At 38.0% G+C, this 102913-nt stretch overlaps 1 protein-coding gene across 1 annotated transcript; it reads left to right on the top strand.

Annotated features, from left to right (window-relative positions):
- Window positions 1-43800: 43800 nt before the first annotated feature.
- Il23r (interleukin 23 receptor) lies at window positions 43801-101581 on the top strand. Its single transcript, XM_047527708.1, has 10 exons — window positions 43801-43870; window positions 46377-46673; window positions 54201-54324; window positions 70380-70540; window positions 72420-72565; window positions 80578-80734; window positions 92492-92581; window positions 95564-95666; window positions 98604-98694; window positions 100931-101581. Exons 1-10 carry the CDS (start codon window positions 43801-43803, stop codon window positions 101579-101581), a joined length of 1890 nt encoding a protein of 629 aa, XP_047383664.1.
- Window positions 101582-102913: the final 1332 nt, after the last annotated feature.

Here is a 102913-nt window from a genome sequence, read left to right as displayed (position 1 = left end):
CACTAATCCTTAATCCTCAACTAGTACTTATGGAAAAGGTCTTTATCTTTAGTTTTAGAAATAACATCACAGGAGAAGAGATATCTCCAAAGAAGAGTCTGAGACTGGGTACTTGATTCACGACCAGTGGGTTCTTGTCATATGTGATGGAAAGAATTTCAGCATGTGACAAAGGCATAGACAGGTTTTTTAAGATGGTAAAGACATAATCAAGGGAGAATGGGGACCATCTCCAGAGGGGGAGAGAGCAACCTGATGGTGTGGGATGTTATCATTCATAGAGGGACAGTGCTGGAGTCTGGATAGAGGTGAAGCCATCTTACATAATTTTGTGTCAGTTTTCCCTGCGCTTACACACTGCCCTCACGTTACAAGGCCAGGGTCAAGGGCACTTCCTCTAAGACTCTGCATCTCTCCCTTTAGACCCAAATTCCTATCTCAAACCCAAAGAAATTGTGATTTGCCAAACATCCTATAACTACTAGGTGTTAATATGTTATTTTCACTTTAATTTTAAAAATCTGGTAAAAAAATAATTCAAATGAATTCTTTTTTTTCAATATTTGAACAATTTAATTTTTATTATGAACATGTATTTATCTTTATTAGCAATGATTTTTTTCATTATGTAAGTATGCCTCAATCATCTAAAAGTTACCTATCTACATATCTATTGATAAACGTGCTTATTGAATTGACTACTTAATAGAATTATATGGTAAGTGTCATAATGACTGATCAACTAATTCTGATATTTTTGGTATAAACAAAAATGTTTAATTTTTATTAAATCGAGTTTACCTATATCAAATTCCCTTTTAGAAAATTACTGTATGACTGTAAATTTAATCTTATCAAGACTGTAAGTAAATTTTAAAATTAAGGTGCTGAAAATAAAAAGATGCACAAAGTTAGAAACATACCCACAGGTATATTAAGTATACAAATACCTGCTAAATAAGTGTTTGAAATCAAATGAATTCTTAACTACTTTAAACACCTCTATTAAACTCAAAAGGTATCTACTGAATGATTTCATGAACCTATTTTAGAAGAATACCTGGTAAAGGAGCCTAATGAATGTTTTATTTATAAAGTATACCGATTCCTTAAAATACAAACTTTATTCAGTCAGAAGACAAAGAAAGTCAAATCTGCAGACTTTTTCCTACTTTGAGGAAAACTACAAAGATCAACTATAAGATTAGAGGTCACGCTCCTTAAGACTGCCACTACTTCTGACACCAGTTTCGGGGTTCTCAAATCCTGGAGCCCTCAGGTTTGACAATTCACCAGAAAGACTCAAGAAATTCCTGAAAGCTGTTATGTTTAGGATTGTAGTTTATTGCAGGGAAAGAACACAGATGAGAATCAGCCAAGGGAGGAGGCTCACAGGGCAGAGTACAGGGTGCAGGAGGAGTACCCAGTGTGGCGCTCTGGTCAAGCTCCTCCGTGGAATCAAGACAACTGGCTCTCTCAGAATTGTCATGGAGTACTGCTGACCAGGGAAGCTCACCTGAGCACCTTACCAAAGTTTTTAGTGGGACTTCATCACAAAGGCCTGATTAATTGATTTCCCACATGGTAATCAATTTCTAGGTTGACTGAAATCATGTGACCAAAGCCCTCACCTTAAGTCACACTGTTGGTCTTTCTGCAGTGGCCAGTCTCCTCCCTAAGACATGCAGGCGTGGCCAGCTCCCCACCCTGAATTGCATTGTTAGGCTATCCAGTGTGACTCAGGGTGCCCAGACAAAGATGTTCCGATCAACAACAGCCCCAGGGCCCAGTTTATTTCCCAAAAGCCAGGGCAAAGGTCAGTGTGGGCAAGAGATTCTCTTCTACAAATTCTTCACTAAACACCTACTATATGTGGCTTAGTCACGGTCCAGTTTTTATTTAGTAGTTCAGAATGGTGAAAAGTCTGTGAGTCCCTGCCCCCACTTTCTGTCTTCTCTGGAGAAGGCAGCTTCTTTTACCCTTTCCCCACACAGATTATGAGGTCCGGGAGAAGTGACAATATTTTTCAGCTTTCCTATTGTCCTTTTTATACCTTTATTTGCCCCCCCCCCCTTTTTTTTTTAAGAAAAAAATTGCCTCTTGTAGAAGTTCAAACCAACAATCTCCCCACACCTATTTTCTAACAAGTTCCAATCATTTTTATTTTTACAGTCATGGGAACTTCCTCAGTTTGAGTAGAATAAAATGCAGTCTCAGAAAGAATAAAATGCAGAAAAAAAAATACGATGTGTTCTTACTTTTATAGACCCTCCAGCCACTTGGTGGCAGTATACTAAAGTTTAGATGGTTGAAATTTTAGAAATTTAAAAATAGTAATGACTTGAAATGACACTAAAAGCTGCAAAGGAACTCTCCCCAGATGTGCCTGTTTCTAGTCAGAGGTTAAGTTACTGTTACTATGTTGTAGGTTTTCAGAAATACCCTTTCTTAGGCTGGGCTGGGGTCCCTTGGTGGGTGGTAGAGTGCATGTGTGTGCCCATTGTCCACAGAACAAGTACTTTGCTTCTCCCAAATTTATTATGAACCTATGATAGATTCATGCAATTGCTACTATGGAGCAGGAAATTGGATTAGTACTTAAGTCATTTTATCTTGAATGTGTTTTAACTTTTTGCTGCTCCTGAGCCTTATTTCTATCTTTTACATTGGCATTGGCATTCCTTATAGAAACAGGAAGATTCTTCTTTTATTAAGAGAAGAGTGAAAAGTGAAAAGGCGTCCAGACAAACCACTCCTGACGCAGGAACTCACACAAGAGATTTTACTAGGCAGGCGAACAGTGTCTGTCCTGAAGAGAAAGAGAGAGAGAAAGAGATAGAGATAGAGAGAGAGAGAGAGAGAGAGAGAGAGAGAGAGAGAGAGAGAAAGACACAAGAGATTTTATTAGGCAGACAAACAGTGTCTGCCCTGAAGAGAGAGAGAGAGAGAGAGAGAGAGAGAGAGAAGATTGGGCCAATTGCTGAGCAGTTGAAATTTTAAAATTCGTGGGCTAGGGATTAAGCCAATGGTTGCTGAGCACAAGCTGACAAGTGGACCAATGACTGGCTAGGATGGCAGGCTGACAGCTGGGGTGCTGTCATGCCTTCTTACCTTTCCCAGCACGTGTGTTCTGCACCCAGCTGCCCAGGAAGGAGACCCACAAGGTTGTAGGGTGAGCTGGTTGTAGGCAGCTGGAGACCCCAGACAAGAGCCAGACTGCAGGGCAAACCCAGCCCCCACCTGCTGCCTACCATGACCAGGCGACACCCTGCAGGTTCACGCGGGCAGAGATGCATCAGCAGCTGCGATTTATTTATTTATTTATTTATTTATTTATTTGTACTGGGGATTGAATCCAGGGACACTACCACTGAGTCACATCCCCAGACCTTTTCTGTTGCTAATATCAACTACCATTATTATTGTATTAAATGCAAAATTAAATATTGGTAAGTTGTTGTTATTAAATGATTAGTGCTCTCTCAAACTCCCCTTCTACTTTCTCTTGGTTTCCTCCTCCTGGTATGGTTGTGACAGGGGACAGATCCATGCAAGTGGTGGGAACATGAGGCTAAGGGAATAATTCTATAAAATGGGCCCATTGCACTGACCTCACATTTTATTTTTTTCAAGGAGCAATTTACCTACTGCCTGCCTGGCTTAAGTGGGAGAGGTTATGTCACATGACTCAGCTACCTGTGATCTGAAGGAGAAATGAAGGCTTGAAATAATGTTGATAAGAGGAACCCAAGTTACTCTGAAGGGAGAGAATTTTGCCATCCTTTTCACAGACCAGAGCTTAAAACCCAGGGAGATGAGGATAATTTTCTCTTAACTATAACATATGTAAGAATTTATAGTTAAGAATCCAATTAGAATCAGTCAGCATGGGTCAAACTGACCTAGAGTTGTCATGGTAGTGGGTACTTGAAAACCTGATGTCATTTTTCTGTCAGTCAAGAGATGGACCTGGGCAGAACTCTGGAAATTTCTCTGGGATCCCCAATAAAACTGGAGTACAGGAGAGGCGCACTGTCCCCCTCCTCTGAGAGGATCCACTCTCTCCCTTGACACTGTCCCCTTTCCCTTTTACTCTCTCTTCAATAAACTCATGCCTGTTACTCTGATCGACATGTCTGAAATTTTTCTGAGTTGATCACAAGAATTGGGGTTTGAAGGGGCATCTTTGTGCTGCTTCAGTTTCCTGGAATGCCCCAGCCCTGTAACAGGTATATCTATGTGGGCACTTTATTTCCTCTCACTTTTTAAATGTTGGTATTCTCTAGGGTTCCATTCTCAAAATCCTTTTTCCTTGAACTTATTTACCTACCCAGGGCAATCTCACCCATGCCCAAGGTTCAAGGCATCATGTATTTGTTGATGATTCCTAGGTTTATACTCTCAGCACCAACCTGTCTCCCAAACTTGGGACTGCCTGGGAATGATCTTCCCTCAAGGTTGCATAGATATCGCAGACTCAACATGGTTACACATTTGCTTCTCCTCCCTAAAGTTTGTTCCACACCCCTCCTTTCCCCCTTTTCCTGTGGTCATTCAGAATGAAATATTGGAGTCATCTTGAGATGGCTAATATGAACATAAAATACTAAGTGTCTATCATATCCTAGGCACTCAGTATTTTATATACATTAGTTTATTTAATTTTCAAAAGAAGCCTATTAAGTGAAGACTACTGTTAATATCATTTACAAAAGAGGAAACAGACACTTTCGTCATGGCTACATAGCTAATAAGCAGAGGAGCTGAGACTTAGACCCTAGAAGCATGTTTCAGAGTCCATACTGTTAATCTATACTATTAACGAGAAGAACATCAAATATTCATATGTTTCTAAACATTTTCTCACCCCTCTCACAATCAGGTTGGATCCTTCCATCTAGTTCTTGACAGGGAAACAGGAATGGAAGTGTTACCATCTCTTCCAAGTCAAGGCACTTAAGATATGCTACTCCTCTGCCACTCCCCCTTCCCCTTGGTTAGAGTGTTGAGGAGGAAACAATTTCCTCTTAACCCTCATAAGTTCATAGTCAGGACCTGTAAGAAGAGGAGAGGTTTAACAAGAGAAGGACAAACCACTTTATTATGAGTGCAGTGCTGATCACACAGGAGAAGTCTCAACAAAAGGCAACTCAGAGCAGTGGCTCAGAACTCTGGTTTATACAACATCTTCCACAAAGAACAATGAAGACAAGTGACAAACAAGGGAAAGCAGTTTTAGGTCTCCAGAGGTGGACACTGTGGGCCTTGAGGGTAAACCAGCGGAGTAACCTTGACTGCCATCTCTGAGCTAGTGAGAGTCTTCCCTGGTGATTAACTTCTACTCTTCCAGGTAGAGATGGGAGGAGGGAACACCTTATAAGTTAATATTCTGCTTTTAGGGAAATCGAGGAAGGACTGAGAGCTTTTCTGTTCAAAAATCTTTATGCAATGAGTCATATTTGGGGTTGGCATGTTCTGGCTTCCTGTGGTGGCATCCTTAGAGGATAAGAATTCCTAGCAGATACCTTCAAGTGAAGGAGACTGCATTAGTAAGAAAAAAAAAAAAACCCATGAGGTTAAGCTCTAGAGAATTCAGGGTTTGTTGTGATCACAGAGCAGCTTCACCTATCCTAACTGAGCACTATGCCAAAAAAAAAAAAAAAAAAAAAAAAAAAAGCCCCCTCCTCTGTCCACATCCAACCAGTCACCAAATCTTCCCGTTCCTCCTTTATTCTTTGTCCCCCTCTGTCATTGCATAGTGCCTTATTTTAAGCCCTCACCAATTCCCAGTTGGAACCACTACCCACATCTTTTAAATAGCTCAACTTCCTTCATTCTCGGCTACCTTCAGTCCATAACCCACACAGTGCAGTTATGGTGAGTTTTTAAAATAATTTTCTGTTAATATCCTGTTCTTAAAGAGTTTTAAAAGTGTTCCCATTCCCCACCAGATAATGTCCTAACTCCCCAGTGTGGGATACAAAATCCTTGACAAGTTTGGCATGGTGAACTACTTCACTGGCCACTCTCCTCAACCCGGCATTGATCCCATTCAGGGCCCTAAATACACCCTTTTATGCTTTCTACTATGCTGTTCCTTTTGAGAATGCCTCTTTTTACCTAATGTGCTGGGTGAATATTCATATGCATCTTTTGAAACTCAAATTAGTTGTTGCCATTTAGGAAAGAAATCTTCTTTCACACCCTGTTCCATCTCTTCTGTGCTCCCACACCCCTGCCCACCTCTTCTCTAGCCCTTATTCCACTGCATTGTAGCTGTGTGTTCCCATGTCTGCATTCATTTCAATGACTATGTCATGTTCCTTTTCATTTCTTCCCTACTGTGCAATGTCTGGTATACACTGCATAAACACCTGTTCAATGAATTAATGAATGCATGAATAAGTGAATAATATTTTTAGTTCTAATGTGTTTCCCAGATAGGCTGTTGGGAAAACAGAATCAATACAGCTACAAAACTGCATTTTCTGGCTACGGTAGCTAACTTACAAAGGTGGCTCCCAATAAGCCATGCCTCTGGGCATTTATACCTTTGTATAAGACATTCCCACTGCTGACCTTAGCCTCAGGTACTGCAAAAGCTGTTCTCATGAATGGTGCTGATCTCTTGCATTTCAGAGTCCCATAGAGATCACAGTGAAGTAAATTTTCATATTTACTCACATTTTTATTGTATCATTTTCTAGGACTCAGGTAAGACTTCACAGGGGTTGGACCAATAAATAAACAGAGTAGTAAACAGACTGTAATAGTTCCATTCCATAATCATTACTTATCCTTTATCCTAGCTCATTATCTTTAAAGCATACTTCCGTATCATGACAATCTCTTGCTCTGGATTGAAGATTTTGCAAGGAAGGTCCAAGGTCTTTCATATAAACAGATCATAGGACATGAACCCCAACAGACTTTCAGACATATCCAGAGAAGACAGTAACCAAAATGTTTAACATGCCCACACTCTAATGAACCCAAGGCTGGAGACATCTACTATCTTTATCAGTGCAGAATACTTCTCCCTTCCCCACCTTCATCTGCTAACAGTTACCTCCAACCTTGGAGAACCTGTCCTTCCCTCTTTCCAAGTAGTTGTGTTGGGAATGTTGATTATGGTCCATCATCCTACTCAGGTCCATAGGGATGGGAACAGGACCTTGTTCTGGTCAATCATAGCACCTCATCTCTCTAGAGAAAGGGATTATTCTAAAGGATGATTATGGTTTCCAGGATAGGTCATTCTGATCCTTCTGTGAGATATTTTTGAGGGACACTTTCTTTCCTGAGGCATAGAATGAAAAAGTTGTAATCCTGGGCTTCTACAGAGAAAACACTTGGAGCAGACAATGAAGCCCAGGAAGTGGATGAGGTAGGCAAGGTGCCAAGGAGTGCGTCCATAACCAGACATGAGGTCCGAAGTTGCTCTCCCTGAGGTAACTGAAGTTATCTGCTCCCCTCAGAAATTCTACTATTTCCATAACGGGCCCTATTCTTCAAGAATATTCTTCATTCTGTCAAGTGAGAAAGTAGCAATTTGACAACCTAATTTATACTATAAATTGCCTTTATACATGTTTACTAGTATGAATATTTTGGCTCTGATTATGTGAAGAAAAATAAAGCACAAGGAAGAAATATGCTGTTAATACCTCTTCCTCATTGTAATAATGGAGTCATACCTGCAAATTGGTGCTTAAGCTGTACTTAAGAGAATTTAACAATAATCTATCTATAGGTGCACTGCTACTACCTGAAATACTAAATACACAGAGAGAAATAGTTGACAAAACAAACAACTGTTTTTTTTTTTTTTTTTTTTTTTTTAATTTCCAATAGAATTTTGGTCTGGTCTCAACTATAGTGCTAAAGATGTCAGTGTTTTACTTTTTTTTCTATGTAAATTTCTGCATCATTTCACTTAAGAGTTTTTCCATTCTATAATGGCGTTTGATTTTTAGTATGGAATGGAGAAAAACATTGCAGTCCATATGGGAATTTTGCCATATTTCATGTTATCCCCACAACCAAGAAACTAACATTGAATACTTATGTGCCAGACTCTGCAATGTACATTTTATAAACGTAGTCTTATTTAATTTATATACCTATATGATTTATATTATTATATATATTGTTACACAAGAAAACTGATAATGAGATTGTAAAGGCATTGGATCTGTAAATGGCCAAGCTGGAATTTAACCTCAGATAGAACCGGTTCCAGAATGTTTCTCTCAACCATGGCTTGGTCATTGCTAGTCATTTTGTTTCATAGATAAAGAAATTAAAAACTTTAAGTCATGGCCTACTTTTAGAGAAACAACAATTGGAAAAAGAGATATTAACTTGGAATCTTCAAGGACACACTCTGAAAAGGGTGTATATGCAAAATGGTATTGTTTAAGGTTAATAATAGCTTTGGTTGCTGCTTCGAGATGATAGCTGTAAAACTTCTGGTACAATGCTTGCTACATGGTAAGGAACTAGTTCACTCCCAATGACTACTAGTTCACTCCCAGTGACTCTACCTCAGTGTTTTGGGATTGATAAGATCTACGTATTCCTTCATTTTACTGTGTTTGTAGCTATGTAATAATACCATAGTGGTCACCTATCGTCTTGTTTCTCCAGCACCCCATCTTCTTCAGACAAGGGTTCCTCGTGGTCACCCCATGGTATTAAATGATCAGAGTCATCCTTCCTCCCTCTCTCCTGCCCACTTTCACTGTAGCCTAACTGTGGGCAGAAAGAATTTCTCGGCCCCTTGGCTTATGTCCTGTGGGTGGTAGTGGCAGTGTTCTGAGCCAAAACTTCAGAGGCCTTGGATGTTCCCTGGCTAGCCTTCTTGCCCAGGAGTTTGACCAGTGTGTGGAAGACAGCCATGCTGATCACTGCAGCCTGAAGCAGAGCTGGCTAACCAATTGGAGAGTCATCAAAGCAGATGACAGTTGCATTAAGCTGCTAGCTTGGTGTTCTTTGTTATAGAATAGTGTAGTGGTGATAAGCTAATCCAGACATCTCCCAGTCTCAGGGTTTCCACGGGACTTACCAGGTTCTTTTTACAAGATCAGATCTCCATTCCTGTCATCAGTCAGTCAGAGAGCTTCTGGCCACTAAGAGTTCTTTTCAACATGTTAAAATAGACATCAGACACACTTTCTTGTGGCAGAAAGTCTAAAGTGTAAGACCTGAGATTTGTTGTCAGCCATGTTTGGCCATCCTGTGGAGAAAGCTGATTTGCAATAAGAGAACAAGCCAGGAAGCAGAGGGCGACACCTAGGGGCTTCTTTGGATTCCTAGTTGCAGTTTTTCTTAAGGGTCTGATGCATCCTTAACCTTCCTTAGGTTCTGTGAACCAATAAATTACCCACCCTCACTCCTCCCACCAAATTGATTAAGTATTGATATACATACATATTTTATTCTATTTTTATTATGATAAAAAAAAAGCTGGGGCTGGGGATGTGGCTCAGTGGTAGAGAGTCTGCCTGGCATGCACAAGGTCCTGAGTTCGATCCCCAGCACCACAAAAGACAAAACAAAACAAACCTAAAAAACATAAAATTTTCCAACTTGACACTTTTAAGAATGCAGTACAATAGTATTAACTTTATGTGCATTGCTGTGCAGCAGATCTCCAGAACTTTTTCATGTTGCAGCTCTCTTCCCCTTCCTTCCTACCCATGGAAACCACCATTCTACTTTCTAAGTGTTTAATTACTTTCAATTCCTCTCATAAGCGGAATCAGGCAGCATTTGTCTTTTTGTGACGGGTTCACTCCACTTAGCATAATGTTCTCAGGGTGTGTCCGTGTTGTTGCATATGACAAGATTTCCTTCCTTTTTAATACTGCACAGTGTTCTACTGCATGGACACCACGTTTTCTCCATCCAGTCCTCTGCCGATGAACATTTAGTTTGCTTCCATCTCTCAGGCTTAAAAGTAATGCTGCAGTGAACATGAGATGGAAATAGACACATATTTTCTTAATGGTTTAAAAGTAATGATTTTTTTGGCACCAGGGATTGAAACCAGGGTGCTCAATCAAGTATTGAACCACATTCCCAGCCCTTTTCTTAAAATATTTTATTTAGAGACAGGCTGTCACTCAGTTGCTTAGGACCTCGCTAAATTGCTGAAACTGGCTTTGACTTCACAATCCTCCTGCCCTAGCCTCCCGAGCCACTGGGATTATAGGCATGCACCACTGCACCCCGCCCCCAAAGCAACAATTCTTTATGTGAACTCTGTTCTTTAGTTTGGAGCATGAATATACACCAGTAAAACATACAACTGAGCTTTCTCACCCGTGCCAAGGTCTTTGCCCATGTTGTACTTCTATCTGTCAAAATTCCATCCTGCACATGTTTTAGGGAATACCTTAATGCTGTATCTTCCATAGAGGCCTCCTGGATATCTCCAGTGGAAAGTCACCTTTAGTTTGAATCCATAATGTTTCTCTGCCTCTCAACAGCTCTTACCACATGTTACTTATCCCCTCATCCTTCTTCTCGTTTATACTCTTTATGATGAAAAGCACAGTCATACAAACAGTTTGGAGGTTTCTCAAAAAATCTATAAATAGAACTACCATGTGATCCATGGTAGTATACCACTCCTGGGTATTTATCTAAAGGAAATGAAGTCAGCATACAAAAAAGATGCCTGCATACCCATGCTTATTGTGGTACTATTCACAACAACCAAAATATGGAATCTGCCTAGGTGCCCATCAACAGATAAATGGATAAAGGAAATATGGAATATATACATAATGGAGTATTATTCAACCGTAAAGAAGAATGAAATTATGTTGTTTGTAGGATAATGGGTGGAGCTGGAGGATATCCCATTAAGTGAAATAAGCTAGATATAGACAAGTGTTGCAGTTTTCTCTTTTGTGTAAAATTTAAAAAAAATAAAGACCTAAAAGTAGAAAAGGAAATATAAGGGGAAGGGAAAAAGGGATAGATGGGGAGAGGGGGGAGAGAGGAGAGAACAAAAGAGGATAGATAGGCAGGCAAAATGATCAATGCATAAAATGTACAATGCCACAGTGAAACTCATTAATTTATATAATCTATATGCATTAATAATTATAATTTTAAAATAAAAATGAAAAAGAAAAGAACAGTGTCTTACTCATCTATGTGTTTCCTAAAGTAACCCATCACATGTTGTACACATAATAAACATTCACAAATAAATATTTGTTCAGCTTAAGTAGTCCCCCATCCCAGCTCTAGCATTAGAATCAAATCCTCTTCTTTGGTCTGAGAAAGCCCACATTTAATCTACCTATTTCATAACAGAGGTTTTTTTTTTTTTTATTCAATTGTTGCCCATCATATGACTGGAATTAAATCCCTAAATCAAAATTATGTTAATCAGTAAGTTAGTTTTTTAAAGGTAAAAGTATTTATTGCCAAAGATCCAAAAGGTTGACTTGTATCATTCTTTAGGTTAAGGTCTATTTCACCTTTAAGATTCTATAATTTTATGAGAGCTGAAAATTTTGCAGAGCTGAAATATTATATTCATTGAATCTCTGAAAAAATAATTAGTAGACAAAAATGCCTTAGTTTATTATTGCTGGTATCTTTACTTAATAACATTATATGTTCAGTCCTAGTATGTATTTGTGGTGAAAAATAGTGATTTATTTGGTACACATATGAACTTTTTGACTTAATACCCTTGTGCTTATTTTAATGTATATTAGGACAAATATAACTAGCATATGCCACTGTTATTTTCTGGATACAGTTTTTTCCTCCTAGGGTTGGGGGATTGAAACCAGGGACTTTCTACAACTGAGTTACATCCTCGTTCCTTTAAAAAAACTTTTTTTTTACTAACTCATTGATTTAATTTTTGTGGTGCTGGAGATTTAACCCAGGGGTGCTCTACACCTTTTATTTATTGATTTTTTTTTCAAGACAGTTTTACTAGATTGCTGAGGCTGACCTTGAACTTACTATCTTCCTGCCTCAGCCTCCTCAGTTGCTGTGATCACAGGCATGTGCTTCCACACCTACCTCTGGATATGAGGTTTTGAGAAACCAAAGAAGGGGCTTGGGATATAGCTCAGTTGGTAGAGTGTTTGCCCTCACATGCACAAGGCCCTGGGTTCAATCCCCAGCACCACAAAAAATAAATAAATAAAATCCAAAGCAGGTTGATCTGTGGTCCTCTGTGCACCACCCAAATCTCAGAAGTAGACATAGGTCTGCTCATAACTGCTTTAGGCTTTGCCCGAATCTCCTCCTGCAAGTGTTCCTAAGAATATTGTCTTAGCCAGACTATTTGTTGCTATGACTAAAAGATCAGACCAGAACAATTTTAAAGGAGGAAAAGTTTTTTTGAGGGCTCACAGTTTCAGAGGTCTTAGTCCATAGGCAGCAGGCTCCATTTCTCAGGGCTCGAGGTGAGACAGAACATCATGGCAGAAGAGTAGGCAGAGGGAAGCAGCGCACATGGTGATCAGAAAGCAGAGAGAGACTCCACTTGCCAGATACAAAATATCCACCCCAAAGTCATGGCCCCAGTGACCCATCTCCTCCAGCCATACCCTACCCACCTTCATTTACCACTCAGTTAATCCCATCAGGGGATTAATTCACTGATTAGGTTAAGCTTCTCAAAACCCAATCATTTCTCCTCTGAACTTTCTTACATTGTCTCACACATGAGCTTTTGGGGGACACCTCACAACCAAACCGTAACATTTGTACACCATGGATGAGGGTGTTCACTAGTATGTTTCGTTACATTCTGGCATTTCAAGCTCATTCCTGCATTCTTTTCAGCACTAAACTGAAATGTCACTTAGTTAAGCACTAAAGTAGTATTACAGTGGTTGCCCTGAAAGCATAATCTAGTCACTGCCACATGTACCAACAGAAACAAAACAAAAACACTGAGCAAGCCCTTGAAGCTGTAGAACAAATATTTAAATGATCTTTTAAATTTTCAATTGCATAGACCTATATCCTTTGTAGTCTCACTCAGATCTCACTCAGCTTCTGAAGATGAGCAGAGGTGGTCCAAGCAGTGATGGGGCCAGGTGGGATGTGGCACACTTGTAATCCCAGTGGCTCCAGAGGCTGAGGCAGGAGGGCCCAAGTTCAAAGCCAGCCTCAGCAACTTTGTGAAACCCTAAGTAACTTAGCAAGACTGTCTCTAAATAAAATATATAAAAGAGCTGGGATTGTAGCTCAGTGGTTAAGTGCCCCTGGGTTCAATCCCTTGATACCAAAAAAACAAAACAAAACAGTGAGGGGCATGCACCTTGATCAGGCCGAGTTCTGTATTTTTTAATCTGCAAAATTCTCAAAAAATATCTTAAACATTAAGAAAGACTTCGTAAGTATTTTTCCCTGTGGATTGGTGAGAGTGAATGGAAGAAAATTTTATTTCTTCTATTCTTTCTATCATGTATAGGAATTGCTATAAATTTTTCATTAAAGCTAATAATAGTGATAACAATGATAAAAGTAAATGATACTAAGTTTCACTAATAACAATAATTATTATTATGAATGCATTTCTGATATGGTCTTCTTTCCTTTGAATCGCTGAAAGTCGAACGTCTGTTTTGAAAGGGATGGAAGAAGAGAGAAGGGGAGGTCAATGGGATAAAAACTTTTCCCTCCACTTAGAGTTGAGTTTGCACTGGTAAAGTGTGTGTATCACTAGACCTATCAGTAATATCTTCAACTGAGACATAGTCTAAAATTGTCTAGGTAGGAGCTGCCCAGGTATTTCCCTTCCCTTAAAGTTTTCTTAATCTTTTAAAGAGTTCAGTATTTTAAAATATTTTAAGATTATCACATGTAATATAACAATCCTTAAAAAGAGATGTTATAGAAAAGCAAAAATAATCACAATTCCCTAATCCAAAGAAAACCACTATTAATATTTTGGTATTTTTTTTCTACATACAGTTTTTGTTTGACTTTCATAATTGAGCTCTAGTCCTGGAGTCTTCCAAAATTTTCCCTGAGTATCCTTAAAAGAAGTTTTTAAAACTAAATACTCCCTTGCATATTTAAATACTCATATCTAAAATATTAAATGAGTCTAAATAAATTTCCTCCCTTTTAAAGGCCACAGAAATTATTGAACATTTTATCACATGAAATAAGTAAAAATCAGGCCATCATTGGAACAAATATGCCGTACTATAATTTGATAAAATAATCTCTAATTACATTGTTGAATAAAGTTCACTAAATCTGAAATAAATTAGTAGGATTTTACAAATAAATTTTATACAATGCATCCAGAAAGAATGGGATAGTCCATCAAAAATCCAACTTACTTTTCTTTTTTTTTTTTTTTTTTTTTTTTTTTTTGTGGTCCTGGGGAATTGAACCCAGGGCCTTGTACTATATCCCCAACCCTCCAACTTACTTTTAAAAGTGTAAATCATAAGTCATCCATTCTCTTTGGATGCCCTAGTTCAAACCATACAAAAATAGTTCCAAATATCCTCTGAATTCTCTAAAATCCAGACTACTCAATGATGGGCTGAAACTTCAACTTTTTAAAACATACATACATAAAGTGAAGAAAAACTAGATGCCTGGTGAGTTTAAAGTGGCCTGTTTAATGCCCAAGGAGGCCTTGTTAGAACCAATGTTACCATTTATCCAATGTTTGGTACCTTGGCGCCATTATACACAGGGAGATGATGCACAGTGCTGAGAAAGACTCCTGTGAATGTAGGAGTAATTCTCTGAGAAATCAAATTTAAGAAAGGGCATATATGAAAGTTTAAAATCCAGAAATAAACCCCTTTTTATTCGTGTGGTCTCCAAGATCCAGAGTTGTCCATGAGTGATTTTGAATTCACCTCCATTTCCTGTAGTTCTCTCTAGTTCTTGTCTTAGGAAATAAGGCAAAGTTGATCTTTCCTGCACCCCTCACAGGAAATGGGGGTGATTCAGTCTTCTTTATGTTACCCTTACTGTCTACAGAGCTGAATGGGCTAGAGGGTACTTGCCGCTAAGAACAGAGCAGTGCAGTGGGCGGTACTACCCTTTGAAAGAATCAAAAGATTGATAGTATTTTATTACTCTTATAAAGAATCTACATAACTCTACGAGTAATAGCGTTATCAGTTCAGTGGTTGAGAAAATTAATAAGAAAAAGTGACACCTCATTTATCTGGCATATGTGAAGAATGAGTGAAAATATCCTCAAGATATTAAAACTTATGACTTTAAGTTAATATAATGGTGGGAAATGCTAGTTGTATTTTTGCTAATACATGCTGAAATAAGCACATAGCTGTTAGTGAATTTAGGACAATAATTTCAATATTTTTGATAAAAATTTTTGAAATGGACCATGTTTTCTGTTACCTTCCTAACTAAGACAATGCGACTCAAGTTGTACTCTTCTTACTTACTCAGAGTTGAGTGCTAAAAGGTAAAGCAGGCCCAGACAGTGAGCTGGGCACCACTGGCAAAGAAAATGTGGAAGGGGTACACACGCCCAGTGGAGCATGACAGGGTAGCCAGAAAGGCAGGCGAAAGAGGGATGCCAGTATCATGAAATCTAGTTCACCGTTGTGTCAATTCAGATTGGAGGAACAGGAAAGAAACAGCCTGCATCACTGACCCAGATTAGAGGGGTCATCTCTGGCCTACAAGAGTCACCATTCAGAGATGGAGCTTGCGAAAGTGTGGACCTGAGGTTCTTCTTGCTTAAGTTTTTTCATATCTTTCCATGGGCATTTTGTTCTTTGTTTTTTAATTTTTAGACACTCTCCTTTGCCACTTTAGGGACCTTGGTAGCTGTTAACATTACTCTCCAAGTCGCAGTCCTGGGCGCAGGGTGTGTGTTATGCTTTGGATGTGAGGCGTCCCCCCAAAAGCACATATACAAGAGGGTTCAGAGAAATGACTGGATTATGAGAGGCTTAACCTGGTGAATTAATCCCCTGATGGGATTAACTGAGTGATAACTGATGGCAGGTGGGGTGTGGCTGGAGGAGGTGGGTTCTTGGGGTTGTGGCTTTGGGGTATATATTTGTATCTGACAAGTGGAGATCTCTCTCTCTCTCTCTCTCTCTCTCTCTCTCTCTCTCGCTCTCGCTCTCTCTCTCTCTCTTTCTCTCTCTCTCTCCTTCTTGTTCATTTGAGCTACCTATCTCTGCCACATTCTCCTGCCATGATGTTCAGCCTCACCTTGAGCCCTGAGGAATGCAGCCAGCCTTCTATGGACTAAGACCTCTGAAACCGTGAGCCCCTAAATAAACCTATCCTCTTTTACAGTTGTTCTGGTCGGGTCCTTTAGTCAAAGCTGACTAAAACAGTGTGTCCACACAAAGAAGAGCCTCAATGAGTGAGCAAGCCCTTTGTGAGGCCTATGACAATAGAAGGGCGGGGTGGGTCACTCAGTTATCAAAGCAAGTCTTCACTTCTCTTGCACATGCAGTCTACAGTATAGTAGAGAGAGTAAGAGGGTTCTCCTTCTAGGAACCAAACCCTTAGAGCCACACACACAAATTGCCTTAAAAGGTCATGAAGAGTGACCTGTTTATGTGTGTCCTTCCACAATCACAGGGCGCTTTCCATCTCACCCTCAATTCATAGGGACCCACCCATGCTGTTGCCTCTCCCTGGGTTCTTTAAAGAAGAAATTGGGAGGAAGCCACTTTCCCACCCAAACTTTTATGAAATAGGTTTTCATTCTGCCAAGAATTGGGGAATTGGTTGAAAGCACAGCTCCTGTTATTAGATCTAGGAAAAACAAATGCCCTTTTGTCTTCTCTTGGAATTGTCTTGGTAATGACAATTCTGTCCCCTTGGTTTGATTTATGACTATTCAAGGAAGAGGACAGATGCGTGTCCTTTTCAAGGCAGGGTGAGAGGGGTTGTTCTGGTCAAACTTTACCCTGTAAGGCAAGTTGGTCTGTTTCAATGGGGGCACCTGTTTTATATCCAAGTGTAGAGAGAGACAAGGTTGCTCCACAGCATTCAATCTACCAAGGATGGTGCATGCCTGTGGAAGGCGTCTTCCCTGAGCATACCTATGCTGTAGGGACTTCCCTGTAACCTCTGCGGGTAACTGTTGTCATCTCTGCTTCAAAACCAATTCATTCAACCTCCCATCAGCTGGACAGCAAGATCTGGGATGTTTACTATTGACTTCCCCATTCCATACAGAAATTCTTGATCCCTAAAGTACAACATTTTAAGCTTCTCAAATCATTTCTTTGTAATGGGATTTGCGTATTTGGGGGCCTATCCAAAGGGATGGCTTGAGAGCTTTACACACTATAATAATATTCAGACTCTGTGAAGGGCTGACAGATTTGGCTCCATGGAAATGTTATAGGCCAGAGCAATGACTAAATAGACTCCATTTTGCTCTGAGACCCCATGTTATATAGGAAATGCTTCTCCCATGGGAATGCCCCACCTCTGTACCCATCAACACTTGCTTAGTATGACATGTTTGGCATCACAAAATGACAATTCTTATATAATGAAAAATTGTTCTCTTTTTGATTCTTATTTGTCTTAAACAATGTACCATGTCAACAGTGATGTCAACAGTGATTGTCTAGGTGTTAGTAACCATTCTTTAATTTGTACCTAAAATTTGTACCTAAGGTTTTTGACCCACTTCCCCCCCCTTAATGATTTTGGATCTCACGATATTAGTTTGTAGTTTTTTTGTTTGTTTGTTTTGTTTTGTGGTACTGGGGATTGAACCCAGGGCCTTATGCATACAAGGCAAGTACCCTACCAACTGAGCTACATCCCCAGCCCTAGTTTGTAGTTTTGAATCATAGCAACAGACAATGATGATTGAGGTACTGACTCATGGTATAAAAATCCCTGCAACCCCATGGTTGGGGCTGTTCTCCCAAAAGCCATTTTTGGGGTGTTGTGTGAGGCGGTCAGCTGGCTGGCTAATAAAGACTCTCAAATTTGGACTTCTCAGTGGTGATCTGTCTGTTCTTAAGTTGCACCCCATAACATGTCCCCCACTAAAATCACTTCAAAGAAACAATAATTTTTTTTTGTTGTTGTTGCAATATTGGGGATAGAACCCAGAGGCACCCTACCTCTGAGCTATATCCACAGTCCTTTAATTATTATTATTTTAAATTTTGAGACAGGGTCTTGCTAAGTTACCAAGGCTGGCCTCAAACTTGAGATCCTTCTGCCTCAGCCTCCTAAGTAGCTGGGATTATAGGTTGGTGTTACCATGTCAGGCTTAAGAAATGATGATTTAAGCTATGCAAGCACAAATTCAGGATGAATTTCCAAGACCCCTTCTCTAACCAGATTACCAGCACTAAACCAGACTTATTTAAAAAGGGTAGAGTCTCCATATGGTTTCCTAACATAAATATAGTAGGTTTCCCAACTCTATTTAGAGCTAGGGATTTACTAAATTATCCTTTGGGGATTCAACAGGCCATTCCTTTTTTGCCTTATTATCTGCTCCCTGCTGACATGGATTCTGAGGCAAGACAGACACCACCAGGCCTGCTCCCCTAGGGATAGATCACTATTGCTAGGCAACAGCCTAACGTTCCTGATCTTGGTGTCCAGCTGTTCTTAAACTGGGAAAGCCTAATCGACACACTTCAAGGAGCCCTGTTATGGTCTGAATGTTTGTGTCCCTTCAAAATTCATACATTGAAATATATTCCCCAATGTTTTGGTGGTATGAAGAGGTAGAGCCTTTCCGAGGTGACTTGGTAATGAGCATGGAATTCCTGTGAATGGGATTAGTGTTTTTATAAAAGAGGCTTGAGGGAGCTTGTTTGTTGCTTATGTCAGGCAAGAACATATAGAAGGCACTCTCTTTTAAGAAGAGAATAAGCCCTCACCAAACACCAGATTTGCTGGCACCATGATCTTGAACTTCCCAACCTCAAACACTTAGCAATGAATTTGTATTAAGTATGTTTAAGTCTATTGATGTGATGAATTACATTTATTGATTTCCATACATTGAAACAGCCCTGCATCCCTGGAATGAACCCCACTTCATCATGGTGCACTATCTTTTTAATATGTTTTTATATGTGATTTACCAGGATTTTATTAAGAATTTTTGCATCTATGTTCATCAGGGATATTGGTCTGAAGTTTTCTTTCCTTGATGTGTCTTTGTCTGATTTTGGTATCAGGGTGATACTAGCTTCATAGAATGAGTTTGGAAGGGTTCCCTCCTTTTCTATTCCGTGGAATAATTCGAGGAGTGTTGGTGTAAGTTCTTTGAAGTTCTTGTAGAACTCTGCTGAGAATCTGTCTGGTCCTGGGCTTCTCTCTTTTTTTAAAATTTATTTTTAGATGTTGATAGACATTTATTTTATTCATTTATTTATATGTGGTGCTGAGAATCGAACCCAGTGCCCCACACATGCAAGCAAGCACTCTACCACTGAGCCACAACTCCAGCCCCAGTCCTAGGCTTTTCTTTCTTTCTTTCTTTCTTTCTTTTTTTCCAGGGCTTTTCTTGATTGGTAGACTTTTGATGGCATCTTCAATTTCACTGCTTGAAATTGATCCATTAAAATTTTTTTTAATTGTAAACAAATGGGATACATGTTGTTTCTCTGTTTGTACATGGAGTAAAGGCATACCATTTGTGTAATCATAAATTTACATAGGGTAATGTTGGTTGATTCATTCTGTTATTTTTTCCCTTCCTCCCATCCCTCCCACCCCTCTTTTCCCTCTATACAGTCCTTCCTTCCCCCATTCTTGCCCCCCTCCCTAACCCTAACTCTAACCCTAAAACTAACCCCTCCCATGCCCCATTATGTGTCATCATCCACTTATCAGCGAGATCATTCTTCCTTTGGTTTTTTGAGATTGGCTTATCTCACTTAGCATGATATTCTCCAATTTCATCCATTTGCCTGCAAATGCCATAATTTTATCATTCTTTATGGCAGAGTAATATTCCATTGTATATATATATGCCACAGTTTCTTTATCCATTCATCAACTGAAGGACATCTAGGTTGGTTCCACAATTTGGCTATGGTGAATTGAGCAGCAATGAACATTGATGTGGCTGTATCTCTGTAGTATGCTGATTTTAAGTCCTTTGGGTATAAGCCAAGGAGTGGGATAGCTGGGTCAAAAGGTGGTTCCATTCCGAGTTTTCTAAGGAATCTCCATACTGCTTTCCAGAGTAGTTGCACTAATTTGCAACCCCACCAGCAATGTATGAGTGTACCTTTTTCCCCACATCCTCACCAACACCTGTTGTTGCTTGTATTCTTGATAATTGCCATTCTAATTGGGGTGAGATGGAATCTTAGGGTGGTTTTGATTTGCATTTCTCTTATTACTAGAGATGTTGAATATTTACCATATGTTTGTTGATTGCTTGTAGGTCTTCTTCTGTGAAGTGTCTGTTCATTTCCTTAGACCATTTGTCGATTGGATTATTTGTAATCTTGGTGTAGAGTTTTTTGAGTTCTTTATAGATTCTGGAAATTAGTGCTGTATCTGAAGTATGATTGGCAAAGATTTTCTCCTACTCTGTAGTCTCTTTCTTCGCATTGCTGATAGTTTCCTTTGCTGAGAGAAAGCTTTTTAGTTTGAATCTATCCCAGTTGTTGATTCTTGCTTTTATTTCTTGTGCTATGGGAGTCCTGTTGAGGAAGTCTGGTCCTAAGCCGACATGTTGAAGATCTGGGCCTACTTTTTCTTCTATAAGATTCAGGGTCTCTGGTCTGCTTCTGAGGTCCTTAATCCATTTTGAGTTTAGTTTCATGCACGGTGAGAGATATGGGTTTAGTTTCATTCTATTGCATATGGATTTCCAATTTTCCCAGCACCATTTGTTGAAGAGGCTATCTTTTCTCCATTGCATATTTTTGGCACCTTGTCTAGTATGAGAAAATTGTATTTATTTGTGTTTGTGTCCATGTCCTCTATTCTGTACTATTGATCTGTCTATTTTGGTACCAATACCATGCCATTTTTGTTACTATTGCTTTGTAGTATAGTTGAAGTTCTGGTATTGCGATACCCCCAGCTTCATTTTTCCTGTGAAGGATTGCTTTAGCTATTCTGAGTTTCTTATTCTTCCAGATGAATTTCGTGATTGCTTGTTCTATTTCTGTAAGGTACGTCATTGGGATTTTAATTGGAATTGCATTGAATCTGTACAGCACTTTTGGTAATATGGCCATTTTGACAATATTAATTCTGCCTATCCAAGAACATGGGAGATCTTTCCATCTTCTAAGGTTTTCTTTAATTTCTTTCTTTAGCATTCTGTAGTTCTCATTGTAGAGGTCTTTCACCTCTTTTGTGAGATTGATTCCCAAGTATTTTATTTTTTTCGAAGCTATTGTGAATGGGGTATTTTTCCTAACTTCTCTTTCTGAAGATTCATCACTTATGTATAAAAATGCATTAGATTTATGAGCATTGATCTTATACCCACTACTTTACTGAATTCACTTATGAGTTCTAAAAGTTTTCTGGTGGAATTTCCTGGTTCCTCTAAGTATATAATCATATCATCAGCAAATAGGGATAGTTTGAGTTCTTCTTTTCCAATTTGTATCCCTTTAATTTCTTTGGTCTGTCTAATTGCTCTGGCTAGAGTTTCAAGGACGATGTTGAATAGAAGTGGTGAAAGAGGGCATCCCTGCCTTGTTCCAGATTTTAGGGGGAATGCTTTCAGTTTTTCACCATTTAGAATGATATTAGCCATGGGCTTAGCATAGATGGCCTTTACAATGTTAAGGAATGTTCCCACTATCTCTATTTTTTCTAGTGTTTTGAGCATGAAGGGGTGCTGTATTTTATCAAATGCTTTTTCTGCATCTATTGAAATAATCATGTGATTCTTGACTTTAAGTCTGTTGATATGGTGAATGACATTTATTGATTTCCTGATGTTGAACCAACCTTGCATCCCTGGGATGAAACCCACTTGATCATGGTGCACTATCTTTTTAATATGTTTTTGTATGCGATTTGCTAAAATTTTGTTGAGAATTTTTGCGTCGATGTTCATTAAGGATATTGGTCTAAAATTTTCTTTCCTCAATGTGTCTCTGTCTGGTTTAGGTATCAAGGTGATATTGGCTTCATAGAATGAGTTTGGGAGAGTTCCCTCCTCTTCTATTTCATGGAATACTTTGAAAAGAATTGGAATGAGCTCTTCCTTAAAGGTTTTGTAGAACTCGGCTGAGAACCCATCAGGTCCTGGACTTTTCTTTGTTGGTAGGCTTTTGATGACTTCTTCTATTTCATTACTTGAAATTGGTCTATTTAAATTGTGTATGTCCTCCTCGTTTAGTTTAGGCAATTCATATGTCTCTAGAAACTTGTTGATATCTTCGAGGTTTTCTGTTTTGTTGGAGTATAGATTTTCAAAATAGCTTCTAATTATGTTTTGTATTTCAATCGTGTCTGTTGTGATATTTCCTTGTTCATTCTGAATTTTGGTGATTTGGGTTTTCTCTCGTCTTCTCTTTGTTAGTGTGGCCAAGGGTTTATCAATTTTGTTTATTTTTTCAAAGAACCAACTATTTATTTTGTCAATTTTTTGAATTGTTTCTTTTGTTTCAATTTCGTTGATTTCAGCTCTCAGTTTAACTATTTCCTGTCTTCTACTACTTTTGGTGTTGGTCTGTTCTTCTTTTTCTAGGGCTTTGAGCTGTAGTGTTAGGTCGTTTATTTGTTGAGTTTTACTTCTTTTATTGAATGCGCTCCATGAAATAAATTTTCCTCTAAGTACTGCTTTCATAGTGTCCCAGAGATTTTTTTCTTTTTTTTTTTTTTTTTTACGTTTACATAGGGTAATGATGTTTATTTTATTTTTCCCCTCCCCCCACCCCTCCCCACCCCTCCCACCCCTCTTTTCCCTCTACACAGTCCTTCTTTCCTTCATTCTTACCGCTCTCCTTAGCCTAACTCTAAACCTAACCCTAAACCTAATGCTAGCCCCTCCCACCCCCCATTATATGTCCTCATCCGCTTATCAGCGAGATCATTCGTCCTTTAGTTTTTTGAGATTGGCTTATCTCACTTAGCATGATATTCTCCAATTTCGACCATTTGCCTACAAATGCCATAATTTTATCATTCTTCATTGCGGAATAATATTCCATTGTATAAATATGCCACAGTTTCTTTATCCATTCATCAACTGAAGGGCATCTAGGTTGGTTCCACAATCTGGCTATGGTGAATTGAGCAGCAATGAACATTGATGTGGCTGTATCTCTGTAGTATGCTGATTTTTTTTTTTTTTTTTTTTTTTTTTTTTGCTTGCTCCAGACCTGGACCAGTCATTTCCCTAAGGAGCTCTTTGCTTCTGACCAAAAATGGTACAGAGTACATGATTTGAGATATGCCTGGCTTTCACTGCTACTGAACTGTCACTGGAAATGTTTTTACCAGAAAGAGCCAGGGAATCCATATTTTTTTGAAGGAGAAAAATATCAGGAAACTTTTGTGATACTTCTGATTCAAATTGAAATGGTTTTACTTTAGTGTCCCAGAGATTTTGATATGATGTTTCTTTGTTCTCATTTACCTCTAAGAATATTTTAATTTCCTTCCTAATATCTTCTGTTATTCATTCATCATATAATAGCATATTGTTTAATCTCCAGGTGTTGGAGCAGTTTCTGTTTTTTACTCTTTCATTTATTTCTAATTTCAATCCATTATGATCTGATAGAAAACAAGGAAGTGTCTCTATCTTCTTGTATTTGCTAACATTAGCTTTGTGGCATAATATATGGTCTGTTTTAGAGAAGGATCCATGTGCTGCTAAGAAGAAAGTGTATTCACTCTTCGTTGGATGGTATATTCTATAAATGTCTGTTAAGTCTAAATTATTGATTGTGTTATTGAGATCTATGGTTTCTTTGTTCAATTTTTGTTTGGAAGATCTGTCCAGTGGTGAGAGAGGTGTGTTAAAATCACCTAGTATTATTGTGTTATGGTCTATTTGGTTTCTGGAATTGAGAAGGATTTGTTTGACATACATGGATGAGCCACTGTTTGGGGCATAGATATTTATGATTGTTATGTCTTGCTGATTTATGCTTCCCTTAAGCAGTATGAAATGTTCTTCTTTATCCCTTCTGACTAACTTTGGCTTGAAGTCCGCATTATCTGAAATGAGGATGGATACCCCAGCTTTTTTGCTGAGTCCATGTGCATGGTATGTTTTTCCCCATCCTTTCACCTTTAGTCTATGGGTATCTCTTTCTATGAGATGAGTCTCTTGTAGGCAACATATTGTTGGATCTTTCTTTTTAATCCAATCTGCCAGTCTATGTCTTTTGATTGATGAATTCAGGCCATTAACATTCAGGGTTATTATTGAGATATGATTTGTATTCCTGGTCATTTGACTCATTTTATTTATTTATTTGTTTATTTTTGACACGACGTGGTTCCTCTTTATTTGACAGTTCCTTTAGGATAGCTCCTCCCTTTGCTGATTTGCTTCTTTGTTTTTCATCTCTTCCTCATGGAATATTTTGCTGAGAATGTTCTGTAATGCTGGCTTTCTTTTTGTGTATTCTTTTAACTTTTGTTTATCATGGAATGATTTTATTTCATCGTCAAATCTGAAGGTAAGTTTTGCTGGGTATAAGATTCTTGGTTGGCATCCATTTTCTTTCAGGGCTTGAAAAATGTTATTCCAGGCCCTTCTAGCTTTTAAGGTCTGGATTGAAAAATCTGCTGATATCCGTATTGGTTTCCCCCTGAATGTAATTTGGTTCTTTTCTCTCACAGCCTTTAAAATTCTGTCTTTATTTTGTATGTTAGGTATTTTCATTATAATGTGCCTTGGTGTGGGTCTGTTGTAATTTTGTGTATTTGGAGTCCTATAAGCCTCTTGAACTTGATTTTCCATTACATTCTTCAGATTTGGGAAATTTTCTGAAATTATTTCATTGAATAGATTGTTCATTCCTTTGGTTTGTTTCTCTAAGCCTTCCTCAATCCCAATAATTCTCAAATTTGGCCTTTTCATGAGATCCCATAGTTCTTGGAGATTCTGTTGATGATTTCTTACCATCTTCTCTGTTTGTTCAACTTTGTTTTCAAGGTTAAATATTTTGTCTTCAATATCTGAGGTTCTGTCTTCCAGGTGTTCTATCCTATTGGTTATGCTTTCTATGGAGTTCTTAATTTGGTTTATTGTTTCCTTCATTTCAAGGATTTCTGTTTGGTTTTTTTTCAATATCTCTAACACTTTATTGAAATGATCTTTTGCTTCCTGTATTTGCTCTTTTAACTGTCGACTGGTGCAATCATTCAATGCCTGCGTTTGCTCTTCCATTTCATTGTTTGCTTCCCGTATCATGTTAATTATGTACATTCTGAACTCCCTTTCTGACATTTCTTCTGCCATGTTGTCATTGGATTTTATTGATGTAACATCTAGATTTGTTTGAGGCATTTTCTTCCCTTGTTTTCTCATGTTGTTCAGGTATCAGTGGACTGCTGAGATGTTGCAGATTTCCTCTATTGACTTATAATGTCCCTGAAGATTGCTAGTATATCCCCTCTTATCCTTCAGTAGCCTGAAGTCTTGGAGGAAGTTGATAATGCGGTGTTCCCCAAGGAAGCTGCCTCTCTAGGGGTGGTGACACTCAGGTGGAGTATATTCCCTGCTAGTGGGCAGAGGTGCCTCCACTTGTTGACCAATGGTCAACCAAAGGGGAACTAGGCTGCAGGCTGAGGCAAGGCCTGTTTGTGCCTGTGTCTCTGATTTTACCATCCTTGTGGGAAAACCTCACCCAGTGGGGAAGACTCACCCGGTGGGGAGGTCTCGCTAGTCAGTTCCTCTCCTGGAGGTTCCCCTCAGTCCACAACTACCGCCTGGGCAAGGCAGCCTTCCCAGGCAACGTTCCCAGGGGCCCGGACCTACCTCCTGGGCCTGGGAGCCCTGCCCTTCACAGATGAGTCTCCTTAGGCTGCCCCTCCTCAGAGAAGCTACCCGCAGTCCTGGAACCTTCGTTCCGCCCCTAGGTGTGTCTCTGTGCGGCTCTTCCACCAAGAAGCTGCCTAGGTCCCCAGACCGTGCTTTGCACCTAATTGCCTGGCTATGCGACCCTTCCTCTGAACAGCCACCTGGAGCCTCGTACAGATGCTCCGAGCCCCAGTGACCCGCCGCACGCCTCTTCCTCCAGGCAACCACCCGGTGTTCTGTGTGGTCACTTGGAGACCAAGCAACTCACTGCACACCTCCTCCTCCTTAGGGCAGCCCCCCCCCCTTTGTTCAGGGGGTTGCTCTGAGTCCAAACAGCTCGCCGCCCAGCTCTTCCTCTGGCAGCCACTGGAGCCCTGGCAGGTTGCTTCGAAACCAAGCGTTGTGCTGAGCGGCCTCCTCTGCAAAGTTCCCAGCTGTCCGTGTTCACTGCTCCAGCGGGGGTAGGGGTATCTTGCCACCTGGGCAGGGCAGTCTTCCCAGGCAATGTTCCCAGGGGCCCGGACCTACCTCCTGGGCCTGGGAGCCTCACCCTTCGCATACGAGTCTCCTCAGGCTGCCTCTCCTCAGTGAGTCTGCCCGCAGTCCTGGAACCTTCGCTCCACCCCTCATCTTGTCTCTGCAGCTCTTCCACCAAAAAGCCGCCTAGGTCCTGGGATCCTGCTCTGCACCTAATCGCCTGCCTATGCGGCCCCTCCTCTGGGCAGCCGCCGAAGCCCGGCGGGTTACTCTGAAACCAAGCGCTGTTCTGAGCGGCCTCCTCTGCAAAGTTCCCAGTTGTCCGAGTTCACTGCTCCAGCGGGGGGAGGGGTGTCTCGCCGGGCAACTCTACTTCACAAAGTTCCCTGCGTTCCGGGGCTACCGCCCCATTCGGGATGCCTCCCCAACGGGAGAGACTCACCAGGCGGCTTTGAATTGGTCCCAAGTCTCTCAATATCTCCTCTTTTGAATCCTGAGTCGTGGAGCAACATGAAATGCAGCCGCCCTCTAGTCCGCCATCTTGAAACCTCCCCATTTAAATTTTTTTATGTTCTCCTAATTCAATTTGGTTAGGTCATATGTCTCTAGAAACGTGGCAACATCTTCAAACTAAAACGCAAGAAGTAAAATCAAGAATCAATAAATGGAATGGTATCAAACTAAAAAGCTTCTTCTCAGCAAAGGAAACAATCAAGAACGTGAAGAAAGAACCTACAGAATGGGAGAAAATCTTTACCATATGCACCTCAGATATAGCATAACAACAACAATAACAATAATAATAATAATGACCCAATCAATAAATGGGCTAAGGAACTGAATAGGCACTTCACAGAAGAAGAAATATGAATGGTCAAAAAATACATGAAAAAATGTTCAATATTTCTAGCAATTAGAGAAATGCAAATCAAAACTACACTGAGATAACATCTCATCCCAGTCATAATGGCATTATCAAGAATACAAGCAACAATAAATGTTGGTGAGGATGTGGGGGAAAAGGTTCACTCATACATTGCTGGTGAGAATACAAATTAGTGCAGCCACTTTGGAAAGCAGTATGGAGATTCCTCAGAACACTTGAAATGGAACCACCATTTGACCCAGCTATCCCACTCCTTGGTTTATACCCAAAGGACTTAAAATCAGCATACTACAGTGACACAGCCACATCAATGTTTACAGCAGCTCAATTCACAACACCCAAGCTATGGAACTAACCTAGGTGCGTACAGATGAATGGATAAATAAAAAGTGGTGTATATACACAATGGAATATTATTCAGCCTTAAAGAAGAATGAAATTATGTCATTTGTTGGTAAATGGATGGAACTAGAGACTGTCCCGCTAAGTGAAATAAGTCAGTCCCAAAAAACCAAAGTCAGAATGTTTTCTCTGATATGTGGATGCTAACTCACAACAGGGGAGGGGAAGATTAGAAGTTTCTTGGATTAGACAAAAGGGAATGAAGAGAAGTGAGGGAGGATGGGAGTAGAAAAGACAGTAGAATGAATCAAACATAACTTTCCTATCCTTATATATGAATACATGACCAATATAACTCCATATCATATACAACCACAATAATGGGATGTAAATTGGAACAAGGTATACTTAATCTATGTATGTAAAACATGTCAAAGTACACTCTACTATCATGTAAAACTAGAAAGAACAACAGAAAAGAAAGACAGGTAAATTTATATAAAAGCATAGTTGCACAATTCTATTCTACCTTTAAGTTTCCCAAAGTGGATTTTTTTTTAAAGTTGCATAAAAATCTAAAATATTGCATTGCATTATATGTATTTGTTCTGATGATGTTCTATACTCAAAATATACTTACTGATTTATTTTCCATGCACTTTATACTTCAGTCACTCTTTTCCAAGTTGAAATAATTTTGAAAATAAAATGGAGTGTTATTTATAATTATACTGGGGCAAGTTTAAATTGGGTTGTCCTGAGCAAACTCAGATGAGGGCCCTGCCTATGGGAGAAAGTCAACACAAAGGGTCATGAAGAATTTTAATCAGCAAATGAAATGACACTAATAACATGAGATTTTATATAGTGATCCACATTATTCATGACTTCTATAGTAGCAACTCTGCTTACTAGGTAACATTTATTTGTAAACCCCAGATGGATATTCATGGCACTTTGATGTGGTGACTTTTCACAGACATGTGAAAAATTTAAGGCTTAATGTAAAAGTTCCAAGATAAGGTGAACTAAATCAATGCTCTGTCTTATTTTTGCTGTCATACTGCAAACAAGTGTCCTTTTAAAGGCCTATTTAGAGTAATCTCTTTCACATTTTTGTGCTTTTTAAATTTTTAAAAATTGGTTCTAATTGTTATGCATGACAGTAGGATGAACTATGATACTTCATACATAAGTGGAGTATAGTTTCTCATTCTTCTGGTCGTACATGACATAGAGTTACACAGTCATGTAGTCATATATGTACATAGGGTAATAATGTCTGTTTCGCTCTACTATCCTTCTTACCCCCATATTCCCTCCCTTCCCTTCACTCCCCTCTACCTAATCTAAAGTAACTCTATTCTTCCCTAGCACCCTTCCCTCTTATTGTGAATTAGCATCTCTTCATGTCAGAGAAAATATTTGGCCTTTGGTTTTTTTGGGATCGGCTTGTTTCTCTTAGCAGGATATTCTCCAGCTCCTTCGATTTACCAGCAAATGCCAGAATTTCACTCTTCTCTAAGACTGAGTAATATTCCATTGTGTATATGTAGCACATTTTCTTTATCCATTCATCTGTATGTACCTAGGTTGGTTCCATAGCTTGGTTGTTGTGAATTGAGCTGCCGTAAACATTGATGTGGCTGTGTCACTATAGTATGCGGATTTTAAGGCCTTTGGGTATAAACCAAGGAGTGGGATAGCTGGGTCAAATGGTGTTCCATCCCAAGTTTTCTATGGAATCTCTAAACTGCTCTCCAGAGTGACTGAACCATTTTGCAGTCCACTAAAAATGTATGAATGTACCTTTTTCCCCATATCCTTGCCAACATTTAATGTTGCTTGTATTGTTGGTAATTGCCATTCTGACTGGAGTGAGATAAAAATCTTAGAGTAGTTTTGATTTACATTTCTGTAATTGCTAGAGATACTTTTTTATATATTTGTAGATCAATTGTATTTCTTCTTTTGTGAAGTGTCTGTTCAGTGCCTTAGCTCATTTATTGATTGGGTTATTTGCTTCTTTGGTGTTAAGTTTTTTGAGTTCTTTATATATCCTGGAGATTAGTGCTGTATCTGAAGTGCATGTGGTAAAGATTTTCTCCCATTCTCTCTCTTCATGTTATTGATATTTTCCTTTGCTGAGATGAAGCTTTTTAGTTTGAATTCATCCCATTTATTGATTCTTAATTTTACTTCTTGTACTTTAGGAGTCTTGTTAAGGAAGTCAGATCCTAGGCCAAGATGGTGAAGATTTGGGCCTACTTTTTCTTCTAGTAGTCACAGGGTCTCTGTTCTAGTGCCTAAGTCTTTGATCCACTTTGAATTGAGTTTTGTGAAGGGTGAAAGATAGAGGTGTAATTTCATTTTGTTACATGTGGATTTCCAACTTTCCAGCACTATTTGTTGAATAGGTTATCTATTTGTGAAAGGCCTCTGTCTAGTATGAGATAATTCTATTTATGTAGATTTGTTTCTGTGTCTTCTATTCTGTACTATTGATCTATGTGTATGTTTTGATGCCAATACCATGCTGTTTTTGTTACTTTTGCTCTGTAGTGTAGTTTAAGGTCTGGTTTTGTGATGCCTCTTGCTTCATTCTTTTTGCTAAGGATTGCTTTGGCTATTCTGAGTCTCTTATTTTTCCAAATGAATTTCATGATTGCTTTTTCTATTTCCATAAAGAATGACATTGGGATTTTTATAGGAATTACATTTAATCTATATAATGTTTTTGGTAGTATAGCCATTTTTACACTATTAATTCTGCCTATCCAAGAACATGGGAGATCTTTCCATCTTCTAAGGTTTTCATTAATTTCTTTCTTTAGTGTTCCACAGTTTTCATTGTAGAGGTCTTTCACCTCTTTTGTTAGGTTAATTCCCAAGTATTTTATTTTATTTTTTGAGGCTATTGTGAATTGTGAATTGAGTGAATGGACTGGTTTTCCATAGAAATGCATTAGATTTAAGTGTATTGATTTTATATCCTGCTATTTTGCTGAATTCATTTATTAGTTCTAGAAGTTTTCTGGTGGAATTCTGTGGATCCTCTAAATATAGAATCATGTCATCAGCAAATAGTGATAGCTTGAGTTCTTCTTTTCCTATTCATATCCCTTTAATTTCTTTGGTCTGTCTAATTTCTCTGGCTAGTGTTTCAAGGACAATGTTGAATAGAAGTGGTGAAAGAAGGCATCTCTGCCTTGTTCCAGTTTTTAGAGGGAATGCTTTCAGTTTTTCTCCATTTGGAATGATGTTGTCCTTGGGCTTAGCATAGATAGTCTTTATAATGTTGAGGTATGTTCCTACTATCCTTATTTTTTCTAGTGTTTTGAGCATGAAGGGGCATTGTATTTTATCAAATCTTTTTCTGCATCTATTGAAATAATCATATGATTCTTAACTTTAAGACTATTGATGCAATGAATTACATTTATTGATTTCTGAATGTCAAATCAACCTTGTATCCCTGGGATGAACCCCATTTGATCATTGTGCACTATTTTCTAAATATGTTTTTTATATGTGATTTGCCAGAATTCTGTTAAGAATTTTTGCATCTATGTTCATCAGGGCTCTTGGTCTGAAGTTTTCTTTCCTTGATGTGTCTTTTTTTTTTTTTTTTTTTTTTTTTTGCGGTGTTGGGGATCGAACCCAGGGCCTTGTGCTTGCGAGAGTGAGCACTCTACCAACTGAGCTATCTCCCCAGCCCCCTTGATGTGTCTTTATCTGCTTTTGTTGTCAGGGTGATACTAACTTATCATAGAATGAGTTTGTAAGGGTTCCCTCCTTTTCTATTTCATGGAATACTTTGACAAGTATTGGTATTAGTTCTTCTTTGAAGGTCTTATAGAATTCAGCTGAGAATCCATCTAGTCCTGGGCTTTTCTTGATTGTTAGGCTTTTGATGGAATTTTCTAATTCATTACTTGAAATTGATCTGTTTAAATCACATATGTGTTCCTGATTTGGTTTTGATAGGTCATATATCTCTAGAAATTTGTTGAGGTCTTTAAGATTTTCTATTTTATTGGAATATAATTTTTCAAATTTTTTTTCTGATTACAGTCTGTGTTTCATTAGCATCCATTGTGTTGTTTCCTTTTTCATCACATATTTTAGTAATTTTAGTATTCTCTCTCCTTCTCTTTGTTAGTGTGGCTAAGAGTTTATCAATTTTATTTATTTTTTCAAAGAACCAACTTTTTGTTTTGTCAATTTTTTCAATTGCTTCTTTTGTTTCAATTTCATTGATTTCAGTTCTGATTTTAATTATTTCCTGTCTTCTACTATTTTTGGTATTGATTTGTTCTTTTTTCTAGGGCTTTGAGATGTAATGTGAAGTCATTTATTTGTTGACTTTGTATTCTTTTGATAAATGAGCTCAATGCAATAACTTTCCTCTTAGAACTGCCTTCATAGTGTCCCAGAGACTTTGATATATTGTATTGGTATTCTCATTTACCTCTAAGTATTTTTTTATTTCATCCTTGATTTCTTCTGCTATCCATTCATCATTCAATAGTATATTATTTAGTCTCCAGGTGTTAGAGTAGCTTCTATTTTTTTTATTGTTGATTTCTAATTTCATTCCATCATGATCTGATAGAATGTGTATTATCTCCATTTTTTTTTATTTACTAAAATTTGCTCTGTGGCATAATACATGGTCCTTTTCAGATAAGGATCCCTGTGCTGCTGAGAAGAAAGTGTATTCACTCATTAATGGATCAAATATTCAATATATGTCTGTTAAGTCCAAATTATTGATTGTAATATTTAGTTCTATAGTTTCTTTTCTAGTTTTTGTTTGAAAGATCTTTCCAGTAGTGAGAGAGTGTGTTAAAGTCACCCAATACTACTTTTGTTGTGGTTTATTTGATCCTTGAAATTGAGAATGGTTTGTTTGATATAGATAGATGCTCTATTGTTTGGGGCATAAATATTTACAATTGTTATATCTTGCTGATAAGCAATATGAATTGTCCTTCTTTGTCCCTTCTGATTAACTTTGGTTTGAAGTCCACTTTATCTGAAATGGGAATGGAAATCCCTGCTTGTTTTCACGATCCATATGAGTGATATTTTTTTCCCATTCTTTCACCTTCAGTCTGTGAATGTCTTTGCGTGTGAGGTGAGTCTCTTGGAGACAGCATATTGTTGGGTCTTTTTTTAAAATCCAATCTGTCATCAATCCCCAGCACCGCAAAAAAAAAAAAAAAAAAAAATCCAATCTCAGTGTATGTCTTTTGATTGATGAGTTTAGACCATTAACATTCAGGGTTATTATTGAGAATTGTATTCATGGTCATTTTGGTTTATTTCTGGTTTTTAGTTTGACTTAGTTTCTTCTTTGATTGACTATTCATTTAGTGTAGTTTCTCCCTTTGCTGGTTTTCATTTTTTTTTTTTTTTTCACTTTATCTTCATGGAATATTTTGCAAGAATGTTCTGTAGTGCAGGCTTTTTTAGTTGTGAATTCTTTTAACTTTTGTTTCTCATGGAAGATTTTTATTTCATCTTCAGATCTGAAGCTTAATTTTGCTGGATATAAAATTCTTGGTTGGCATCACTTTTCTTTTAGAACTTGAAATATATTATTCTAGGACCTCCTAGCTTTGAGGGTCTGGGCTGAAATCAGTTGAGATCTGAATTGGTTTCCTCTTATACATAATTTAATTTTTTTCCCTTGCAGTCTGTAAGATTCTATCTTTTTTCTGTATGTTAGTCATTGTCATTATAATGTGCCTCAGTGTGGGTCTGCTGTAATTTTGTACATTTGGGGTCCTGTAAGCCTCTTGTATTTTATTTTCCATTTCATTCTTTAAGTTTGGGAATTTTTCTGATATTATGTCATTGAAAAGACTGTATATTCCTTTGGTTTTTATCTCTGCTCCTTTATCTATTCCAATAGATCTTAAATTTGGTCTTTTCATATTATTCCATAATTCTTGGAAGTTCTGTTCATGGTTTTTTACCATCTTCACTGTGTGATCAACTTCATTTTCAAGATTATATATTTTGTCTTCATTGCCTGAGGTTCTGTTATCCAAGTGGTCTAGTCTGTTGGCGATATTTTCCATTGAATTTATAATTTGATTTATTGATTTCTTTATTTGAGGATTTGTACTTTTTTAAAGAGTCTCTACCTATTTATTGAAGTGATTTTTCACTCCCTGTATTTTCTCTTTGATTTCACTCCTTATACTGTCCTTTACTTTGCAGATCAGTTTAACTATACATTATAAACTCCTTCTCTGACATTTCTTCTACTGTTATTGGAGCATCTTGGTTTGTTTGGGTGCTTGTTCCCTTGTTTTCTCATGTTGTTTGTGTGATTTCCCATCTCTCAGTATGGATCTGAGGCAGTATAGATTCTTCCCTGTAGACTTAGAGTATCTCTGAAGGTTTCCAGTACCTTGCTTTTAAGGGGAAGACCAATATTAACAGCACCCAATGTAATCCATCTACAGCCTTAAACCTAATAGCTCCAAGAAAGACATCTACAGTTTTCTCAAAATAAATAAAAATCATGAGTTCAATTTTTGTCTACAATATAAACAGGAAATTTGCTTAAAAGGTTTACAATTTCAAATGGTGGATAGAGAGAACAGAAGTGGTGTAGGATGTGATGTTTATGAAAGAAGAGGAGAGAAGTTAGAGGTAAAAATTTATAGGAAGAATGGGAGAGGAACTGAAAGAGATTGACTGTTAGCAGGAGAAAAGATAGAAAGAATCTAGGAAAACATGTAAGTGAGAGGAAAAATATATACAAAGATACATAATGAAAAATATGAGAATACACAATAAGACTCTAAAATACTATTCACATATCAGTCTTCAATAAACCGATGCATGAAAAACACTTGGTTTCAAATATGGTAGAGATGTTAAAGAGGGAAAAAAATCTCCATGGTAAATTGAATAATTGTTTCAATTGGTGTTAAAGGTTTCTCAGCTTCCCTTCTGCACTGATAGGTGGGGTTTGTCTGATGGTAGCTCCAGGCTGGTGGGTGTCAGACCAACTGGTTGGGTAAGCTGATAGCAAGATGCCCTCACACTCCCTTCCAACCTTCCTACCTGATATAGCCAGTCCCTTCTGTCCCTGGGCACTTCAGGACTTTCAGAGCTGGGGAGAGCCTGGCTCTCTCCAGCCTCTCCAACCTGTGCTCCCCCCGAGGGCAAAATGCCCCCTCTCTCTGACTTTTCATGGGATTGTCAGTCTCAGATCGACCCATGTAGACCCTGTCACTATCCCAGACCCAGTCACTATCCTACAGATCTGTGTTTCAGATACTCCAGTGTGGGCCACATCACAGTCCAAGATTTTACTGCTGTTCCAACTTGCAGAGAGACCCCAAGGGATATGCTCACACAAAGGAGAGACCCTGAAAAGAAGCAGCAAAATGGCGGCCACCAGCACTCCCAGCAGGAAGACCTCAGGTGCAGCCAAACATGCAGGAACCCTAACACTGGACTTCCAGGCCCTGGCCTGTGCCCCCTGACGGAGGATGCTGCATCCTGAGATGGCAGTGGTGGGTTGGCAGTGGCAGTGGTGAGTTGGCAGCAGAGGGGCAGCAGCAACATCAGAGGCACCTGTAGAAGAGACCTCTGAGCAATGGCAGCCATATTTTTGTGTTTTTGCTGGTGATTTTGCTTTTAAAATGCCCTCAAATACAGCCCTGTAGTGCTGGCTCATTTTCCTATGTGCAGGAAGGCTGCCATGCACCTTACAGAGAGAATGGGTGTGTTACGTAAGCCTCATTCAGGCATGAATTACAGTACCATGAATTCAATGTTAACAAATCAACAACATATATTGTCCAAAGGTGTCTTTAAACAGAAATACACCTAAAACAAGGATGAATGTTAATCAACTGATGAAAAAGTGAGCAAGGACTCAGGACCAAAAAAATGAAAATGATGATTTGTGCTTAAAATTTTTGCTCTCAAAAGACATTGTTAAGGAAATGAAAAGACAAGTCACAGAGGAGAAAATATTTGCATGACACATATCTGGTTAATAACTGTTTTCCAAAATATACAAAGAACTCTCCTAATTCTATTAAAAAAATCAACCAAATAAAAATGGGTACATCATTTGACACATAGTTTATCAAAGGAGAGATATGTATAGCAAACACATAAAAAGTCTTAGAACCACCACCAGCTCCATTTTGTAAGAAATTCCTGATTTGCAGTGAGCTCTCCATCAATCTCATCTCCACTGTCCAAATTACTGCAAGATTAGCCTTTCTGTAATTTTCTATATCATACTAAGTGAAATAAACCAATTCCCCAAAACCAAAGGCCAAATGTTTTCCTTGATAAGTGGATGATGATACATAATGAGAGTGAAGGGTGAAAGAACAATGGAGGAACTTTAGATTACATATAGAGACATGAGAGCGGGGAGGGGGCAGGGGTATGAAAAATGGTAGAATGAGACAGACATCATTACCCTATGTACATGTATGATTACACAAATGATATGAATCTACATCGTGCACAACCATAGAATCCAAAAGATGTATCCCATTTGTGTGCAATGAATCAAAATGCAGTCTGTAAAAATAAAAAAAAAAAAATTTCTTTTCTAACTCACTGCAATCTCCTTTCTACCTCCAATTCTTTTAGGCAACTGTTCTCAGAAATTGAACATTGCCAAGTCCAATACTTCTTTTTAGTTCTTATCCTATTTAACCTCTGACCTTTTGGTGCTGACCACATACCCCTTGGATCTCTTCCTCTTGTCCTTTAAAAGTAAACACTTTCTGGTTCCAGTCACCAGCTCCATTCTCTTATCACCATGTGTTGTCTCTGACTTCTCTTATCCTGATTTTAATTTCATACTGTCAACATACTCAAATCTTCCAAATATAGGTCTTCAGCTCAAACGCCCTTCCCTTGTTTGCCAGTGTGTATGGTGGCCTCGTATGCAGCTTTTTCTGCACAGGCTGTAAGATTCTCAAGATCAACATGCCCGAAACCAAATTCATTCTCTTCCTTTTGTGTGCTCAATTAATGTCATTATTTGATGACTAAAAATAGCCACCTGAGTTGTTCTGGCTGCTCCTGGATCCCTGGTTGTAGGGCTCACAGTTCCCTTGTTGATCACCATGGCCATCTGCCTCCACGTGGCTCTCTGTTTTTGTTTCCTACTCAGTTTTCACTGCATTTGTTTCCCTTTGCTTCAGGCTCCAATCAGCTCTTGATTTTCAACAGACTCTTAATGGGTTCATTCACTTTTCTTTTTTTATTGGTGCTGGGAATTGAACCTAGACCTAGCATACCCTAAGCAAGCACTTTACCACTGAGATACATCCAAGCCTTTTTAAAAAAAAAATTTTTTTTTTTTTTTTGGTACTGGGGATTGAACTCAGGGGCACTCAACCACTGAGCCACATCCCAGCCCTATTTTGTATTTTATTTAGAGACAGGGTCTCACAGAGTTGCTTAGGACCTCTTTTTGCTGAGGCTGGCTTTGAACTCTCAATTCTCTTGTCTCAGTCTCCTGAGCTGCTGGGATTATAGCAGGCATATGCTACTGCGACCAGCTATCCAAACCCTTTGTAAAATTTTATTTTATTTTATTTTATTTGTGTGTGTGTGTGTGTGTGTGTGTGTATGGTGCTGGGGATTGAACCCAGGGCCTTGTGCTTAATAGGCAAGCACTCTGTGAACTGAGTTATATCTCCAGCCCTAAACTTTTATTTTGAGACAGGATCTCACTAAGTTACTGAGTTTGGCCTCTAACCTGAGATCCTCCTGCATCAGCCTCCTGAGTAGCTGGGATTACAACCTTGTGACACCAGGCCCTGCTAGGGACGCTTCATCTTTAATCAGTTCCCCACAGAGTAATCAGAATTATCTTTCTAAAGCCCCATCTGACCGTGTTATTTCTCTGGGTAACAAGCTTTGTTACTTCTTCTTAACCTTCAGAATAATGTTTAAACTGTTTAATAGAAACACAAAACCATTTCATGCTGCCACTGACCTAGTTTTCCAGTTTAAATCCTATTCTCCTAAACCTGGAGAAACAACTTGCCCATCGTCAAGTAGCCTCATCACTTGTACTCTCTGTTCCCCTACATCTCCTCCTTTATGGCTTGGAAAATAATAACTAATCATGAAATCCCAGCTGACACCCATTTCTACTGGGTGGTCTTCAAAGGCACCCTTATCCATATGCTTCAGTGGTTTTCAACCTGACTGCTTATTGTAATCTTCTGGGGGGCTTTGAAAAAACAACCATGCTCAGTCTCTACCCACAGAAATTCTGGTTTTATGGTCCAGAATGAGTCTGAATGTAGGAATGTTTTAAATGTTCCCCTAGAGTGATCTCATGTACAGGGTTCTAAAGATGAGAATTGGAAAGACAGCATGGAGTTTCTCACTTCAAGAGAGTTATTGCAGAGAAAAGAAGTGAACGAATTTTCATTTGCTGAGAGCCATCTATGAACCATGTGTGTACATTGATAGGCAGGGAAGTTGCTGTCTTGGGAATTCCCAGGGGGAAATCCCCTGGTGTGAGACCGCCCACCTCATGCTGGCACCCTGTTCTGCTCACCTCTCAAGTTTTAAGCACAGCCTCCCTGACATGGGTGTAGCTTGCCAAATGCCAATCCACCTATTTACTGTAAGACCCCTTTCACACCAAGAAACAAGCACCAAAATAAATCTCCTTCCACCGAAAACTTATCCCTGCCTTTGATAAATTTAAGTAAAGACTTGGGGCCTTTTTCAGTTGTTCAGTTCCAGTTCCTATCAGGACTGGAAGATCCAGCAGATGCTCTGCTTTTTAAGTCTAACTTTTGGCTTTGTCTCTAATCTTTTACTGATTATTTCAGACTTTTTTTATTTTCTCAGGTGGTTCACACCTCCTGAGCAGAAACCTGCTCTGTCCTCTGTCCGGGTACTGACTGCTCTCTCAGTCATTTACAACAGAAGTGGGTACATAAAGTTAAAAAAAAAAAAATTGCATGTAAAACAGATTAAGGAATTGGAAGAAAAGATCTGACCAGAAAGGACTCCAGCGAGGCATCCAAAAAAATCAACCAAATATTTGGCAAATATTTATTTGCTATGGAATCCTGTCAAATTATGAGCAATGATTCAAAGGTACTGATCTATAAGTTAATCACCAGAAACAATAGAGCAAAGGAGCTTCTGTGTCGCTAATGGCCACTGAAGGTATTTTGGTTAAGACACTCAAAGCACAAACAACAAAAGCAAAAACAAATAAGTGGAACTACACCAAACTGAAAAACTGCTACGCAGCAAAGGAAACAATTAGCAAAATGAAAAAAACAATGTGTGGAATTGGAGAAAATCATTGCAAACCATTTTTCTGGTAAGGAACTGATATCCAAAATATCCAAAGAACTCAAACAAATCAGTAGCAAACAAAACGAATAATCCATTTTTAAAAATGGGCAAGTGGTAACAAAATGGCATGTATTGGCATCAATACAAACAGGTAGACCAATGGTACAGAATAGAAGATACAGAGACAAGCCTACATAAATACAGTTATCTCATACTAGACAAAGGTGCCAAAAACTTTTACTGGAGAAAAGATAGCCTATTCAACACATAGTGCTGGAAAAATTGGAAATCCATATGTAACAAAATGAAATTAAACCCCTATCTCTCACCCTGTACGAAATTCAACTCAAAGTGGATCAAAGACTTAGGCACTAAGCAGGGAGCAGTGGTGTACACCTGTAATCCCAGCAATTTGGGAGGCTGAGGCAGGAGGATCTTGAGTTCAAAGTCAGCCTCAGCAACTTAGGGAGGCACTTAGCAACTCAGTGAGACCCTGTTCTAAGTAAAATATATATATATTTAAAAAGGGCTAGGGATGTGGCTCAGTGGTTAAGTACCCCTGGGTGCAATTCCTGGTGTCAAAAAAAAAAGACTTAAGATCCTAGTAGAAGAAATAGTAGACCCAAATCTTCACCATGTCAGCCTAGGATCTGACTTCCTTAACAAGACCCCTAAAGCACAAGAATTAAAATCAAGAATCAATGAATGAGATATATTAAAACTAAAAGCTTCTTAACAAAGGAAACAATCAATAGCATGAAGAGAGAGCCTACGGAATGGGAGAAAATCTTTACCACATGCACCTCAGATAGACCATTAATCTCCAGCATATATAAAGAACTCAAAAAACTTATCACCAAAAAAAAAAAAAAAAAAAAAAAAACCCAATCAATAAATGGGCAAAGGAACTGAACAGACATTTCACAGAAGAAATACAATCAATCAACAAATGTTCAACATCTCTAACAATTAGAGAAATTCAAATCAAAACTACTCTAAGATTTTATCTCACTCCAATCGGAATGGCAATTATCAGCAATACAAGCAACAATAAATGTTGGCGAGGATGTGAGGGAAAAGGTACACTCTTACCTTGCTGGTGGGAATGCAAATTGGTGCAACCATTATGGAAAGCAGTATGGAGATTCCTCAGAACACTTGGAATGGAACCACCATTTGACCCAACTATCCCACTCCTTGGTTTATACCCAAAGGACTTAAAATCAGCATATTACAGTGACATGGTCATGTCAAGGTTTATAGCAGTTCAACTCACAATAGCAAAACTATGGAACCAATCCAGGTGTTCTTCAACAGATGAATGGATTTAAAAAACTGTGATATATTTACACAATGGAATATTATTTAGCCTTAAATAAGAATGAAATTATGGCATTTACTGGTAAATGGATGGAGTTAGAGAATATCATGCTAAGTGAAATAAGCCAATCCCAGAAAACCAAATGCTAAATGTTTTCTCGGATATGCAGATGTTAATTCACAATAAGAGGTGGGGTGGCTAGGGAAGAATAGAGTTACTTTGGATTAGGCAGAGGGGAGTGAAGGCAGGGGAGAGGGCATGGGGGAAGGAAGGACAGTAGAATGAATCAGACATTACTACCCTATGTGCATATATGACTACCTGACTGCTGTGATTCTACATCATATACAACCAGAAGAACAAGAAGTTATACTCCATTTATGTATGATGTGTCAAAGTACATTCTACTGTCATGCATAACTAATTAGAACAAATTTTAAAAAGAAAGAAAAAAATACAAATAATTCCCCCAAAAAAGTGGGCAAATGGACTGCTGGACTGCATAGATGTTTTTCTGAAGAAGTCATGGCCTATGGATTGGCAATGAAGGTGTAGCTCAGTGATAGATAATCAGCATGCTCAAGGACCTCAGTTTAATTCCCAACAACACATACACACACACACACACAGACACACACACACAGACACACACACACAGACACACACAAATGGTGAAGAACAATGTGTGAATAGTTCCATGGAAAGGTACTCATGACATTAATCATCAGACAATATCAATCAGGAGCACAATGAGATATTATCTCCTACCTGTTAGAATGGGTATTATCAAAAAGACCAGAGATATCAAGTACTGGTGAGGGTGCAGAGGAAAGGAAATCCTTACCCACTGTCGATGGGAATGTAAAGTGGTGCCATCATAATGAAGAACAGTATGGAAGTTTGCAAGAACACTAAAAATAGAACTAACATATGTCCCAGCAACACCTCCTCTGGGCATGTGCCCAGAAAGAAATGAAATCAGCCCTACAGAGACACCTGCACCCCTGTGATCATTGCAGCAGTACTCACAACAGCCAAGGTGTGGCCCAGTGACGGATGAACAGATAAAGAAATTGTGTTGCGTGTGTGTGTGTGTGTGTGTGTGTGTGTGTGTGTACAGTTATTATTCAGCCCTTTAAAAAAGGAGCTTCTTGCCAGGCACAGTGGCACACACCTATAATCCTAGCAGCTCAGGAAGCTGAGGCAGGAGGATCACAAGTTCAAAGCCAGCCTCAGCAACTTAGCGAGGCCTTCAGGAACCTGTCTCAAAGTAAAAATATAAAAAGCATTGGGGATGTGGCTGGGGATATGGTTAAGTTCCCCTGGGTTCAATCCCCAGTTCTATTAAAAAAAAAAAAAAAAAAAAAAAAAAGAAGGAAGCTTCTCCATTTATGATAACATGAATGAACTCCTAGGACATGGTAAGTGAAATAAGTCAGACAAAGACAGATCAGATAAATAGTGCATGATCTCACTTATATCTGGAATCTAAAAGTGGTGAGTTCATAGAAACAAAGTAGAAAGGTGGTTATTAGAGGCAGAGGAGGCAGGAAGGAGAGATACCCGTTAAAGGGAACAAAACTTTCAGTTTTAAGATGAATAACCTAGAGGGATCTAATACAGAGCAGGGTGACTATAATTAACAATTCTGAATTGTATGCTTAAAATTTGCTTATGTATTTTCACCACAAAACAAAAGCTAATTATATGAGGTAATACAAGTGTTAACTAACTTAATTGTGACAACCATTTCACAAAATATATGTATATTAAATCATTTTGTACACTCTAAAATATAGAATCTTATTTGTCAATTTTACCTTGAAGCTAAAAAATTTATATGAAGAACATTTTATAATTAATATCAAATGCTCATTAAAAATTAAAACCAAGTATCATAATTACAATGTCAATAATTTTGACAGATTAAGCACGTATATATGTTCTACTTCTTAGATGAGACAAATAATTTTAAATCAAGTTGAAAAAAAAAGTACTGACAAAGCAGCTCACTTTCAGTAATCTGGGTTTTCCCAAATAGTGACATGAGAGCCAGTCATTTCAAAATGGACAGCTTGAGTTCCTCTTCAAGAATCAGAAATGTAGGTCAGGGCTCTGCTGACTTTCCCATTTGTCTCAGAGCTGAAGATCTGAAGTGATCACTGACAGGCAAGTGGTGGGGCAAGAAGACAAACAGCCCAAGACAGCAGCAGGCCAGGTCTGAAGTGGAAGTATGTGCCTCACACAGGTGGAGAGGTGAAGATAATCCAAATGCTTAAAGGTAGCCCTATTTCCTTCTGGAAATGCACAGAAGGAAATATTCTTTCTTGTATAAATTGTCATGTTATGCTGGTTCTGTAATGTTGTTTGACATCGCATCATTTTTTAATTACTAATATTCATATATTCTATTAGGTAAGTAGTTAACTTCTAACTAGGAATGTTTAGGTCTTCTGTTGCCTCTTATTTATCAAGAAAAGATCTATGGCTAACATATTGTGAAAGGGATTTCTACACTCCTAAGCCATGAGAGTACTTGTTCTTAAAAATGTTATCAGATATTTTATGCTTTTTGATGAGCCATGCATTGTGCTTTGAAGTTGTTGTTTCACATGTAGGACTCAAGTTTCACTAAACAGATAAAAATATTGTCCCTGAATAATGTTGATTTTTGAGTAAATGAATTATCCAATAATGTAAACTGGTTAACATTACTCAGGCAGTGAACTAATGGGAGTCTGGTATTTCCATAGCTTGTTTCTTTTGAGCTGTGCAGATGGAAAGCTCTGTGAGTTTAACTGGTGGTAGGCACATCTACTTTTGATTCATTTCATTTTTCTTCATCTCATATCCTTTTTCTCTGAAGTTCTGAGATTTTCTTGACTTTTCCCAAGTTGTACTCATCAAAGACTGATATTTCTAGAGCATGATAAGTTCATAACTCTAGTCAGAAGAAGAATTCATCGTCAGAAATTAGAGCAGAAAGAAGAACTGTCTAATGCAAGACTAGATTAGGAGGAACTGTCTTTTAATGAGGGTGAAAGGCCCTCCTAAAATAATTCATAGTGATTTATTTTTATTTGTGGATGAACCTTTATTTATTTATATGCAATGCTGAGAATCGAACCCAGGGCCTCACACATGCTAGACAAGCGCTCTACCATTGAGCCACAACCCCAGCCCTCAGAGTGATTTTGGAAGGGCATCAAATTCCGTTCTTTGACTTTCCTCCTCCACATCTTACTGTGCTCCTCACACACTATACATAATGTATATTTGCTCTGTTTCTTCCTTCCCTTCCTTCCACTCTTTCCTTCCTCCTCCCTTCCTCTTTTTCCTTCCAATCAAAGGGTCCCATCAGAGACAATAATGGCTAGAAATATAAAGCTTTCTTATTTCACTAAAATATTACAATTTAAACATTTTTCATATTTTTTCCAGAGAGAGACAAACGGCTTTTTCCTGCTTTTGGGCATGTATCAGGTCATAATTCAATTGGACGTGGTGATAGCTCTCCATGTACTCTTCAGCTGGTGCCATGGAGGTACAGTATTTGGCATATCTTTATTCAACAAATAGAATCTTGGGTTATTGTAATGTTCAGGCATTATGCCAGGCTCTCTGAAGAATATGAATATTATCACATTGGGAAAATTATATGTACATAAAAATTACTTGGAACAAAATAAAAGTGGTCTAATCTTCCTCCAAGTACAAGACTTCTTTTCAACTATCCCTGATGAATTGTCTCTTAAGTGCTATTAAGTTATTACTTTGAGTGAGCATATTCTATCTTTTTGATTGTAATATATTATTTTATTATAACTGTTACATGACTGATCAAGTGTTTGAATTTAATTCAACTCTATGGACCATTTCTTGACTGTCACCATGTGCCAGGTTCTTGGGGTAATCTTTCATTCCTCACAAAACTTGTGCAGTTCTACTATGTACTATTATTATTCCTATCTCCTAAACAAAACAAACTTCTGGTCTTATTCGGGAGAACAGAGTTCTGTGACACAGGCATAGGTGATCTTGTGGAATTCAAGAAGGGGATCTTCAGAAGTTCAACAGGGCAATAGTTAGCACTTCAGAGTTTCTCTTTGGAATAATAATGTCTTGGGCAGGTGGCAAGGATTCAATTACTGGGAGACAACACCAAGGCAGAGCTCTTGACCTTGAGTGAAGTTTTGCCTACCAGATTATTCAGAGCAATGACCTCATCTATAGGGTGGTACACAATTATGTTGGATCTATAGATGCAACCTCATCAACAGAACTAACTCCCTCCCACCCAGCAGGATGATATTAGACTTTTCCACAGTCATACTGATAACTATCTTAGAAAGTTTAGGGGAGATAAGATACCTGCTCTTTCCCAGCTTCATGAAATAGCAAATGAGAAATAGGACTTTTGTTTTTACATTCAAGTGACAAATAAAGAACATAGAGAACATTTTTCTGTTTTCCACTCAAATGTTGTTAACTCCTCTAATCTAATAAACTTATTTAAAAAAATTTTTTTTGTATGACTTATACAATCTATGTTGACTTCTATGGATCGATGGCTTCTTTTTTTTTTTTTTCTTTCCATATACTGAAAAACGATTGACTTACTAATTCACTCCTGAAAGTGCGAAATCCAATGGTCCAGTGTTTCTGGATTTTTCCTTTCTTCCAATTTTGAAAACCAGGGCATCTGGTCAAATCTGAAGTCTTTAACACTTTTGACACTTTTTTATGTATTCTCAAAATGGTTTCATGGTAGTGTTCACCTATTTCTTTAAGATGCTAAAGATGTGCTTTGTCTAAGCTTGAATTGTTAAAAGTTCTTTAAAGGTTAGATATTACCTTAAGTCTTCTTTTGCATGTCTTTGGTTTCAGTTCCCTATTGATAACAGAATTATATTTTTATCACTACTTCAACATTTAGATATTTATAGTGTGTATGTAAATACTCATTACATAAATGGAAATATTCAATTGCGTTTATATTATGTAACAAGTTCATTCTTTAAGCTTTGTGTTCCAAGGATAAGGATCTTTTAAAATCAAATACTGACCTTTAATTATCACTCTTTTGATAAGATTTAAAGGTATTTTAATGCAAGTATTTCTAGGAAAAGCCTATAATAAAGTTCACAGAATCTGTTCTGTGTTTTTCCTAATATGAATTTCATTTCATTAATATTGCATTTCATTGTCATTTGACTTTATGAAAATGACCTTACTCTTTTTTTTTTTTTTTGGTGGTGCTGGGGATCCACCCAGGCCCTGAGCATGCTAGGCAAGTGTTCTACCACTGAGTTACACCCCAAAACCAATGACTTTAAATTATTTAGTTTTGGTACAAAAGTCATATATCTATTATGTAATTTTTAAAATGCAGATGTATGTAATATTAAGATAAAAAAAGAGGTTATTGTTTTTAATATCTTAGTGCATTTCTCTTTAATTCACACATTTATTTACTTATTTTTAACATTGAGTTACATTAAATATGTTGTTTTGCAACCTGCTTTTTAATTTAACAATATATTGTGAACATTTTCCCATATTATTAAATTAACAATGAATTTTATGTGGTAATTAAGCAAGAATAAGATTTTATTCATTATATTAATAATTTGCAGATAAAAGTAGCTTTTATCTAAGAAAAAAAAGATCAAGATATCAGTTGAGTAGCTTTAGAATGGGGTTCAGATTCTGCAGTGTCCAGTGTTTATTCTAATCTTACCTTTAAAAAGTGATATAGCTTCAAAATGCCTCCATTCTCCATGTTAAAATAGGAGAGCTAATTTTATTTGCTCTTAAATAATTACAGAAGCCAAAAGACTAGCTATAGTCTTAGGTCATGCTGCTGAACACCAACAGAAGTTCACTGTAATAAACTACTTGACAAAAGTATATACTTAGTCCTAAATATTTTTGAATAAAAATCATTTAAAAAGGGGAAAATACATTAAAAATGCAATAGCATATTCTTCTGAGCTTCTTGTTGAATATTTCTTGACAGCTAATTTATTATTTTATCTGTTTGTTTTCAGGAATTACAAATATACACTGCTCTGGCCACCTCTGGGTAGAGCCAGCCACGGTTGTTAAGATGGGTGTGAATATCTCTATATATTGCCAAGCAGCCATTAAGAACTGCCAACCAAGGAAACTTAATTTTTATAAAAATGGCATCAAAGAAAGATTTCAAATCACAAGGATTAATAAAACAACAGCTCAGCTTTGGTATAAAAACTTTCTGGACCCACATGCCTCTATGTACTGCACTGCTGAATGTCCTGGACATGTTCAAGAGACACTGATATGTGGAGAAGACGTTTCTTCTGGATGTAAGTTTTGGGGCACATTCCGAAAGCAAACTCAAATCAGTCTAATAATGCACTGGTAATTGCTAGGTTTATCTGAAAACAGGCTAACTGATATAGTTCACCAAGATCTTAGATGGGCTTAATACTGAGTATCTAATGCAAACATCTCCAGGGTCAGGTTATTGAACTACGAGTTAAGGATGCTGGGGGAACTGTGCAGAGAAGCCATAGACTGTAGACTGGGTACAGGCCTTTTCCATATCCAGCATTCATGGGGGTCCAGTGTGCCTAGATCTTTTGACTCTCCAAAGGAAGACAAAAATATGAATGTTTAATACAAACTCTCCAAATTTTAAAATAATGAGAAAACATTCAAAGTGCTACTAGCCTGGCCAGACAGGGAATATGTGAAATTTGGTACCCTCAGGTTTAAAATGTTGCCCTTTTCATCTTTTTCTCATTTCATTTGTTTTCTAAACTAATATCATCACCCTTGAAGAAGATACCATTCAGAGATTTTGAGGCCAAGATTCACAAACTAGCTTTTTGTTCTCACTAGACTCCTTACTAGCTGTGTAACCATGGAAAATTTGCTTAACCATCTGAGTATCAGTTGCTTGTCTGTAAGATGAAGCTAATTATACTAGCAGTGTTAAGTACTAAATTTCAATAATATACTTAAATGCATATTATAAATTTAAAGTACAACACCAGTGCCTATATCCTTAAAAATGTGTCTTTTTTATAAAACATAGGTAGCAGCTGATGCAATCCCCTGCTCCTAATCCCATTACCCCTATTGAGAATCACTGTTATAGTGATTGTGAAGAAAAAATTTAGTCAAGTTAATCTGAAAAATATATGCCAAATCCAATTTGTGTTCATAGTATTCTAAAGGTGTTGAAGTTACTTCAGTAAGAATTGCTAACTTATATAATGACATAAGTTTGTTCTTGGTTTTACTATAATGAAGGATATATCAATAAGATCAGTAGTGTTTTAATCCAGACAGTCTCTATGGTACCTTTGCCCATTGTCAGTGAAAGATAAAGGTCTTTGGGGTTTTTGCTATGTTCCCATCCTCTGTGCTTTTGAGAATCATATCTGAGTTATTGCTTCTTCCTCCCCTCTGCACCTTAGCTATGACGAGAGCCAGATCAATGACCACCACATGAGGTCATTGCCAAGCCCCAGTATGGCCTCCACTGTAGCTGCCTGGGAAGCAGGAGGCCTCTTCATTCTGTAATGAGGCCACTGAGCTGCTTAACTTGGGGCAGCTGATCTTGCCTGCTTCTCAAATGAGAACGATGGGAAGATGTGCAGATGAGTTGAGGAAGGAAGGTTTTGGAGTCAAAGAATGAAGCTGGTAAATACACGCCTTAAACTAATGCCTTATACATGTGAAGCTTGCCCTAAATTATGGAAATTAGACCACAAGTAGATACTTTATCTGAGGTATGAAATCTCCTTAGCTTGTCCACATCCTCAGGAAACATAACCAACCCTCAATGCTTAAACACTTTACTATCTATCCTTTGAGGGGGCAGGCATAGGAGTGGAGCGAATATACAACTTCTTTAGAGGGTAAGAAAGCAAGCTTCCACAGTTATGGGGAAGAGTTGGTCATTAATTCAGGCTAGAGGAATCAAAGGATGTAAAACGAGTATCACCTCTGTTGAAAGACAAAATTTCAACAAATACAGTTTTTAGATCTAATTGGCTTTTGTGATTCATGAAATGGAGCAGTAGCTAGTTCTGTAAAATGGTGCTCCACAGGGAGTGACAGATCAGGTTTTAGAAGGTGGGAACAAGAAAGCAGAGCAATTAAAAGTGTGGGGTGGGTTACCATCATACTACTTCAGGTTACTTTCCTCGTAAAGATTAAAGTAGAGGGGACTTCCTTGTCCTGCTGGTTCAGGTTGACTGGGCCTTTTCAGATAGGTTGTTGTGAGCTTTCTGTTTTCAGGAAAAACCTGATCTCTAGGGGGGTTTGACCTGATGCTTTGAAGTTTCAGTTGGAATATGTGGCACTTAGCACAAGTCCTTCCATTTTGGTTTGGTCTGCTGGGGTCTAGTGTAGGAGCTTAATCTCAAATAATGACCTCTTACAAATTTTATTTAGCAACCCCTTTCCCATGTGGGTAGTTTGCATGACCCATTTTCTCAACAGCCCCCCTAGTGTTGGCTTGTATGGGGCGCAACTTAAGAACAGACCGATCACCACTGAGAAGTCCAAATTTGGGAGTCTTTATTAAGCTGGCCTGCTGACTATCTCACACAATGCCCCCAAAAATGGCTATTGGGAGAACAACCCCAACCACAGGGTTGTAGGGGTTCTTAAACCAAAAATCACATCAATCATAAGTGTCTGTTGCTATGATTTGAAATTACAAACTGACATCATGAGATCCTCAACAGAGGGGGAAGTGGGTCACCTAGGTACAAACTAAAGAATGGTTACTAACAACCACACAATTACTATTTACTTGGTACATTGGTTAGGAGCAATAGGGATCAAAAGAGAGCATTTTTTTATTACATAAGAATTGTCATTTTGTATTGTTAAGCATGTCACACTAAGTAACTGAAGATGGGTACAGAGGCGAGAAGTCTCAGAGCAAAATGAAGTCTGTTTAGTCATTTCCCTTTTAGTCTGGCCTATAACATTCTTATAGAGCCAGATCTGTCACCCATCACAGGCTGAGGGGCCTCTGCCCCAAACCCTGGGCACTGTTTCAGGTCACAGAATGCCTCCCTACCAGACGACCTGTTTTTACACTTTCATTCTCTGCTGATGGCTGTAATAGCGAGAGCATCACTCTTTCAATTCATTTCAGTAGGGAGTTATAACTCCTTACATAGATCTCTGGTTATGAGCACGAAAGCACAACTACCAGGTAAGAATTTACTCAAACCCCTGGATTTAAGCTGAATGTGCTCTTGGGCTCTGCATTCTTAGCAAACAAAACTTCCTATTTAAGTAGGTCAGAATAAGGTTTTTGAGGTTTTGTGGCATTCTGGAAATCACATTGCTTTCACTAAAGTATTTGAACACAGAATATTTGTCCTGTGAGCTTTACTATGTCAATTTATCATTATTGTTTTGAAAATGAGATTATACACTTTTTTTGACTGGAGATAAATAAAAAAATAGAAGACAATGAGTCATTGCTTTCTTTGAAAAGACATCCATATATGTTTAAAAGTTTCTACTCAAACGTATAATGTGTGAAATACAAACTATCACAATTTCCATTATAAGCCATAATCTTAAACACTTAGATTCTTATCTGTGATGAAATGCACACATATGGGAAATTTGTTCTAACAATGCCACATTAATCATAGGATTAAAATGTTAATTAGATGTCTGTTTCATTTTAAAAATACCAGAGCATACACAGTCATTTCCACTTAATCATTTATTTAAAATTTCAAGCACCTTTCACTTAGATTTTCACCATCTTTGATCTCTAGTTATAACAAAGAAAGCCCATTTTTACCCAATAAAAACCCTGGAATATTCATGTTTTTAATATTACTATTATGTATGTATCATTAGTGTATATCAGGCCTGGCCTGTGTCCTCCTTGAGAAAGGAATTGCAGGGCGCTTAGGTGCTTTTCTTTTTTCTTTTTTCTTTTTGGTAGTGCTGGGGATGGACTTCTGCATGCTAGGCAAGTGCTCTGTCACTCCCAGCCCTCTTCATTTAATGACTCTCATGGTCATTTTATTAATCAAGTCCTGCAATTCATAGAATAAACTTTATTGAGTGCTTTCTAGGCATTAAAGTGTGCTAAATGCTAGAAATGCAAAGAAGGAATCAGAGACTGTGCTTTCAAAAAGAAAAGACCTTTGGCTAGGCTTTGAATAAATAAGAATCCTGGTTGGTGATCGGTGACTGTCAGGATAATAAAGGGGAGGTGGGAATAATTGGAAAAAGCAATTAGGCCTTCTCCTTGTGTATTTCAGGGTATTCTCTAGAATCTGGTTGAACAGCAGATTTGTATTCTTGATTATTAAATAACCTGGCAATAAGATTTAGCAGCCAACAGATATGATTCTCATAACCATACTCACAGGTCATCTGTATGTTGCTTCAGATTATCAAAATCTGTGCTTATCTGTGTTTGTGTAGAGTTGTCTTTTGCAAAGTTAATTAACTGCCAGACATTTATAATCCTGAGCATTCACCTTATATAGAATGCTGTGGAGACACATAGTCCACAAAACTGACATTTGTCTTTTGTGATTGCCAAATCAATGACTGTATCTGAAAGCATTGGAAATTACTGTAATCAACAAGGAATCACATTGCAAGCAATGCCCAGAATGATTTATGTTTCTACACCTACCTCCTTTAAGGCACAAATAGAACCTAAAGATTTCTTTTACTCTACTTGGAGCCCAATTTCTCCTCACTGTAACTCAATGTTACAACTCAGCTGAATGTTTTAAAGTATTTTGGTGTGCTCCCAACAGTTTTTTAAAATTGTAACATCAATTGCATTCAATATAGAAAGTTAAAAAAATTTAGACTAGTAAAAACAGAAATACTTATCAACTCCATAATCCCATAATTTTACCAATAACAATCTCTTCCTTAATGATTTGGAACGTGTCTTTTGAGTTTCAGTCGTTCTCTCTTTCAAATGAAATCACTGTACTGAACTATTTTTACAACATGTTGTTTTTACTTTATCATATGGTCATTATGTAACATGGAGGGTGGATGTCAGGTGGGTTCTTTGTCTTGTGAATTTTGAAGAATGAAATCCACAGACACAAGGGTGAGAGCAAAGTAACAGGATGTATTAGAGTAATAGAAAGAAAGCAGAGCTCCTGAAGAGGGCAGAGTTCCAAGAGAGGGATGCCTATGGGTGTTTGTGTCTGTTATCTAGGCATTTTTATGGGCTTGATCTGTTCCTGTGATTGGGGCGATATAGGATTTGGAAAGGGGAGGTCAATCAATTCTCTATTTTGTCTTCTCCAGCAAATCTGGAAAAAAGTGATTTCTAAGCCTTAATCAACACAAGGGTAGGGTTGGGCTCTGTTGAAGCAAGAGGAAGTACTTTTGGAGGTAAAAGTACTCTAGGGCTGTTAAGAGACTGTCCTTGTGGCTGGGAATAACTGGGGTCAGAAGCTTAATTTCCCAATTCTCTCTTCCTCCTTTCCTTCTCTGAGATCCTTTTTCTGGCTGCTTATGGGTTTCTATCTTTCTGTCTCAAGTACTTAATAATATATTTCTTATGTCTTTCAAAGACTAGATTCCTAAATTGTCATTTACATCTTTATATATGGATGTATTTTAGGAATATACTAGAGTTTATTTAACTCTATGTTTAAAGTATTAAGGTAGTTTCCAATACTTTAGGACCACGTTCTTTTAACCAAATATTTTTATATAACCATGAATAATAGTTCGATAAAAATGCATTCCTATATATTTCCCACTTTTAAAGATTGTAATATATAAAGTGCCATCCATAAAGGTGGTACCAATTTGTACTCTCACCAGAAGTGCATTAGAGGATTTCCCTGGGTCCATCCCAACACTGTGTATTTACGTATTTCAAAATCCTTGCCAATTGGATAGATCTAAATGATAGCTATTATTATTTTGATTTGCAATGAGGATAGAATTTTTATATTCTTGGTAGATGGCTTGCAGGTGAAATGAAAGAGTACATTTTTACTTAAATCTTCAGGTGTAACTTCATGTGCACACATCTCTAATCTTTATGATCCCTTATTCCTCCATTTGTCTTGAGCTTCTCTGGGTAATCCAAGTACCCCAGGAAGTATTTCCCATGTAGAACAAACTGAGAGAGCCACACTTGAAAAGTGGGTATATGATTAGCACTCAATGTTTCCATAGTTTAAAAAAAAAATCTTGATCTTGGTTACCTATTATTGGATGATATAACTGAAAATTCCAAATGCCATTCTGTAGTTGTTGGAAATTCATAGGCTTCAGAGGGCTGAAGGGCTGAAAAGGTATCAGTACTGATATCTTATCCCACTGCTTGGGTTTGGTTTTCCCTGTTGGATTCATTCTTAAGCAGTCTGAAGGCAGCTAAAGGACTGTCCACTATGACAAGATGACAGGCAACTCAGCTTACCTGCTACTCACACACCAACTTTAGGGGGAAGAATGTGCCTCTTTTATAATGACTTCAAAAAAAAAAGCCCCTTGGAGAATTCTGATTGATTCATCTGGAGTCATGTGCTCATTCCCAAGGGGCATTCTCATATTAGCCAGCCTAGGTCAAGGTCACACCTCTGTGTAGGACATAGTTACTGACAACTTTGGGGTGAGAGTGGGGTGGGGTGAGGTTGGGGCGAGTGATTGTAGGGATGTAAGTTCTCGAAGGGGAAGGATGCTAGCAGATACATAGTAAGGATGTCTTTCATAAGACCACTGAGAAGAAAGCTGGGCTGGAGGTAAGAGGAGTGGGAGAGTGTGTGAATGGTGGGGAAGCCTTGAAATAGAGATCTCTGAAAACCAAACTATTTTAGAAAACTCTTTTTGATGTGGTCTTGGCAAAATGCACATAGGATAAGTGTACATTTTTAGCATGTTTAAGTGTACAGTTTAGAGACATGAAGTACATTCACATTGTTGTGCAACCATTACCCCACTCCCTCCAGAACTCTCTTCTTGCAAACTGAAACTCTTCATCCATTAAACAAAAGCTCCCCATTCCCCGCCACCCCAGTCCCTGGCCACCTCCATTCTACTTCTTGTTTCTAATTGTTTGCTCTTCTAGATCCCTCATGTAAGTGGAATCAGGAGACGTTTCTTCTTTTCTGTCTGCTTATTTTATTACTGTAATGTCTTCAAGTTTCATCCATGTAGCATGTGTTGAAATTTCCTTCCTCTGGCAACTCAGTAACATTCTTTCGTGTGTACAAACATCAAACTTTTAAAGCAAGTCAGGGAATATGTCCCAAAGAAGGAGATAATCTGCTGGAGTAGCAGAAAAAAAAAAATTGTGAAGAACCCTTTCACAGGAGCCTAAAAACAGAGTTTTCAAGGAGGGAGTGACCAAAATATCAAATGCTGCAGAGGTCAAGTTCAATAACAACTGACAAGACTGCACGGGATTTGTGGAATAGAGTCATTATTGAACTTGGCAACAGTGGTTTTGGTAGAATTGTGAGAGTTGAGTCCTGATTATTTGGGGCTCAAGAGTAAAGGGAGATGAAGAATAATGGACTGTTTTCAGATGTTTTGCTGTTAAGAGGAGGAGACAGATATAATGGCAGCTGAAGGAAGACAGAATTTGGGAGAAGACTTTTTAGTGGGCAAGGACCTTGACCTTGCTGGTATTGCCAAAGGAATGGAGAACATAGTACAGGAAGGAGAGGAGCAATGTTTGATGGCAGAGTGGCTTGCAAGGTGAGGTGGATGGAATGAGGAGCAGAGAGGTGCTCAATGCTGGTTGACCTGGTTTCCCAAGTAAAACGGAGAGTTTATCAGCTAACTACTTTGCAAAGAACTTTGTGTTTCTTGTGGATGCTCCTAAGTGATACATTTTGTTGCAGATCCACCGGATGCTCCTAAGGAGGTCACCTGTGTCATTTATGAATATTCAGGCAACATGAGTTGTACATGGGATGCTGGGAAGCTCACCTACATAGACACAAAATACGTGGTGTACTTGAAGAGGTAAGTTCCATCTGAGGGGGTTCACATGTACAGTTCCACTCCATTCAACCTGGGTTCTGCCTACAGCAGAGATTCAAGAAATCAGTTTCAAATATTAAACATATGCTCTGATTATCCCCATCTTCCTAATTATAATCACAGAAAGTAACAACACCTGTTTTGGGCCATTAATATTTTAATATTACTCTGTGGGGCAGTGTGTTCTGTGACTGTTTTGTCCTTTTTATTCATTGGTAGATAACTAGTAGATGAAACCTAATGCTGTAGCTCAGCACAGTTTTAAACTGGCTTAAATTCTAGCCCCACAGCCCCCATTCTCCTTTTAGGGTTAGGACAATTTACTCAATTCTCAAAATTGCTGATTTTTTTTTTTTTTTTTTTTTTGGTACTGAGAATTGAACCCACAGGCACTTAACCACTGAGCTATATCCCCAGCCCTTTATTTTATTTTATTTTTTTAATTTTATAGGACAAGTTCTCTCTAAGTCACTCAGTGCCTTAGCTGAATTGCTGAGGCTGACTTTGAACTCACGATCCTTCTGCCTCAGGCTCTGGAGCCGCTAGGATTACGGGCGCACGCTACTGCACCCAGTGCTGATTCTTTATCTCTCACCGGGGATTCAAAATAGAACCTAACACACAGGGTCATTCTAATTAAATGAATGATATTTGACTTTTTAAAGTGTGTATCACAGTGCCATGTCCATAGTTGGCACTAAACTCATGGATGTTTTTGTCCCCATGTGGGTGTCCGAAGAGGTCCTCCAGAAGGAATGTCAACTCAGCCCTGGCGGGTTCTTGACACATGCTGCAGAAAGAAATTTCATGACCTATCAAAAGAGGTACAAACAGAGATTTATTAGGGAAACAAGCCTCAGAGCAGTATGCGTGCTTAAGGGGAGAGGGACTGTGGGAATGCGAGGGTAACATGCTTTTGTGGCCTCAGGCTTCCTTTTCTAGAAGAAACTTTGTAGATGATGAGCATGTGTAGTACTGGGGGAGGAGTCAGCTTAATGAGCTTGATTCTCTGGATCATGGAGCACGGAGCTGGTTATGGTGGTCTGTTTCTTCTCAGAATCTTCAGGTTGACATTATCTAGGTAAGAGTGCTTGGACATACCCTTACCATGGGTTTTTAGCAACATCTTTCTCTAGACTTCTTTTAATTAGTTTAAAAATATATTCTGTAAACTAACAAGAGATATAAGCACTAATTAACTGGACTTAGAGTTCTCTAAGATTTATTGGACCTTTTAAGAATTCAGGCCTAGAGGAAAAACAGGCCTGGGAGTGAAAGTGAGGAACTTTATGGAGGTTTTAGATTTAAAGTGATAGTCCCTCTTTCCTTCATTGTTTGTCTGCCGGAACCCAGCCCTAGCAGGAGTCCATGGGTTCCACACAGGTAAATGGGGCACGGGGAGACAGCGTCGGCGATGGAGAATGAAAGACACAGACTCTAGTTCTGGTGCAATCAATCCCACTTTATTCTGGGGAAGGCTGGGTTTATATACATTTTTCTTCAGGCTATAATGGCAGTCTTGTGGTTAATATTAAAGAAGTTTCCAAAGCATAGGCAGAAAACAGCAACCTTACAGATTATCCTTACCTAATCACAATTGTTTTAAGAATATCTAACTATGTCAATGAGCTAATACAATGTTTATTTCCTTAATATCTAAACTCTATGTGACCTAAAACTATTCTTATTATTCTCATGGTTAAAGCGATAAAGTAATCTCATGTGACCATCTCTACTAGGTCCATCTGGTTAATATCTAAATTACTGAGTTAAGGGCTACAGGAGGGCAGCGGTCCCAATGGTTATTGTGTACCAACATTTATTATAGGGGTGACATATTCTTTGTAGGAAGGAAAGAATGTTGTGAAACCTTATTCTTTTACCCCACCACCATCGTTAGAATTTAACCAGCCTGTTGGAGACAAAGGCAGATCTATAACTATTTTTTCCAGAGGCTTTCAGGGACTCATTGCACGGTTGCAAAATGATTTTTAATTTTGTTAGTGGTAAAGACCCATTGTTTTTCAGATTGTAGGTAATATTTTCTGGAATTTTTGTTGTATTCCCCTCGTCCCCTTAAGCAATCCGTTCAGACTGAAATGAGTAATATATTATCAGAAAAACACAGCAGAAAAAACACCATGCTCCGGAGCAAAACATCCGGCAATTCCTTTTAGGATGTGCATTTGCAAACATCCTCCAGAGGATCTTTGTCAAGCACTGGATGGAATTCCGGATGCCCCCGCATTTGTCTCTCTTCTACCTATCCCCATATCTTCTATCCCACCTCAGTATTAACACTCAAATATGAATTTAGTGTCTGTGTAGGTCAATCAGTTTTTCTAAGGAGGTATTTAGAGCATAGGACTTTCAGTTTTAAAACTTGGGAAGTTGTGGGCAAACTGGGAGAATTTGGTCACCTTAACCATGTTTCTTGTTTTATTTATTTATTTTTAAATAAGCAATGCCTTCTGTAGTGAATTTGAAGTATTAATAATCCTCAAACATTTCATGAACTACTTATTTTTTAAAGAACTTACTGGACCCTTACTGTGTGCCAAGCACTGGTCCAACAGCTTTATACTGGCAACCTCATTTAATTCCCTATACAACCTTGTGAGATACATACAATTATTTTTCCACTTTTATAGACAAGGTACAGAGGCTTAAAGAAGTTAGGTGATGTGTACAGATCCAGGCAGCCATAGAGAGGGACAAACAGGACAGTCTCCTTCTTGTCTTAGAGTGTTTCTGCTGAAGGGATGTGGGGGACCAGATCAAGGGCATATTTTGGAGATCTCTCTCTCTCTCTCTCTCTCTCTCTCTCTCTCTCTCTCTCTCTCTCTCTCTCATTGGGTACTCAGAATAATTTTAATTAAATAAAACATAAAAGGGAACCCATCTTCAAGAAATTCTGGTAAAAACTGGATAGATTGTATGAATACATCACTAAGCCTGGGATTACCAACTGCTTGCCATGGGCAGGAAGCTCCTGCTTTTCATTCTGACCAGAAGCTAAACAGGATAGTCAGATATCAAGGAAACAATGAAACACTGAGATAGAGGCAGGCAGCAGTGATGGATACATATAGTATGCTAAGTACTATGCTCCCTGTATTATGTCTTCAATTCTCAGCTCTGCCTCGTGTGAAAACTGTTGTTCTCATTTTATAAGGAGCTTGGAGAGTAGACATTGCCCCTCTGAAGTCACCTGGCTAAGAAGTAAGGGAGCTGGAATTCTAACAGTTGTCTCTTTGGCTCTGCAGTCTGAGAATTAACCTCTACCCCTTGCTTTAGGGTACAGTAGTCCTGCTGAGATGAAAAGAGTTCAGGAGGATGAGAAAACTAGAGTATCATTACCAAGTCAACTTTAGGAACATGAAAATGGGAGCTGGCTGAGGGCAAACCCCATACTTTAAGTGGACAGAAAAGCTAGGTAATAGCAAATTGACCAAGAAAGCTTGGTAACTTGAGGACTTTTACTGTTTTCTGGAACTGGAAGTATCTCATGGACTTCTGTTGTTCTTCCTTTTTTGCTCTCTTTCTCTTTCTTCTTTCTTATATAATGGCCTTATTAAATATAATTCACCTACCACACAATCCACCTTATTCTAAGTATACTCTTCAACTATCACCACAATCGATTTTAGGACATTTTCATCATGCCAAAAAGAAACCCCATGTCTATTAGCAGTCACTTATTTCTCCACAACTCTTCCAGCCCATGGCAACCACTATTTTTTTGTTTCTGTGGATTTGGCTATTCTGGACACTTCATCTAAAAGGCATCATACAATAGATGGTCATTTGTGACTGGCTTTTTCATTTAGGCTAATGTTTCCAAGGTTCATCCATGGTGCAGCATGTGTCAGTGCTTCAGTTCTTTTACGGCGGAATGATTTTCCATTCTAGGGCTACATCGCATTATGTTTATCATTCATTAGTTGATAGACGTTGGATTATTTCCACCTTTTGGCTACATGAATAATGTTCTCTTAACATTTACATAAACATATGTTCTCATTTCTCTTGGAAATATACTAGGAATAGAATTTCTGGGTCATATAGGAACCATTGGAGAAAGATCCGGAGTGTTTTCTAAAGGAGCTACAATATTTTATATTCCCACTAACTATATATGGGGGAGTTTCCAATATCTCCATGTCTTTGCCAACGTTTGTTAGTGTCTTATTGGTTCTTGTCATACTATTAGGTAGGGTTTATAGCTTCGCTTGCTGTTGCTGTGACCAAAGTACTTGTCAAGAACAGCTTAGAGGAGGAAAAGTTTATTTTAGGTTCATGGTTTCAGAGGTCTCAGTCATTGGTTGGCCAGCTCTGGGCCCTAGGTGAGACAGAGCATCATGGCAGAAAGGAATGGCTGGGAAGAGCTACTCAGGCCATGGAGGCCATGAAGTAGAGGGAGGGAGAAGACAGAGAGACAAGATATGATTCCCAAGGGCACACCCCCAGAAATCTACTTTGTCTTGCCATACCCCACCTGCTTACAATTACCACCCTGTATAGCAGTCCTTTCAAATTATTAATTCATCAAATGGATTAATCCACTGATTAGGTCAGAGTTCCCATAATTTAATCATTTCACATCTGAACATTAACAAAGGAGCTTTTGGGTGAATGTCTCATATCCAAACCATAACAGGCTAATTCTTGCAAGCCCTACTCACCTGCCTTCTCAGGTTCCTAACAGTGAAACTGCATTATAATTTGTAAGAGACATATCACAACTTGAGAAAATGTGTTCATTAGACAAAATTTTAAACTTGTTAATCACCACCTAATTTCCTATTTAGTATCATTGAAATAGTCTCCAAATATTTTATGACTATTAATTGTATATTTCTTTTGCAATCCTTTAATGTATTCAAAATTATATAAGTTTAAATTATTTGCCACTGACTTTTGAAGGACACATATATTTTATTAAAAATACCTGTAGTAGTTATGAGTACTGAGGTTGTTTCAGACTCAAAGTCACTCTGATTGTATTAAGAACAGATTTACAAAAGAGAATGTTTTCAGAAATATCCATTGGAAAGAGCATGGGTTAGAGTTTTATGTTTTATTTCTAGTTTAGGTATCTTTTATGATATAAAATATCATAAAACCCCAGTGCAGTGCATCAGTTAGCTTTTAATTTCTACAACAAATCTTGAGATAATCAACTTGTAAGGAGAAAAGGGTATTTGGGCTCATGGTTTCAGAGGTTCCAGACCATGACCAATTGGCCCTGTTACTTTGGGCCTGTCCTAAGGCAGCACATCATAGAGGAAGCATATGGCAAAGCAAAACTGCTCACCTCATGACCAGAAGGAAAAGAGAAAGGATGAGGAAGGTGACTGGAGCCCCACTGTCCCCATTAAGGACATACCCCCAGAGATCTGAAGACCTCCCATTGGTTGCTTCTCTTAAATCTTCCACCACCTCCTGGTAGCACCACAGACTGGGATATTCCAGATCCAAACTATAATGTGCAGTCACTTAAATAAACAAGACCTTATTTATATCAGATCACAGTGGTATATAGTACAGAGTTGGCATGGCAATTCAGATACACCCCAAGGCACCAGGCTCTTCTGGTCTTTCTACTCTGCAATCTTTAGTGTGTCAGCCTTAATCTTTAGATGCTGCATCTCTAGCTTTCTCATTCAAGTTCTAACCAGGAAAAGTGTCAAAGTGGAAAGGATATCCTCTCATGAACTTTTACTTGCATGGTATTGGCTGGTAAGAAACCACATGTCTGTCTACTCTGTTTAGATGGGAACTTGGCAGAAGGACATTACACATGGAGTTCAGTACTGCCACCCAACAGCATCAGCATAGTTTCTAGCTGTGGCATCTTGGACAAGTTATTTAACCTTGCTGAGTTTCAGCAGCCTATGAAATGAGGATAAATAATATCATAAATCTTATAAAAAAGTAAATTATAAGATGGCTTGTATATAGAAAATGCTTAGAAACAACAACAAAAAAGGTATCCTAGTTCATTCATGTTTCTATAACAAAATACCTTAGACTGCATAATTTATTTTTAAAAAACACTGAAATTTATTGTTTATAGTTCTAGAAGCTATGAAGTCCAAGATGAAGGCACCAGCAGAGTTGGTGTTTGGTGAGGGCCCATTCCTTATAGATGATATCTTCTATGTATCCTTACATGGCAGAAGAGGTAAGGGAGCTCTCTCTATTCAAAGTCCTCTGTAAGGACACTAAAATCATTCATTTGTGTGGAGCCCTCATGACATAATCACCTTCTAAAAGTCCAACCTCTTAATACTATTTCATTGGAAATTTCAGCATATGAATTTGGTGAGGGGCTCACCAATATCAGACCACAGTAATATTATGGTGACATGCAAGTCTATCTCCCTAGTAGTTTGATTCTCATCATCTCATCAACTACTAGGCTAGTAGTTGTTCTCATATCAAACCTGGCTAATATGGGAGAGAGAAAGATTAATGTAAAGCTGTAAAATAATCACTCATAGGATATTATACACATATTAGTTACACTATTTTCAAGTAATATAAATTACTTTTGGAAAACCTAGAAATATATTGAATGTGCTTTAATAAGAAAGACTAATTTTCTAGTTATTGCACATATGTCAATAGTTATTCTACTCATTCATTTAAACTAGAATATAAGCCCACTGTGCATAAGAATTATTACCATATTATTACTGTTTATTAGTGGATCATCTAAGTTAGAACAGGGACTGATACCTAAAAGTGATCAATGTGTATTTGTAAAGTGATTTTTCTACCTAATAACTAGAAATAGACATTTCCTACATTTCCCATTTCACAGTCTAGTTAAATAAGAAGTCATATATATTTTTTAAATTGTTTATTCTATTGTCTTTCTATAAATCCAACACTACAGGTTGAACACTTCTAATGTGAAAATCCAAAATCTGAACTTTTGACATTTCAACATATCACAAGTGGGAAATGCCACACCATGAAAATTTGTTTCATGTGTAAAATTATATTTTAAATTGTATAAAACTATCTTCAGTTTTATACATAAGGTTTTTATGAAATATAAGTGAATTTCATGTTTAGACTTATGTTTCATATTTAGACTTATCTAAGATATCTCATTATATATACACAAATATTCTAAAATATTAAAAAAATCACAAATCCAAACTTCCAGTTCTAAGTATTGTAGAAAAGGGATGTACAACATGTAAACTATAAATGAACTCTGACAAACCTAACCAAATTTTGAATTGAAACAGTCCAGATTAATGGGATTTTATCATATTTTAAAGAATGGGAAAGATTGTCATAAAAACAAAAGTCTTCCTCCAGCATATTCAAAGCACAAATTCCTGTAAGCTCAGACAAATCAGAAAAGGAAGCACACATCTGTTCATCTTCCAGTTCATGAGAAACAAACTCATGAGTTGAAAGCAACTACAGAAAGAAAATTTCAATTTCACTAGCAAACTACCAAGATCTTTTCTCTGGAGAAAAAAGTTGACTTAGAATGAATGTTGTGGTTAAGATAGTTGGTACAGTATCAAGTCAAAGGCCCTCCTAGATCCTGGGGTGTTGAGTTATTTTCCACTTTGGCAGGTAGGGAGAGATCAGCGTTGGCAAGGTTTCACTTCCAACTCATGTGGTTCCGTGTTCCAGTAAGGTCACACAGAGAAGCCTGTCACCTCAGCCCACACACTGGTTTCACCAATGGCAGACAGGTGGAGATCCCTCTTTGGCAGCACTGTGATCATCCGGGCCTCCTAGTGTTGGGTTGAAGTGTTAAGTAGAAGAATTACATCTATGTTGCTCAAGAACTTTCTCCCCACCATCCTGCTTCTTTGTGGGGGTCCACCAGACACAGCTGCATGGATATTTAGTACCTTCCTCTTCCTCTTGTATTTTGCTGAGTATCCAGGGGTGGTGATAGAAAAAAATTAAACTGATAGAAAAAAAATTAAACTTGCTGATTGGTGTCTACCTACTGCTGTCCCACTGATTTCAGCAGCTTCATGTACATGTGTTCTTTCTTTATCTTGGAAATTCATGCAGTGTCTGGTGCATTGCCTTCTACCTGATAAATATTGGTTGCACAGAAATGAATGATAACCCTCCATTCTGTTCCATTCAAGTCAGTTTAGTAAATATTCATTTGATATTTCATGTCTTCCTGGCATCATGGTAAACTCTAGAGACAAAAACAAAAGGAGAAGCAAAACAAAAAAAGACCCACACATACACACACATCATCTCTGTGCCTGACAAGCTCATACATGTTTTACAAGAACACCAACAGTGGAATTTTCAGATACCATGGAAGACCAATAGGGCAAATATTTTTAATTAGATATAATTTTATTTACTTTTTTATTTTTAATTTTCTTTTTCTTCTACTACATCTCTTTTTTTTTTCTTTCTTTCTTTTGCACCAGGAATTGTTCCTGGGGCTTAACTACTGAGCTACATTCCCAACCCTTTTTATTTTTTATTTTGAGACAGGGTTTTGCTAAGTTACTGAGGCTGGCCTTGAACTTATGATCCTCCCTCCTCAACCTCCAAGTCACTGGGACTACAAGCATGTGTCACCATGCCTGGCTTAGATTAGATGTCATTGTAGGCCCTTAAAATCTGTTGCCTACTCTGCTCATATAAGGCCTGCTTATATTCCTTCCCACATATTTATTTCTAATAAGCAGAATTCTTAGATATGATCCCAAATGTTTATAAGACTATGATGTTATGTTTCAGTAATTCTTTTTTATACATGTGAAAAGTTTTTTATTATTATTATTTTTATTTTTCCAGACTGCATTTTGATTCATTGTATACAAATGGGGTACATCATTTCATTTCTATGGTTGTGAATGATATAGATTCATACCATTCATGTAATCATACATGTACATAGGGTAATGATGTCTGTCTCATTCCACCATCTTTCATACCCCCGCCCCTTCCTCCCTTTCATTTCCCTCTATGTAATCTAAAGTTTCTCCATTCTTCTCTCACCCCCACCCCCGCATTCCCCACTCACCCCCATTATATATCATCATCCACTTATCAGGGAAAATATTCGACCTTTGGTTTTTTGGGATTGGCTTATTTCACTTAGCATGTATTCTTTTAGGATTCAATAAGCAGTTCATATTTTAAAATCCATTTCCTCACCAATTATGAGCCCAGAGAGCTATCTAGGACTGGAGACAAATACAACTTTGTTACTTTTTATAACCACGAATCTCAACTGGGTCCTGAGCTCTGCACACAAGTCTTCCTACATTTCACTAGCCAAGTCAAGCTGCAGCTAAGCCAGATAATTATTTTATTACAGTTTCTTTTGTATCTGGTCTCCAATATCTTCCCCTCTTTACCTTCTATTGATGATCTGTTTCCCATTTTACTGAGAAAATGAGAACAATGAGAAATACCCTACCTCCCTCCTCCATGAACACACTGACATCTGTACCCACAGACTTAATCTTCTCTTCTGTTACTGTGGATGAACCCCCATTGTTCTAAGGCCAACACCCCCTTGTACTGGATTCGCCTGCTGGAGAACATAGCTCCAACAGTTTTCCTCTTTCCTCTTCATCATTACCTTCTCTATCTTTATTGGATTATTCCCATCAGCTTTCAAGCATCTGCAGCATCTACTCTTGAAAAATACAATATTCTCTAGATACCTCCCTAACACCACACTATTTCTCTGCTCCCTTTTATGACAAAAAACCTCCAAAGAGCTGTCTGTACTGTCTCTTTCTTTGGTCCTTTCTCACCTTCATTCACCACTCCACTGAAATAGCTTTTATCAGAGTCACTAAGGATTTCCCCATTGCCAAACCCAAGGGTATGTTCATGCTCTTATTTTATCTGTCAGGAGCATTTACCATCAAGGGGATTTACCTTGGCTCTTCAACTTCCTGTGGCTTCCATAGCACCTACTCCCTTTTGCTTCTTGTCTTATCTTGCTGGGTGCTTTTTCTCAGTCTCTTTTTCAGATTTCTCTTCATTTCTGATAAAGCAATAAAGACCCAGAGCTTTGCCCTAGGACCTCTTATGATCTTTACCTATATTCGTTACTTTAAATATTTCAACCAAATTTATGGCATAAAACTTCCCAATTTATAAATCCAGTCCAAATGTAGTCTCCTGAGCTACAGCTGCTATACATCTTAACATCTCTTTTAACATTTCCTCTTTAGACATCCAAAAGGTATCACAGAGTTTCCACTTTCTAAAGCAAACCTCAGTTTCCTCTACCCAGATTTGCTTATTCCATCTAAGTAAACCACATCTCCATCTTTAGCATTATTCAGATAAAAATGATTGGAGTCCTCCTAGATTTCTATCTTGCCTTTCATCCAATTGAGCACCAAAACTTTTTGGATCTACCTTGTAAAAATCTGATATCGTCTCACCACCTACTCTGCAGTCCTAGGCCAACTCAGTCACCTCTCACCTGGTCAGTCCAGGAGCTTCCTAACCAGTTCCTTATTCTCTGCCTTTGTCTCATGTAGTCCATTTGTTACTGATTTTTGAGCCCAATGACTGGGTTATTTTTCTCTCTAGGAATTGTGGAGTCAATGACAAGACTGAGATCCACGGAATAGCAAAAAAGACTTTTGTTCTTGACCAAGAATAGGAGAAGTGGGAGATCAACTTGAAAATCAGCTTCTCTCTGCTCATGGCCGGGAGGTTATAGCTATAGGGTAAAAGAAATGAGGAGCAGAGATAGGATAATAAGGGGGAGGAATATTCATGTATTTTTTTATAATGAAGGTAAAGGTTGTCAAGTGATCACTTTGGCAGCCATCCCAGATCTAACCAGTTTCGGCCAGCCCACCTGAAGAGGAATTGGCCTTCAGGCATCCTGTCCTCAAAGACAGCAAAGTTAGGATGAGATAGATTGGGATAGAAATTCAGCTAGGTAGTCCAGGCAGTAGAAGACCAAGGCAGGTAACACCTTATTCCCAAGTAGGTAATCCCTTTTCCTGGCATCTCAGATCTTTTCACCCTTCTGCTTGGCACATCTCATTTTAGAAATCAAAGCCAGAATACTTCCATGACTCTACATGCCTTTTAAATCCCTCCCTCCTGGAAAACTCTTTGTTCTAGTCTCTAATTCCTTTCCATCTCCCTCCAATTGAAACCTCACTGACCCCTTTGCTATTTCTTGAACAGGCCAAGAAAAGTCCTGCCTCAGGGCCTTTGCGTATTACCTAAAATTCCCTTCTTCCCGAGAGCCACAGGGTGTGTTTCTTTACTGCTCTAATGTCACTTTTTCAAGTAGGCCTTACTCTTCTCCCTAAACAAATAAATCCTGCCAGAACTTTCTAGCACCTTTATTTGGCCTTATTTTTCTTCAGAACATTTACCATCACAGTGCATCTTATATATGTATTTGTTCCACCAGAATGTGTACTTCATGAGAATTGTAACTTCATCTGTTTGGTTTGTAGCACCAGTGTATAAAGATGTGCTTGGAATATAGTTGGTGTTAGATAAAGGTGTGTTGAATGAGTGATTAAGTAAACCAATGATGCTATTCATCACTATTGCCATAATTTGGCAGTGTTTATTGAAAATTATTAATTAGGACTAGGGCTAGGTGCATGGGGAACATCGGAAAAACAAATCAGTTCCCTTCAATGAATATATGCTATGCATTAGCACACACACACACACACACAGAAAGAAATAGAGAAATTTAAAAACTCTTCTGTTAGTTATCTTTTTGTCACTATGACAAAATATCTGAGAAAAACTGCTTAGAGAAGGAAAGAGTTATTTTGACTCTTGGGTCAGAGTTTTCAGTCCTTGGCTACCTGGATCCATTGCTATGTGCCAAGGTGAGGCAGAGTATTGGCAGAGGGTGTGGTGGAGCAAAACTGCTCACCGCATGGCAGCTGGTTGGAGTGGGGGCAGGGGTGGGTGCAGGCACCAGGAACAAGATAGACCCTTCCTGGGCATGCCCCCAGTAACCTACCTCCTCCAACTAGGCCTTACCTCCTACAGTTTCCATCATCTCTTATCGATGCCATCAAATTAATCCATCAGTGGAATAATCCACTGATGAAGTTAGAATTCCCCTATGATCCAGTCACTTCCCTGAATTCTACCTCTGAACATTGCTGCACTGAGGACAAAGCCTTCAGCACATAAGCCTGGGGAATATTCCAGATCCAAACCATGACAACTTTGTGATGTACAGTTCTGTGAGCAAGAGAGGACAAACCAAAATGTTTCTCCTGTTTTCTACTTCTAGCACAATGCTTTTGACATCACATATATAGGGCGGGGACATCTTTCCACATACCAACTATTTCCCCAGGAGACTTAGTGTGGGTGTTCCCCATTTTGACACCACCTATATTGAAGATAGCACCAGATCCCATAGGTTAAGGGCTCAAGTCCCACAAGACTGATGCCCCCACTTCAGATGCCAATCAAAAGCCCCAGGTCAGGACCTGGGGCTTTTGATTGGCAAAAAATCAGGGTTCCCAGGATTCCCTCCTCAGCTTTATTAGTGCGACTCACAGAACTCAGGGATTTTACTTAAATTTAACCATCTATTATAAAAGGTATTACAAAGGGTATGGATGAATAGCCACATGGAAAAATGCATAGAGACACCTACAGAGGTATGTGGAAGCTCCCTCATTGGCCATTGGTTATCTACTCAGCCTTCAGCCCTGCTCCCTTCCCCAGTGGTGGGAGGTATGAAGGGGGTGCTGAAAGCTCCAACCTCTCATCACTTGATATCCCTTGGCTGATCCTCTAGCCCTGCCCCCACAACCAGCCTCCACCCAAGGCTGTCCATCTTATTAGCATGCAGAAAGACACTTACTGCTTTAGAAATCTCATGGGTTTTAGGAGCTGTGTTTCAGAAACTAAGCAGAGATCAAATATGCACAGTATTTATTACATCACAATATCATGAGTTTTATGGAAAACTATTCCTAAGGTATAGTCAGTCATTATTAGTAGAGTCTTCAAATAAAATAGTGCTTTGTGGTCTAGGTGCTAACATGGAGAAGACTTCAAAAGCAGAATTAAATCACCTAGTAACTGAAGTTAGTGTCAATTTGAGAATATATTTCCATTTTGACTTGAAGTCTTAATATGCGTGATAAAAGAATGAGTCACAAACCAATTAAGAACATGTGTGTGGTTTTCTCTAACTGGAAAATATTCAAAGGTGCCCCACTTACCTCTTACCCATAGTTGTCATTTCCTTATTTTCACATTTGAATTCTTACTTAACATAAGGTTAGCATATCTCCTAATAAATTTTTTATTAGTATATTTATAGTCCCTTTTACTTCATAAAGAACACAAGGCAGTTATAGAAACATGATGTAAGTAAACTTTATTTTGTGGTATGGGTACTGAGCCCAGGGTACTCTATCACTGTATGTAGAATAGACTTGAAGCCAGGAAGGTGAGTGAGCTGAGGAAAAGAGCTTAGGGAAAAGTCAAGGGCCGGAGCTGACCTTAAATGTGGGTGGGAAGGAAGAGTAGAGAAAGGAACCCAGGTGCAGGGTTGCAGGGGCAAGAAGTCACTAAGTAAGAAAAAGATGGAGGACCTTAAACCCAGAAGACAGGGTTCAGACATTTGGGGGAAATGGGAATGTTAAGTAATCAAGAGGGACAAATACTAAAATGATGACTCAGAATTTCAGCATTGGAGGGGTGCCATTTTAAGAGTGATCTCATGGGAAAAATTAAGGCAAAATTCACAGTAAAAGAATTAAAGACCAAGTGGAAATGGTAGGTTAGATGTAGTTACCAAAATCATAGAAACTGAATGAGAAGTTTAAGAAGAGGAAATCTAAAGAGTCGGTAGTTGAAAGGGTTCAAGAAATGTTAACCAAGGGAAGTTCACTGAAAACATTTTCATGTTACAGATGGATCTGATTATAGACAATGGTGTTTTTTAGAATCTGAGGGGGACCAATATTTAATCTCTGCAGATGTCCATCATGAGTTCTAAATTAACTGAGAAAAAGCAAGGAATGAGCAGATGAAATTCAAAATATCAAAACTTTTATAATATTTTAATTAATTTAAAATATTGGATTTAATATTTAAATAATTGATTTTAAATATTCAAATAATTTGAATACTTAAATATTTAATGATATTTATTGCTGAGAGTGGTGAAGTCTCTTCCTGGTTCAACTGGGTATATGGCCATAGTGAGATTTCTCACAGTGAGCTTTTGGGTAAACCCAAAATAGACAGATGTACCCTGTCCCCCATCACAGTCAGCAGTCAGTAGGCCTACTGCAGGTCCCATGGGGCTTACTCACCTATTCTTACAGAGGTGGGAGGAGCAGACCAGAACAGCCCATTCCCATGGTCTTCTGGCTCCCAAGAGAGGGAGAGAGGAAGGGACTGAACTGCACATGAATGGTTGGGTCTTCATCCCTTACAGTGGCTGAGTGGAATTACTCCCACTTTCCAGAGGAAGGAGGAGGCAAGAGGCCAGTCCTGACATAGTCAGGGAGGAAGGAGACAAGAGGCCAGGGGGCTTAAGAACAATTTATCTTCACAGAAACCACAGAAGGAGAGAAGCAACATTTTCCAACACTCTCTTTTCCACTACTTGACCCCTTGGCCCCTGAAAATGTTGTGTGGTTGTTTGGGAGTAGAAATTTTAAAACAGATTCAAACTTTCTGTCCAAAGACAATGTCAATTAATACAGTTTTAAATTTTAGCCTGAACATATAACATATGGAATTTACCAAGTTTAAATGGCCAGTTAGAGATCTTCAGTCATTCAATTATAGAAACTTAAATATAATTTGAAATGACATTTAATAGCTGTCTCTAAACCCTATTCTGAACCAAGTCTTCCTCCCCTACCTTCTCCATTCTTTTGAGTAGTAAATGACGTCCTTTCACTTCATCCAATCAGTTACCAGGTCCAGTGAGTTCAGTTTTCAAAATCCTTCATGTTCATCTCCACTTACCTTCATTCACTTCAGACTAATGGTCCAATTCTGGATATTTAAAAGACTTTTATTCTTTCTCCTGCCACCATTTTTATTTCCCACCAGTCTACCTGTGGTGTCAGATAGCCCCACAGACCCTTAAAATAGTGTGAATGTGAGTATGTGCATTCTCTTTCCATGACTTACACTCTGTGTTCCAGTCTCTCAGTTGCTCTTCTTAACCTCAAAAGCTCCAAAGGATTGATGTGTTGAACTCTAACAGGAACGTCGTGCCATTTTATTTATTGATTTCAGAATATTCTGGTCTTTCTGTCTGGAAGGTCGCCCTACCCTTATCCCAACTCAGGGTTTCATCCTTCCCCCATCCTCACCCTTCACCCTACTCCTGGCAGAAAGGTCTGACTTCAAAGTCTTTGCACTGAACCCCATGCAATCCTTGCTCCAAGAGACAGCTCTTTTATTCCAAGCTATGTTGTGGCTGAATTAATCAATGGGCACAGTAAGGGCATTGCCTGTGCCTCACATACTTTTTAGGAGTCCACGAAAATATTTAATTTCCTTTAAAATCAGAGGAGAAAAACTGTAAGTTTAAATAAAATGTTTTAATACATAACAATATTTGTCTATATCAACATAATTTTTAAAAACAATATTATATGAATACAAGCATGTATACATATGTATGTAAATATGTATGTATATATGTGTATCTTATATATATTTTAGATATTTCTATATACACACACTTTTTTTTTAATGGAGGAAAAGGATCTTATGAAGGCAAATGTGTTTAGATCCAAATGAAGTCATACCATGGCCCTTGACAGATTCAAATTTGTTTTTAAAAATTCAGAAGATGAAATAAAATTTGCTTAATTTTAGTAAAAGATTACATATCTGAAGGCAGATTTAAAATGGTACCATCAAAAAATTTGTGATGTGAGGTCCTGGGTTTGAGCCCCAGGACTACAAAACAAAACAAAACAAAACAAAATAAAATAAAAACCTGAAAAAATGAATTCAAAGTAAATAGAAGTTGGTGGTTTTTTTTTTTTTTTTCTTCTTTTTTCAAGTTTAGAGACAGAAGAAGAGCAACAGTATCTCGCCTCAAATTATATTAACATCTCCATGAACTCACTGCAAGCGGGCAGGCGGTATTTGGTTTGGGTTCAAGCTGCAAATGCATTAGGTATGGAGGAATCAGAACAACTACAGATCCATCTGGATGATATAGGTAAAGAATAAGAATTCCATAATGTCTTTAATAATAGACAATTGTGTTGTGCTGACTTGGTCAATGAAGTCTAGATCTGAAAGAAAATTCTGCAGATCAGGGACGGATAAAATAGAAATCATCTATAATTCCTCCTGCCCAAGGCAACTTCAAGATAAGTCCTGCCAACCATGTTGTTGTATATCCTTCCTGTCTTATTTCTACTTAGGTGCATATGCTTTTGCAAATATTTGTTGGGCCCTATGTTCCAAGTGTTGTTCTGAGAGCCAAGGACAGTAAGATAGACAAGGAAAGTGTCCTAAAATAACTTGCAATCTACCAAGGAGGAGAAACAAGAATTATAATCAAGTATGATATGTCTTATATTATGAGAAGTACAGCATACTAGGGAATTAAACTCTATAGACTATCTGGGGCTTATGTGGGGGATTTTGTTTTCATTTTTATGTATTGTAAAATACAATGACAATTGCAGAAAATTTTGTAGACATCTATAAGTTGACCAGTCAGATATAACAAAAGTATTTTTTTTGCACCAGATATATTTGGATCTTGCCTCTTTTACTTAAAATATATGATAAATATTTCTATCAACTTAATCTATAATATTATTAGTGTCGTGTTGAGTATACAATAGTTTAATTCCTTCTTGTTGGAAGTTTATGCTGTTTTCAGTTTTTCACCATTATAAACTATATTGCCATGAACACCTTGTAGCTAAATTTTTACATGATTCTTGATTGTTTTCTTAAGATAAATTCTAAAAAGAGGGACTGGAGTCGTCACTCAGTGGTAGAGTGCTTGCCTCGCATATATGAGGCACTGGGTTCAATCCTCAGCACCACATTAAATAAATAAATAAACAAGATAAAGTTATTTTAAAAAACATATAGTACCTATACATTGAAAAAAATTTTTCAAAAAGTAATTATCCTTGATCATCTTACAACTACACCCAAGCCCTAAAATCAGAATTCAGAGCGTCAAGTGTGAATTGCTATCTCTTTAGAGGTGCTAGCACCAATGATTCCTGTTGTCATTAAGGATAACTTCAATAACCTAACACAAATTGAGCATCTATGTCCTCATGTGCTAACTGCTTTTACATCCTATTTTGTCGAAGATAATTATAATTAAACAAGGCTTAGTGGCATTAAAAATTTTGAGATTGCAGAGCTAGGGAATGTCTAATTCTAACATTCTTGACTTCTCTCCTTAGGCTTTATGAGAAATTTTAAAAAAATCATAATGTTTCTGACAACTTTCCTGCTGAATGATCTATGGGGTGTGAAGCCTTCTCTTAGGGTGCCACACAGATCCCCTTGGGCATCACTGAAGTCTTCTATCACAACTAATGTCTCAACTTCTCAATTAATCACAACTAGCTTAGATAACTAGATTGTCTAAGAATCTGTCCCAGGCTCTGAATACTGGATTTGACCATGGTGATAAACAACAGGGCCATTTCTTTGTATATTCTTGGAGTTGTAGTTCTCTTGACTGTGATCTACATGTTTTTGCAAATTTGCATTTTGAGGTAGGATGCAATAATAAAACATTTTTTCAAAAGCAGATTCCTCTTGATGGATTAATGAAGTATAATGTCATGTCTGATGATTATAACTATAACTTAGTTCCTATAACTTAGGAACTAAGTTATAATCAGTAGTAGTATTACTGTTATTATCATTTTTATCTTAATATCATCTCATACATTTATTGAATGCCTATTATGTTTCACACACAATGTACATATCACATTTAATTTTGGAAACAACCATACATGGTAGTATTGTTCCATTTTACAAATGAGGAAATTTGATAAAAAATTTTCCCTAGGCCAGTTTCTAAATTGCTAAGATTTTGTTTCCTTTTCTAGTGATTCCTTCTGCATCCATCATCTCCAGGGCTGAGACTATAAATGCCACAGTAGCCAAGACCATAATTCATTGGAATAGTGAAACAACAATTGAAAAGGTTTCCTGTGAAATGAGATACAAGGCTACAACAAACCAAACTTGGAATGTAAGCTAAACTTTAATTATTCTTTAGCATGTGAGTGAATGGTTTAAAAGAAAAGTCAACTCCCAGTATTCCCAGTGGACTTATCGGTGATTTATTTTACATATTTCTGATTATTTGTGTGATTTTCAAACTATTCTAGGTTTTGTTTTGCTTTTTTTGTTTTCTTTGTTTTTTGTGTTTTGTTTTGTTTGGTACTGGGGATTGAACCCAGAGGTGCTTTACTGCATCCCTAACTCTTTTAAATTTTATTTTAAGACAAGGTCTCATTAAGTTTCTGAGACTAGCCTCAAATTTGTTCTCCTGCCTCAGTCACTGGAGTCTCTGGGATTACTGGCACATGCCATCGCACCAGGTTCAAACCACTCTAGCTTTAATGATTGCCGTATGCTTCTAGAGAGCTGTTTCCTGAAAAAAATCCTCCTGCCTTTTGTAAATTACTAAATAGACCAAATATCCAACTGAGAGAGATCTAATTTTAGCTCCTTGTAATTAGTTCACTGTCTCCTAGGGTGAAATTTACATCAATGATCATGGACATAAAATTTAAATATTCTGTGCTGAAATTTGTCAGGTATCCAGGGAAATTAAAAATTATTCAGAATGGAGAACATAGACTTAAGGATGTCTCTTTTAAAATGAAGAATGCACAATTCAAAGTAGAAGATTTATTATTAGTATAGGCCTCAGTCTTAGATAAACTTGAAACAAGAACTGAATATCTAGAAAACAGACTATTGTTAAATACCAAGAGTAATTTCTCAAATGGGGAGAGGAACAGGTAGAAGGTTCCTTAATAAAATCATATGATACAACACCTATAATCAATGTAATAAAAACTCACTAATATGAACTTGTGTGACAGGCTATAGTTTCAATTTTGGTGTATTTGAAAAGACATGCCATCATTATTTTCAAATATAATATATTGCCATTCAGTTCAGATAATTAAGGGGTGGAATTTCTGATTTTGTAAAGGGTTCTATATCAGTTTTGGATAACAGCTTTCAGGCAGTGAAATAAAATTTTATGTAGTTAACACCAAAACATCCACTAAACACAACTGAGTTTTAATCTGGTCATTAGCATGACCCCAAAGCCTTGTTCCATTTTCAACCTTGTCATTTTGAAAATCAGTTCTGCTGTAGAGTGATATATTTTTAAAGTGTCAAGAAGATGGGGTAAAACTATACTAATTTCATGACATATCCCAAAGATTTCTGTTTAGAAATAAACTCCTGATGTCCACTTATTTGTTTACCTTTGCTCATTTAAATCCTCAAAGTGAACATTCTAGTTGTTGGCTTTATGCATAGCTGAGCTCATGTTCTGTATCGTTTGATCAATGAACAAGTGAAGATCCTATTGGACTCCTATTACATCTGTGGAATTTAGGTAAATCTCAAAACTACCCAGACGAAATTCTTGTCTTAGATTTTGAGTTAATAGAAGTTTACTCAATTAGGATATTTTAGGAATCATAATCAGAAGATGCTTCTGAGATATTAATCTTTGTTTTGCATAAAATAGGAAGAGGTAATAGACTAAGGCTGTTCAAGGCTAAGCTAGGTTTTTCCAAACCAACACAGTCAGTAGCTTAGTGCTTCTCACAGACCCTACATCCCTTTAGGCACCCAGGGAATATTTAGAAAATGAAAGGACAAGTTTCAGTCCAAACCCCATATTTCATCCCTCCTACCATGCTTCTAAATACAACCAACACAGAAAAAGATGATTTACCTTTTCTTACTAGATTTCCCAAGTAAATTTAGCAATAGCCAGGATGAAGCTTTGTTCTGCACTTGATTCCATCAGTCCTTCTGGGTCCTGCATGAAGTGTTGTCTTTGACTCCTTGATGAGGGGACAGAAAAGTCATAGTTAAAAGGGAGGAATCAAAGGATTGCAGGTCCCTCTTCTACCTCAGTTCTGTGGTGGCATTGCCTCCAGTCAGATATTGCTGAAGGACTGTTCTTTACCTCAAAGTGACAGGAGTCTGTCTCCGGAAAGCCTTATGGCTGAGATCACAGGCTCTGGAGTTCAAAGCCTGGCACTGCTGCTTTGTAGTTGTGCAACCTTGAGAAACTCCTTATCCTTCTTGTGCCTCATTATTCCCATGTGTGAAATGGGGATAAGATAAGCCCCTACCTGTTATAGAGGTGTGTGGTGGAGGAATGGGGGTGGGGTAGAAATCAATTGGTGTAGGGATCTAGCTCAGAACTTGGAATAGGGTCAATAGTCAGTGCCTGCTAACTATTATTTTTACTCTTTATTTTAACCTGCAGAGGTTAACCATGCTACAGAGGTGCTAGTGCAAAGCAATCTGTCTGAAAAAGCAGGGTACTGAAGGTGTTTTCCACCCCTTTAAAGCTAAGCCGCTTACAGACTGTGAGGTGTCAAAAGGAACCCACAAGCCCTTCCTGTGATCCTGCAAGGCTAATACTGATCTACTGAGAAATGGTTCCAAGTCAAAGCCTCAGATTTAATCCTTGAAGATTAAACTGCATTTGGGGGAAACATTTACAAACATCTTGCCCCACCTTATTAGTCTTTGCCCTTCCTTGAATTCTCAAGCAGTGTAGCTGAGACTAGTTTGGCGCACGAAGAGAAGATTCAAGTAAAGTTTCAAGAAACAGCAAGAGGAAAATAAGCATCTCTAAGAACAACTAACTACTATGCAATCTAGATTACAAAATAAGATCAGCTCCTAAAGTTGGTAGGCTCTTCCCAGTCTAGCTCAAGCTTTTCTTTCAAGCAGTAGATCTCACCTTGGCAATCACAGTAAGGAGCTCCCTCCTACATATCTACCCTCACAGTCTCTAGGATTGGGAGAGCAGTTTCCCCAGATAGAGGCTTCTGTTCTATTTAAATCCTGTCTTCTAGGTTCTGATTATGTTTAAGGACAATTTTTCTACAGAGGTGTTTGATACTAGGACTGTTTATTCTCTTCAAAAGGAAGTTATGCGTGTGTGTGCGTTTGTGTGCATGCATACACGTGTGCACATACACACATACCCAAGTGATTCTTACCTTTGGGTCTTGAAGAAAACAACACAGGGAGCCTCTCCGAAAAGAAATGCACGTACAGAAGCAGTGAAGTCATCTTGTATCACCCAAAGGTATCTTATAAATTACACACCCAAACAAAACCATCTTCACATTTATTAATTAGCTGACAATCAATACTGGACCCTAGTATAAGCAACAAAATTTGAGGAGATCTGCTTTCCACCAGTTAAATATCTTAGTTTTAGTACTTAAAAGTTTCTCCTGGGTTTTCATTACTTCCTAAATTGCATATCAGTCATCTACAACTACACTAATGGATAGCAAACTGCCACCAAAACTGAGGAGACATACAACAGTAAGCATTTGTTCCTCTCTGTCATGGTGTCCAGCAGGGCTAGGTTGAGCTTCACTGGGATGAGGCATGTGTTTGCAGGTTGGCTGGCTTGCTCACATGTCTCTCCAAGTCTCTTAGTCCTCCTCCTGAGTCCAGTGGGCTAGCCTGGGCCCGTTCTTCTCATGGTGATGGCAGAGGGCAAGAGCACCTGAGCCCAGCCTCTGCAGTACCTTTCAGTCCTCTGCTTAAGCCCAGGTTCAGAGTAGGAGCACACTCAAAGCCATGAGGCTATGTGGCAAAGACAAGGGTAAATGGCAGGGAAAAGACCTGGGCTATCACAGAAATCTCCCTCAAGATGTTGTTCACATTCTCTCTACCTTGCTGTAACTAGCTCCTGTGAAGACACCACCATCTTTAAACAGCAAAGGCTGAGAACCTTGGCAGTCCTCACCCTGCTAGCTCTCGGCTCTGTTGACTACCTCCTCCTTGAACATGTCATGCCACTTGGTTTTCAGGAATGTCTTAGTTCTCTAACCATATCTCTAGTTGCCCTTTCCTTTGTAAAACCTCTTCTTGACCAAATTCCTAAGCATGAATATACCTTTTGAGATAGAAATTTGGGGATACAGAAAAAGAAAGATATGCTGAATTCCCAAAGTGAAGCACCTATGAACCATTGGAATTCAGGAAATGCCCATGAAACTTTGAGAGGCAAAGCAAGCAACTCATGAGCAACCCAGCCCACATCCTTTACCTGTGTCCTTGACCCTCATCTGGAGGGCAATATGCAGGGAAGTACAGGGAAGACTGGTAAAATTGTGTGACTCTACCCTGACTCCACCTAGTTCAGTCCCTAGCTATGTTCCTCTATAAATAGTAACACCCCAGACCAAGGCATTGCTACCTGGCCCTCTGGAGCTGGCTCAGATTCACCCTTGAGTATGTATACGTTGGTCTCATTCTTGAGATAGCCCAAATGCTCCCTTGAATGTGTATCTGCTTTCCTAAATACATTTGTCTGTTTCTGACTGGCATTCTGCTGAAATTCTCTTCTGCCATGTACATCAAGGATGCCACTTGTCCCAAGTTTAGTCCTGCTCTCCAAGTACTCTTTGGAGATACTTCAGTGCCTATGGTCTCTCTCTCCTTACTTTGTTGCTCTCTGCACCCACTCCCCAGGCCTCAGCCACACCTGTAGGGTACAGCTTGGAGCCCATTCAGCTCCTGAGGATATCAGACCTACCCTTGTAATTTGTTGGTTATCCTCATGGTCTGTCTCCTTCCCCCTAACTCCTGTTAGGAACTGAGTTCATAGTTGCCAGCAGTAATCCACGCTCACATTTGTGTCTCTCTTTCAGGAGCACTTACCACATGGTATATACTTTCCTGTTTACACATTTATGTCCTTGTCTATCTGTGAGCTCCTGCAAGGGGTGACTCTGTCCTAACCATTTTTGTATTGCTATTTATTTTTATAATGTTAAGTTCATATGGATAGTATTTTAAATATTAGCTATTATTATTACTTGCCTTTAATGTGCCTAACCTCAGTGAGAGTAAGCTAGGGGGTCTAGGCTGTAAATTTAAGTAGATGGATTAGTAATGACTGGATTCTCTAATTAAGCTAGACCAGGCTGTTAATAAACTTTTTATTCAAGGGCCAAGCAGTAAAATTTTAGTTTTCACAGGATATAAGATTTCTGTCCTAACTCTTCATCTCTGTGTGTATAGCCTGAAAGCACTCACAGACAATATATAAATGAATGAACATAACTGTGTTCCAATATGACTTTATTTTTAGAGACTGCAATCTAAATTTTATATAATTTCTGTGCACCATGAAATATTCTTTTCATTTTCTTTCAACCATTAAAAATGCAAAAACCATTCTTAGCATAGGCTGCACAAAATCAAGTATTCATTCTTTTCCTGGAAGGGCTGATAGAACTGTACACAGATTGTAAAGGATCAAATCCTTGATTTTACTTTTCAAAAAGCTTTTGCTATATTACTTAGCTTTAAAGAGGAATGAAATTATGGTATTTACTGGAAAATGGATGGAGTTGGAAAATATCATGCTAAGTGAAATAAACCAATCCCCAAAAAAATACAGGCCAAATGTTTTCTCTGATATACGGATGCTAATTCACAATAAGGTGGGGTATGGTTAGAAAAGAACAGAGTTACTTTGGATTAGGTAGAGGGGAATGAAGGAAGGGATAGTAGAATGAATCTGACATTTTAACCCTATGTACATATATACAACTGGTGTGATTCTATATCATGTACAACCAGAAGAATGAGAAGTTATGCTCTACTTATGTATGATGTGTCAAAGGTATTCTACTGTGATGTATAAATAAGTAAAACAAGTTTTTAAAAATACATGAAAAACAAAAAGCTTTTGCTAGTATAAAACAGAAGATTTGGAGGAACATATGATTAGTCACAGCTAAATTTCCCAGTCACCACCCTGCTTCTCTCCTCACCAAACGCTGGATTAAGATCATTTGTCAGTGAGATGGGAAGATTGGAAATGAGGGGTAAAGAGGAGAAACCAAGAGTCAAATACTGGTGGGTGACTGAGGAGGACCCCCTAACCTGAGCCATGGCCCAAGTCAGTACTCATGGGAGGTAGGGTTTATAGAACTCTCTGGGTAGGTTGGAGATTCTTCTTACCCTACCCAAAGATGTTCTTAGGAACTTAGATGCAACCTAAGAATGGTTGTGCCTCAAACCAAAGGAAACAGTTTTAGTACTCTCCAACCTTCAGAAGTGAGACTCTAAATAAAAATGAACTGTTATTAGAAAATGAAGTTATATTTCCTGCACTCTTGAGGTATATCCTGTACAAAGGCACTGATGAAGTCTAACTTTCTCAATATTCATTTTGGCTTCTGAAGATACATACCATCTTGAGATATCATCTCACATTTGCAAGGTCCTAAGCAATTACCTGGTTTGCCCCATTATAGAATCAACTGATAACAGTTGTATAAAATTCTTTCTCATTTATATTGGAATCTTTAAAAACAAATTCAAATATTTAAAGATAAAGAGCAAAACAGTTGTTACCAGGGCAGGATGAAGGGATGGGAAGATAAAGAGTTCAGAGGATACCAAATAGCAGAGATGAAGGATGAAAAAGTCTCGAGATCTAATGCAGAACATGTGGACTGTGGGTAATAAAATTGTATCATACATGAGATGTCTGCCAACTGAGTCAGTTTTGGCTGTTCTTTCTACAAAAACAAAAATGTGAGATAATGAATATGTTAATTTGTTTTACCTCAGACTTTTTATTATGTAGAACATCCCATAATATTCTGTATACCTTACATATACCCAATAATATTTATTTTTTAAAAAGTCTTTCTGTTTGAACTTCTTACTGTACTTAAGGGTATTTCTTTTCTTCAAGAAGATTTACCTATAAACAAAATGGTAAGTGACATATTGGAGAATCATAACTCCCTCACAAGAGTAGCTGATGCCAAGCAAAGAGCATCTGAAAGTCAAATCTTCGGCACGATTCAAATCTCTCTTGGATTCCAGGAGACCCCAGGTTCCAGGCATATTTGAACAACAGAAAATTGTGAGGGCCAGGAGTTGTGGAAACTGAATGATCTCTTTCAGGGAACACAGAATCCTTGAAACATATTTTCATGAATTTTACATTTTCAATACATTACAAGTTTTAGAGATTGATGTTAAGATTGGGTTTTTAAAGAAGAATCCCCAAATGAGGTTGATAACCATGCTTTCATCTTTTTTTCCTTTTTTATTTATGTATTTATTTTTTATCCTGATGGTTTTAGCGTTCTCTTTCATGAGGATCTGGCAACTGTTTTCTCCTGAGGTTGCATAAATGCGTTTCTAGACATATTTTATGTCTGCCTTTCAATCCTGCTTTACTTTTTTCAGTAATTCACATACTGCTGCATATTGAAAAATCTCTGCAAATGCCTGGGTTTCTCTTTCCCAGCATAATCAGCTGGTTTGGGGGTCATTTTTCCATTATGTTCTAGTACTGGTCGTAGAGTCCCAGAAAAAAAAATTTGTATATCTATTCCTCAGCTATTTTCTTTCTTATTTCTACTGAATTTTTCTAATTCAGCATTCTCAAATGTTTTCTATCTCTTTTCTTACACACACACACACACACACACACACACACACACACACACATTAGTTCTTCCAGAATTTGCATAAATCAGCAATAAGGGCCAATTTAACAGCTTAGTTTATGAGTAACTTTTTTTTTTCCTAAAAGTAATCATGAGCAAGTGAAATTTCTTCATCATTCAGGAAGAATTACCACTCTAAATAATTAAATTGAGAGGAGTTTCAAATGATTGCTCTCAGGTCCTCCATTTCCCCACCTCATTAAAATCACCTATTCCAGAATTTAAAATGTATTACATTTCAAACTTTCTTGAAATTTAGGAGCCTATATGTAGAGAGAAGTGTTCAACACATGCAATGTGAATTTCACTCTTACAGTTTAAAATACATATTTGGATTATGTATGTTTTTTATAAAATGCTCCATTCTTTGTTTTCCCAGGGTCTAGAAAAGTCCTGGAATACATTCCATACATTTCTGCTAAGTGGAATAACTGTTTTAGAAGTGCATGATACATATCATCTGGTTATTATTGTACATCTATTTCAGATTAAAGAATTTGACACCAACTTCACATATGTACAACAGTCAGAATTCTACCTGGAGCCAAACATTAAGTATGTATTTCAAGTGAGATGTCGAGAAACAGGTAAAAGGTACTGGCAACCCTGGAGCTCACCCTTTTTTCATAAAACACCTGAAACAGGTGAGTGTACTTACATATTTTATTCTTCTGTCCTTCGACTCTTTTCTAAGTGCATCACCTTTTCTACTTGATTTCTACCAAAATTGACAAACTATTCCAGGGAACGTGGTAACATTTAAATTATCCTTTTGCCTTGACAGCAATTTACAAATTGGCCCTTGAATATTCCTGGGCATAAAAACTAACTGGGGGCAAGATGTGTGTTCATAATCCCTGATCCCTAAAGAATCTGATCCACAAGTAGCGAGGGGGAGGTTCTCACAGGTCAGAATTTCTTACAAACACTGGGTGATTGTGAGGCATAAAATTATCTAAGACCTTATTTTGAAAAACATTAAGAACTAAAAATATATATTTTTTCTAAAAGAGACACAAATCATATAATATCAGTAAGTATCGATAAATACTACTGTATACAGTAGTATAAAGCTCTTAAACATGGGATTAATTAGTTCTCAATAAGGTCTAGATGATCCTTAGAAATTTTCCTATTCCTAAGATTATTATTTTAATTTTATATACATTTATTCATGTCAATCAATAACAACTTTGTAACTAAATAGACTTTAATGGTAGCAATAATAAAATAAATTATTATATTTGTTGTAATAGTCCATACTGGCCCCATAAACCTGAAGCTGTCTCCCTACTGTAGGTAGTTTATTCATTATGTTTCACTGTTTCTTTTCAGAAATGGAGGACTGGTTGGGCTTGGTGGCCCAAGCCTGTAATTCCAGCAGCTCAGGAGGCTGTTAGAAGAATCATAATATGATAAGCCAGTCTCAGCACTTAGTGAGGCCTAAAGCAACTTATCAAGCACTGGCTCAATCAATCAATCAATCAATCAATCAATCAGTTGGGCTGGGGATTGTTGCTCAGTGATTAAGCCGCTCTGGGTTCAATTCCTGGTACCACAAAAAAAAAAAAAAAAAAAAAAGAAAAAACTTAGTTATAGTCACAATACCGTTAACATCATTTTTATTGTAATATCTTGTAACTGTGTTTTATGTTTTCAAAGCATTTTGACATACATTATAAATATTAATGACTGCCAAATAGACAGAGGGAGCCAAGAGCCAGAAGAGTCAAAAAGTTCTTTTGGCGCCCCCTGATGCCCAGAAATTGGAAATACATTATCAACAAAATTATTTTCAATAATGAATATCGATTGGTTCTCTCATTTGAAAGTTAATTTGTAATTTAAAGATTTTGTCTTGAGTTGATATTGCTAAGAATTATTATAACTAGATACAATCTTATAGTATAATTTAGTTGATAGACTAATTATTTTTAAATGAAATCAAGAATTATTTAGCAAGATTATTCAAATTGATAACTAACATTTATTTACAAAGTACTACTGTATATGAGCTTGTTTGATTTTTATGTCAACCATGTTTGGGAGTGTAATTTGCACCATTTTACAAATGCAAAAACTGAGGCATGGCTTGCTAAATAGCACGGTAGCATCTAATTATTCAAATACTGTGTATTCTTCCCACCACCCCTCAGCAGCCTCATCAGTTTTTTCAGCCCTTACATCAACGTAGAGGGGGAAATAATCTAAACACTCTACAAGTTCAGCAAAGGACTGCAAACGTTCTTCTTCAAGAGTAAAAGTTTTCGATTGAAGATATAAGGGACAAAGAACACCAAAGCTACCCTACAACAATCTAAACTTAAAATCTTTTGTTTCCTAAGAAGAAAAATCACTTAAGGGGTAAAAATACCAGTTTAAATTAATATACCTGAAAACTTGCCTTTATCTAAGTTCTGCATGTTGGCTGAGGGGAACCATAAGTTATTCTCTTGGCACAAATATCTTTCCAAGACATATTAAATGAGAAACAATGAAAGTGTGTCAGGGGAAGTACAAATATAAAATCTTTTTTGAAAATTTATTTCTTTTTGTTTGTAAAAGCAATGCAAGTCCATCACAGTACATAGTTTAAAAGTACCTGTGCTTTACATTTTAATGAATTTAATACTTTTTTCTGTGCACCTATTTTTTCTTTCTTTTTTCTTTCTTTTTTTTTTTTTTTTTTTTTTTTTTGAGGTGCTGGGAATTGAACCAGGGCCTTGTGCTTGTGAGGCAAGCACTCTTCCAACTGAGCTATATACCCAGCCCATGCACCTATTTTTAATGGTTTGTGGTGTGGTGTACAAACTGTTTTACATACCAATTTACTTACTTAATTCACCTTGTTGAGTTTTTAAAAACCTATTTAATGACTGCACAGCATTCTGGTTCATGAATGTACTATAATTCATTTAATCACATCCTTATTTAAAGAATATCTAGGTTCTTTCCTTTTTTCATTTTTAATAACCTTCTTTGAATCGATTTGCATATAAACTCACATTTCTTTTAATCTAAAAAGTTTTTAGATTAAAAGATGAGCTCTTTGAAATGGTGATGCAAGCTACCAATTGCTTTTTAGCAAATCTCTAATAGTGATTGCTTTTCACAAAAAATTCTATGGAAAAACCATTATTCACTTATTCATTAAGGATTCATTTAGCCTCTATTACATGCCAGGTACATTCTGGGTGCTTGGGAACCTCAGCAAGCAAAGGAGGCAAAGATCCCTCCCTGCCTTGGAGAAGTCTCATTCTAGAGAAGACAACAATGAAAATCAAGCATAATAATTGCATAGATTACATAGCATTATAAAATAAAAGCATAAATTCCAGCAGTAAGAATCAAACTTCGCATCTGAAGTGTGAAGTGAATTGCCTCATGATCGAAAAGCACTAAAAAGACATCATTCTTATATTACTTTATTTTGAGAATGAGGTTTTTTTTTTGCCAATCAAATTTTTCCAGTAATAAAAGTTTATTTGTGAAGAAATACAATCCAGACAGTAATGTTTCCTCCATGCAGGAATTTCCTGTTTTATTCTCTAAAACTCTTATTTGTGTATCACTGAATTGATTCTTCTCAATACAGTGTTTTCTCAAAATTATGCCCAGCAGGACAAATTCTGAAGGAGGAATGGCTTGTTCTGCAGTCCCTGCATTTTTCTGTATTGTTTCCCCTCTGGAAAAGGCCTTTTTTCTTTTTTGGTCTTTAAAACCTGGTCTCAAGCTAGAGATGTAGCTCAGTGGCAAAGCACTTGCCTACCATGGCAGAAGCTTTGGGTTTGATACACAGTACTACCAAAACAAACAAACAAACAAACAAACAAAAAACCAACCTGTATTCATGACTACTTGGGATGCTGAGATAGGAAGATTGCAAATTCAAAGCCAGCCTAGGCAGCTTATCAAGACCTTGTCTCAAAAGAAAAAGGGTTGGGGGTGCAGCCAGCAGCAGAGCGATCCTGTGTTCAATCCCCAGGGAGGAGACAGGGAATAAATTTAAAAGCATATGTACAGACAGCTATAATGTAAAAAAAAAATTGGGAAAAAAGCAAAATGTTGGTTTCAAAAAGAAACGAAACCATTCATTTAGAGTAAGGGTAAAATAACTTACAAGACTTAATGTCTTTTCCTTCCTTAAAGTATTTGGTCTTTAATGGAAAACAAAGTTTTATACTAAACAAGAAAAAGAGAATCAATCCCTTAGAACAACAGATTTTAGCAAACGCACACAAAAAATTTCTCTGGGTTAGAGATCCATTTTATTCTATCCTGGTAAAACAAGAGGCCAATTTAAATTATGAACTAGACTCCAAGTATCTTCAGGACAATAAATTATAATAACAAACATTTATTGGATGCTTACTATGTATTGGGCACCATGATCAGTATTTTATGTATGAATTGCTCTTTATCACTGCAATCCCATAGAAGGAATGTAATTATTATTCCATGGTACAGAGGAAGGCAGTTGAGGCCCCAGCAGTTTTACCAAACCTTATAAAGGTGGTAAACACTGGAGCCAGGGCAATCTCAATCTGTGGGACTCCAGCACCGATATTATTACAGTTCTGCTGGTCACAGGACTTAGGAAGGTCCTATGTCAGCCCCACACAAACCACCTAAGCAAATCCTCCCTTGCACATTACCTCATAATTAAACTATGCAAACAGAGCTTCATTTCTAATGTAGGGTTTGTTATGAAAATGCAGAAACACAGGAAAAGAACCTCAAGATGTTATCAGCTATTTCTACTTTTGTCATAAATACATGTGGAAACAGCTCTGGGTTGAGGCATTGAGAATGAAGCACAGGATTCCAGGAACCTTGAGCCAGGCAAGGGAAGGAGCATTAGATGAGGATGCAGTAGAGGTGAAGGAGAAGCTGACCATAACAGGATTGCCACAGGTAATTCACTATTTGGTTTTCCAGCTGATCCTAGTCCAGTAAAATATCTAGAACACAGTGTTTCTTGGAGTGGGAGCCATGGGCCTTCTGCATTAGAAACACCTATATGCTTGCTTAAAATGCAGATTCCTGGGCCCCTTCCTAAGTGACATTTCTGCAGGAAAGTGTAAGAACCCAGTTCCAGAAGCAGACACACCCTGTAAGAAGGAGGAGAGTGTCTTACAGATAACACAGGGTACAGGCAGGAAATGTGGACCCAAATGGGGAAGCCTGCTTGGCCAACTCATCCCCTTAGAAATAATCGACTTGGGAGGCAGAAAAAGTGATCATGTGAGAATCTCAGGTAATTATTTCTACTGCCATGTGAACACTTCTCTTTCCTCTTTCTCCCGAGTCTCTATCCGCCTGCCAACCTCAGAAGTGCAGGATATGGGTCTGTACTCCAGTTAACCATGGGTCACAAATGACCTCTTGTGCCTAAATCCTGCCCTGCCTCACAGGTGAGGCTTGAGCTGATCATGAGGACCACAAAGAGCTGCTGTAGTTGGAGTTTTTAACCCACCAACACTAATAGCCACTGTTAAAATCCCTGGGGTCTTGAAGTAGTGTAGAAAGTGCCCGAAAGGGGAAAAGATACTTTGTCCATGTATAGAAAACCAGCACTGAAAATGTGAATGTCAACTCCCTAAACTCACTACAACCAATGTCAGAAAGGTCAAGCAACCACTCCCAGGCAGGAGTGGTGTTCAATTCTTCACTGTAACACAGAACCCTTTGTAATAGAAGAAAACATGGGCACTGGCTTTATAATCCCTTTAATAAGTTATAGGCCTGAGGGAAGGGCATTCACATTTCATAATGACTAATTAACTTGTTTGAATTGCAAGTTGCAGAAGTTTCCCAGAGAAATCATATTATACTTTTTTGACAATTTTCCAGAGGAGGGCAAGTAGGAGCAGAGCTATATGCCACATTGTACTTTGTTCTCATCAAAGTACTTGTTGCTGCTCACCTGTGACTCCTTGAAGGCTATCATTAATGCTTCAGGAGTGTCAGTGGCTAGAAGAGAAAAGCCAAATATTATGTCAGTGGAACAAGTAGAGGTGATAATAAATACAATACAAATTTAATGGTGGTGCACAAAGTGTTTTTCAAAAGTTCTGTTATTTGTAATGAGAGGTTGGTGATTCATTTATATAGAGATGGACAATAAATTTGCAGATTCTTTCTTTGCATATTTTTTGGTAGAACTGGGGATTGAATTCTGGGGCTCTCAACCACTGAACTACATCCACAGCCTTTTTTATCTTTTGCTTTTGAGACCTTTTTGCCAAGTTTGGCATAAATATATAGTTCTTGGTTGCTAAATGTGTTAAATGGACACACATTGTTTCCCAAAATACTAATACTTTTAGACTTTCCATTTGAGTTTTTTTGAACTTCTTTGGATCCTGAACCTAATAAACCACCAGGTTTCTACAGAATAAAATATAATTCAGAAGACTTCCACAATCTCTCTGAGGTTTGTCATCTACTAATAGAGAATAAAGATTATTTAAAAAAAAAAAAAAATAATGCTTTTCCATGAGGAAGTAGTAACCTCCGGCTTTACATTCCTATTGTTGTAGTAACAAACTATCACAAACTAAATCATTTAAAACAGTAAAATTTTATTGTCCTGTAGTTATGAGGTGAGAAATTCAAAATCAGTATCACTGGACTAAAATCAAGGTGGTGATCTCCAGACAGGATCATTTTCATTACCTCCTCCAGATTCCTAAGGCGGCTTTCATGTCTTGGCTTGTGGCTCCATCCTCCACCTTCAAAGTGTCAAGTTCCAGCATCTTTCAATCCCTTTCTCTGACTCTCATCCTCCTGCCTCCTTATATGGCTACTTGAAATTTCATTGGCTTCACCCACATAAACCTAGGATAGTGACCTCATTCCAAGTCCTTCATGCCAGATAAGGTAGCCAAGTCACAGGTTCCAGGGGTTAGGACATGGATATTTTAGGTGTCCATGATTTGTTCTACCACTTCGCCTCACCAGTCCATCCTCTACCTACAATTGCACTTTTTACTAGTCGGTGGTGATTTGTTGTAATCAAAGAAAGTAAAATCTGCTTATCTTATGCAGAAAGAAAATCATTGGAAAGACAGTTGAAAATCAGTAGAAAGGCTGGTGAAATGGACATGAGTAGATCCATGTATGAGCAGGAGCCAGAACTACAGCCAAAAATCACAGCCTGGGAAGAATCTGGTGAAAACCCTATAGCTGGCATGTGTGCCTGCCCTGTGCTGTGGAACCCACTGGTACTGCTGTCCAGCCCCTGGATATAGCTGTAGCTACTGCACACATGTTGGGTACTAAGTAGTTTCCTGAAGCTGTGTGTTACCCATCCTCATTCAGAGTCTTGGAGTTGAGGGAGCAGGCATCTGACTAGCTAGACTTAGGTCATCTTCTTAAGCTAATTGCCAGCTGTGCAGAGAGGGAGTATCTGCTCCTCCAAAACTTCTGCAGAGGGAAGCCCTACTTGCTGCTTACCTATGTTAGAATGTCCACAAGGAAGTAGGTCCTGGTGTTGGGCAATTGAAAAATGGCAAATGCCTACTAGAATAGGGACAGGTTCAGGAATAGGGACAAGCAATGCCAGAGAGCAGGGCTGTACTTTTGTAAGATCTTTGACCACTAGTAAGTGTGGAAAGTTGCCCATTCTTGCACATTGAGTTTTGCTACACTTTGACTTTAGACCCTCATCTTTATATGCTCCATACCACTTAGGAAAATTTTCTGGATGATTGCTGCTGTTTACCTTTTCCTCCTCTTATTCTTTGTCTTAATAATATAACTGCCTTATGTACATTTTGTACCTTCTCTCTAAACATAAAAAGTGCTCACTGCCTAGGAATATATGAATGAAGAAAGTCCCTTGAAAATTTCTCTGCATACCTTATCATCTTTAATATATATGATTGACATAATCCATTCATCTACTACATGATTTATTGTTTGACTTGTTTTTCGAGGTGTGGTAATGAGTGTGTTGCTGACATTTCATTTTCTCTGCCCTGGGCTTCTGGTGCCTACCTGATAAGTGTGACCATTGTCTGAACAATAATGGTGAATTCCAACCACAGGGCTAAACTGATCTGGCCTGGGGAAATAGCACTTAAATACTGTTTTTATTTAAAGAGATGTTTGTGTCTAAAAAAATGGGATGGAAGCAAAAAACTCGAATAATTTAAAAAACATACCCTTTGCTCTTTATTTTTTTTTTCATAATAACTCCTCTTTCTTGAACATCTAGAATCTTCTGAAAGAAAGATCCAGAAAGGTTCATGTCTCATCTCACATCAAAGTCTTTATGAGGCAGGACTTTGTTGTCATGGCTTTGACACAAGGTTGGCAAAGGCAGAGGTAAATGAAGAAACCTTATAGGTGTTGGGACTCAGTAATTTCACTTGCCAAAGTCTAGCCTAAGGAAGTAATCAGATAGGGAAGTCAAGAGATATGGAAAGGAAGTTTGTGTACAATGATATTTATCCTAAAGCTAATTATAATAGTAAGAATTTGAAAACAATCTCTAAGTCCCACAATAGCAAAAACTAATGCTCATTAGAGTTTTAATTTATGTAGAACATCATACTGAGTTGCTAGATAAGAACTATCTAATTAAGCGTCAAATGTGAAGCACTGCTATTATCCAATTTTACAAATGAAGAAACTGAGTCACAGGAGGGTTAAGCAATTTTCCAGGGCCATACTACTCTAACTGGTGGAGCCAGGACTGAGTTTCATTTGAGATCACAGTTGGTGTTTGAAACTACCAAACTGTACAGTTTCTCAGTAGAACTATGACTGAATAAATACAGTACAAACATGATACTTAAGGATATCTTAAATATCCTTAAATATGATGTCTCAAACAATTTTTAATAAGGAAATATTTAGTACATAATGATGAATGAAAAAGGCAGAGCCAACATTTATTAAAGAGTATGATCTCCACCAGGGTACAGACAGACAAAAAATGCCGTCAATACATATTAAAAATGATTAGTTCTAGTTTGTGAATAAAAATAAAGTTGTATATGTATCTCCATACTTTTCTATATTTTTGAGCACCCTATAATTAGCACATATTGCTTGTACAATCAAATAGTTGACTTTAGGAAAAAAATAATTCTAGACTGAAGATTGAAAGAATCAGTGCTATCTGGGTTAGCCCAATCGCAGCCTACAGTGGTGGTGTCTGGATCCCCAGAGGCCACCAGTAGCTCTACCCACCATGAGTGGCCCCCCGCAGCAGAGCAATGTAAGCTTCAGCCTGGGCAGGCTGCTTGCAGGGCTGAGTGTGCACCACACCCTGAGCTGTCCTGCTGCAGAAGTGAAGTTAATAATTAAAGGGACTAGTGACCAACACAAACTACATGTCAGAACTGGTTGGGAATTTCCATCCTTCAACCTCTACCTCAGTGACATCGGGCAAGTTATTTACCTTGAGTTCTTGTTTTCCCATCCATAAAATGAGGCAATAGTATTATCTACATGATTGAGTTGTTGTGAGAATTAAATGAGAGACAGTATGTAAAGAATAATATGTTATCTGGAACATAATTAGTACTCATTAAATGGTTGCTTCAAAAGGATAACAAATCACACTTGGCCCCACACTAGACAGAGAGAGAAAAACCATGGAGAAGATTTGGCATTGTCCCTAAGAAATAAATGTGATACATTATTACTAAAACCAGGTACTTTTGAGTGGATTTAATTGATTTAGCCTGGTATTTGTTGGACCAAAGAATATAGTTATGTTATGCTTTAAGTTTTGTCCAATAAGAAGAAACTACATGATTTGTTCTAAACAACATTAAGTTCCCTTCAAACACATTGTCTTCTGTAAGGCTGACTTTAAAGTTCAATATCAGTGCATATAAGTCACATAAAATATTTCCCCAAAGTCCCCAAATTAGAGATGAATTGGGTTTTCTGAGTATACTCCTGTGAAAGTAATAGGCGTAATTTAACTTCCTGTTGCATGGGTAGAATTGTCCCATAACACTGAACATATTAAATGAACAATGAAAATATCACAAGGTTTTTTTTTAGCACATTAGACAATATCCTGACAATTACAGCTGATAAAAACATTTTTCAGTTGTAGAGGAATCTGCATGTGTGCATCATTGTTTATTGATGGTTTCATATGTTGAAATGTTTGAAAATACTTTAAAACACTAATTACTGGCAAATTGAGGAGATGAAATCAGGTTATTTTTCTCTCCTTTTTTCTTGTTAAAAATATTTTTCAGGGCTGGGGAGATAGCTCAGTCGGTAGAGTGCTTGCCTTGCAAGCACAAGGCCCTGGGTTTGATCTCCAGCACCCCAAAAAAAAAATTGTTTTTTCTCTATTATCACTTTTGCTTTTTAATGAAAAATGTTAAGTGTAACTTAAAAAGAATGACCTAACCACTTGGTGGCAGTATGCCATGAAGAATACAGTCTCTGGCTCTGTTTCAATCCCATGATTAAAAATTTTGTCATTGACTTGATTTTGTCTCTGATAATCTTGTTTACAAGTTATGTTACTTCAGATATCTGATTCTTTGTGAAATTACCCTCTGATAATTAAGCACCTCTTTTAAATGACTTTAATCTAATTTAAATGTATGCATCTGATTGATTTGAAAGTATGATAACAAATAGACCCTAAAGGAAGATTGCATTTATTCTCTATTAGGGTTAATAAAGCCCTAGTCAGATATGAAAATTATTTTTATATGATGCAAAGTAATAACTGGATGAAATTTCAATGTCAAATAATCACCTGTAATTTATGAAACAATTGCATTCAACTGAAAAACCAACACTATTTATTACTTTTAAATAAAAATATGAATTTTAAAATAACAAAAGGAAAAATAATAATTCTGCAACATATGGTTTTGCCAAATTGAAAATCTTGTTGCATTTTAATGTTATTTCTATCATTGAAATTTCAAATTAAGGCAAATGCAGATTCCAGCTTGTGCTGAGAATGAACATTGACTTGTAAAATAGTGATTTAGATGTGTGAAACTGGCTGCCCATTAAGGTATGACTTTAATCCACCTGAGTCTGATGAAGCCGTATGCTAGGGAGAAAAAGAAACTTAGTAAAGCATTGAGAAGCCAAATTTGCAGGAAACACTTTCCTCTTGCTGTAGAGAAGCCAGAATAAAAACACAGGAAAGAACTTTTGGCTTTTACAATGTTTTCATCTTCTAAAATTCCCCTCCCCATTGTTCTTAGAAAACAACCCTTCAATAGAGCTTGTTCCTGCACCCAAATCAGCCTTTCTCAAAAATTTCCAAAGACCTGTAAGATCTTTTCACTGAAAATGTGTGATCCATTTCTCAAAGAGAGTCTTGTGAGCCATGTAGCTTATTATATAAGCCTGTGATATCTCGCTGACAGTTAGAGATACCTTAAGTATCCTCCCTGGCCCCAGAATATATATATATATATATATATATATATATTTTTTTTTTTTTTTTTTTTTTTTTTTGCGGTACTGGGGATCGAACTCAGGGTCTTGTGCTTGCAAGGCAAGCACTCTACCAGCTGAGCTATCTCCCCAGCCCCCCCAGAATATTTTTGTAAAGAAGAATGTGAATACTGACATCAGAATGAGTAAATAAGGACTTGAGGGGCTCCCAGGGATGCAGAGCTTAGAACAATCTTCAGAAATGTCTTCTAATAACTGGGAGAATTGTGTCCTTGAAGTCACCCCTGGCAGCTTCTAATTATCAGAAAGGCGGGGACTAGCAAGGTCTCTCCAGGATTCTTTTGTGTTCTGATTAAAAATGAGTTAGCTGCCAAGACTGCTCACCCAAACCTGGTCGGAGGACTTCATTAACAGGCCCCTGACAACCTTGATAACTAGACAGGGCCGGCCAGGATCCTTGCCATTGGGAAAGGAGCAGAGAGGAGTCATTAATGACATTCCTGTGTTACAACCCTAAAGTGTCTGCTAATCAAAATTGAGCTTCTTATGGGGAGCCAAAAGGGGGTGAACAGTTTCCCAAAGATTGCACAAAGGCAAAAGTGACACATCTCCAAGGCCCTTAAGGAAACTCAAACCTTATTGCATCATCTGTTGAAAGGAATCAAGTAGAAATCACTTACTGTGCATTTTTCTGGCTCAGTGACATAAAGTTCCTTGGTATTTGTTGCCTAGAAGCCTCGTGAAATTAGTGGACACACCTTGAAGTTTTACAAACCCTCAGTGGTTTCTAATTGTCCTTGCAATATTTCCTCCTTGGAGATTTACCCAATTAAATAAAAAAAGAGAAAAGACACACTTAAAGGCCATTGCTTTTATTCCACCCTTCAAGCCTATTAAAGTTACTGGTTGACTGAATCGTTTCTGAGCAAGGGAAGAAAGTTTCTGAAGAAATAGAGCCACCCAAGTACAGAAGAAGTTGATGCTCTTTTCTTTTTAAGTCCCCCAGGTCACACCAAAATCATTCCAAAGTGATACTTGGAATTCTGGCCTTCTAATTTCTTCCACCTTGAAAGGTAAGCTTACTTCTGGTAAGAAAATATTGCTGAGGGGACTGGCGTGGCTCAGTGGTAGAGCACTTGCCTAGCATGTGCGAGGCACTGGGTTTGAGTCTCAGCACCACATAAAAATAAATAAATAAATAAAATAAAGATATTGTGTCCTCTACAACTAAAAATATTTAAAAAAGAAAAGAAAATACCACTAAGACTTTTTGAGTAGTCTGCAGTAATCACCTGTTTTAACCCCCATAATGAAAAGTCACATGCCAGGCTTCAGTTTCTGGGCAATAAGATATGCCATATGCTTTCTGTAGAAAAATACTCAGCAAAGTATAAAAATATGCTTAAGATTGAAATAAAGGAGATGGTTAGGTGGCTTTTGCCAGCTTTTACAGTGAGTTGGACAGATTTTTATCTCAGTAGGTAGGTGCTGGGTTTCAAATCCCAAAAACTTCTAAAAATATACCACTCTCTGTCTACCATGTGCTGGGAGTTTTATATACATCATCTTTTTTGATCTTCAAAACAATCTGGTAAGGTAAGTATTACAGGTCTATTTTATAAATGAGAAAACCAAAGCTCTGAGGGATTGAGGAATGAGTCCAAGGTCACACAGCTGCTAAGGGACAGATAAAAATTCAAATCCTGTTATTTTAAGTCCCGAAATCTGTGCTTTTTCTCTTACACTAGCAGCTCCCATTTAATTTGTTTATATGACTGGGTATGTTTGTTGATGAGCATAATTAAATGTTTTAGGCAGGAAAAAATATTAGATTAGGTGGTGTAGCGGGTGTTTTAGGTAAGTTCTGCATTGCTGTAACCAAAATGCCCAACAAGAATGACTTAGAGGAGGAAAAATTTATTTGGCATTCATAGTTTCAAAGGTCTCAGTCCATAGATGGCCTACTCCATTGCTCTGAGCTGAAGGTGATGCAGCACATCATGGTGGAAGGGCCTAGGAGAGTTAAGCTGCTCTGCAGAGCCAAGAAAGGACAGGGAGAGAAAGAGAGAGAGAGAGAGAGAGAGAGAGAGAGAGAGAGAGAGGCAGGCTAGCCTCCTGAAAGATGCATCCTCCCAGGGCATGCCCCCAGGGACATACTTCCTCTAGTCATGTCCCACCTGCCTGCAGTTACCACCCAGTCAGTTCATTCAAACTAGTATGGACTGATTAGGTTACAGCTCTCACAATCCAATCATTTTTACCTTTGAACATTCTTGCAGTGATACAGACACTCTATCCAAACTGTAACCATGGGCAAATATAACTCTAAATAGAAATTTCAGACTGAAAAACTTTAGCATGACTATTTCAACATAGCACACCATTTACCTCCTTGCATAGAGATCTGACAGGACTAGTGTAATAACTTTTGCAGGTTGTGTTGATAGTCTTTTCAGTTTCACTGATTCATTAAACAAATATTCAGTAAACAACTCTTATATGCCAGGTATTATTTTGAGTGATGGAGAATTAGTAGTGAAAAAAAAAAAAAAAATGAACAAAGCCCCCATCTTCATGGAGTTTCCATTCTAGATAGAAGAGAAAAATAGCCAACAAAAACAACAAGAAAAAGCAGGTGGTGGCTAAATGTTATAAAGAAACATGAGGCTAGGAGAAGGCACTCTGAATTTGTCAGTGCAAAACAGTAATGAGCCCAGTGCTTAGACAAAGTACAAAAATATGCTTAAGATTAGCTTCAGTGCAGACACCTAACTAAGAATGTCTATACAGACATACATCTTGATATTTCTGTTGGAATTGTGGAGGTCAAGAATTCAAGTCTGTTCTACTAGATAGTATTAGTATCCCTATTTTATGGAAGACAGAACCTGAGTCTCAACACATTTACAATTATGCCCCACAGTCACAGAACTGATAAATGGCAGAGTTCAACTCAGCTCTTGGTCACTCCTCCCCACTCCTTAAACCCCTTCTCCCAGCACCATGATAACTTGGGAGTTCTCTATCCAATGGGTGTGGTACCCCATAAAACCATTAGTTGCTTGAAATATTTATCAGTGGATCTTTAGCTCTGGGAAACACCAGTGTCATCTTCCATTGGGATTTGAAGTGATATAAAGCTACACAGGCACCTGCTTGCCAATTGGGTTTAAGAGAGGAACTGCTCAATCTGGAGATCCCGAGGGCATAGTAGGCACAGCAGGGCAATAACTAGGGTAGGGGCAATATAATATGTGTTTCCTTGCTTGTATACAATAAAGAGGTAGTGAGGGTGGACAGAGGACCACTGGTAGGCCAACAGACTGCATGCTCTAGAACAAAGTGCAAGCTAAGTCATGTCTTAGCTAACTTCTATATTTGAAAAACAGGGTTTTTTTTCATGAACTAGGGAGAAAATGTTATAAGTGTGGTGAGTAGCACATGCTGGATAAATTATTTTAATTATTTCAAGATTTCAGGAGATTAACTCAATGTCAAAATGCAAGAAAAGCATTGTTTTTGAAATAAGTATAGGACTATAGCAATGTTGATTTCTTTCTTATGCCATCTATTGTTCTAGGTAGAGTGAATGTCCTTTCTCAGCAGGAAATTTTTCATAAAGAATGATGAGAAGTTGCACATAGATTGTGTCTCACACAAAAAGTTAAAAACAAAACAAAACCTCAGTTGTGATTGTGGCCAACATTAGACCTTGTCACAAGCAATTGGGAATTCTCACCTGTGTCAAACAAACCAGATGAGGTTCATTACTAAACATTTTCATATCAAATATGCATGTACAAGCTGACCGCATCTGCTGGAGATGCACTTCTAGAAACCCACTGACAGCAGATACATGCAGTCCAATTTTCTTGAACTGCTAAGACTGTCATGCGGTTTGGAGCAGCAGTGCTTTATAGCCTGAGGTATAGGTGGCCTTTGCCTCCCCTTTTCCTTTTCCTTTTCCTTTGATATCAGTGACCTTCACTTTGAATAGAGTAGAGAGAACACTACTGGCATCCCATGAACACTAATGCTTAGTTAAAATTATTTTTCTTTCCTTTCATTAGACAACAGGCAAGACATTGGACTTTTATCGGGAATGGTCTTCTTTGCTGTTATGTTGTCAATTCTTTCTTTGATTGGGATATTTAACAGATCGCTCCGAACTGGGTAGGTTTTTGTAGTTTCTATTTTCTAATTTAGGCGATATATACATGCTATCCAATGATAGTCAATTCAGTTATTTACTAGAAAAACCCACTAAACTTTTTACTCAGCAAAAGGAAAATGAAAGGTTCAACGTTGAGTGCCAAGCTCTTCACAAATACCATTCGTTTAATCCTCATAATGACATACCAAAAAGCGCCATGACCTGTTTTTCAGAAGACCTGAACAAGGTTGAAAGGCCTGGGGTCATGGAGCACTAGGCCAGGAGTCCAGTTAGACAGGGTTGACATCCACAGCCATGCTGTCCCCACAACAGACACACACAGTCTTTCATGATGCCCTAAGCCCATCCACAGCACCTGGGTTCTTCAGAATGGTTACATTATAGCAAACCTTGAATTCTACCCAAAGAAAACAGCTGAAACAGTGTGAAAAGAAGTGTGGCAATGTTTGAATTTGTCACTTTGTTACCAATCTTGTTGGAGGTTAGGGATCCAGCCCCTTCTTGCTTCTTTCAATCTATCCTCCGATCCCCATATGGTATTAGTGAAGTTCTGTGCCAAGTTAAATGAGGTTTTGAGAAAAGCAAGGTCCTTGGTCCTTTTAGTTTTACTGGATGTATTGAGTATCTCTAATGTGTTAATAGATGGGTTGTTTCATGTGGCAGTTTCCCAGTATATCCAATTACGCACAGATGTTGACACATACAAATATTCTTTGCCAAATTGGAACTGAGTTTCTCTTTCTTGTCATCACTTGCTTCATGAGATAATCGTTCTTTTAAATTTATTATCAAAAAGCAGTAGAAAGGCTTTAAGTAAGCTCTTCTAAATAAAGTATGCTAATGACTTCTTATTTACATAATTTCTCCCTCGGAATTTAAGTAATGTTTCAAAATTTAAATTGTATGTTAGTGAACATATCCCTAATGCCCTGGCAAGGTGGGCAACTAATGTGGAATTTCATTTTAAGTAGTTTTAAAATATGCTTGATCATAAAGTCCCTTGAAATCTAATTCTAATTTCAAAGTTATGCTCCATAAAGATACTAAATTTTGCATTATTATTCTCCAAAGTCCTACTTAGTTTGAAATTTTAAATGACCTTAAGTTTATTATTAAAAATAACCTAAAAACTGGGGCTAGGATTGTAGCTCAGTGGTAGAATGCTTGCCTAGCATGTGTGAGCCACTGGGTTCGATTCTCAGCACCACATATAAATAAAGACCCATCAACAACTAAAAATGTATATATGTACATATATATTCTAAAAACTAACTTTGGGTTGGTAATGACAAAGAAGACAATTCTTGGTTAATTCAATTATTTGAATAAGTACACTTTTTTAAAAGATAAAAGAAGCAAAAGTAATTCCAATATTACTATTTTACATATAAGCAGATACTGTTATTTTATATAACAATATATATTTTATATTATTTATAAAAGCCCTACATCAGAAACAGAACTGGACAACACATTTTAAACAGAGGACAAAACATTTTAAACATAAAGAAACCAAGAATAGGTAAATATATATAAATACATTCTCGCTGTAGCACATGCTATATAAAAACTTCACCACAAGAGTGAGAATTTACTAGTTTGATCTAATTTTGAACATAGAGAGTATAAAAAAACTGAATCATAAAACATTGTATAAAAATATATAAAGCAATCACTTTTGCCCCAAAGTTCAAGGTCAATTAGTGCTTGTGGTATTCATGCAATCATTTTGGTTGTTACTTAATAAAAAGTTTTAGAGAATGTGCTTAAACAGATAACCTGTTGTTCACAGGTCCTTGTTAAAATGTGAAAATAATCCTGAGATGAGAATAATCTCTTCTGTGTTTCTGGTGCAACCTTTTCACCATCTGGATTTGTACTGTCAATATGTAAAGTGTTTTACGATCAATGGCATCACCAAGGATAATCTGAAAGGGCGGGAAGTTCTCTTTTCTTTCTATCACCTCACCCCTGGGATTCTTAATAAGCACACAGTCTAGGTGCAAACCAGTGCTCACAATGCCACACAGTTGTTCCCTCACCTCCTACTTCAACCAAGTAAAGAAAATTTGAAGGTATCATAATTGTCTCAACAGTATTTGGAATAATTACAAAATCCAGACTTAGGGGAGCTTGAATTATAGATGTTTATGATGTAATAGTCTCTTCTTTTGCATTTAATCATTACGGTTGCCTTAGAAAATTCTACAAAATATTCCTTACATTTTTCAAACTTTCCCACCCTCACATGGTCTGCTTAGAGTGTTTTGCCATATTTAACATGTGTATGGTTTCTCCAGTTCTCTTAAATCTAATGTGTTTTGAAATGTTCCTGCTCATTGGAAAGAAGTAGAACAATAGAGACCAGAGGAATACCTAAAAAGATACTGAATCAACTTTCCCTTAACTTTAAGTATGAGATGGAAACCTTAGTCCTATATCAGGAATTCTGATTTTTTTTTAATTGTTAAAATCTTTTTTATTTTTACAGACTGCATTGTGACTCATTGTACACAAATGGGGTACAACTTTTCATTTCTATGGTTGTACACAACGTAGATTCACACTATTCATATAATCATACATATACATAGAGTAATACCGTCCATTTCATTCTACTGCCTTTCTATCCCCCACCCCTCCTACCCCATTTTCCTCTACACCTTCCAAAGTTCCTTCATTCTTCTCTTCCCCCATCACATCCCCTCATTATATATTGTCATGCACTTATCAGAGAAAACATTCAGCCTTTGGTTTTTTTGGGCTTGGCCTATTTCACTTGATATTTTCCAACTTCATTCATTTACCAGCAAATGACCAGGAATTCTGATTTTTATTATGTATTCCACTCTAGTTGACTTCCTCATCTCCTGTGAGTGCCTGCACCAATCAGAAAGAATATGCTGCTTCTAATATGTCACATTTGATTTTTTTAGAATTAAAAGAAAAATCTTACTGCTGATACCAAAGTGGCTTCATGAAGACATACCTAATGTGGAAAACAGTAATATTGTGAAAATGCTTCAGGTAACCAGACACTATCAAATAAAGATGGAGTGGCAATTGGGACCAAGAGCGGGTCTAATGAAAGAAAACTTAATTTCCATTCAAATATATGGGTACATATATTAACGTAATTACACATGTCTAAAGAAACAAAATGGTACATATTTTAAATCCTACTTGAAAGAGATGAAGGAATAAGATAGATCAGGGGAGGAAAAGAGAGAAGGAAGGAAGAAACCATGCTATTCAAAAGAGAAATGTGAAGTGGAAGACTATGGGTCAGGTACCAAGGTCACTAGACCAAGAAGCTGGCAGATGTCTTCAGGGGCAAAGGATGCAGGGAAAACTCAGTGGGATGAGCCTCAAAGACTCGAGGAAGCTTCTGTTTTACACAAGATGGAGAAGAGGTGGAGCCGAAGGAGAACCACTTCCTTTCTTAAACCCAGTGGAATATGAACAATTAACATGAGGGGACTGGAAGATGATGTCACCAGGGGTGACATTCCAGCAAAGAGAAGGGTGTGCACCAGGAAGACCCCGAGGAGAGGGCTCTGCTGGCTGTGGAAGAGGAAAGGGTCTCTATGTGTTTCCAGTCGTCTGCTCAGCTAGCCAGGACCTGGAAGCCCAGTCAGTGGGGCAGACGTGTCATCTAAGCCTTGCAGTGCGGGAAGGCACATGGAGTGACATGTGAGCCCAGACGTGTGATGGGAGTTGAGAGGAAACACACAGAGGTGAGAAGGAGATTCTGAGGAGAAAGCAAGAGCATTTGAAGCAGAGGTGACAATGGGAGCAAAGGTCCAGAGGCCAGACCTGCACATCAGGTAGGAGAATGTTGAGTTTGTCAAGCAAATAAACATGGCTCTGTTTGTGGGTCAGGTAAGCCCATCAATCAGCTCTTCCCAGCCTCACATCATCATTTGAACAAGAGGTTCCTAGGTTAAAACTAAAAAAGAGTTTTTAAAGTTTTCAAACCACTAGCAGCAGAGTGAAGTTCAACTACTGTAACAAGACCTGTGAGGTGACCCCAGTCTGCATCCCAGCCATATTGCAGCCACTCCTCACATCATGCTTTTCCATTAAGCAACACCTGACATGCTGTTCTTGTCAAAAAAAGCCTGGCCAGTTCTCTGAGGAGGCAAGGCACGAAGAAAACTTAAAAAGCACTTCACATAGCTTTATTTGAGATCCTCCCTTTGGTCAAACTCCTGTCCTACTCTGGGCTCCTGGAATTGGAGGTGAACCTTGGTTTCTTTTAGATGAGTCTGGGTTGCTGCTCAAGAGATTAAGGAGTGGTACCTTAGTCTGCTCAGAGCCGTCGTGACAAAATGCATAGACTGACTGACTGATTTAAACACCAAGCACGTGTTTCTCACAGAGACTGGCAAGTCTACAACAAAGGTGCCAGCCAATTGAGTTCCTATTAAGGGCTTTCTTGCCCTCCTCACTTGGCAGAGAGATCATCTCTCTCCTGTCTCTTCTTCACTAATCCCTTTCATGAGGTCTCCACCCTCAAGACCGAATTACTTCCCAAAGTCCCCCACCTTCAAATAACATCACTTTGGTTTTAACATATGAATGGGGAGGGCACAAATGTTCAATCTGTAAGAGATGGCTCTAATTTTATAACTGTGATGACTAGGAGTTATTTGCCCTGGGAGGCTAGCCATCAACTGGAAGGTCTCAAGTCCTTCCCACAAAAGTCAGCAGGCTGAAACCTTCGCCCACCTGCCTGATTGTCCCACATATCTAAATTGTGAGTAGCTGTGCACCCTGAGAGCCTCAGCACACCCACACACTACGCCTCACTCTTAATACATAAACAAAATAGGAGTCTCTCCCCTTTCTTTTATTTAGGTAACAACTGGGGTTTTTCGGTAGTAAGCCTCCATAATATTAAGGAAATATTCCTATGTATTCCAAAGCCCAACATTAATATCCAAGTTAATCTGCAAGTCTCTTCTTTCTCTTTAAAACTTTTAAACCAAGAAATATGCTTAAGACATGGATTATTTTCATTGTTCCTTTCTTTCAGTCTCCTCTTGGGAGGATTTCATAAGGATTTGGAACTAAGCAAGAGAACAAAAGACAAAAGGAGGAAATCATACGGGAAGATAAACAATGTGAGAAAAGGGAGGGAGAGAGGAAGGTTGAGGGAAAGAACATTCCAGAGCTTATTCAATTATCCAGCTGGCTCCTTTTAAAATGGTTCCTGTAAAATAAAACCATGTCTTTTTTTTTTTTTTTTTCCTTCCCCTAGGAAAAAAGTGAATTTGTGACTAGTAATGCCAATGAACAGGTCCTTGATGTGGATCCCGAGATTACAGAGATAAGGGAACTCTTTATCCCAGAAGAGCCCAAGTCCATGGATTGCAAGGAAAATACATGCTCCCTGGAGACAAGCGACTCTCTGCCAAAGTCACTGTTCACCAGCACTCCCATTGTGTACATTCCTGACCTCCACACTGGATATAAGCCCCAGATTTCAAGTTTGCTCCCTGGGGGACATCATCTTAGCCAAAGCGATGAACAGGACTCTTCAACCCCCACACCACAAGTGGATTCCTTGGGTCTGGGAAAGAATGTTAGGTTTAAAAAGTATCCTAACTTTGGTTTTTCTGTCGCAAGTATGAATTCGCTAGACAACACGCTGGTTCTTGAAGAATTAAGCCTCATTTTAAATCAGGGAGAACGCAGTCCCCTTGACCTACCAAACTCAACCAAGGGGGAAACGACCACATTTTTGGAAAATGATTCACCCAGTGATCCCATTCCAGAACAGACGCTGCTGCCTGATGACTTCGTCTCCTGTCTGGGGATCATGGATGAGGAGTTGCCATCTATCAACTCTTACTTTCCACAAAATATTTTGGAAAATCACATCAATACGATTTCATTCTTGGAAAAGTAAGCGGGGTGGTCAAAATCCATGTGGGAAACCCTGTCTTGCGGTGGGAAGTTTGAGCCTTCCCTTGACTGAAATTTAATTCCTTCTCAAAGGCACAAAAGTGGAACCTTCCTGGTGGCCACAAAAAAGCAGCATTACTAGGGATATCAATGTGTTTTAAAAAAATATATCAACTATTTTCCTCTTCATATTTTCCTTCATTGAAAGGTGCAGAACAGCTGTTTTGTAAGAAGAAAGCATAAATAATACAAGAGATGTGGTAGTGAAATAAATCCTGAAAACAGTTCTCTGAAGTTAAAATGTTATTCATTTGCAAGGGGAGAAGCAAGTTTAGTTTTCAATTTATCACTTAAAATTCTCTTGAGTTATAAAAATATAGCCCCATGCAACAAAATTAATAAAACAAAAGAAACAGAGGAATAGTTTATTAACATATTTGTTATATGGTTTTTCCCACTACTTTGCATTCAGGTATTAGAGATTTGATGGTTACTTAGTGTGTTTTGGACTAAAAGAACTGTATAGCAATGATGTTAGAAACAACGAGGGTCCCTTCTTCGCTCAGATTGAGTGGTGACATTGTTCTTCTGTGGCAGAGCTGACCTATTACTTACACTATATAAATATAGCAGAATCCATGAGCTGTAGCAGATGCAGAATCACCAGGATGCATTTTTTTTATCAAGTGTATATTAGATATGCCAGAAAATTATTGTTAAACCAGATTTGTATTCAAATCTGGAATGGCAACCACTGGCCACACTTGCCATTGCCCGGAATTCCATATCTCCTGCATGATCTCCTTCATATCTCCTGTATGATCACTACTTTACTTCCTCCAAAATAAAACATTACTATCCACAGTGTAAAAAAGCTTATCCCCTACTGTGAAATTCTATTGTTTATCCTAAAACATATATGTGCATAGATGTTACACTTTACATATTCTGAAAGGAATATATTTTATATCCTATAATATATATAACATATTTTATATCACTAATAAAATGTTATTATTGGGGCTGGAGATATAGCTCAATTGGTAGAGTGCTTGCTTCACATACACAAGGTCCTGGGTTCAATCCCTAGCAACACACACATACAAATGCTATTGTTAAATATCTTGACTTGTAAGTTATCATGTGCCTTTGCTTTATTCTTTTCCAAAGGGAGAATCATAATGAAGCAAACAGGCTAGTAATATTTGAAACAGAAATAACAAAAGACCAAGATTCATCTTTTTTTTCATTTTTCTTTTTGGTACTGGGAATTGAACCCAGGGGTGCTTGACCACTGAGCTACATGCCCAGCCCTTTTAATTTTTTTTATTTTGAG

This window comes from Sciurus carolinensis, chromosome 1, assembly GCF_902686445.1.
Source record: "Sciurus carolinensis chromosome 1, mSciCar1.2, whole genome shotgun sequence".
Taxonomy (NCBI): domain Eukaryota; kingdom Metazoa; phylum Chordata; class Mammalia; order Rodentia; family Sciuridae; genus Sciurus; species Sciurus carolinensis.
The sequence above is the reverse complement of the archived record's forward strand: the minus strand, read 5'-3'. Positions and strand labels throughout refer to the sequence as shown.

Bases quoted from the DNA above. Each gene is read 5' to 3' on its own strand.
- Il23r (XM_047527708.1), top strand. From the start codon at position 43,801: ATGTATCAGGTCATAATTCAATTGGACGTGGTGATAGCTCTCCATGTA. The intron at 54,325-70,379 runs GTAAGTTCCATC...TCTTTTTTCAAG, and splicing joins TACGTGGTGTACTTGAAGAG to TTTAGAGACAGAAGAAGAGC. The intron at 92,582-95,563 runs GTAAGAAAATAT...TCCTTTCATTAG, and splicing joins GAAAGGTAAGCTTACTTCTG to ACAACAGGCAAGACATTGGA.